The sequence below is a fragment of the Ambystoma mexicanum genome, chromosome 9, assembly GCF_040938575.1.
Source record: "Ambystoma mexicanum isolate Mex_15411 chromosome 9, UKY_AmexF1_1, whole genome shotgun sequence".
NCBI classification, from domain to species: Eukaryota; Metazoa; Chordata; class Amphibia; order Caudata; family Ambystomatidae; genus Ambystoma; species Ambystoma mexicanum.
This window is the reverse complement of record NC_090931.1, coordinates 450,898,391-451,042,569: the sequence shown is the minus strand read 5'-3', so window position 1 is coordinate 451,042,569 and position 144,179 is coordinate 450,898,391.

The window sequence follows — 144,179 nt, the reverse complement described above, 5'->3', positions numbered from 1 at the left end:
TGGTAGGATCGCTGACAGCAGGTAAAATAGATTAAAGTTAACTACTTTCCACAGATTTCAGTAATTTACCTCCAGTCACAGGTTTGAATATCAAATGAGTGGATTCAACCAATTTTTCTAGTAAGGTCGATAATTTAATTGCCATGAAATTGGGGATTAACACCCAGTATTACAATACTTGGAAGTGGGAGGAATTCAACATAATGCACCATATAATATATGGTGTTATCATTACCGACTTTGAAAGGGTTAGTCAAGGGTCTGCAACATTTGGCTCACTCGATGTTTTGGACTACAAATCCTATCAGCCCTAGCCATTATATTTAACAGGGATGAATCACAGGGGTTGTAGTCCAAAATATCCGGAGAGCCACAGTTTGCAGCCTCTGCTGGTGTTAGATGACGAGTCGCTCCAGCCCATCTTCGAACCTTTGATCTTAATGTAGCTGTTGCCCAAATAGGGCCAAGCTAGGCAGGGCTACATAATTGTCCCCTAAAGGAAATATAGGAATAAAGATACAGACTGATCACGTCTTGGGCGGTACCGCCGGCGGTGTTACCGCCAGCGGTAATAGCCCTACCGCCAAACTCCCTGGCGCTAATAGCGCCGGATCACGAGTTTGGCGGGAAAGTAATTCCCCATTCCCCATTGAGCCCATTCGGGAATGCCCCATTCCCGATTGGGCTCAATGGGGAATTTTCACGCTCTTACCGCCGGAGGATTTCCTGCCGGCGGTAATAGTGCTAATTTTCGGCGGATTTCCCCCCAGCTCAGAGCTGGGGCGAAATCCGCCAAAGCCCTGATTCGGCAGACCCTTAAATCCAGCGGTATTAGCGCTACTGCCAAATTTAAGGGTTACCGCCGAAGTCGTGATCAGGCCCAATAGGTTCTAGGAATAAAATACTTTTTTTAGTGTTTGTGTAACCTGTAAAGTTTGTGTTTACTTTAGGAGCCTAAACCTGACGGAACCACCCAGCACACTGTGGGGATAAATTAAATGTTGATGGAACTAAGGAGAAAACAACAAAGAACAGAACTCACCTTCCCTAGAAGTGGGCTGTGCAGGGGAGAAAAGATTAAATGAGAAAAAACATTGAGGGAGAGAGAAAAAGAAGGGAAGAGAAGGAGCAACAAATGGTAGTTCCCTGGGACTACCGTGGACCTGGCTGCATGCCTGGAGCAGCATGGGCATCTGCATGGCCATGAGGGCCTTCGGCCCACCTAGAAGTCAGTCCGGATGAGCCCATCCTTAAAGGCCCCGGTTTGCAGCGTTGGACAGTCTAGGGTTAAAAACTAAAGAAGCCCAGAACAGGCCGCGTGTGTGGGATGGACTGAACCACCCGACCCAGCAGTGCCCTATGTTGGGCCAAATCTTCCTGGCCCAGGCAGTAAAGTGGTGGTTGCCGGAATCCATCCTGCCCCAGAGGTTGTGGCAATGAAGTAAAGTCTGGGGCCACCACATCGGGTGGCCTGTGTGAAGCAGCAAGCTCCGGCATGCTGGCCACAGCTCCAGGAGAAGACTGGGCCTCTCCATGCTTCAATCTGACACAATGAAGAGAGGGGGAGAGCATCAGGCACGGCAGCGATGGTGGCGGTGTTCCAATGACAATGGGAATGCCGACTAAAGAGATAAAGGGCTGCGGGCCACTGCAATCATTGCGGTGGACCCCGAGGGCACGGGCCACGCAACCTGTGTTTCCCCCATGCTGTTTAACATCTAAACCTGCAATTTGTTTGATCTACTGGGTAGCATGGAAGTCTGCTGTACCAACTATGCAATGACTCTCAGGTTCCTTTAAAGCTGACAGTTGATCACGCTATAGACAATGGGGCCATTAATAACATCTATACCTCCATTCAATCATGCATGGCGCTTGCCTTAAACAATGAGAAAACAGAACGGCTGATTATAAGATCCGGCCCAAGGCTCAAGAAACTAGACGCACTCTACAGTCATTTGTCTATAGCAGGTTATTCAATCAAAGTGTCCCAGTATGTGAAGACTCTTGGTGTGTATTTTGACACATAGATGACCTTCAATAGACATGTTTCCCACTTGCGTTCCTCATGTGCCTTTTACAACAATCTGCTCCGGCAAATTAGAACATAGTTGTCCCTTGAGAATAGAGCAGTCATTGCCTCAGCCTTCATTTTCTCCAAATTGGACTACTGTAACATCTCACTGGATGGCACTTCTGCCCTGAATATTAACAAGCTCCAGGTTATTAAAAATTGAGCAGCTAGAACCATTTACGGGCTTAACGAGCATCATCATGTGAGTCTGGCAAGGCGCACCTTGCACTGGCTCCCTGTTTCACAAAGAATTCAACACACAGTTTGTACTTTTACCTTCAAATGTTTGAATCGTCTGGCCCCGACTACCTAGCGGAGTGTCTGAGGCATGCACCAGTCAGGAGGGTCCTTTGCTCCATTGAACTCCAACTCCTCTCTGTACCACGATACATCCTAAAGAAATATTTCAGCATCAGCTTTGCCTTTCTGGCCACTCATATTTGAAATGAGATTCCCATCTAAGTTAAAACTGCTCACAGTTTGGCTCATTTAAAAAAAAAAAATGACCAAGACTCTCTTCTTTAACAGAGGGGTAGACTAGAGTTGTCCGGTTTCCTGCATTCTCTTCTCATTATGTCATCTGATGTTTTGTGTCTTTTAGTGCACCCTGGTCCTCTGGGTGTGTGGGCGTTTTATAAGAACCCAAGTAAAGTAAAGTAAAATACAAGAAGATATAAGATGGTCACAGGTCGCAGCAGTGATCTTGGGTGGTCCCCAGTGCATGGGGCCACCTAAAAAATACTAAAGTGCACCAGCGAAGTGGCCTGTGAATGCAGCAGACCCCCAGGCCATGGGTCTGCCACACAGAAGATAACAACAGGCTGTGGGTTGTGGTGGTGAGACGTGGCCCCATGTGGTGGACAGGGCAACTTAAAAGGAGAGTTTTATAGGCACAGGCCATGCAGTGATAGCAGGTGGACCCACATGGTGCACAGGGTCAACCATGAGGAACAACAGTTATGGAGGGACAACAGACTGGGTCAGCAACTAATTTAATCAGGGGCCGACCTCTCCATCCACCACCAAGGACAGCACCCATGAACAAGAGCTACAGAGATGGGGTGGCTGGCAGCAGCTTTCACCCCATGCATAATAATATGTTTTTATATGTTTTTTTTGTGTATGCATATATGTATAAGAATGTAAAGTAACAGCTATTAGATATAGTGTCTTTTAATAGTTAATTAGGGAAAGGTTTGTAGTGTTAAGTTTAGCGCCATGTATGCAAGGTGGGAAAAAGTGGTTTAGGGGTAGGAAAGATAGAGTGTTGTTGATACCCTGGCGTGGGGCAGGTAATGGAAGTGGTGGCCTGCCAGAGGTGCTCAGGTGGTGCGACCACCTACTGGGGGCCATCTACTGGCCCCCCTCTACAGTGGGTGGTGCTAGGTATAGGTCAGGGTCTGTTACATCTGGTCCACCCTTTGGGTCCTCCTCTAACTCTTCTATGGAAGGGAGGGCTGTTGAGCCGATACGCCAGAAAGAACTCACACCACGGAGACAAAGATGAGGGCTTTTAGAATAAAAGAAAATGTTTATGGCAATGTTCTTTAAGAAAAGGTGTTTTGTGTTTTTTATAAATACAAAGTGGTTCTCTTTGGGATCCCTAAACATTCCACCTTGATGCCTATGCCTCATGGAGAGGAGAAGGTAAGGACTTAGGGCAAAGCGCATCTCTTGTTGTGCATATATTTCATTTGCAGGTTTCTCCGTGCCCCTTCCTGTCCTGCTAGTGTGCCATGTGAGGTGGTTGGTTCCCGTAGATCCGTCCCTGGACTGGGGTGAAGGATGTGCTCCCCCTGCCCAGGCCAGAGCAGAGAAACCAGGGGCTACATTAAGGATGCTCACATATTATCTGCACTAGTTATGTGAATCTGCTGAGCTATGCTACTGTGGATGTGTGACTGCAAAGTACCTTGAGCTTCCCTTTCTTGACTCTAAAATCAACTCAAATCCCTCCTGATGTTTTCAGCGTCACTTGAGGCCAAAGGATTGCACGGGGATGTCCAGACATTCAAGGGCAGTCACAATGATTCCTGAACCACCTTGCATTGTTTCAAATTTCCAAAAGGAGGTTCAATGGGCCCATGAACATCTTTTTGGGTAGTTCAAGCATGCCTACTTAGTGTGAGCACAAGCCTTTTCATCCATCACTTTTTGCTTTTGTCAGTGGGTTTATCTAAGTTTGGCAAGCATGCCGAGAGCAGGACCCCTTGCTAGCTGTCTCTAGGGATGAGGTCAAATAAGAGTGAAAATGCCTGAGATGTAATCTCCTATGCAGAGGGAATGTGTCTTACCAGCTTGGGCTAGACCACTCCATGCTGGGGGCACATCAAGAAATATTTGTGTATGGGTGGTTCCCTTTTAAATGAACACATGGAATGTAATCCTCTGAACAAGGCAATTGTGGCATGTATACTGTACCAGGTAGGAAAAGCCCTGGTCAGTGTCACATGTCTGCTGGGCCTAGAGACCCAAGTTACTCCTCACTGATGAGGCCGGTCCTGTGTGTGCTGGGCCTAGAGACCAACGTTACTCCTCACTGATGAGGCCCAATGAGGATGTGAAGTCTTGTAATCTCGTGCATGAGGGATGTGACCAAGTAGTTCGGAAGGAACTGCCCCTTTTGTAGTGAAACAAAGCCCTGATTTACATATGGTCTTATCCCCTTTTCTAATGGCTTTGCAGGTGAAGAACAGTGGTCAGAAGGGTTGCCCATAGCAACATGTGAGGGGTCAATAATGTGAGAGGGACAACTGTTTGTAGTTTTCTCAAATTAAGACATTTTATTAAAGTAACCATTTCCAAATAAAGCCTTGCTTGCACTACTCTACGAAGGAATTCCCTACCTATTCTAAAGGCTAAGGGAACAATCTCTAGCATGGTTAAACTGGCCCTCACTCTAAACAACAAACATTCAAAGACAATTATAAATTAACACAGGATAATAAAACAATATTAAATAATATCTGGATGACCTCTATCTGTTCTGGGTAAAATCCTTTCCCCATGGTTTTAACCCCTTAACTGTCAGGCTATTATCCCAGGCTATTATGCAAGTCTATGTAAAAAGGACAAGCATACTCGTCCATGGCACTTAAGAAGTTAAAGGCAACAACACAAATGTTCAAAGGAAAAGAAAAGTCTTGAACCAGTTCTTATCAGTTCCATGTTAAAGCAAATGTTTGTCAAACAAAAATCCACTGGTAACAATTCTGTAGATTTGGTTGAAATGATCCCCAGAAAATAGCACCAATGGTAATCCTGGTTATCCTCTCTTAAAAATGATTTGTCACAGTTCAAACGAAATATTTACTTTTAGGCCTTCACCAGCTACAACTTTACAATTGGTTTGAACTTCTGCAGTACATTTGATATATTTGTCAGGATGCTTCTCTTTTGGGATGATGCTTCCTTTTCAAAAACCACACTTTTACTGTGAGAACAGTCACCTTTGTCCCACAGTATGGCACTACTTCAAACCACTCCTGACTGCAACAAGAATAACCTGCCTCTGCCCACAAGACGTACTTCCTTTCAGCTTCAGCAATCTTCAGCATTACAGGTTAACATCTAAATAGTCTTTACAAGCACCCAGCTCCCCTTCCCCAGCTTTACTCACACCTTTTCTGTCAAAGTAATTACCCAGAAGCCATAGTGCCACTCTTTCAGCTTCAGGTAACAATGCCACACTTATACCGGAGGCCACTGGACGGCTGAGAACTTCAGAGATTAGGTGGATTGGTTTAAACAAGACTGGTTTCACTAGGAAAAGTGTTTGCCTCTTGGCTTGGGTAATGCTTGTTCTTCTCTACAGTATTGTGATTTCTTGAAATAATAAAGAATGTCAATTCTGGATAAAATACAAGGTTCAGTCTTCAAAATGAAAACATAATTGGGGCACACACGACCACTCTTTAAGGTAGAATTGTAAACTTAAAGTGATGAATATAATTGTATTCCTGTGTAGTATTAAGAAGGCAACTTCTGACTTCCTTTGGGAAACACAATTAGTCACACGCAACCTTCCTTTGATGCAGTTTTCACTTATTAGTACTTGCACTCTTGTACAATGTTTATGTTAGATTTTCGGAATGGATTCAATAAGCTTTCCTTCTCCACAATTTAGGACATGCGACCACTCCGGTAATCCAAAAAGAGTTCAACAATGGATGTAACAGCTTTTTACTTCTTGCACTAATAACACAGCTTTCTGAATAAGCAAAAATGGTGCAATTCCATTGTTAACAAAGAGTTTAAAGATGGCAAATAAATTCAACTTGCTTTACATGTTACGTGAGTTACTTTGGAGCTGGCTACAGTTACCAGAAAGGCGTATGAAGTGAATCGGGGCGCTTTGCTTCACTCACCGGCTTTAGAGACACTGTGGTTGAGTGGTGCTCTGCACCCTGTAGGGGTTTTTGTCATAGGGTTAATACCTAACTTGGGTGGTATTTTATCTTCGTGGTAAATAGGTGGTAAATTTGGGTGGTAATTTATTATGGCGGTTTAATAGGGGTGAGCATATTTATAGTACTGCCCTATATGATGAGACAAACTCTCCCCCTTTTGTATTTGTATTCTGTTTTAGGGTTGACTGTAAGTACAATTTACCAGGCCTTACACATTTAGTATGAGTAAAATATTATCACATGTTGTGCTGATGACTTATATACGACATCAGCCTACCGTGTTGACAGTTCTGTTCAGCTCCCAGCATGCATAGCTGAACATACTCACACAAACACATTGGTTTTCTGACTTACTTTTATGGTTCTCTCATTTCATTTCTTACTCTACCACCAGCGGTAAATATTTTTACCACTGCGGTATATAGTCTAAGCCAGTTCCTAATAACCTCCCCAAATCTAGAACATGATTACCATAGACACAATAAAACAATCCCAATAAAACAGCTTTTGTAATTCTTATATATATATATGTTAAAAGAAAAAGACAGATTTTACAATGCCCGTTTTAACACTCGTTGCAATAACAAATGTCATTTCAGTTCACTATAGAAACATTTGTTTTGTTCTTACCAACGCCTGGAAAGTTGACACATTTATCTAAGAGAAAAGATATGAAGCACAGCACAACATGGTTATTTTTCTTTTATCGGCTTTTAGAATTCCCCATTAAACATGCGATAGAAATACAAACAACAGTTTTGTTAAAAATAACCTTTTTAACCTATCTGCCTAACTGATGGGAAATGCATATGCTCTGATTTGTACGCTCCTCAAAGTTACCATACTTACTTACAATGTGTATGGTTTCTGTGCTGAAGGACTCCCTCTCCGACCCGTCCTATCTGCGGGCAGAATGTTGCTAATTAGCAGCTTTTGGCAGCCCAGCGAAAGTCAGCAGTCTCACTTCAGCCCTTCAGCTATCTGCATGGAGAGAATCTGGAACTCTCACTCTCAGTACAGCTTAGCTGTGCCCTCCATGCACAACATGACTGTCAGCTGCACTTCACTTCCTCTCTCCGCAAGATGAAAACTAACCCCACCTTCTCTCTCCCTCACATTTATATGTGAGCTCTGTCAATCAAAACTAAACTTGCCCCTTTCTGATGTTTTTAGCAACTTCTAGAATTCTGATCTCTCCACCCAATCAGCTAACACGAGCTTGTATGTATCTTTTTGCTTCCTGCACAAACAATTACCTCTCTAAATGGCAAAAACAACCCATTCATTTCTGCAGCACATTTATTTTCTCAGAAAGAAAAAAAAGATGTTTCCATCTGTACTCACTTGCATTGCATTGCAATGTTAACAAGAGGACTAATTAGTTAATGGGGTATCATTTAATCAGGATGGTTAGTTAATTAATCTGGGTTAGTTTCTTTAATGCAAACTTACACAGGTGGAAATTCATGTATAACATGAGTCATTTTATATGTGCTCAGTGCATTTTAAATCTGCATTTTGAATCTGCTGCCTTTTGCATCCATTTCTCTGCCATCAATAAAAGCCTAGTTCACTGACACTCATGAACTCAATGTGTTATTTTATTTCTGCCTTCACCTGCACTACATAATTCGCTGCCTCTTTTTGCATTCATTTATACTAACCCCACTGAAAGTACTGTCATGTAATCACTAATTTGTTGTTCCCATCTGCACCCATTTTACTGGCTGCCTCAATTGAAATCACTGCCATAGCCTCTTACAACCCCCAACTTCCTGGACCTCTGCTACTACTTCTGGCTCACTTGGGACCCACATCCCTCTCCAGTATGCATGTCTCCGGTCCGGCCACCTTAAGAGTAAGTTTATTCTACTCCAGGGACCCTCGGCTTGCCTTCTGCTTCTGGCCATGGGCTGTTGCACGGTTATGGCTCTAAAATCAATCACAGTAATTTGGCTCACATGGGGAAAACTTCACTTCCAGCACGTCTTCCTCTGCACAGCCTCTGCAATGCAGGTTTTGGGAACACAGGAGCCTCTCAGACCTTGCAGGTGAAAACTGTTGTCTTCACGTTCCGGCGTCCCTTCTTCCTAGTTCCTCCCTACTTCCTAGTGACTTCCCAGCTTCGTGCTGCTCCGCTGGTACTACTACTGCCAGCCTTCCAACTCCTACTCCAGCTCCTTCTCTCTCTTCTGCTTTGCTGTTGGGGCCTTTGATATCTCACAGGTTTTAGAATAAAATGAAGGTGTGAGCCATTAGTTTCAACTGCTTGACACCTGCAATGGCTACTAGGCTTAATTACCTGGCCACTAAATCTGCATAGCTCTTCAACCCTCTTCCTCGTCTCAGTCCCTCTAGGATTATGGGACATATAGTTTATTTTAACAAAATTCAATTTTTCTACTTCTTGATTCTTTACAAGGGTACATTTAATTCCCTTAATAATTTTAACAGTGGGGCTGTGGGTTTTAACATTTACAGAGGAAGATGGTTTGATGTAGATTTTGGTGCTGGCCTGCTTGTGGGTGGAACAAATACTGATATGCAAATGTATATTTTTCCTCTGTGAAAGGTACAGTGAGCTAAAACGTGGTTAGAACAGGTTATTTGGCCATGTTCGTTCTCGGTGGAGGAGCTCCCAAACCTTTTTGTGCATGGTTTAAAGAAGACAACATGTCCACAATCCTTTGTATTGCACCCTTTGGAGACGGGAGTATATTTAGTTTGGAATACCAAAAAGGGTCTTTCTTTTGGTATAGTGTGCTTTGCTATTTCAACCATAGGATTCAGAGCCTTAGATTTAATATGAGATTGAGAGACATTAACATGCCAATAGGCCATAATCTCTAGTGTTAAGAATCTCCCTATCAGAGGAATAATACCGTGTCTCATCCCACAGAATCTTCTTATCACCCTGGGCCCTGTCTCCACCCCAGTGATCCTCCTGCAGTACACCACCCCCACAGTTGGGATCAGGAAGCATCTGCCTTCCCCTGGCCACCTGAGAGGAGACTTTAGGCAGGGTTTTAGTGAGGGAACTACAGGATTCTTCATAAGTACCAGAGGTTAAGATTCATTCTAAATCTTCCAGCCATAACCTCTTTGGTTTAGCTGCAGTCATCCTGAGTGGGATGGGTATGCCCAGACGTCGTTCCATGCCTGCTGGCCCTAGTGAACCAAGCTTCTCCTCACTGATGAGGCCATAAAGGCCAAAACATGTATGGGGATACTTATGGTCTTTTGCAGAAGGGATATGACCAAGCAGTTTTGGGCTGGACTGCCCCTTTTAGTGTGGGACAAGGCCTGATTTCCATATCGTCTTTCCCCTTTTGTAATGGCTTGGCAGGCAAAGAACAATGGCCTGGAGGGTTGCTCAGAGCAATGTCAGAGGCAAAGATGAATTGTAAAGCTTCCAGCATCACCTCTTTGGTTTTGCCGATTGTCAATTAGTGTAAGATTTCTCATTCAAGAAGCATATATTTGAGGGGCAATCTGTGGGATTTTGAATGAAGGGAAGGTATGCTTAGTGGGGATGCATTGATAATGAAGCATACAATCATGTCTTACCAGGTGTTTTGTCAGAATTTGTGGCAGAGGGTCTGTGTGACGTCATTAATCCAAGATGGCCACCACTACGGATACTAATTTCATTTTTGAGCTGTAACTGCTTTTAGGGTGGTTCTTTGGAAAATTTGCTAGGTAAGTTTTTTGTTAAACATGATCAAAGGAATAGAACAGTTCATATAAGGAATGTTTTAATATCTTTTACCTTTTTACGAGATATAGGGCCTCATTACGACCCTGGCATGCTGGTACCGTAGTTCCCGGACCACCATACTGCAGGCTATGCTTGCGGGTGCCTGACAGCCCACCAGGTTTTTCCAGCACCCGCGAGCACAGCACGTCATATGCACTGGCACAACTCTGCATGTGCCGGTGAATCCGACGTCCCCATCCACATACAGCCCTATGGTGCAGAATGGGGATGAGGAGGCCCTTGATTCCGGCACCCGAAAATGGGCAAGTACCGGGTCCGCCTAACTCGGCATGACCCTGTTCTTGCACAACTTCAACTATATGCTCACTAAAATAGAAAGTTTGAAATAATTTGCAACTTTCTCATTGAAATATAGTATTTATTAAAACTACAATAGCTATTCACAATTGAAGAGAGAAATTCATGTTTTGCAGGTCATCGTTTGAGTCCCAGAGTTCATTTTCATCATCTACAAAATCGTTATCACAGAGCTCTTCGTCGCCACCACACTTACACAGTTCCATGCACCTTACTGACTGAGCTCAGCATGTGCAATGCACAGCACACCATTTCTTGATGCATGCACACCGGACCAGCTGTATGATTGATTATGGTGCACATGGAAGTGTACACATAGTAGGAGAATATTGAATATCTGCCTTCTCCCACCCCAATTGTGATGGCTCTGGGAGATATGGGTGTTGTTGATCAGCATGTGGATACTCCATCACCTGGTAATGAGTCCTTAAGATTTATGGTATTAGAGAGGATCTTGCTGGCGGCATAATTTCACTTTGCGTCTCTTTCCACCAGCGCAGTTGATCAATGTCTTAAATCTTTATTACTGGTGAGTAGTCTTGACAAATGAATTGCTCTATCTATCGTTCATCTTGCTTCTTAAATTCTTCTAGACATCCATGTCTTCCCAAAGCTTCAAAGAATTTCTTTTTCTGAAGTCTTGAAAACGTTCCAGAAAGATAGTTTTCCTTTCTTCATAAAGCATGCAGTAATATTACACCCTGAAAGAGCATGAAGGCCTAGTAATTCCTGCACGTTTGTAGGCCAGCTTTTTTCACCTGGAATCTAGATCTCGTTAGCTGGAGAAATAATGAGGATGCAGAAAAAACTATGAAGCCGCCATCACTAACAGGTTGGCAGTCCATTAGTGATGAATGCCTGAATGGTTTAGTTCAGAGGCGGTGCTGTCTATGGAGCTCATACCCAGTAGTGTAGCAACAGGAATGGGATGGTGGCTAAGTCTAGCTAGATGGGGATGGGTAAGAGCAGCCTGAAGTTCTCAGTGACAGCACAGCAGGAACACAAATCTCATCAGTGCTTCTAGTTGTCTGTTTTGCACATCCAGTGAGTCACTGGGCCCATGCTTAGAGGGGTATGCCCCATTGGCTTCTCCCACTAATCCTGTCTGGGCACTGTCTGAACTGACCCAGATCTGCCAAACCTGCATCACAGACACACTGTCGATAGACACAAGGTGAGATAATTAATTTACATGAAGTTGCCCACCGGCTTTGAGTAAACCATCTGTTGCTTCCTCAAGCAAAACGAATATATATCAGCTTGGGGGCAATGCACTTGCTTTGGGAACAAGAGGATGCAGTGCAAAAAGCATTCAGTTCCAGTTCCAGTGCTTAGAAGCTGGAGGAGTTTGGCATTAAGCAAGATATAAAGGACCATAGAAAATGATTTTAAAAAGGGCATTTTCTAAGGGTGATGACATGGAGCTGTGCTGCTTCTGTTTACATTTGAAAATAAAAAAATAACCTGCAATTACTGTGACCTGCAACACATTCTCCCTCTCTATCTGCCATCTAACAAAAACAACTGTGTTTTTGCCATACAAGCAAAACAGAAAGGTTATGGCTGGAAGGTTTCACATCATTCATAACCACTGGCACAGCTCTGGTCAGCCATCCAGACCATAGTTTTTCTGGTTGGACTTGTGTTGGTCAGTTGCTGTTTCCAGTTTGTGGCCAGACACTTGGCAGGCACTGGATGTCTGCGCTTTGGCGTTTAGGCCTCTTCGGGATGCTCTGTCTGTTTACAGTTTAGCCGTGTGATGTACAATAGTCCAGGTTGTTGTGTTTGACTTCTCCTTACAGTCACAGGTATTTGATAATATGGGCCTATACACATTGGCATGAATGCTACATATGGTGAGCCAGTCTTGTATGAAATGTATATCATATTACAGCAGGGGTATTCAAACTGCGGCCGCATCCCAGGGGAGGCGTGAGAGCCCAGCATGAATGTCTCAGGCACCAATGAAAATGTGCTGCACAGTTGCAAATGGATATTCATTCCTTTAGTCAGAGGCTGTTTGAATAGTACCCATGTGGACGTTTTTTGTTAAAATGTAAGCAAATTGTGATATTTAAAGAATATTCATTCAGCAACAATGGTCAAAACTACTAGCTGCATAGCCTGGCAGCTCATCCATAACGGGCAAAGGGGCATCCACCAAGGGGTTCCCTCGCCCATTATGGAGGAGCCGACAAGCCAGCCCAGTGAAACACTGAGCACTCCCTCAGCTGCTTTTTTTCCAGCTGAGGGAGTGCTCCTGGGTTGGCTGAGCTGTCAAAGGGAAACACTGTTTCCCTTTGACAGTTCAGTTTGCCAGCCGCACATGCTCACTTAGCCATGCAAGACTGGGGCGTTTTGTTTCTCCAGCCTCGCATAGCTCATTGGACATGCTGGCTGGGGCACTGCATGTCTGTATGTGCGAAAAGGAGCTCCTGTGCCTCCTCGCACATACGAACAGAGCAACCTGGAGCGGGTCATTTCAGCACCCATACGCAGGCCCCTGCAAAAGGTACGTTTATGTTAATTTATTTTTTATTTAAATATGTGCATGGATACGTGTATGCTTGTGTTATGAGTGAGTGTATGGTGATGGGTGCTTGCATGAATGAGAGTGATTGCTGTGTGAGTGTGTAAGTGAGTGTGTGTTTGTGTGTGTGTGTGTTTGTTTTGGTTCGTTGAGCTGATTTTGGAGAGTGGGGGTAGAGGGGGAAGGAGGGTTGTACCCCCAGAACCCCTCTTGATTGGTTCCGTTTCCCTCGCTGTGCTCAGTCACTATGGCATTTTTGTGGGAATTATTTATGCCCCTCCATTTAAAAAATTCACCAGCTCCCACTGGCCCTCGGACTGTGTTGGGAATGGGGTGGGGGACCCGAGGGACTGTGGTGGGAGCAGGATGGGTGGGAGCACTGGGATAGTGGTGGGAGCAGGGTGGGGAGAGCCTGTGGTCTGTGATGGGGTGGGGATAGCCCAGGGATTGGGTGGGTGTGGGATGAGGCAGCCCAGCGACTCTGATGGGAGCAGGAGGGGGAGCCCAGGGACTAGGGTGCAGTGACGGCACGCAATAATTCATAGCCATTTCTATATATTGTCCATTTGACATTTTTGGGGGTGCATAATTACAGTGTATACAGTGGTATAATTACAGTGATATTGTAACCATATTTTTCTTAGTGTACTGAGGAACAATGCTATGTAATGCACTTCCTGTTTTGTCAAGGGCTGAACGGTTGTGTGCCATCATTTTCCGGATGCCACTTGGGGGCAGGGTCAAATGACATCACTTTCTGTGATGTCACCAGAGGTCAAGGGGCATGTCATGTCACTTCCGATCCCCCTGGCATTTTGGTGAAATGACATCCTTGAACAGGAACACACATGTTTGAGATCTATACATCTTCTATTAGTTACAACTCTTGCAGCAAACATGCTGTCAGATGGAAAAAACAGTGACCACCACAGTGAAAGGACAAAAGCATCCATATAAGGGTATGGCGGCTAGTAGCATGATGACGTGCTGCATAATTAGAGTTATTAATTATTTTTGTGTCTTATGTACTTTCAATGGGCCTCATTACGAGTCAACCAGTATGGAAATAATGGTGGCGGTAAAGCTGCCGCCACCGTTATTTTCATACTAGGTGATCTCGAGTCCTGCAGGCGGAGGTGTCATTCCCGCCAGGTCTGACATGGCGGGTTTAACACTGCCCGCCTGCAGGCAGACGTGGAAACACCGGCACCATCATGAGATGGTGCCGGTGTTTCCATGGTCCCCATTCCCATTGAGTCCTACGGGACTCAATGTGAATCGGGATTTACCGAATTCCGTCTCTGGAATTCCCGGGTCACCGGGGTTGTAATGCCCCGGTAATTCCAGGAATCACAGAGGCGGAATGGTAATTCGAGTCCGGTGGGCACTGAGCCAGAAAAACCGGCAGGTTACCGCCAGACTCGTAATGAGGCCCAATGTCTCCTTATCAAACAACAGAAGTGGACCCTTGGATGGAGGATGACAACATATTCATGTATCTTTCTTTATAAATATTGACAAATGATTCATTTCATATCTTTTCACTCTTTTTTAATACGTTTCAACACTTTAGTGTAAAATATTTCTTAAACCATAAAACAAACACATTTTTGATTCTCACTTATGATCCAGACGCATTCACCCCTACATTCCTTTCATTCACACTCTTCTTTCTCAGACAATCAATCACAACAATACGGAAAAAGATCATCGTGCCCTCAATACTGGAGAGACACCAGATCAATATATAAGTAAGTGAAGTGTGGCAACAGTGAATAGTGGGAGCCATAGGTGGTGTGAGGACCATCTATAATAAAACTAGATATGTTTGTCTTCCCTTAGGCATCGACGTAGAACGATGAATCATAAGTGAGAATCAAAAATGTGTTTGTTTTATGGTTTAAGAAATATTTTACACTAAAGTGTTGAAACCATTATACCATCTAAGTTGAACATCTAAAGAGGTACTGCAGAGCATTTGTAATTGTTCAAGCATTCTTGTAGATCAATGTCAGTTCGTCTTCATGAAGCAATCAGCAAATGTGTGAACAAAGAACAATCTGCCTTTAACTACACTATGGTGTCTGATACATTTGTTGTAACAACTTTGCGTGCATCTTTACACATCTGAAGGTTCTCGTTCGTCATTGGTGCCCACAAGCCACAATGGTCTGATTCAATCAGGTCTTCTTTAAATCTGTTGTACATTTGGAAACCTATTTCTGTCCTTCTTGATGCGTCCTTCAGAATTTTTTCATCAAATACTGCCTTTGTCGAGATGGTGATTAGTTATCATCCATCATAATTCACCGAATAAGTCAATGTCATGATCGAGTTGTAGATCTGTTGAACATTTTCCTTTTGGCATGTTTCTTTGTATTCCTTTAGGTGTGATCTTTTGACCGTTCGTAATCTTTGATTCCTACATTTCATTTTGCTTCTGTAGACACATTAGGCCGTTGCCAGTCATTTGGTCGAAAACCAAATGGTCGAATTTTTTTTTTTTATTATTTTTACCCCTTTTTTGGGTTTTTTTGGGGGGTCCCCCCCCCCCAGCCCCCTTTTTTTTCTTTTTTTTTTTTCTACACGAAAACCCACAAAACACATATATAAATAAAAAAATAAAAAATTCGACCATTTGGTTTTCGACCAAATGACGTCGACCAAATTGCAGTCGACCAGTTTGTAGTCGACCAAATGACTGGACACCCATTAGGCCTCATTACGACTGAGGCGGAATGGGTTAACGGGCTCCGCTAAAGGAGGCGGACCCGTTAAACCCGTTCCGCCTCATTACAAGCTCCCCTTGCGGGACCCGGTAAGTAATGCTTGGTCAAACCAGGCGTCCTTACCGGTTCCCGCGAAGGGAAGAGGGAGCAAACAATGGGCCGCTCGTAAATGGCCCGTTGTTTGCTCCCTCTCCCATTCCCATTGAGCCCTATGGGGGCTCAAATGAGAATGGGGAAGGTCCAGGCCTGGGTTCCTGGAGGGAGGAATTACCGGGCAATCCGAACTCGGAATGGCCCGGTAATTCCCCATTCAGGGAACCCAGACCCGATTTTGGCAGCAGCCATGCCGCTAATAGAGGCATGGCTACCGGCAAAGTCGTAATGAGGCCCATTGACTGCCCAGGAGAGTCTAAAAAGAAGCGTTCTAGACCCTGTTTATTCCGAGTAATATTAACCACACCCCAAGTACTTTCATTCCTCTGTTTTGATGTTCCAAAGCTTCATCTGAATCTAAAGCACAAAATGGTACTTTTGTCTTGCTTACTACCCAATTGCCTTTCTGAAACTCACCCCACAAGTCTGGGTGTTTGCTTTCGAGCTGTTTCATTTCTGCTAAGTACCATGCTATCATACTTGGGTAGTTTATCAACTTGTAGGCGAAAAGTACTTAACAAACTCTTAAAGTGATGCAATGTGTAAATCCCAGTTTGCAGTTTGGATGGATCTGATGACTAAAATCATTGTGTCCACCATTTGAATGCACAGAAGAAAAAATCTGAGTCTTGGTTTTTCTTGAGATTCTTTAGCCTAAATGCTTCCCTTTTGGCCATCACACATCTTTTTATGCACTTCCCTGATAGAATCTTCAACACAATATTTGCATCATAAAGTACAGTTAAGGTGGCCTCCATGCCTGTGCCATCCAAGAAAGAACAAATAGCTTGAAGCATTGCCATTATTATCATATATAGCTAATCTTGTAAGCATCCTGTTCTTTGACAAGTCTTTTTTAGAGATGCTATTTTTTTCAACTTTTTGTTGAATGTGAGCTGTGTTTGTGTGCTGGTTGGGCTGGCATATGTGAATTGAAGTACACAGACTCCAGTTTCTTTAGTTGGAGGATTGCTTATAATTGAATTGTAAGCTGACCAAGTTGGAACTCTAGTGAGTGGTGCTGTCTCGCATTCATCAGTCTCGTTTTACAATGCGTATCCAGCAACGCTTCATCAAAACATTCTTGAAAATCACCCAATGGCAAGACTTTCGCCATCATCCATAGTAGGTCCTCAAGTCTGTTGAAATCTAAAATAACCTTATTCCTTGCTGTACAATCAGTGGTTTGACTACTTACAGTATTCTGCTGTATCGATCTTTTGGGAATGTTGCAAGACATGACCTCAGACAAGGACTGAGGAATCTTCTGCAGTGATCAAAGTGATGATGGTCCTGATATTTAAAATGGGCTTAGGACATCTGACTCCTCCTTCTCCTGAAAGACCACCATAACTGTATCATGCAAAGTTATTTTACCTTACAGAGTATCCTTAAGGAATTCAATGTTGTTAGCAGCACAATAGACAAATTTGCCTCTGAGCAACACTAAGGGAATGTAAGATCCTCCACACTCATCCTTGCATTTCATTAGCTCTGTGGCTATCTGTTTCTCAAAGCAAAGGACTCTGGCGTAATCTATAGAAGCTCCTATGCAATGTAGAAATTGAATAATGAATTTGTTGTGAGTAGCTGTGTATATTGTGAGCCCAACTGCCACTTGTAAGGGCATTTCCCAGGTAAACTGTCTGGTAGAAGTGCTCACGCAGGAAGCTTGTGGTGATAGCATTTCATATATAAACATCTGTGACCATTTATGAGCCCTGTTCATTACAGTGGTATCCCGCGTTTCTGACTTACTTTTCATATCCTTTTGTCCTTGACAACACCATTTGTAAGAAAGAACAACTTCCTTTGGAATAACATCTGCCAAATTCACTTCTTCACAACGTCCAGTGAATTTCAATTTTTCCCAAGTTAGTTTGGCTTGCCAAAATATCATAGCTGCTTCAAATAGGGTTCTCATATTTTTCTCAATATCCTCAAATTCTTCTTCTGTGTGCGATGTTGCAACATCTGCTGTTAATCGTTGTGGTTCATTTACCCTTTTGGGATTACTAAAAATAATGCCAATGCTTTCAAGCTCTTCTATGAAACTTTTGATTTTTTTTTCTTGTTTACATCTGTCCTTCTAATCCATTGTTAGCTGCAATTTTCCTGTTAAGCTTTTCAATGTCCCCCATTGTTGTTACATTGCCTTCAAGGAGAAAATCACTGATTGAAGATAACAATTCAACATTTAATGCTTCGTAAAACAGCAAATGTGGCTGGATCTTTATGCTTAGTGTAGGCTTGCATCATAAAATATTCACTAAATATCTGTTCCAGCATAGCTTGTAATATGTAATTTCCCTTGCGTGAGGGTCTCTGGAATCTGTACAATCGCTAAAACAAATCTTCAATGTGTCATTGTTAGACAATTCTGCTGCTCTCTTCAAATGGATGCCTGCTGAATCAGTTGTTTTCGAACATAATTGATTTCCTCTTTTTCTTTCTTTAATGCAAAGAAAGCATGTGTTTCTGTTGTACATAGGTATTTTTGATCTTGTAGTGTAACTCTGTTCTACGTCTTCCTCTTCTTCATGGCTGGAGATAGAAGCTTTGGCTCACATAACTGCTTGCCATACAATCTTTTGCTTCATTCCATGTTTGCCTTGGGAGTACATTGCTTGTAGCATTCAGAATGCCATGATGCTTTTTCACTTTTCTGTTCTTAAGGTGTTAAGTTGCCTAATCATAGACTTATGTTCAAATATTCATTATTGTTCCACTCGTTTCTGTTTTTAACACACTCTAAAATCTTTCGATAACATTTTGGATTAACCAGGGGAGATTTCTTTCTTTCTTTCGTGACATAAGATACGCAAGGAAAAGTCTGTTATCTGTTTTCTTTTTTTGGCAGATGATAGAAGTTCTACTTTTAAATGCCTTTTGAAATGTGGAGGTATCGCCATTTTGAAAAAAATATTTTACTGGAAGAAATCAAAGTTCACGTTTCAAGGGCTCTTAAATAATGTTCACGTTGTCTTGCCAATTACCAGAACCTGTTACAAAATAGAAGGAAGACAATGTTAGAATTCATGAAAAATGAACTATGTAGTGTGTGCGTGAAAATGAGCGAAAAAACATGGCGGCGATGAGTGGTCATCTTGGACATTCACTTCCATTTACCACAATGAAACAGCAATGAAAGCCTATGTCTTCATGGGTTCAGTAAGTAAACATGTATATCTGCAGTGAAGACAAGGTCACCTATTAATGTCAGATGACCAAGCCTGGGAGAATAGTTGTTGTATTGTCTGCCGAAGGACAAGTCAGAAAGGGAGTCGGAGCGCTCTGCAGGTGCATTGATAAGGGGACTGGGAACGAAAGCAAGGAGAGAAGTTGTTTTTTTTCTGCTGCTAGCTGGAACATTCCACTCTTTGTGCCTCATGCTATTGTCTGCTCTTCAGCCGAGGGCAGCATGGTAACCCATGAGGGACAGGGATCAAAAGTAGCCCCATGAAGAGAAGAGGTTTCCTCTCGGGAAAGCAGTTAGAGTTTGGACCCCTGGTGATGCAGTCTCGATGAGAGTGAGGATGCTCCGCTCCTACCCCATTAGTACGAGTAATCTCTTTGCATACCTACTGTGGGACTAAGCAGTGTTGTGGTAACTGATTATGTGTTTATTCTTCTTCATGTATGTTATGAGTGAATAAAGGACCTATAATGCTCTATTTATATTATAACTATAACCAACATTTTATGTGTAATTCTTTGCCTGCCTTAGCCTAATAACTGATTTTGTGCAGGTCTGGGGAGCGTAAGGATGAGGTGTCCCCACGTGGCCAAGATAAAGCAAAACAATTGGTGCTGTGAGCAGGGTCTTTGTGCTGACATTGATGCCAAAGTTCCCTGCCAATTTTACATACGCAAAAGATATTAGATTCGGAGAGGCAAAAGTTCGGAAAGTGGTTAGGGTGTGGTGAGGTATTATCAATAGGGACGTGAAATATCCACTTAGTAAAAGGATTTCCCTATTTAGGAAAAAAGAAAGCTCTGCAGGCGGAGGATGTCCTGAGGTGACTATTCCGGTGTGGACTAAGAGTTCGTATGACAAAGTCACACAGACTTGGGCATGTGGTGCAGGTTTGAGCGAGGAATGGGACACTAGTATAGGAGAGGCGAGTCCGGCTGAAGTGGTGGGTTGTCTGCAACAGATGCTAGTGGAAAAAGGGAAGGAGTGTTCGGCTCTAGGTAGCAGGGACTGCATTTTGTTACATGCCTTCTGAAAAATACATCAGCAGAATGTGAAAGTACAGGCGAATGTCCTGAAATTGGAAAAAGATCTGGCCACTGAAAAACAACCTGCATTGATCCAGCAGCTCCAGATGAAATTGTATCACGATAAAGCAGAGAAATATCAGGTGGTAGCCGTGCAAGCTGCTGTGAGGGTGGCTCGTTATAAATACAAACATAGAGGAGAGAGAGTGAATTCTCATAAGGGAACAACTGTGACTGCTACCACAGGGGTGGACTGGGATCCCGATCACTGGGATGGAGATGTAGTACTCGATAATACTAACACCGAGAGTGGACCAGTCTTACCCGAATCGGAATCTGGCCATAAAGAGATACTTGTTAATCCTGTAATACGTAGAACAGTGGGTCGTAATCCCAATAATCCCGGAGGAGGGTAGTTGATATGACAGCACTCAAGGATTATTCACAGCAAGAAATTGGGGAACTAGTTAACCAATGAAGCAGAGGGCTGGCGAACCCTTGCTGGCCTGGATGGTCAGGTTACTTGATGGATGGGCAGCGGGTATTCATGTAGATGCGATGGATTCTGCCATGTTTTTACCCTTGATGCAGCAAGTCCAAATACAGGAGATCCTATGGGTAAGCCCTCCTCGAGAAGCCGATGGGGGAGAGACTCAAATGTCTTTGTTACAATTGGCGGCCCAAGGGTGTAATCGCAAGTATCCTATTGCCTCAGATTGGCCAACCGAGAAGAAGTAATGGTATACACTGAAAGAGGATATTCAAAGAGAGAGGGAATATGCCATGATAGAGGCAATTCATTTAGATGACCTTGAGCATATGGGGTTAGTAGTGTTATCTGTTTCAGCTAGAAATTCCATTATTGGAACTGCCCCCAACCATATAAGAATGTCATAATGACCCTATTGGTGGGAATGACTAGAAAAATAACAGACAAAGTGGTGGAAGCTATTAGGCAATTGGCAGATCTAGGAGAATGGGAAAAGACAGAGGAAGTCCCCGGGATTGAGAGAGCGAGGGGGAAGTGAAAGATGCACTCCTGCGAAGAGGTTTTACAGCCGTGATTCACACGTATGCAGAAAGGATATGTTTCTTGCATTGCTGACAGCTGGGGTGCCATGAGGAGATAAAAGGCTTGGATAGGAAAAAGCGCTATAAACAGGTGAAACAGCAAGAAGTACATAACGCCAAAAAGGAGGAGGATTCTTTTGTATCTCCTCCTGAGAAGGGAGATGATGAGTTACCAGGCATGCCCCCGCGATCTCAGCTGATATATGCTTATTTGAGGGAAATGTTGAGTGCGATGGTGGAGATGGAATCCAAAAACATGCACTCGAAATATGAATAGGATGATGGTCAAACTCCGGTAACAAATGACCAAATTAAGGTACACAGACAGCCTCATGTGAAAGTAAAATTATTTTGGCAGTCAGGAAAATAAACAGGAGGTCAATGCCTTAATTGATACCGGGGTGGAGGTCTCATTGATATATGGCAATCCCTCAAGGTTTAAGGGGCGACATTTCACGATTACAGGGTTGGGGGGCAAAGAGACCCCTGCCATTCCAACAAACATAGATATGAAAATCGGACGTCTGAAAAGGGACACTTATCAAGTACTGGTTGCCCTGATTCCCGAATACATTATTGGATTTGACATTTTAGAAGAATTAACAGTCGGATTGGGATGTAAACTCTATCAATTTGGGGTCAGCGCATTCACTTGTACTCCTGTGGGAGTGGGACATTTGAAGATGCTCCCAGTGCAGGTTCCGATAGCAACTAAGAGAGTGTCCATGAAACAATATTGAATTCCCAGGGGAAAAAAGGAGATTATGGAAACCATTAAATGGTAGGTGGAAGCTGGTGTGTTGCGTCTCATGGCCACGGCTTGGAACAATCCGATCTGGCCTGTTAAGAAACCAGATGGAAGCTACAGGACGACTGTTGATTATTGTAAATTGAATAAGCATACTCCTCCGCTAATACCGGCAGTCCCTGAAGCCAGTGTTAGACTGGGCTAATGCTTTCTTCACTGTTCCGATTGCTGAGGAATGTCAGGAGAAGTTTGCATTTTCCTGGAATGGGAGGCAGTGTACGTTCGAACGTTTACAAGTGGGTTATATGCATAGTCCAGCAATCTGTCACTGGCTGGTGGCAGAACATCTTGTCAAAATCCCATGCAAGCTGGAGGTTCAAATTGTACATTACATTGACGATATATTGATCCAAGAGAAAGATGAGCATAGTGTGCGAGTGCACCTTGATCTTATCATGGACGGCCTACGGAAGGAAGGGTGGGAAATTAATGAAACTAAAACCCAAGGTCCGGGCAGAGACATTGATTTTTCTGGGAATTCAGTGGCATAAAGGGACATAGCGAAATGTTACCAAAAGCCAAAGAAAAGATCCTCGAGTATTCTATTCTGAGGACTAAAAAACAAGTTAAGCAGTTTATTGGGCTGTTTGGAATTTGGAGATAACATATACCCCATCTGGGACAGATTCTGGCACCCCTTTACAAAGTAACATGCAAAATTTGATTTTGAATGGGGTGAGGAACAAGATAGAGCGTTCCAATTAGCCAAAGATACCATTCAAAAAGTACTTGATTTATGGCCATTGAGGGATGGAGAGGTGGAACTAAATGTATCCATCCAAGTTGCATATGCCAACTGGAGTTTGTGTCAAAAAGAGGAAAGGAAGCGGGTGCACTTGGGGTTTTGGAGTCGAAAGTTACCTGAAGCTGGTGACAGATATACTCTATTTGAGAAGCAATTGATAGCCTGTTATTGGGCACTTGTGGATACAGAACAGATGACGGCGGGTCATGATGTATTGATCCGACCAGAAATACCAATCATGCAATGAGTATTAAGCTACCCCAAAACACATCGGATTGGGCACGCACAAGAGGCTAGTATCATCAAATGGAAATGGTATAGTCAAGATCGAGCCAAGACAGAAAAAGGTGGAGTAGCAAAATTACATAAACAATTGGCAGGGGTTCCGTTAGTAGACTTGGAACCCGAGGGGGAAGTGCTGATTGGTGAATCTCTCGTTAAATGGGGAATCCCATTTGGAGAGCTATCGAGTGAGCAAGTTGAACATGCCTTGTTTACTGATGGCTCAACTAAGTATTTGGCAGAAGAGCGACACTGGAAGGCTGTGGCCGATAATCCCAATTGAAAAAGGTGTTATCTAGCTCTGGCAAAGGGAAGAGGAGCCAATTTGTGGAATTGTATGCAGTGTACCAGGCTTTGAAACAAGAGACTCCCGGGTGTTGTTACATTTATATGGACTCATGGTCCGTCGCAAATGGGTTGGTGATGTGGCTGCCTGCTTGGCAGAAGAATGGATGGAAGATTCATGTTAAAGAAGTATGGGGGGAAGAATTGTGGCAAGACACTGCTGAGATGCTAATGCATACTACAATAACTGTGTATCACGTAGATGCACATTGTGCAACAGATTCATTAGAATGGTGATTCAATTCTGTTGCAGACGAACATGCAAAGATTTTGATCATGGACGCGAGGGTTGAGGAAGAGGATTAGGAAGGGATTGCTAAATGGGCCCACCAGAAGAGTGGACATCTCGGAGAGAGAGCTACTATCGGGTGGGCACAAGACAGGGCAATCAGCATTCCGTTAGAGATTGTGAAAACGATAATCCTACAATGTCCCATGTGTCAACATCAGAAGCAAAGATCTATTCCACATATAGTTCAAGGCACATTGAAGCGAGGCAAATTGCCTGGACAGATTTGGCAAATCGATTAAATCGGTCCCATTCCCATTAGCAGAGGATGTCAATATATGCATGTACCATTGTGGAAGCGTATTCTGGTTACTTGATGGTGTTACCATGTAAAAGAGCCACACAATTGAAAATGATTAAATTGTTAGATCAAGTAGCTGTGTACTATGGTATTCCCTTGCACATACAAAGCGACAATGGGTCCCACTTTAAGGGAAAGTTGGTTTTAGACTATTGTCAAGAAAAAGGAATCAAATGGATCTTTCATGTTCCCTATCATCCTGAGGCTTCAGGGCTAATTGAGAGAATTAATGGATTGTTGAAGGCACAGTTGCACAAATATGATGAGGGTACCTTGAAAGGGTGGCGAGAACGTGTGTTCGATGCTGTTCAGATACTGAATAACCGCCCCTCTGCGAACAGTGAGACTCCATTAATGCGCATGTTGACACCACCTTAAAATTTAGAACGCATAAAGCTGTGGAAACTCTGTTGTATTGGGAAATGTCTTCTAGTGCATTAGCTTCTTATCGTGCCATGCCTAAATCAGCTGGGGTGGATTTGCATGCAAGAGAATAAATCCGATTTGAGCCCAGAGGTATTGTGGTAATTGATACGGGTATTAGGGTGCACATTCAAACATATGGGATTGATTGCCCCTAGATCCGGATAAGCCCTGAAAGGCATTCATATTTTAGGAGCGATGTGGATGCAGATTATCAGGGAGAAATCAAGGTTATTCTCATAAATAGTGCTGAAAACATGTTGCCTGTCCATAAGGGAGTCAGAGTGACCCAACTGATATTAGTTCCTGTGAAGTTATCCATGGTGAGGAAAGGAGAGCCAACCACAGTTTTGACTATTCGTGGGGACAAGGGTTTTGGCTCGTCAGACACAATGGTGCCAGGTGCAAAGGTATGGGTCGAAAAACCTAATGGTCCGCCCGTTCCGGCAATGTGATTGCGGCAGGAGATGATCAAGTGGTTCTTGTGATTGAACCTGGGAAAAGGAAAAGGACTCATATTCCTGCTGACAAGAGTAATTTACGTGAATGAAGTACTCCGCTGATATCTTGTTTTTGATTTTGATTATAGATCCTCTGTATGCTGAGTGCCTGTGTGAGGCGCATGGAGTCTCTTCGGGAGGGTCCAGGGACATGCTGAAGGAAGTGGAAGATGTCTCCTTTCTGCTGATGGAGTCGGGATCTGGATCAAGACTGACGCACCTGTTACTACTATTAATCCCAATGATGCATCCATTACGGCATACCGCAGTGCTTTGAGGAAACAACGAGGACGAACGCACAATGATTTGCACCTTTCCGCTCTTTCTATATCCTCGGTGCAAAATAACTATCCTATACTCGTCGGGCAGACCAAAAATATATGGGTTTACTTGGCTCGACAAGTGCTGAACGTCTCACATTTCTGTATGTCGGTTGTACATGACTCTGCTACTTTGGATTCCACCTGCCTCGTGGCAATACCAACACCTGTCCCGGTGTTACGGAATTTGTTCTGAGTCTTGCATAAGGATTCCTTGGTTGAGAACTCTGATGTGCGAAGTTCCTTTCAGTGTTTGAATATTGTAAATTCTGTGCAGACACAGGCCACAAATGGAGAAATATGACAAGTATCATTACTCAAAATATTCCCCTTGCCGATGTCTGTTATCAAATGACTTGTGATCCGAACTTTGATGGCAAATGTCAACAGCTGAACTTAGACCATGTTGGGAAAAGAACAGAGTTTGATCGGCGCCTATGCGCTCAACCGATTTCTGTTTGTATTGATATTTCCAATAATATATGAAGTAACTTTACTGTTCTGACAGCCAGTCAGGTGAAACTTCCTGCGTGTTGGTTGTTTTCCTGTGGGAACCAAACCTATTAATATATTCCTGCTAATATTTCAGGTGGTCCTTGCACTTTAACACGCCTTGGCGTGATGCTATTTGCTTTGCACCCTGCTGTTCGGCGGTCTACGCGATCTGACTCCTATACTGCCCTATCTCCTGAATTTATTTCCAATGTTCATCTGTTGTCTAAAACTAAGTGTTAGCATTAGCTATTTCCTTAGTGGGGATATGGGGACTGAAAAACTATGATTAAATTGGCTTGCCTGGTAGTTTAAGGGCTTAATGAGACTTCACAGGCTTTAACTGAACTATTGTTAGATCATAAAAATGTTAGGAAGGCTATATTGCAGAATAGAGAAGCTATTGATTATCTGTTTTTGAAGCATAATTTGGGGTGTAACGCAGTAGAGGGGATGTGTTGTTTTGACTTGGAAGATTGTTCCCGTTCCATTGAAGATAATATTGAAGATTTGAAAGATCTAGTTGCCCGAGTGACACGGGATAAAGAAGGGGACTGGTGGGGTCAAAACGTTCTCCTGGATTCCTGAAGCGTTACGTTCAGCTTTGGTTTGGATTTTTAGTATTTTTGCCATTTTAGTCTGTTGTTGTTGTATTTCATTTATTCCGAATTGATGGCGTTTGTTTCGCAGGTTCTGTGAACCTCATTTTTGCCCATTGGGTTATGGTATTTGATTGTCCAAGGGATGGAGTGGAGTGCGTGTGCGGAAATGAGCCAAAAAACATGGCTCTGATGCGCAGCCATCTTGGACATTCACTTCCATTTACGGCAATGAAAGCCTACATTTTCATAGGCTCAGCAAGTAAACATGTATTTCTGCAGCAAAGATAAGGTCACACATTAATGTCAGATGAACAAGCCGGGGAGAATAGTTGTTGCATTGTCAGAAAGGGAGTTGGAGCGCTCCGCAGGTGCAGTGATAAGGGGACTGGGAATGAAAGCAAGGAAAGAAGTTTTTTTTTTTTCCACTTCTAGCTGGAATATTCCACTCTTTGCGCCTCATTCTTATTTTCTGCTCTTCTGCTGAGTGCAGCATGGTAACCCATGAGGAGCGGGGATCGAAAGTAGCCCCATAAAGAGAAGAGGATTTCCTATTGGGAAAACAGTTAGAATTTGGACCCTGGGTGATGCAGTCTCGCTGAGAGGGAGAACGCTCACCTCCAGACCCCGTTAGTACGAGTAATCTCTTTGCCTACCTGCTGTGGGACTAAGCAGTGTTGTGGTGACCGAGATGAAGGTGTCTTCTGCAACTATCCTAACAGTGATTCGCTTTTTCTTTGTTTATGTATAACTGATTATGTGTTTATTTTTTTCATGTATGTTACAAATGAATAAAGGGCCTATACTGCGCCATTTATATTATAACTATCACCAACGTTTTATGTGTAATTGTTTGCCTGCCTGAGTCCAATAACGGATTTTGCGAGGGTCTGGGGAGCGTAAGTACGAGGTCTCCCCACATGGCCAAGATAAAGCAAAACAGATTAGAAACTTCTAAACAATAGGAGATACCACATTCTTTTAAGGAACTTTTGTATGCAGTGTTTATGGGGAACAAAAAAGGTCCTGAGTAAATATTTGATAGGATCACTCTGAAAGGAGTTAGAGATCAAATTCTGATTCATTAATGGTAGCGGTGGCCATCTTGGATTACTGACGTTGCACAGGCCCTCTGCCACATTTCAGACAAAAGATCTGGTAATACATGATTATATGCTTCATTTGCAATGCACCCCCGGTATTCATAACTTAACTTTATTCAAAATCTCACAGAATTACATTTGCCGCTCCACTAATAAAGTCAACCTTTGGAAGTTCATCACAAACAATGAGTTGGTAAGTGGGTCAAGGGCCTAGATATGAGAGGGTTGAGTGCCAGGTACATGCAGACAAATCCATGGGTTTTGGCCTTGGTCCACACAGTGGAGATCTTGAGCTTTTGAAATGTCAATTGTTTTATAAGAAGGTAAATGTACAGGCAGTTGCTGCAATTAATGTTTTTGAAAACAATTGCTCAGTGTTTGAATTCAGATTTTCAAGAGGGAAGATTTAATTAAGTTGATCAGTTTATGATAAAGCTACTGGACAAAGCATTCGATTCACAAGGATGATCCACATATCCCATCCCATGTGTTTGCATTGATTCTATGGTTTCAGCAGCGTTGGCATAGCAAATGCAAGGGTCAGTACAAAAGGTCAGTACAACCACAGTACTTCCTCTGAGACTAATTATAGTTGAAAAGCACAGACCTTGTGAATAGAACGTACCCGTTAAAATATAGGTTTGCCGATGCCTGGCAACGGTCAAACGTAAATTCAAGCCAGGTTACATCATTGACCAGCATGATGCTACCTCTGGTAACACCATGGGTGTGTAGGCCCAAAAGGCAGCCACTGGTCAATCCAGCCTTGACAATATGTACTAAACTACTAAAGACCTATAAAGTTACCTCCAGAGTTAGCATTATGCTACTTAACATAACACAAGATTATAATAGCATAAGAATGAAACGAAACAACGAAAGGGATCAGTCAATGACATAAGGCTTGAAGAAGCAGCAACTGTGTGTGAACCACATGTTAGCTAAATGAAGACAAAGGATACCTAGATTGCCACTGTTAGATCAAAACAAGTATCGAAACTAATCAAGCCTTATGATCATGTTCTGCACAAATGCGGAACACATGCGCACTGTAAATACAATGTAGAAAGGGGCATTTGGTTTTATTATCAATTTGACGTGTTGTCAATACGGCAATAAGGTGGCCGACAACCAAGTTTGTTTTTCTTCTGTAAATCCATACATGATTAGTTTAGATTTCAGGCAAGAGTCAAGCTCCAAACCAAGTGAGGCTCGGTAATGAGCAATAGTGTGTGGCAAGGCAGAGCGAGTAAAATCCCCAGACATGTACACGACATACATGTCCTTGCCTCGCAAAATGGTAGAGTAGCCACTTGGGCCAACCTGCATTCGTTTTCAGGCATTATTCCTAGAATGTTTAATTCCAAAGAGATTCCTCTTTTGGACGAAAAATGATGTGCAACTTGTTCATTTGAACCTTGTTGTCATATGCTATTGCCCCCTTCTTGTTAATAGAATCTGTTTAATCGGTTCCAAATCTACTAGTTATTGGGGTAAGAACTGTGTGCAGGTCACACAGCACACAGAGCCCCTTTTAAAACCTTTAAAGTGATTAAAGATATTTTCCATATGCTTCCTGGCTTTCTTGGTGGAGTTGGCATAGGCAGAGGTCAAAGTGGTCGGGAACTGAAGGGTACCATTTTCCTCTACTCTCTGGGAACATTCGACATCGCTCTCTTTCTGTTTGGCACTTGGATGGCACAGAAGGGCACATTTGTTTTGCTTCTCCCCTATTGGAGATGCAAATGTGGGCCCTGTTGGGTACACTCTAGTGTTACATATTGCTGAGCTATTTCACAGGCGCTAGTTTGCTTGTGTTTATTTGAATATCTTGCTTGGGGCATAATGCCTAGTCCCAAGCAGCCACACAGCCCAGCACCACACTGACCAGCGTTTTTCTTTTGTGATGAACCATGATGAACATGGAATTGCTGCAGGCACAGCTGTGTGTGCAGGTAATGGGTGTGAGTGGTAGGTGATTGGAAAGGTGCGGGAGCATACAGCCCCATGTTGTGGTGGCGAATGACTGAAAGTAATGGTGATCCTTTCCTTTAACAGTGATTCTTTTAAGCCTTAATAATACCATTGTTAAACACAGTGTTGGGGAGGGGGGGTGGAGAACAGGCAGGACCCATGAATTGGGTGTGCGTTGGGGAGCTGAGGTAGGGCTGGGCCCGTTAGGGTATTGGGAGCTGAGGTAGTGGGGCTGGGCAGGGATAACATAGTTCCACTGCTTTTTTTGTACTCTTTGACCCTAGGTTTAGGATAGTCATGTTATGAAGGAGAGAGAGCATGGACCAAGAGAACCAGAATAAGCATAAAGGTATTTTTTCTTAATTCTCTTGGGCACCACATTCAAGAACTTATAGTGTAACCTTCCCCTGTAAAAGCAATTGTGCATTTTTGAAAGCATTTTTGAAAGTTCCTCAACGGGCATAATATTGAGCACTTTGAATGTTTGAATTGAGCACTTTGAATGTTTCATTTTTAGTTTTTGCTGTAAGGTGGCACTTCGCCTCTATGAAGCGAAACTATTGTGTTAGAGTACAGTTAGGAAGAAATGGTATATGTAGCGGCACACAACCCTTGTAGGTGTTTTTTGGTTATTAACTCACCCATTGACTGCCCATAGACATGTTTATCCCTATGGTTATTCCCACCCACTTTCTGGCCCTCCCTGCCCAAAACAAACGTCCTGGGATCGCTTTGAGCTAACTTTATCAAACTTTACCATCAAACTTTGTGATTGAGGTGCCTGCCAGTGTTTTTTGAAAGCCGTCAATGAATCATTGGAGTTGTAAACGTGCTACTGGTGGCCTAAAAATGTCAACCAGGTCTGCCTTCAGCCACTCGATTTATAAGCGCTATGTGTGTCCTTCACCGAAGTCCTGTTAAAAACAAGCACTGGAAAAGCCAACAGTTTTGGCTTGTGTAGAAGTATCAGGTATTTGCCAGTCACTGCTATTAGATGACTATGCTGCACCTGCTACCATCAACGGCCAGTTCATCCCACTATGGCAGTGCCAGGCAAGTGCCCTTCCCATGCCTAATTAGAAGCCCAAACTGTTGTCAATGCTTGTTAACCTCCCCTTTAGATGTATTTGATCTGCAAACTTGCAATCAGAGAGCTAGCAAGCTCGGACTGCCATGACTATACCCACTGCAGTGCAGTGACAGCTCCATGAATTGAAAACTCTTGGACTTTCTGTTTTTACATTAAATTACACATTATTGTTTATAAAAGCAAGCTGAGCGTTTGTTTGGATTTATTTGTCAAAACAATTAAATGGAAAACGTACTAACTAGATTGTGGCAGCACATGAAACTAGGAATTGGTAATAGGCGTTACTAGACATATGGAGAGTGGGGATTTATTTTACTGGGCATATGAACATTGGCAACAGTTGTTACTGGGCATTACAAAAGAAATGTGTAGTAATAACTAGCTGCAGCGTCTACTAAGTACTCTTAACACGTGTAACAAAGATACGTGCACAAAAGTGATGAAAGGGCCTGAAGTTAAATTAGCAAAACATGCGCTATGTAAAACCCTATGAATCTTCTAATGGTAGGTTAAGGCATCCCTTTTTATAGGTGCAAGCAGCTTTTTTAAGGATGAAGATCCCATGTTCATTTACACCGTATTAGGAACAGATGAAAAGTCTTCAGGTGAACAGTGAATAATCACATTCTTTCAAAACAGGGACACTCAGGCAAAATTGCGTTCTAATGCTTCTCTAATCCCCTCATATAACTTGGCTTTTCTCTGCGCATGAATGCATTTGATAATCCTTTGCATTCATATCCGCGGAACGCCGCCCGCATCCTGCCAGGATTAGCGGGATTTCACTTCAATTTCAGCAGATTTGCCCCTTGAAATCTTTCCAGGAAATTGGTTTTGTGAATTCATGAAAACATCTTCATCATAAGAGATTTAAAATCACTTAGAATTACAGCTCTTACCTTAAAGCACAGTGTCTGGGGAAACTCAGCTAGCACTCATCACTTGGGTGACTAGGTGACTCTGTGCCAGGAGTACACCACTTTCCAACTCTGGCAATTTAAAGAAACAAGGGTTGGCCCCTCATTTTTTTGGTGGGGGGGGGGCTGATGCTCGAAAACGGGAAGTTAAATACAAAGAGCAAAATGAGTATACAGCTACCCCTCCCTCTGGTGTCCAGATCTAGTGTCACCTATAACGTCTGTGCAGATATAGAATAAATGCTGCACTGAGCTATTCCTGTTGCATACATGTTTTTCTGTTTATTCTTCAATCTTTCATCATGTGTAGCACAAACAATTTGTGATAACTAAAAACGAATTCACATACATAAAGCATGTTGCATACAGGTGGGGTTAGTGCAAAAGTGTGTTTCATATACATGCAACATATTTTGAAAAATGTGTCATTAATATCATATGGAGTATGAAGGTACAGCCCCTTTCAATACAACCACTCTGTTTATCTGATAAAAGTGATTTACACATCTGGATGGCGACTTATTTCTACAGAGGTCATTGATGTACAAGGCATTGCCCTGCAGCTAAAGTTAATTAGTAATATTCTCTGCTTGATGTCAAACATGGAGAATGTGAACATTTTCTCGTTCACTGACAAACATTTCCAAAGGATTCTGAATGCACCTTCTCTTCTCAATTAGAACCCTTGGAATACTATTCTGTCATCCAACACCAATGATTTGGAATTATTAACACAAAAAAAGAAAAAACTAGCCAAGACAGAACTCCATGAGAAGATCATGCTGGAATATCTGAAAGCAGAACTGATCCCTGAAGGACTGCAAGTCTGAAATGTACCTAAGACATTTATTGATAATCCAAAATTCAAATTGAACTTCAGTGGTGTGGGAAACAAATGCAGTCGTGATTGAATAATCCTAGTCATAGTAACAGCACAAGAAGATATTAAACAACAAGGCGAAGATCTAGATGCTTTGGAAAAGAAGATCAATGATGAATCGACAATCCAAGACACTAAGCCAAACCTAGAGAAAATCGAGGAAAAAATCAAGAAGTGCAAACAGTTCAATTTGGAAAAGAAAATCTGGAAAATTGAAAAAAAGATATAGAAGCATACAAGGAGGAGAAAACATACATGTATCTGAAAGTGGGCTTCTACACCGAACAGAATAAGATATACAGATCCAGATTCATGAGTCGTAATGGGGCACCTATGAGGAAAAAAATTGCCACCTTTTCAGAAACTAGTGTGAGTGAGTCGGGTAACAGAGAGGAAACATCATCCACTTCTGTCTCACCAACACCAAGCTTGGAATCACAACAGTTTTTCGGGAACAGGGTCGCAGTGGAAGTATCAGAAAACTCCATCAGCAAGGGTAATACGGGATGAGGATGTGCCAATGGAACAGCAGAATGGACCAGGAATGGTAGAGCCCATCTTTAACCTTACAGAACATCAGTTATCACTTGATGAAGTCAATGTGCTGAACAGGGGCATATGGTTTGTTCCAACCACAAGGGCTGATGACTTTATGACTGAAGCCGAACTAAGACGTTTCTTCAGAGTTCTGAAACTTAAATCTTGTTTTAGACATTCAGATACAGAGAAAGCACTGAGAAAAGAGGCAAGCACAACCGGTCTCAGACAACCGTCCATCTTTACCCCCCGCCCTCCGAGATATGCCCCAATATACTCCCTTCGAGAATAGAGTACATCATGGGACAAAGAAACTACTTGCCAGTAAAAAATAAATTAAGGGACAATCTGAACAAAAATGAAAGAGAAGCGATACATTTATTGAACACCACCCCGACTTCCTAATAAAACCTGCCAACCAAGGAGGTGGAATAGTTGTATGGAAACGTAGCAATTACAGAGAAGAGGTTCTTCGATTTCTGGAAAATAAACATCATTATAAGCAGCTGAAGACAAATCCCATGGAAAGACTACGAGAGGAAATTAGGAGTCAAATGCAACATGCACTGATGGAGGGACAGAATGATAAAGATGAGAAACAATTCATGACTAAATCTCACCCTGTGACCCCAGCATTTTACATTTTACCTAAGGTCCATAAAAATACATCAAGGCCACCGGGTAGGAATACCAGCTATTGGCTCAATGTTCGAGCTGTTGGGTGTCCTGACCCACGTTTAAGCTATCATGCCACAACATTTGGTGCTGTGGGCTTAGAAAATTCAAGATGGCGGAAAACCCACATGTGCGCCGAAATCCAGGAAAGCTGCGCAGTTTGTGCGAACACCAAAATGGTTGCCTCACTTGCCACCCACCAGTGCGAGAATGAAAGGCCGGGTTGCCATGAGGGAAATGGGTTGCCAAAGGAAAAACAGTAGCGCCGGTTAGCTTCAAAGCGCTTTAAAATCACCATTGGACTACCCGCACAGTAGTCTGAAACCATTGGGAATGGCAATGCTGATTGCCAAATGCAACCTAGAATTGTGGGGAATTCATTTCTTAAATCCCAAAAATGGGTGCAGTACCAGTACTCACCACTATCCAAAAGCCGGCGTTTTAAAACCACCCTGTGTTTCTCTGAAGGCAGGCTCAAAATGCCTATTTTCAAACATTGCAATATGTGCAAAATATTCACTGAACACCAGCAGACATTTGGTAGAATGGAGTGTTGTGTGCCTACAAAATCTGGGAAATGAAGAGCCCAAAACAATGCTTATAACAAAACTGCTATGGAGTCAGCAGTTTAAGTTGCACTGGATTTAAAGACACTAAAATCGAAAATGTTTAGATTAAATGAGTGACCTATGTTTGGTGTCACATGCCTTTGTAACTGTTGAAATGTCATAGTTTTGCACTTAGAATCAGCATTCTAGCTGCATGTGTAAAATTGCAAGTTAATTTAAAAAGCAACAAAAAAAAATGACAGTTAGCTGAAAGTCTGGCTTAAGGAACTTGATTTTGCTTGACAGCTACCCCCATCAGGAGTGAAACTTGAGTCACAACTGTGTTCCCAGGCCCATCTGCCTTTTGCTGCTCACACCAAAAGGGATATGACACTTCCCTGATTGAATTACCTGGGCTCTGCAGGAAATTGAACAAAGCCCTGTCCTGGCTCAGGCAAAGGTTTTATTACAGCGGTCGTAAAATGTAGCTTCCTCTTGGCAGAAGCTGGGAGGGGCACTGCCTGTGAGAGCAAGCTGGCTTGGCAGAACTGGATAAACCAGTATTTCCACCATGTGACCTGGGAAACCACACCCCTTTGTAGCCAGAATATTGTTTAGAAAAAGATGAATAACTCATGGTGCGGACATGTGAACATTTTATAAATGATACCATAATTCTTGTGATTTTTCTGCCCACAGTTTAAGAGGTTTTTAGAACCGGTGGTATGTTCAGGGGGGTGTTAGCGGAAAAGTGGATATTACTCTAAATGTATGCATGTTAAAAATCTGAAACTTCATCAGTTAATGTCCATACTCCCTGCGCACATGTATGTAAAGTTGGGTCAATGTCAGAAATTGAAAAATCAGTTAAAAAGTCAATTATGTGCCATTTCTGAATGCAAGCTCTTAGAAACAGCAGATTTGGACAGAGACATGGCTAAATTCAGCCACACCATGTATATGTAATTTCAAGCAACTGTGTAACTGTGAAATATGTCTTTTGTTATCAAATATAGAATATGTGCAATCTGACAGGGGAGTGTCCTATCTGCAAGCCATAAAATGACATCACTCTGACTCACAGTTCCTTCCCCAATCAAGTGAGGAATGGAAATTTGACCAATGACAAGTGAGAGGGGCAAGTTTAGTTATGACCAACACACACACCCACTTGCAGAACATATAAATGGACCACTGAAACTTAGGTAGAGACCTTCAATTCCATCTGCCGCTGGAAGCTCTGCTGGAAAAATCCATACTTACCTCCATCAAATTTCAAAGAGCCAACACTTAGACTCCAAGATAAACAGAGACTACAGAACCTTAACCAGAAAGGCCACTGCCAGCAAGAGTATTTGTCAGCAGGCCTCAAAATATTTTTGCAACTGAACTCTTCAGACAGCCGGCTGACGCCGTCTGAATTTTGCCAAGAACTTTTGCAAGAACCCGGTGACAGAAATATCCAAAGAGAAGGCAGGATCCGACCCAGAGAACCGGTGCCTAGCAGAGACCAGGCCATTGTATCCAGAGTGCTGACCCCGATGCTGTGAGCAGTTCCAGAGACCAGACGCTGTGCCCAGAGACCATCCGAAGTCCAGACCTGTTGACCAGATCGTGACAAAGCTGCCTTCCTGTTTAAAATCTCTTGTGAGTACCGCCAAACTGTACCAAACCAAAGCTCTTAGTTTAAATTCATCTAATTCAATCTATTTAACCTAAGTAGAACTGCCTGATAGCTCCAAATCTGTCACTGTCATTTCTAGTAAGATCTGTCACTTGTCATTTTGAGCTTTTAAAATTTCAAATCTGAAAAACGACCTTCACTAAATCGCTCATATCTCCGCGACCGTTTGTGCTAGAGACTTGCAATAACTTTCATCTGAAAGCTTAGAATCGTGGCTTTCCTACCCCCTATAGTTTTACCGCAATCGCGGAACACGCATCCGCGAATTTTACCGCGATTTTCAAATTTCTCCTCGTGTAAAAACAGCTGCTGCTTGCCTTCCATTTGCCAGAAATTCGTTTAACCTGCTAATCATTCCTGAATCATTGCAAGAGTGAGCCTGAGCTAATATTAACTAGATACCATTCACCCTGAACCTCTGAAAGGGAATTAAAAGCATTTTAGCATACTTTTCACTGAATTGCCAGCACATATCAAAGCATTTTGCCTGTGTTTTCAAACTTCTGTAGTCTAAGCTTGCTGGGGTGAACTGAATCACATTTGATTGCATTTCTGAGAACTGTGTGTTTTCCTTCCATTTCCTTGCATTGTATCAAGGGGGGGGAGGGGATTGCCAGAGAAAAGTGATTACATTGTTTTGTTGAAATCATATTGAGTATTTTCTATACTGCATTTCATTCATTCAACCTTGCATTTCCTTGAACCCTATAAAGCATTCTCTACCACATTATACTTCTGTACCTATTTACCACTGTGCTACCTTATCCATTTCATGTCAACTCCTTATTGATTATAGAGAAGCGTGTTAGTGCCAGATTCTCCGTTGTTAATCTTTATCATATCAGATTAAGTGTGATATCCAATTATTAATTTATTATAAAGCATGATATAATATATATTGTTTAAGTTATCAAATAAACCTTTAAACTTGCAAAACAGAACTACTTCTTGGCTCAGTGGGGTCAGGGGGATTCCAAGAGAGGGGTGTTATATAGGGGTAGTCATCCAGAACGCATGAACTGGACATAAAGATATATCAATAAGGGTTTTCATTCAGTATTATAGACTAGGCGTTGACTTAGCTGTAGTGTTGAATTGAATCCTCTTACAAATTGGGGGCTCGGCCGGACGTTTGGGTTAGAATACCACTTGTGCAGCTTAATACAGTGTGCTAACTGACGGGATACATACATCCGGTCGGATCACCACGCTGCATTACGCTGTGAAGCATTCCTCAAAAGGGACACTCCAAGAAAAGTTCTGTTCTGCAAAAATAAAATACTAACTTCTGTAAGTCAGGACAGAGACCAGTCTCTAGAATGACGACCTTGGTAGATATGAAAATAGCCAGAGAGCACTTCTTACATAAACTATTTGTGAGAGGTGAATGGGCTGAGCAGGGCCAGGATGCCTGGTTGCAGGCCATCACGCGACAGGTCACTGAAACAGGGTCAGACTCATGGAGAGATCAGGGTCCATTACATGTGGCCCTGAGTGAACTATATATGGCTCCTAAAGCCAAAGAGGAACACAATAAGATTGCCAGGATAGCAGCATACCTGTACCTATATATGGGAGACATGCAGGATAGATGTGCTGAAAGCCAAAATCTGGCAAATAGGCAACAGGTGGTGTTAGAGAAGGTCCAATCTGACCTGGTCTCTTCTGAGCAGAGGCTGCAGGGGAGCCAGGAGTCAGAAAATGACAGCAGGCAGTACATCATTAAAATAAAAGAGGATATGGGCATCCTACAACAGGAAAAGACAGACCAGGATACCAGATTTCTGGCCCTGCAGAAGGAGCACCAAGACAGTTTGGACTCCTTACTGCAGAACCAGAAAAAGTTGGAGCAACAGATCAATTTCAACAGGGCATGCGCGGAGCAGGTAGTCACCCTGCAAAGCCAGCTAGATAGAGAGAAAGAGGAGAGCAATAAACTGATTCTGAAAGACCTGGATACCCAGGCAGAGTTTGATGAAGAGCGCCGGAAAGCTGGTGCCCTTCAAAGGCAGAGGGACGACCTGGCAGCACAGATGCAGGCTCTCAGTCAGGAAAGAGACACTTTAGGCCAGGAAGTCTGCCACTTAAAAAAGGGAATTGAAGAAAATCACCTGGCCCTCCAGGGGCTGGGTGACCTCCAAAAAGAAAACCAGAACTTGGTAGAGCACACCAGAAGGGTGGAGGATGCTCTAGCAAGAAAGGAGCAGGCCAATAGGGACACAGCTCAGGAGGTAAACCTCCTGCAGCAAAGACTGGCCCAGTTCTCCAGGACCAACCAGGAAGCACAGAGGGAAAATGAGGCCCTCTGTCAACACAATGATAGGCTCCAACAACAGGTAGCGATGCAGGAGAGACTGATAGAGTCTAGTAAGGCCTTGACTGAGGAACTGAAAGCACAAATGCAGGCTCTTGCATTGCAACAGGGAGCAGGGGCGGATAGAGATGAGGTCCGCTGGGAAAGAGAGACTCCTGACCATAACCTCAGGAGCCCTAACACCAGGGGCCTTCATCTCTCCCAGTCCCTGGACTCTACCACCCCCATGTCCCTGGCGCACATGAGCACAGGGCCACAGGGATGGCAGATTACTATCCAGCTAAAAGTATGGGGCTCATAGGCCAGTACCACTCAGGAATGGAGAGGTGGGCATCCGGGTATGGGCACCCAAGTACAGTACAGTTCAGTGGGGAACCCCAGGAGAGTAGGCCCCTTAAAGGCATCCTGAAAACCTCTGCCCAGTTAGGTCAGTGGGGGGGGTACCCAGCAAATCCTGGCAGCAAGGAGGAATCTGAAGACTCCTCTGAACTGCGCAGGACACAGGAGACCAGGTCCCCACAGTCTGCCAGCCATTCCCAGGCTCGCAGAATCCGGGAAAACCTGGAAGAACAGACGGGAACCTCTGGGAGCAGTGCCTCTGAGTCCGAGGACGAATGGACAAGGGTTACCCGAACCAAAAAGGCCAATAAGGCAAAAAGGGCCTTGCTTAAGGACCCCTTAAAGCAGATTAAGGCGATCAGGAGCGTCATCACGCCTTACCATAAGAACGCTAAGTATTCTGTTTGGGAGCACTTAGAGTTGTTTGAACAAATGATGGAGACTTTCCATTTGAAGGACAGCCAAAGCTGTATTCAATATGTAAAGTGGACCTTCTCCCCGGAATACTCCAGTTTCTTTGCGGGGCTGGAGGACCAAAATCATTTAAGATGGTCCACCTATAAGGCGGCCATCTTGAAACATTTTTCTGTTCACAGAAATCCTCAAGAGGCTCGCAAGGCAGCCTACAATTTGCAATGTGGGGAGGATCAGGCCCCACAAGAATTTGTGCAGGAGTTAAAGCGTGCTTTTGCACAGACCACAAGAAGGGTGCGCACGGATAGCAGAGAATTTATTAATACGTTTTTCCATGCCTTGCCCAAATATATCATGACCCAGCTCGTGAGGGATTTTCACGAGAAAAGATCTTTAGACTGGGTCATCCAACAGGCGACCCGGATCTATGAGGTGCAGAAACCGATAGATAGCAAAAGTAATGCCCAGAAAAACCCCAAAGCCAACAGCACCCCTGCTGCTGCCAAGGTGGCAGAGGTAAAGGTCACCCCCGTTTTGGATTTGGAGATGGGGGGGCCTAAAAACCTACCTGCACCTAATAATGCTAGGCCCAGGAGGTCCTCGGGTCAGTCACAGACAGGGAGCCAAGGAGGCAGCCCCACAAATGGGGTCCCTCGCTCTCCTGATTATGTAAGTCCCCGTTACAAGGGAAATCGACCCATCCTGGGTTATGTGTGGACTCCTCCAGCCCAAGGGGGGGATCCAGCCAAGCACCTAACCCAGGGAACTTCCCTCCTAACTTCCCACCGGAGGGCAGAAACTCTCCAAATCCTGGGCAGAACTTTTTCCCCAGGTATCCACCCAACTTTCAGCCCCAAAACCATCCATCCTTCTTTCCCCAATTCCCTGAGCCCAGACCACTGAATCCGGGAGAGGGGAGGCCAAGGGTGGAGGGGTACCCAAATCTTCCCAACCCGGGGTATTACCAGAGGAGGGATAGCTACCCTTCCCGGGATCAGCCCAGGGGAGAAAACAGGGCCCCGTATCAGCCTGAGCGGGTTTCCCAGTTAGAGCGCCAGGTTCAAAACATGGCGCGGGATCTGGGTCACATACTGAGGGCTCAGCAGAACCCTCAGATCGGCATGCCGGCGCAGAACGCACCCAACTCTGGACCTGGTGCTCCAGAACAATGACGGGGGCAGCACCCCGATAACTCACCGGTTCCCAGGGAGGAGGCACAAAGGGAAGGGGGGTGTAAAGCCTTGGAGGAAGCTTCCTTCCTCACTTGTAAACAGCCCCTGGAAACCCAGGAACCGGAAACAAAATCTCTTGCCCCTGAAAGTCTGCCTCCTAAGGAGCAGAGGGGGGTAGGAGAAACAAAAGACCCAAACAGACTCAGTTTGAGGAGGAGGTACAGATCTTCCAATTTGAGGGAGAGGGATCCTCAGAGGATGCTGGGAAAAGGATCTTCTCCTTCAGAGAGGGGGGAACTCCTCCCAAAGAAAAATGGGTCCGTAGGGATGCAAATCCAGACTGGGGAGATGTGGAGACTGAGCTACCGCCGCCCACCATCTCATCCCAGAACCAACAGCAAGAAAATCCCCTGGTTCAAACCCATCCTGGTGACTGCCTCCAAAAAGGGGGGGGCGGCCCAGAACCAGAGCCAGGGGAACCCACAATGGCTCTGATCTCCAGTTGCCAATTTTTTCTTTCAGATTCCCAAGGCTCTCCACAGAATTCTGCCCAAATCTCTTCGCTAGCGATGTCCAAAACCAGAAAATTAGCCCACCAGTTGTCCAAAAATGTACATTATCTGTGCCCCCTTGAGGAGAAGGAGGGAAGATATTATGCCCCGGTACAAGTACAGGGGCAGGGTACAATTTTGGCACTGGTGGACACTGGATCTCAAGCTACCCTTCTGTCCAGAAGGGCCTTTGACGAACTGAATGCAGGAAGGGGAGAGAATTACCAAATTCCTCTCACCTCTCTTCCTGGACAACTGCAGAACTTTGACGGGAAGGAAATTCCCGTTGAGGGGACTGCAGACTTGGACATTAAAATTGGGCGACACAAATTGAAACACCCGGTCATAGTTGTGACCCCAGAGGGCACCCCTTGTTTACTAGGGAATGACCTCCTGAGAAGGTTGTCACCCCTAATAGATTGCGTAAACAAGGTCCTCTGGACCCAGACTAGCCGCCCATAAAATTAAAACAGAGTGTCAACCATGTTAGTTTAAACGGCACATGCCACATGGTTGAACAAAAATCAGACCAAGTAGAATTTCACTTCCAGAACAACCAAATTCCAGACGTGACAGTCATAGCAGTAGGACAACAGACTGGTGATGGGGGGTCCTCTCTATTTCTGAAAATCAACCTTCCTTCCAGTCTAAAGTGGTACTCCACGCTGGAAGGAAACACTCTGAGATTCTATACTAATCCACAATCAGAAACTCCCACTCCAATAGTCCAGAAAGATGTGAAATCAGCTCAGAGCCTGGCTGATATTCAGCAAATTGGAGAGCAGTTGTTCATCCCTGTTCAGTTAAATGATGGGAAGGACTCTGTTCTCGCTCGAGTGTGTGTGAACAACGGTAAGAGCTTCATCAGCGAAGCCATGTTCCGCCAACTCCCAAAAGATCCAGCCATTCCCACATTCAAACTGATAGACAAATGGGAAATGGACCTGGAAGCGCCTAATTCCAAACATCTCCTGCCGAGCAGGTGTATGCTCAAAATCTCCATTGGCAACAAGAGCATAGTCCACAATTGTTGGGTCGTGCGAGATGTCCCTGCCGCCTTTTACTTAGGCAGTGACATTCTCAATCGCTTTGCCATTAGTTTGGACCTAATAAACTTCAAAGCTTGGTCCCGATTAGCGGATAATCCCATGAGCTTTGATGATCCAGAAAAAGCATTTAGGTCAGCTCAATTGCTACCTTATGCAGTTGAAATTCAGGTTAAAGAGGAAGTCACCATCCCAGAAAGGACCCGACAATTCTCCCTGGAAGTGAAAGTCAAAAGGGGACAAGAGTTGAAAAACCCTGATGCTTACATACATCTAAATGCTTCTCTCAAACAGCAAGGGTTGGGGGTAAACCCAACTCCATTAGTCAACATAGAACATGACACCATTCCAATAGAGGTGGATAACAGGGACTTAAAGAGTATTACTCTAGCCGCAGGCACCATTATTGGAATGGCGGTTGATGACCGACATTTTTCCATCGACTTATTAAATGAACTGTTAGGACCATCCCCAAGGACTGTTTTGACAGTGACAGTGAGGACAATACAACACCAGACAGGATTTTTACCCGGCATGGGGGGAACTTCCTGGTGTACACTTCCTGCCCCTATGGTAAGGAAGATGTGACTTGTCACTTCAGGAGGGTTGAGGTGATTTTCCAGGTCCATGAGGGCTGCCTTTCCCACCTGAAGCCTCCAGTCCAAATCAGCACTCTGACCAGGGACTTCTCCACCCAGCTGGAGGAGGCCGCTGAAATAGCCAAACCAGAAGTCTTTCCAGGCTTCAGGCAGATGGTGGAAGAGAGAGTCAACCTAGCTGATGCCTGTGTGACTCTGGAACAAAAGCAAAAGTTGAAACAAGTTTTCTTGGATTTCCAAGATCTCTTTGCGGTAGACTCATATGACTGTGGTCACACCGACATCCACACCACAACAATCCCCACGGACCCTGGCATGACTCCTGTGTTTGTGAAGCAATATCGCTTGCCTCTCGCATCAATGGAGTCCCTTACTGAAATAATTAAGAACCTTGAGTCCCGGGGAATAATCCGTCCAGTCCACAGCACCTTCAATAATCCGGTGCTGGGAATATTGAAGCCAAACGGCCAGTGGAGACTCTGCGCTGACCTCAGGGAGCTCAACAAACGGGTCCATACTTCCCGATGGCCTCTGCCCTACATTGACCAAGGGCTGGCCCAGATTCAGGGGTCACAGGTATTCACTGCAATAGACCTGACCAATGGATACTGGACTGTGCCTGTCAGTAGGGAGGACCAATACAAACTGGCTTTTACCTTTGGGGGCCAGCAGTACACATGGACCCGGACTCCCTTCGGATACCTCAACTCCGGCAATGAATTCAACATTTTCCTACATAAGGCCATGCCCGACCTGGGTGCGAGGGGTAACCTGGCTTATGTAGATGATGTCCTCATGAAAAGTTCATCTGTGGAGGAACACATAGCGGAGATCCGTTATGTTCTGACACAGTTGAGGGCCGCCGGAGCAAAACTTTCCTTTCAGAAAGCACAGTGGTGTAGAACCCGTGTTAATTTCTTGGGGCATGAGATTACTCCTCAGGGTCTCTGTCCCCAGGAAAAGAAAGTGGAAGCACTTCAGAAACTGAAAGACCCCACAACTCTGCGGGAACTAAGGAGCCTCCTTGGACTGACTAATTACAGCAGAAAGTTCATTGAGGGCTACGCAGAGATCACCAGACCCCTGATTCATCTCCTGAAGGGGGGGGTCAAGTGGGAATGGGGTCCAGAACAAGCCGAGGCAGTAAAACAACTCAAGAGAAGCCTCTCACAAGCGCCTTGCCTAGCTTACCCTGTCAGAAACAAGGAGTTCTTCCTGGAGACGGGGTTCTCTAATACGTGCTTGAGGCCAGTATTATACCAAAAGCATGACCAGGTCAATAAAGTAATCTCCTATGCGAGCAAAACTTTATCCTCTGTGGAGGAGAAATTCAACGATTGTGAGAAGGCACTCCTGGCAACGGTGTGGGCATTGAAGAATTACCGCCCGTTTATCCAGGGGGAACACATCATAGTGGAGACTCCACACCAGCCTCTGCAATATCTCCAAAGTGACAGAATCCGGGCCGGAAATGTGAGTAATTCCCGAATTACTTCCTGGATTCTGTCAATGCAAGGCTTTCCTGTGGAGGTCCGATATGGCCAAAACAAGAAGAGTCCCCTCGCGCAAGGTCTGGCTGACTTGCATGATTGTGCCAGAGAAAACTGTCTCGAGGACGAAAGTCTAAAAATAAAGGACAACATGGAGGCATACCTTAATTCCCCCCACAAAGTCTTTGAAGAAGACAAGTGTGAGGGAATGCCCACTGTGTATGTGGATGGATGCTCTTACCATGTTGACAACAACGGGGAGAAAGAACTGGTGGCCGGCGTAGGGAATGCATGGGTGAATGAGTCCCCAGAACCCTCCGCTGGATACAAAATTGGTCCCCGAAGTAGTCAGGTGGCAGAATTGATGGCTGTGCATCAGGCCATCCTCACTGCTGTCCAGCATCAACTCCGCGAACTGGTCATAATCACAGATTCGGATTATGTACGGAACGGGTTCGTGGAGCACCTGGTTAATTGGAAAACCAGAGGCATGTTATGTGCTAACAACAAACCCTTGAAACATGGGAAGTTGATCCAAAACATTGATGATCTGGTCACCTCGAATGAGATGACCATCTATTGGAAAAAGATCAAGGGTCATTCCAAAGTAGAGGGACCAGACAAAACTGGAAATGACTTAGCTGATCAGCTGGCCAAAACCGGGGCCATCCAAGGGGATCTAATTGAGATTGAGTCCCTGTTGGGGGAAATCCAGGTCACTGCTATCACTAGGTCCCAGACAAATGCTCACAACGACCTTTGAATTGCACAATGGAGTAAGGAGACCCCTGATGCTGATTTGATTACAGCTCAGAAGGGGGATCCAATTATTGGTAAATATTACCAGCACCTTGAGGACCCTGAGAACTTTCCCCTGACGGATACCGATTACATTGGGAAAGAGGACCTAAGAGTGTTGATGAAATGTCCAAAAACGTTCCGGATCCAAGACGGTTTGTTGGTAAGGAAATCCAAAGCTGGCCACGATCAGTGGGTGGTTCCTACCTCATTCCGAAGCCTGATGTTAAGTCACGCCCATGATGCGGCCACCGCCGGTCATAGGGGGTTTCACACAACATTGGAAATCTTAAGAGAGGTTGCATACTGGCCACACATGGGGCAGGACCTCGACCAATACTTGAAGGGGTGTCTTGTGTGTGCACAATTTCAGCCATCATCCCTCACGCACCGTGCGCCTCTCCAAAAGAGGGGGATGACACTGCCATGGTCAGATTTACAAATCGACTTTGTAGGCCCCGTGATTCGCTCTGCTAGGGGGAATAAGTACATGTTGACCGTCACATGCTTGTTTACCAAGTGGGTGGAATGTCTCCCAGCCCCAAATTGCAAGACAGAAACGGCAGCTGCCTTGATGATTAACCACATCTTTTCCCGTTTTGGTCTACCTCAAAGGATTGAGTCAGACAGAGGTAGCCACTTCACCAGTGAAGTAATGACAAAGATGTGGGAGATACTGGGGGTCAAGAGAAAGCTGCATATTTCTTATAGACCAGCTTCTTCTGGGGCAGTAGAGAGATATAACCGGACAATTGTGAGCATATTAAAGAAGTTTGTGGCAGATTCTGGGCCAAGTTGGGATATCCGATTACCTCTGGTCCTAATGGCCATCAGATCTACCCCTTCATCTGCAACCAAAATGTCACCATTTGAGTTGATGACTGGGCGCAAGATGGTGCTTCCACAGCATTTGCTCTACAGGACCCAAGAGCAGACACTGATAAATGCCTCCACTACTCATGAGTATGTGGAGAATTTAAGGAAACACCTTCAACCTGCTTTTGCTTATGCTCAGCGGAATCTAGAAAGATCAGCTGATAGCATGAAGACCCACTATGACCTGAAAACTTCCAGGAAGGAATATCAGGTGGGGGACCGGGTCTATCTATACAACTTCCAAAGGAACCAGGCCAAGCAGCGAAAATTTTTGCCTACATGGAAGGGACCCTTTGAGATCATAGACAAAATCTCCCCTGTGGCCTACAAAATCCACCTCCCCAAAGGTCCTTTGGCAGCGGGGGAAGACAAGTGGGTACATATAAACCAGTTGAAATGTTGCCATCCCAGGCACGCTCTGCAACAACTGGAGGAATCCTCTGGAATCCTAGCGGGTACTGTCTCAGACTAATTCAGTTCCAACCATAAAACATACCACATCTAGTCTCTAAAATATTGTGATTTGCATGAAACTGTCTCTTAGTTATACTGTTTTTTTTTTCAAAATAAGAATGTAATGTTTCGTGATGATGAAATGCATATGCTGCCCCACTATCTCAACAGTGGTGGAAAAACGTCTATGAGTAGGTATTGCCGCTCTTCCTTTGTCGTCCTAGGAGAAAGAAAACCTGAAGACGGGCCAAGGAGGACGATCCGGAGACCGGGAACGAAGATCCAATGGGCCCAGTGGACCGCCCAATATTCCCATCAGGACCGGCGAGGAGGACCGATTGATCAGTACCGGATGGAGAAGAAGATGCTGAACTGTGCCATCTACAGAGTAGGAAGAAGATTATGCGGACAGACCGGTGCGTGGGTCAAAACCCTTGGGCACGCGACTCCCCATCGACTCAAATTCAAAGTGCAGTCGCGTGGGGGGGCTTGTTGGGTGTCCTGACCCACGTTTAAGCTATCATGCCACAACATTTGGTGCTGTGGGCTTAGAAAATTCAAGATGGCGGAAAACCCACATGTGCGCCGAAATCCAGGAAAGCTGCGCAGTTTGTGCGCACACCAAAATGGTTGCCTCACTTGCCACCCACCAGTGCGAGAATGAAAGGCCGGGTTGCCATGAGGGAAATGGGTTGCCAAAGGAAAAACAGTAGCGCCGGTTAGCTTCAAAGCGCTTTAAAATCACCATTGGACTACCCGCACAGTAGTCTGAAACCATTGGGAATGGCAATGCTGATTGCCAAATGCAACCTAGAATTGTGGGGAATTCATTTCTTAAATCCCAAAAATGGGTGCAGTACCAGTACTCACCACTATCCAAAAGCCGGCGTTTTAAAACCACCCTGTGTTTCTCTGAAGGCAGGCTCAAAATGCCTATTTTCAAACATTGCAATATGTGCAAAATATTCACTGAACACCAGCAGACATTTGGTAGAATGGAGTGTTGTGTGCCTACAAAATCTGGGAAATGAAGAGCCCAAAACAATGCTTATAACAAAACTGCTATGGAGTCAGCAGTTTAAGTTGCACTGGATTTAAAGACACTAAAATCGAAAATGTTTAGATTAAATGAGTGACCTATGTTTGGTGTCACATGCCTTTGTAACTGTTGAAATGTCATAGTTTTGCACTTAGAATCAGCATTCTAGCTGCATGTGTAAAATTGCAAGTTAATTTAAAAAGCAACAAAAAAAACATGACAGTTAGCTGAAAGTCTGGCTTAAGGAACTTGATTTTGCTTGACAGCTACCCCCATCAGGAGTGAAACTTGAGTCACAACTGTGTTCCCAGGCCCATCTGCCTTTTGCTGCTCACACCAAAAGGGATATGACACTTCCCTGATTGAATTACCTGGGCTCTGCAGGAAATTGAACAAAGCCCTGTCCTGGCTCAGGCAAAGGTTTTATTACAGCGGTCGTAAAATGTAGCTTCCTCTTGGCAGAAGCTGGGAGGGGCACTGCCTGTGAGAGCAAGCTGGCTTGGCAGAACTGGATAAACCAGTATTTCCACCATGTGACCTGGGAAACCACACCCCTTTGTAGCCAGAATATTGTTTAGAAAAAGATGAATAACTCATGGTGCGGACATGTGAACATTTTATAAATGATACCATAATTCTTGTGATTTTTCTGCCCACAGTTTAAGAGGTTTTTAGAACCGGTGGTATGTTCAGGGGGGTGTTAGCGGAAAAGTGGATATTACTCTAAATGTATGCATGTTAAAAATCTGAAACTTCATCAGTTAATGTCCATACTCCCTGCGCACATGTATGTAAAGTTGGGTCAATGTCAGAAATTGAAAAATCAGTTAAAAAGTCAATTATGTGCCATTTCTGAATGCAAGCTCTTAGAAACAGCAGATTTGGACAGAGACATGGCTAAATTCAGCCACACCATGTATATGTAATTTCAAGCAACTGTGTAACTGTGAAATATGTCTTTTGTTATCAAATATAGAATATGTGCAATCTGACAGGGGAGTGTCCTATCTGCAAGCCATAAAATGACATCACTCGGACTCACAGTTCCTTCCCCAATCAAGTGAGGAATGGAAATTTGACCAATGACAAGTGAGAGGGGCAAGTTTAGTTATGACCAACACACACACCCACTTGCAGAACATATAAATGGACCACTGAAACTTAGGTAGAGACCTTCAATTCCATCTGCCGCTGGAAGCTCTGCCGGAAAAATCCATACTTACCTCCATCAAATTTCAAAGAGCCAACACTTAGACTCCAAGATAAACAGAGACTACAGAACCTTAACCAGAAAGGCCACTGCCAGCAAGAGTATTTGTCAGCAGGCCTCAAAATATTTTTGCAACTGAACTCTTCAGACAGCCGGCTGACGCCGTCTGAATTTTGCCAAGAACTTTTGCAAGAACCCGGTGACAGAAATATCCAAAGAGAAGGCAGGATCCGACCCAGAGAACCGGTGCCTAGCAGAGACCAGGCCATTGTATCCAGAGTGCTGACCCCGATGCTGTGAGCAGTTCCAGAGACCAGACGCTGTGCCCAGAGACCATCCGAAGTCCAGACCTGTTGACCAGATCGTGACAAAGCCGCCTTCCTGTTTAAAATCTCTTGTGAGTACCGCCAAACTGTACCAAACCAAAGCTCTTAGTTTAAATTCATCTAATTCAATCTATTTAACCTAAGTAGAACTGCCTGATAGCTCCAAATCTGTCACTGTCATTTCTAGTAAGATCTGTCACTTGTCATTTTGAGCTTTTAAAATTTCAAATCTGAAAAACGACCTTCACTAAATCGCTCATATCTCCGCGACCGTTTGTGCTAGAGACTTGCAATAACTTTCATCTGAAAGCTTAGAATCGTGGCTTTCCTACCCCCTATAGTTTTACCGCAATCGCGGAACACGCATCCGCGAATTTTACCGCGATTTGCAAATTTCTCCTCGTGTAAAAACAGCTGCTGCTTGCCTTCCATTTGCCAGAAATTCGTTTAACCTGCTAATCATTCCTGAATCATTGCAAGAGTGAGCCTGAGCTAATATTAACTAGATACCATTCACCCTGAACCTCTGAAAGGGAATTAAAAGCATTTTAGCATACTTTTCACTGAATTGCCAGCACATATCAAAGCATTTTGCCTGTGTTTTCAAACTTCTGTAGTCTAAGCTTGCTGGGGTGAACTGAATCACATTTGATTGCATTTCTGAGAACTGTGTGTTTTCCTTCCATTTCCTTGCATTGTATCAAGGGGGGGAGGGGATTGCCAGAGAAAAGTGATTACATTGTTTTGTTGAAATCATATTGAGTATTTTCTATACTGCATTTCATTCATTCAACCTTGCATTTCCTTGAACCCTATAAAGCATTCTCTACCACATTATACTTCTGTACCTATTTACCACTGTGCTACCTTATCCATTTCATGTCAACTCCTTATTGATTATAGAGAAGCGTGTTAGTGCCAGATTCTCCGTTGTTAATCTTTATCATATCAGATTAAGTGTGATATCCAATTATTAATTTATTATAAAGCATGATATAATATATATTGTTTAAGTTATCAAATAAACCTTTAAACTTGCAAAACAGAACTACTTCTTGGCTCAGTGGGGTCAGGGGGATTCCAAGAGAGGGGTGTTATATAGGGGTAGTCATCCAGAACGCATGAACTGGACATAAAGATATATCAATAAGGGTTTTCATTCAGTATTATAGACTAGGCGTTGACTTAGCTGTAGTGTTGAATTGAATCCTCTTACAGAGCCCCTCTCTAATTTTCCTTAGACCCTTTGTTACCAAGATGAAATCATTCATCCAAGACTCCACCCAAATCATCAATGTACTATCAACTCTAGCAATTGAACAGGAGGATTATTTGGCAACATTCGACGTGGAGTCACTCTATACTAACATTACCCAAAATGACAGTATCAAGGTCATGCGGTTGTACCTGGACCAACGAACAGAAACTAAAGACAAGGTTCCAACCAACTTTATACTCGAATTTATAAGACTAGTCCTTACTGAAAACATTTTCCTTTTTGAAGACAAATTGTTCCAACAGATACAGGAAACTAGCATGGAAGCCACCTTTGCGCCAGACTTAGCAAACTTGCATATGGATAACTTTGAAAACCAGTTCCCATACCGGCAGTCCACTCCACTCATGATACATGTAAAGAAATGGCAGTGCTACATCGATGAAATCATGATGACCTGGAACGGCACCCTTGCAGACTTACATTCTGTTCTGGAATGGTTGAATGCATGTGAGCCATACCTAAAATGTACAATGACATTTGATATAAGTACACTATCCTTTCTTGACCTTCTAGTTGTGAAAAACAAACAAGGCTTAATTGAAACCACCCTGTTCTGCAAGCCGACTGATAACAATACTCTTCTTCATTATACCAGTTATCTCTTCTGCCTTTGACACGGTCAACCATACCATCCTGCTCAACCGTCTCTGTGAAAACCTGGGTATCACTGATCAGGCTCTGGCCTGGCTGACCTCTTTTCTCTCAGATCGACCCTCCCAGGTCCAACTTGGGTCCTTCCTTTCATCTATCTTTCTCTCTACCTGTGGTGTTCCCCAGGGATCTAACCTCTCGCCCTGGCTTTTCAACCAATACCTGGTAACTCTCGCCCACTGCATTGCCATTTTCTGCTCAAATTTCCAGTGCTATGCTGACGACACTCAACTCATTTTCAGGCTGCCCTCTGCCATCTCCTCTCCCTCTCTCATCTCTGTTTGCCTAACTGCCATTCAAGATTTGTGTGCCACCAATGATCTTTGTCTGAATGCCAGCAAGACGGAGATCCTCCTCATCGGCACACCTTCACCATCCTTTCCCCTCACTCTCTGGCCGGCCTCCCTTGACCCTCCTCCTACCCCCACCTGCGAGGCTAGGAACCTCGGGGTCATCTTTGACTCCTCCCTTTCCTTCTCCGCCAACATCTCTGAGGTCTCTAAAAAGTCAAATTTCCGACTGCACCTCCTCAGAGGTACTCTGCCTTTCCTCTCCTTCCCCCAGAAGCTCATGGTATCCCAAGCTCTGGTTCTCTCTAGCTTGAACTATTGTAACAGCCTCTTTCTAAATCTACCTGCCTCTACTCTCCGCCCTCTGCAACTAATCCAGAACAGGACTGCGAGACTTGTCCTTGGCCTCAAGCCCTGGGATCGTATCTCTCCAGCTCTGAAATCTCTCCACTGGCTCCCAGTGGATGCAAGGATTAAATTCAAAACCCTCTGCATTGTCTACAAGGCTTTCTGGGGCCTGGGTCCAAAATACCGTCAGCTATCCCTCCGCATACCTCCCCTCTCGAGCTCTTCGCTCCTCTACCTCCAAGTCCCTCAGGGTCAGTCGTTTTTCTAAGAAACGAGCTGGGGGTAGATCTCTGTCTTCGGCTGGGGCCCCCCTCTGGAACAGCCTCGGTGCCACTCTAAAACTTGAGGAGAACCATCTCTGATTCCGGAAGCACCTCAAGACCTTGATATTTTCTTCTGCCTTCGCTCCCCCTCTCCCCTGCTGCTCTGTTCTCTCTTGGCACCATGCACCTGGCCACCCTCTGTCCTTTGGACCCAGGTACCTGCTTATCCTGCCACCCTCCCGCACTGCCTCCGGGCCACCCCTTGCACTGGGGTCTGTATCTGTACCCATACAGCCCCCCCTTTTTCTTCCTGCACTTATCAGACCTACCGTGTCTGCTGCCTTAAACCTAGCACTTGCAAATTGCCGCGCTCTGAAACACTTGTGTACGAGCGCGATAGAAATAAAATATCAATCAATATCAATCAATCAATCATCCTCTTAGTCTAAAAATCAGCCTTCATTTTGGATTTTTTCTCACAATAAGAAGGAACTGTTCACAAACAGAGGAATTCGTGAAACATACAGCCCATCTGTAAAATAGATTGCAACAAACTGGTTACACACGCACAGCAATAAGATAAGCCAAAAAAAGAGCAAGCCACACAACGTGAGAGTCTTGTCTGACCATTCGACATCGAGAACAAGTTGAAAGGATCACATGTGTCTCGACCTACATCCCGTTCAGCAATGCATTGAAGTCTTTCTAAATAATTGGGGCATCATACACACCCCGGATTCTGCCATCCGAAACCATGTTTTGCTTTTAAGAAACCTCAAAACCTGAGACAGAAACTGGTGCACACATACAAATACACCCACACACAACCACAGTTCTATGCCACCATAAATGCCGTAATTGTTCAGTTTGCCCGCTAACAAGCCATATGAAAAGTGTATATCTGTATGGCTTGCTGTAGGAATACAACGATTTCACCAATTGCAGAACCACATGGGCAGTGTACGTCATCAGATGTCTGTGCAACCTTCTCTATAATGGCAACACAAAAAGGGAAATCCACCAAAGGATCTGCAAACACAGATCGTGTTTGAAAAACTCAGTACCAGAAAAAGCAATGGTGGAACATTTTCAGGTAAAGAAACATAAGTATAATGAGTTCTGCTGGTTCATTATCCAAACAGTACCACTGCTAGCATGAGGCGGTGACCGGGATATAAGACTAAGGAAGCTGGAACAACGATGGATCCAGCGTCTGAACACAGTCGAGCAAGGACTGAACACCAGGATAGAAAGGAAACTCTTCATTCAACAGTGACTGCACATGGTCCCCTACACTAACCGAGGGCAATTCTAAGATAGCCTATCACTCTGCATGATGAGATGTGGGCACTACCTGTCAGAGTAATGACACAGTATATAGACCACGCTGGTGAACTGCAGTATTACAAGAATCAAACTGAAGCCTGCATTTGGCAAAGAGTAAATAATGATGATGCCCCAATGGGAAAGGTGCCCACTAGCCGACCATGTGGACTATGTGGTTCGCCCTCCATGTGAACTATGTTTATCCAATGTGACATGTGGTGACTCTAGAGGTTGGGGTATGTAAGTATGAATAATTTGAAATCATGAGATAGCCCCGTTGAACCGCAACATCACCATGTTTTATTGCACTACCAACACAATGCTCAATTGCACTAATATTGAAACTAGACTGCAGCGAGTCCTCACTTGGCAAAGAATGTACAATGTTGTAGAAATGCATTAAAAACTGCACAGTTCTGTAGGTAGTATGGTCTACGTGGAAATTCATACTTTTGCTCCTCACGAGACGATCGAAGGGCGCAATGCCACCAGTTTCACAAATTATCTGGTGTGCCTGATGTGTACCTTTTTCATACAAAAATAGTTGAGACGCATGTGAATTCCCACTACCATATACAAATTTACCATGTTTACCTAAAAGAAAGAATTGAGTATGATTATTTAATGCCAAGGGTATTGCAATAAAAGTGGCCATTTTGTTGAGATACACCGGTAACATGTACAAAGATGGCTCACAGTGTATGCCATTGCACTTAGTCAACAACATAGAAGATGTCATGGTCACACAGCAAAGTAATCAACAAATGCATTCAGAAGCCGGCTACGAAGGTCTGTTGGACCGGGCTTCAGATGGATTTGTTCTCAGAGACCCATGTAAGTGTGTCTTCCCCTTCCCCTCCCATCCAACAAATGGTTACCTAGGTATTGTGTGGACCGGTTGATAGGTGGGGTTTAAAGAATGTTGAATATAGTACATTCTCACGCGCTTTGAACACGTGTCACCACCTCCCAGCGCAGTCATTTTTTTCCAAGGATGTTGTTTGCAAGTACGAGCACATTTATTTATTCACTCGTATCATTTTATACAGCATGGAATTATTTTAAGTTCCTTTGGGCACATGATGCCTGGGCACATATCAAGTAACCGAGTGTGATGCCAAGTGCCGGCTGCCAGCTGTACCGGCTGCCATAAGCGGCGGGAGGCCTCCTCGTGACAGTTAACACATTGGCTTGTGCAATAGAAAGTCAGCATCGCTGAATATGCGTCTGCGGTCTAACAGCATAGTCAGTAGCAAGTCAACTGTACATAACCACTATGTTTGGCAACCTAGCCTTTTTTAATAATACTGAAACGAGGTGTTCAAAGGGCATTTTTTGAGTAAATACATTACGCGCAATAGATTTTTAGAAAAAGAGGATATTCACGACTGTCTATAATGCACTATAAAATTAATGTATTCTTGTAGTGGCAAGAAGTAACATTCTGGCACAAGGAGAAGATCCACCGGACAACCTTTGTGTTGTAAAACCACATCACTGCAAGGCCAGTAACAACCGTTGATGTGCGCAACATCACAATAAGGGCCGAAACACACTATGTCACCGAAATGTATTTCATAGAAACATCCTATTGTAAAAGAACATCAAGTGGAGAAAATTACTAATTAACTTGAGCCGTGGGGCAATGCCTTGTACATCAATGACCTCTGTTGCAATAAGACGCCATCCAGATGTGTAAATCACCGTTATCAGAGAAACATAGGGCGTTGTATTGAAAGAGGCTGTACCTGCCTACTCCATATAATTGCAAACCACTGTTCAAACATAAGGTTTGTCAGTTACACGTGGGGCAGCCAGCATTAGTACTTTGCGGAAGTATACGTAAACACGTGTTTAAACATCATGTTTGTCAGATGCACGTTGGGATGCCAGTACTAGTCCATTGCAAAAGTATATTAGGCGTCAGGGCACCTAGTTCTGAGCATCGTGTTATGGGGGTGCCAATTTTGTTTCGGTAAACCTGCATTTTACATGTGGGGTTTGCTGAGTGTTTCACGCTCATTTTTGGTGGCCAGCTGTTTTCGCTTCTTTTACGCCACAGGCGCGAGATTCGCATGAGGGACACTTGGTATGCTCCAACGAGCAGGGGGTGCAAGCGTAGGCGTGAGGTGATTCCACCTCAAAGTTGGCAAGAGCTCCCCTGCCAGGAGACACCAGTGGGAGGTCCCCAGGGAGAATAAAGGCCAGAGGGAATCCGACTGGGGGAGAACTGAAGAAGAACCGAGGGTGAGCTGAGGGAGGGCTGAGGGAGAGGGAGCTCTGGATTCTTGACAGAGGGCATTCAGGCCCTTTGTCGTGTCTGGGACTTTCCATGAGGCCGCCGGCAGTTTACCTCTCCCCTATCCAGAGTTGAGAGTGTGTGCTGGATGCGGGAGCTGAAGGAGCATGTTGACCGTTGCTGTGTCAAGCCCCGGCACCCTGTGTGAGGGACAGAGCAGAGCTGTTCCCACTGCGCTGCATGTTAGCAGCAAGGTAGGAGTGGGAAAGAGTGGGAAACAGGGGCACTGTACACTGCGTGTGCATCTTAGTATTCAAGTTAGCTACACGTCATGCGGGGTTGAGGTACTGCATCTCCGACAAGTGGTGGGTGTTAATCAGGGGTCTCAGTGTAAAGTAACGCGGGTTTCCAGAGAGGGCTACTCACCCTGCTGAGGAGAAGTTTTTGCATTGTCCAGAGGCTCGGTTTGGCCATGTGGGTGATGTTTATAGCTAGCTAGCTACGGTTACGGGGGAGAGTGTTCCACCCATTTCGGATCCTAGACTAGAGGTGTATAACAAATACAAATATGGGGCTCGCCTGGCTTCAGGCAGCTGTCAAGTATGTCCAGTATATACTCTAAGTGCATGTATTAACGCCCTGTGTGACACAGTTGGTGCCAGGCAATTATTTATTTACCAAAGGTGGATGTATTTACACCCTGTGTGACGCACTTGTGCCAATTACTTATTTATTTACCAAAGCTGAATGTATTTACACCCTGTGTGACACAGTTGATATCAAGCACTTATTTATTTTCCAAAGGTGAATGTATTTACGCCCCAGGGACGCACTTGATGCCTATTACTTATTTCTTTACCAAAGGTGAATGTAAATACGCCCTGTGTGACACACTTGTGCCAATTACTTATTTATTTACCAAAGGTGAAGGTACTTACGCCTGTGTGACACAGTGGATGAGAAGCATTTATTTATTTACTGAAGTTGAATGTATTTACACCCCGTGTGACACACTTATGCCAATTACTTATTTACCAAAGGTGAATGTATTTACGCCCCGTGGTACACCATTGATGCTAGCCAATTATTTATTTATCAAAGGTCAATGTACCTACGCCTGTGTGATGCAATTGATGACGTTAACTATTTTCATCCTCAAGGTGTAATCATTTAATGCTGAATGTAATTGAGGGATGACCTCTAAGTATTTATGACTGTCATTTACTAGCAGTTGTGTAATGTCATTTGTGTAAGATTGGTTTTAACAAATTCCTATATATATATAAAGAAAAGCTGTTCATGCTTATCGAAAGAAGCAAGGCCGTGTCTGTTTATTTACCCAGGTGCACTGGTATTCGGTCAGTCTTCAGGGCTGACCTGCCTTAGGCCATCGCATGAAGGGCACTCAATCCTCCCCTTGGGATTTTCATTTGCACATGTTTGCTGTAAGGTTTTAGTATCCCCTGCTCAGGTCTCCTACAGCTTGCTGCTCATCTTTCTTTTAGAAAACCCAGGCTAAACATTGTTACATAATATTAATGACACATTTTTCAAAATATGTTGTGTGTATATGAAACACACATTTGCGCTAACCCCACATGTATGCAACCTATTATATGTATGTGAATTCGTTTTTAGTTATCATAAATTGTTTGCGTCACACATGATGAAATATTGAAGACTAAATGAAAAAAATGTATGCACCAGAAATATTGAGGCTCAACGCAGCATTTATTCTATATCTGCACAGACGTTATAGGTGACACTAGATATGGACACCAGAGCGAGGGGTCACTATATACTCACTTTCCTCTTTATATTTGGCACTTTAATTTGACAAATGCATTAAAGGCGTTGTAGTCTTGTTTCATTTCAATTTAACTAATTGGATTTAGGCACGTGTTGCTTTTAATTTATTCATGGGAAACCCAGGCCTGGAAAAGTGCTCTCCTGGTGCCATGGAGTGGTCTGGCCGCCCCTTCTAATCGTTCGTGTGGATTGAGTTTCTTCTATTTTATTCCTTTTCATGATATGGTTGCATAACGTGGAGATGTTTTAATGGGAGGAACATTCATATGGCTAGCAAGCTGACAGAATCCAAGATGGCCGATCTGGTTTATATCACCTGCATGGCAGAATGCCATCTAATATATATTTTGGCACACAGCTCAATGCAGCTTCTACTATTAACGATGGGAAGGATAAAAGGCTGAGCCACTAGAGACTGCCATGTGCTCTTCCACCCCTGGACCGAGGGAGTGGGGGCAGGTTGCAGGGGGGGGGGTGGAGAGGACTAGTGAGAGAGAGATCCATATTAATTGTCCAAAAGTCCCAACATTTACAACTTTCCCCTACAGGTTCCTCCTCAGATGAGGTTGGCTTAAGCAGACCTTCACAGGGCCAGAAGATGTATGCAAAAAGCAGAATAACCCATATTCCACACCAGGAGATCTGGGAGAACTAATACCGAGAATGAAATCAGACAATTAACAATTTTATGTGAAGGTAGGCGCCGTCACAAGGGGGGTGCAGGGGGAGCAAACTGCCCCAGGCCTTGCACTTGAGGGGGCATGTGGCCCCCTCTCCTAAGTAGAAGGCTGCACAGTCTCCCTTCATTCACACGGGGGACTGTGCTGTCTGCTCTCTGCCCCTGCAATGATTTTTCTGTTTGTTGTGAACCCGTTTGGCTTCGCAACAAACAGCAAAATAATGGGAGACAGCAGGGCTCAGAAGTGAGCTCTGCTGCCTCCCGTCGTTCAGCTGACAACGTGGACATGCTGAATGACAAGAGAGGACTCTTCTCCTGTCAGTCAATGTGTTCACATTGCTCAGCGTGACCACGCTGATTGATGGGAGAGGAGCTCTCTCTTGTCAGGCAGCATGACTACGTGTCGGCTGCGTGGATACTTTTTAAGGGTGCATGGAGGTAAGGTAAGTGTTTTTTATTTTAAATTAAGTGTGTTTATGTGTATTTAAATTAAATGAATATGTATATGTGTATGTATGAATGCTCGTGTGAATGTTGGTGTTTGTGTCAATGCTGTGTTTGGTTTTATGTATGCATGCATGTATGGAGTTGTGAACTGGTGGATGAATGCATGGGTGAAAGTGTTTTATGTGAGTGTGTGTTCAGCCCCACCCCTAAATTTAGCCGCCCTGGGGGCAACTTCATTAAGGGGTGGGTTCATGGCATCAGAGGTGCACCTAGGCTAAAATGTCAGGGGAGATGTGGGGCTAACACTTCAAATGTTGGGAGAGGCGCTAACATCAGAGTCTGTGAGGGAGGGGCAAACTTCCTTGTGTGCGGGACGCCTAACATCTTTCCACATTCGAATGAGACTATTCTAGTGAAGCTTCAATGTTACAAGCAGCTACCTCTCACCTTCATTTCTGAAACATCACACTTAAGGACTGCTGTGAGAATGAGATGTCTTATGTCACCACTTCCCTTCTAATCACTCCCATAGCATGCAAGTGCTAATCCCACATCACGACTTCAATTACCTAAAAATGTATGCATATGAATGCAGGTGCTCACAGTGAAATGTTTTATGTTAGTAATTGCAGGGCCTTTGTTAAAAGCAAAGCCAAGGCACCATTTGACGTTTGTGTACTATTCGGTCTGACCACGGCTCTATCGGTTTACCAGGCAGGGGCTGGATGACAGTTTTGAAAGCGGATAGTGAGTGGGACCAATAAACCCATTGCACTTTCTGTCTCCCCCCTAAGGGATGGTATTTGGGACTTTCACCTTTTACAGTTGAAATGGGCCCCCAAGTACTTGCCCCCAAGTTTGCAGTCTTATGACACAGAAACCTACTGATAATCTGCAGCTTTTAACCTCCTTGCTACATTTTTTTGACTTCATTATTGATTTAAGCACTCCAAAGGTGCCTTGGACCATTATTTCAATCAGTAAGGGCTACCCCAAACATCAGAAAGAAATGGGACCCCACCAGCCCTGACACATCTTCAGCCAGCCCTGCTCCCATTTCCCTCTGAATTCCCTGAGCCCAGCTAGGAAGCTGAAAAGATAGGAAGCTGAAAAGCTATTTCACCTTCCCTTTGGCCACTAGTCGTACCTTTCATCCCATTTCAGAGGCTGTTTACTTTCATAGTGCTATGCTAATCTCTGGAGAGATGGGCCATCCAAAAGCTGAGACCAGAAGTTAAGAATTTGGCTTTATCAAAGTGCGTCTGTTGATATTGCATGGATAGGTTTTTGTGCTCTGCATGTTTGATGCTGATGCTGGTCCTTAACGAATGCTACGAGCTGGTGACACATCGAAAGAGGCCTTCTGCCTCGAAGTGGCCATGGGCTGGCGCCACCCATGGAGCCAGGTTGAGTCAACAAACCTCAACATTTCAGGAAGGGGCTAGAGCCCGATCTGCTCAATGGTGTTCCGTAACTGCATGGAATTCTTTTTGTTTGGCTTATTAGGTGTACCACCAATATGCCAAAACTATTGCTTTCACAAACAGACAGTGGTGGAAATAGACCTTTTTTCTGGGGCATCCCTCTTACGGCAGTGCAAGAGGCCAGGCCCAGCGACAGGAGGATTAGGAGGGTGTAGGGCAGGTATTTTAGTCACCCCATGAAAATTTGCCTCTTCCACTCAGCGGATTTATCGTCAGCAGAGTTCAAAATCTGCACCCCTTTTAAACCTAAAAAATGCACATCAGTATTTCCAGAACAGTGCAGCTGTCATGACCCTTGCCCCTGGCCCTCACTTGCAAGTCAGCCTTCAAGTTCGGGCCAGGTCAAAGGCCTTAAAACCTCATCCAAGACTCTCTGGGAGTCAGTGCCGGCGCCTTTGGTGCCAGGCTCTTAACCATCATGAAGACCAACATTAGAATGGGACTATTTACTTGGGACTATTTAACTTGGGGAGGTTCAGCCAACATGGAGGCACACGCATAGCTCAGTTACAAGGAACTGAGCTATGCGGTCTAGTCTTTTGAGTGTGGCAGGCCTGGGACTACTTTACCTGGACTACTTTGGGTGTGGCAGGCCTGGGACTATTTTACCTGGACTACTTTACCTGAGACTATTTAAACCGCACCCAAACAGCAGAACATGCTTTGCATTATTCTGCTGTGGGCAGCGTAACGCTCACCGTGTCCAGTTCTTTGATACCAGCTTATCTGAAATCAAGGACCTGCAGAGAGAAAGAACACTACGAAACTTACCTGGAACAGTATCCTGTCTTCAATCCATCACCGACTTCAGTTCCACTCACCTGAAGGTACGAACTCCATCATCCGGCACTGCATGCATCCTGGAATACCATAACCTGGAAAGAGGAGAAAGAAAGACAGCATTAGTAAGCGTTTACTCACGTTTCCGTCCGAATGAAGAAAGTGCACAATTCTTACCTTGTTAGTCATCTCCTGGTCAGTATCATTGCTGGAACATTACAGCGCTTGGCGAGGAACATCGCAACCTGCAAGGAGAGAAAAGACACAGGTCAGCAATATAAAAGGCGAAACAGCGCCACGCATCGCGCATTGCTCACCGGACAAAATCGCGCACACAGCGCTTTCGCCTACCGCCCCATGCTTATCTTCAAACTGCATGACAACTCCAAAATACCTTTCCATACCTAAAAGGAAAGAAGCAAGACATTATTATTCGAACTAAGAGGAACATAAGAACTGCATATAAAGACTGTAATGCAGCAAACCTACGGAGTCGCAGCAGGCCTGGATTCCCACAGGGGGGACTTGCACCAGTGAAGTAACTTGGTCTCTGCTCGCCCCCCACATATACGCGCCCCTGCCATGAGGAGCAGGACAGAGAATTCACCTTCTACAATGTTAAGGTGAGGAGAGGGCCCAAGGGGGAGGAAGGAGTTGAGGCCAAGGGAGGTGAGAAAACATAAAGACAATCTGGTATTGAATCCAGCTCTCCTATATTGCAGACCCATCTTTAACCAGAGGCCTTACCAAGGAACCGGGAGAGGGTTCGAGAGTGTAAATCATCCAACCAGGGCTGGGTGGCGTCCCCGTGGATGCCAGGTGATCGTAACAGCAACATTGACAAGGGATTTCACAGGGCTCCTGCTCAGACCCTCAAGTGGACCCTCTTGTTTGGAACCTAGTGGCCACGTTTCAGATCCCTGGCCAATATAGTTTAAAGCACGAACACACCACAGCATTCTAAAATAAACATATAGTGCACAGATTTCCCAGATTGTGGAGCTGTATTTCCAATCTGGTGAGTAATTATTTGCCAGATCCTGGGTCTGGGAAGATCCATCCCTGCCCTCCCCGCCCAAAACACCTCCTCACTGGAACTCTTTGAGCTAGCTTTAAACACGTCTTACCATCAAACTTTGCCCTCAATGTGCCTGCAAGTGTTTCCTCAAAGGAGTCTTCTGAGAGTTCATGACTTCATTGTAGTTGTAAACACGGAACTGGTGTAATAAAAATGTCTTAATCAGGTCTGCCTTTCGCCACTCGATTTAAAAACACCCTGCTTGTCTTTTGCTGAAGTTCTGTTAAAAACAAGCATTGGCACAGCCAACGGTTTTGGCTTGTGTATAAGTATTAGGCATTTGCCAGGCACTGCTATTAGCTGCTCAGGTACTGAAATCCTTTTGCACAGCACTATCAAAGGCCAGCTAATACTAATACAGAAGTGCCTTTCCCATGTCTACATGAATGCCAAACTGTTAGCATTGCCAGTGCCCTTTTTGCTTTACCCTTGATGCACAGGACTATGCATCAAGGTTAAAGCAAACATACTACTTGGCTAAATTGGCCCACATTGAATGTAGGCCAATCTAGCCAGTAATTACACTTTTGGTACACAGTCAGCCTGGCTATACTTTCTGTGGCATGCCATTTTTACTGGCTGGGAGCTCGTACATGGTAATAATGGCATATATTGATGCAGCCTGCATGGACATAATTAGAACAACCAGCATGAATATATTTTTATACTAGCATATCTTGCGTGGAAAGACGGCATGAAATGTATTGGAACACGTTCCTGTGCACGGTTTGTGATTTGCAACTATTGGGATTTTCCATGTGCTTCCATACAAAACCAATTGCAAACTGTATGGATTTCTACCCAATTTTGCAAACAAAGTGCTGTAAAATGCATAATTTTAACCCAATGTTTCAAAAATGTTCTTGGGAGTGAGAACCCCCCTCAAGCAACCCTTGTTTGGTTTGGGCTCCCTCACTGTGCCCTGTTGATCCTGCCTAATGGGCACAAACATTTAAGCCTCTTAAGTTCATAAATGTATCAGCCTCCACTGTACATCATTTGTCACTGTGTATGATGTGTGTTTTAATGCGCACACAGTGGCAGGGTGCTTCTTTATGATATGATATGGCATTTATAACGTGCCTGTAGACAAGTGTTTCTAGGCGCCACAAGGCAAGGAGGGGGAACAAAAGAGTAGGACAAAACACAGATCTTACTAGGCCTTGTGTCATTCAGATCGCGCAAGAGCAGGGAAGGGGGGGTGCGGAGGGTGGGGTAGGATGCAGAAGTGCAGGAATAAAGGAGAAACAAGAGTGCAGCCAACGGGTGGCAAGTGTGGGTACTCATAAGTGCAGCCAACGGGTGGAGAATAAGTGCAAGAGAGGGGACTGTAGGGTTACAGATACAGACCACAAGTGCAGGGGAGCCAAGAAGCAGTGCAGGATTGCAACAGGGCAGGCAGGGACCTGGACCCGAATTCAGAGCTTGACCATGTGACCAGTGCATGGATCAGGCAGGTGATCAGGAAGGGGGAGGAAGAGAGAAGGCAAAAGCAAAGAGACAGGTCTTGAGTTGCTTTCGGAACCAGAGATGGTTCTGCTTAAGTTTCAGAGAGGCAGGGAGGCTGTTTCCAGGGGGAGGCCCCATCCGAAGAAAAAGATCTGCCCTCAACTCTTTGCTTGGAAAAGTGACTGACCCTCAGAGAGTTGGAGGTGGCGCAGTGGAGAGCTCATGCCATCCTGTATATATTTATGCATATGATACAAAAGTTAGTCTGGCATAAACCTTTCTTCAGTAGAGAAATCTAACTTTGCTGTAGTTGATTTGGAGTTGTAGTAATAAACCATATTTGGGATTCTGCACACAAACTCAAGGGGAGATTTCTCAAGTCTCCTGTTTGCATGAGTGCCACCGCTGACGCAGGGCAAAAAATAGTAAGGGGGCCTCACCAAATGTTTTGCCCCGGGCCTCACCACATCTTCTGACAGCCCTGGTGAAGGTACCCACTCAGGAGGGTCTACAACCATGTTTTAGCTCAATGTACCTTTGACAGAGGAGAAATATCCATTTGCATATCAGTCTGGTCCCACCCTCTTGGGCAGTCCAACACCAAAGATTACCAACAGCATCCTGTCTCCCTGCATCTGTGTACAATTGAAGGTGCACTGGAATGCAAAATCTGGGAAGGCCCAGATTCCAATGTAGGCGGTTGAAATGGACTTCATGGTAGGAGCTTGAACCTAATGGATGTATAGCCTGCACTCGCCTGTCTAACTTCATAACTGAATCCTGTAACATTAAATAAAGTTATCTTTTCTACTTACTTGTATCCTGGTGTTCCTTCTCTGTGTCGTCCTTACCTGAAGTCCCAGGAACCATCCTTCAAATATTTCACACATATTTTCTCTATTTGGATAGGCAGTATGAGCATCAAAAGAAACGTTGTGAGACGTATGAACTTTTGACAGTTCCGTTTGGCTTCTATATAGTTGATGCAAGCAAATGATTCTCCTACTTGCTGGAGCTTGGATACGTTTTTCGTAGCTTGATAATACTCCTTAGCCAAAAGAAGCTTTGGAATACTTGGAAATGTGGCTGCACTCTAGTTTTTTTGAGTGGCTTTTATTTTGATATACTATGATGTTGTTCATTTATTTTTATATATTCTATTTTGTTTTATAGCAACGGTGTATGTATATATTTGTATGTTTTTTCAAATAAATTTCCAAAAGAACTTTGAACTACTACTGTATTTTCGTTTGTTGTATGGACTATATAAATGCTCATCTTATTAATGTAATACTATTATTGTAATAATAATTGCAGAGGTATTTTTATACTGTTGGTGGAGCAATATAATATTCATGTAGATGCCTATTTGTGAGCTAGTTTCGGCATTTTCTACCTTTTATAGAAATGTACTGTTATGGAGTGCTAGTAACTTCAGGAAATAAAACTGTGAATTACCAATAAACTAGCAGGTCCTCAACATTCTCACACAAAGATGTTACATCTCCACATGATGCTTTCCACAGACAAAGAGTAGCTGACAAAATCCAAGATGGCCGACCTGGTTTATATCAACTGCGTGACAGAATGCCGTCTAGTAAGGACGGGACAGCCTGAGCTTTTTTGATTTTGAATTATAAAATGATGTTGTAATTCTGTCCCTGGGAGTGGGTTCTTCCAATCAGTTCCCACTTTCACAATGCTCCATACCAAAAAGCATGTTGCACACATTTATCTTGATGGAACAGTCAAGCAACGTGCCCCTTGGCAGCTGCTTTTCAGTGGCAACAGGGCCGGTTCAAAGGTCACATGCATTCCTAAACACACCTGCTGGAACACAAGGTTCCAAGAGACAGGGGTTGCTTTCTAATTGCAAGTACTCCTGATTCAGAATATTATAACTTTGTGCCCCCAAAGTCTGGCGCAAGTTGGTAAAAACGACATATAAGCCATGGATGGTTTTTGACATTGTGGCTACAAGGATTACACAATCATACAACCACAAGCACATTGATGTTTTATTATTGTCATCTTGTTGGATAGTGACTCATTCATGACAGGGCCTGGTATGTATTAAGCTGTCTGGGCTGGTCAAAGCAAACATGTGGGTAATACCCAGGAAGCTCTCTCTTTGATGATCTCCATGATTATGCTTGTCACATCCTCCAGGGAACAGCTACACTAGCTGGGGGTTTAACTAAGACCAGGTTCTTCAGTGACAGCACTGTCATTAGAATGGAAACTTTTTTTTGATGTAGGCAGAACGAGGAAGGGGGAGAGGTAGAGTATCCCAAATGTGAGTTTCAATCCACAGAAGAGTCCCACCATCTTGGATTTTACTAGGGCTCCCAAAGCTCCAGTCCTCCTCCCCATCTCCTGCATACAGAGCACTCTGGGAATGATATCAAAAGGCAAAAGAATACTTTTTTAAAGCAACCTGGATTGGATTCTTAACAAAAGGCTTGATGTGAATCTATCCATTTTGGCATTTTGCACCACCCCCCTTAGTTGATTCATGTCTGGACAATTCCTGAAGAAGGATTACAGTGGAACACTTTTGGGGGATCAGTGTACTCAGTGTGGAGGAGACTAAGGTGATGGTATCTGATAAGTAAGAGGGGGCAGAGAGATTGATGCATTTGTGTGTGAGTGTGAGGATTTTGAAGTTGACCCTTTCCTTGTCTGGAAGCCAATGGGCGTCACGTCTGGCTTGAGAGATGTGTTCTCTTTTTTGGATGCTGAGGGCGGCGCAGAGTGCATTATGTTGCACAACTTGAAGCCTGTTGAAGTTGTTGGCTGATGTACCTGCATTACAGTAGTCTAGTGTAGCTCCTATGGTGGCGCGGGCGATGGAGAGGCAGTTTTGTGGGGTTAGAAAAGGCTTAATGGCATTAATAAGTTTGGTGGTGTGGGCAGAGGCTGATGCAATGGCGATGACCTGTCGAGTCATCAACAGGTTCGAGTCCAGGTGGACTCTGAGGGTCTTAACGGATGTGGAAACAGGAATGTTGGTGTTGTCTATGGTGAAGCTGTTGTCATTTCCATTGAGTTTGGGCAGAATTTCCTTCGGACAAAGGAGTATGATCTCTGTTTTGTCCCCATTTAAGCAGAGACCATTGGCTGCCATCCAGGTTTGGATAGTAGAGTAGATTTGAAGGAGTGCTGCTGTTTCGAGGGAGGAGCACTTTTGTGTCGTCTGCATAGTTCATGTACACTATGCAGAGAGCGTCGAGTTTGTCAAAGAGTGGCTTTGTGAAGAGGTTGTAGAGGGTGGGGGCAGTGCAGGAGCCTTGGAGGACGCCGCAGTGGATGGTATTGGGAGCTGCGTTGGCCTGGTTGGAGTAGACTTTCATTGCTCTGCCCTCTAGGAAAGATGTTATTCATGCGGTAGCATTTTTTGAGACGTGGGCAGCGTTGGATAGATGGGAGGTCAGGATGTTGGGATCTACAATATCAAACGCGGAGGAGAGATCTAGGAGAAGGAGGAGTGCTGGTTTGCCCTTGTCCATTATGTTGGTAATTTGGTTTTTGAGGTCTAGGAGTGCTGTTTCTGTGCCATGGCCTTTGCATAAGCCTGATTGTCTTTTGCCTGGGATAGAGTTGGATTCCAGGTATTGTTATGTTTGGGAGTGGGCTGCTTTGTCAAGGATTTTGAGGAGGAAGGGGACTGTGGTGATGGGGCGGTAGTTGTTGGGGCATGCAGAGTCGAGAGCGGGTTTTTTAATGAGGGTCGAACCCAAGCTTCTACCATGCCTGAGGTGGATGAGGCATTGATGAAGGCTGTGATGATGGGGGTCAGTGCGTTGGCGCACTCTTTGATGATGGAAGGGCAGATGTCTCCTTTGCACGTGGAGGATTTGATGTGTTGTATGAGATCTGCAACTTCTTGCTCTGAGATTTCTCTGAAGGAGAATAGTGGAGTGTTAGGGTGATGTGTGGAATGGATGGGTAGGCTATCTTGCTTGGGTAGGGCCTTGCGTTGTATTTGTATTTTATCCTGAAGAAGCTTAATTTTGTTGAGGAGAGCAGCTTGGATGCTGGAGGAACACCAGGCTTCGTCTTTGGTTATTTAGTCTGGGCTAGTTAAGGGGGTTATGATGTTTTTGAAGATTGAGAAAAGTTCTTTGGTTTATGAGTTAGCTGAAGAGATTATGAGGTTGAATGATTCAGATTTAGCTTTAAAGATGGCTTTTTGTATGTGGAATAGATGGTTTTAAATTCTGCTAGGGTGGATGGGTTGGGTGAGTCTTGCCATTTTTTCAATGCTGAACATTTGTTGGTGCGTAAGGAAGATAGCTCTTTGGTGAACTAGGAGTTGGTATGCATAGAGTTTTTCTCTTTTTTGTCTTCTAGCGGGGCTATGGTCTCTATGGATTTGGTGAGGGCATGGGAGTAGATATTGGCAAGGGAAGTGGGGTTGTTGATGAATGGGGGTTTGAGTTCCGGGATGTCAATGAGCGGGAGGAGGTTGTCTTTGTGAATTTTTTGGAGCTTCGGACTTTGGCTGGGGGGCGTAGGATAGCACTTTAGTAGGGGGACGAGAGACGATAGCTGAGAAGTTATGGTCAGCAATCCAGTCAATGGATCGAGCTTTGGAACTTTGACTTTGTGGGTGAACCCTAAGTCAGTAAGCTCTTTGGCGAATGATAGGGCTGCTTTATCCTTAGGGTCCAGCATGCTTGAGGTCACCGAGAAGGATTGTTTTGGTTCAACTCTTAGGATTGTTACCTAGGATATGAAGGAGGAGTTTTTGGAAGTCTGGGGGAGTAGCAGGAGGACTGTATGTGATGAGAGAGTTTATGGTACATCTGGGGGATAGGGTTAGTTTGCCGTGAAGAAGTCCACTTTGATTTCCCAGTGTTGGTTGTTGAGTCTAATGGAGAGTGGCTCTCTGTATATGCCTTTGGTCAACTTGCGGTCCTGTCTGATGATGGTGTAACCTTGCGGGAGAGCAAGAGAGATGGATGGGCCTGAGGCTTCGTTGGGCCAAGTTTCTGTAATGGCCAGTATGTCAAGGTCCAGAGTGGTGATGAGGTCATTGATCTCTAGTGCGTGTGCAGGGAGAGAGTGGGCATTGATCAGAGCACAATTAAGAGCAAGGTGAGGGGAGGGCTTTTTGACAGAGGGGCTGATGTCAAAGTGGGGGCAGGTAGGAGTGGGGGTGGGAGGAGAGATGGGGCGAGTGGATGTGATGGGGCTAAGGTTGTCTTTGGGGGTATCATTGCCGATGATGGATTGTTGGGGTGTGTGAGCTGAGAGAGGCTGAGTATGGAGTGGTGCATGACGAGCGTGTGACATCAGGAGGTAGGTGCGGGAGCCTAGTCTCTAGTTTCTAGAGAGTGTGGTGCTGGGAGACTTGTTGGGCATGGTGCGAGCTCTAAACCTGGAGAGCCTTAAGTGAGTGGGGAATTGACCTATAAGTGCTGTAGTCTGGTGGCGGGATATGGGTGGCTTGTTGGCTGCAGTGAGGAGGTGCATCTGCTGAGGATACAGTGGTGGAGCAATGGTAGTGAGGGGATGCATGGTGCAGATGAGGGTATGGGCTGTGAGGATGAGAGTTAAGGAGCCTATAAGGAGGTGTATGGGTTTGGTTGCAAATGCACAGGCACAGTGACCACCTTTTGCAAAATGCCATCCACCTGCCTCAGAACTTTTTTTTTTCGGTCCCAGTATATTGTTCTTGTGACTTTGTGACCTTGCTGTGAGTCTTTTCTTCATTTAATTCCTCATCAGTGGACAACTTCTTCATCACTGAGGGTCTATTGTGGAACTACCTCCACCAGAATTCCAGTAACTTCTCCTTAGGGACACATTCACAAAACCTGTACCACGGGTCTCTCTTAAACTTGCTGGCACACATAAGAGAACTGTTGACATACATGTTACCGAATTTTCTAGGAAGGATTCTTATTGACCTCTTTTGAAATTGTCCCTACTAACCTAATGCATTATGGACATTCTTGCATTGGATATACACAAATAGTGTGTACTGAACCTGTTAACCAACCGACACAACATCCTGAGAGTTAGGCCTGGGGTGCTCTGTCACGACTACCACTTGGAAAGTCTGGTGAACTAGCGGTAACCACTAGCAGTGCCTAAGTCAGGAAGATACTAGGCTTATGGAAAATCTTCCTAACACAGACCAAAATCTAGCCTGTGCTTCGAAATCCAACTACAGATGTAAACCTGCACATCTGTAAACCTTTCTTGGTCAGTGCTTCTTCTCAGTACAGACAACCATCTCTGGTATTGAATGCAGTTCTGGTTCTGCAAGCTCAAGGACCTCCCGCCTTACAGAAAACCTCTTGAAACCTTCTTTTTTTAACCTGTGACATATGCGCAGCATGAATCTGTCTACAACCTGAACACATTTTACCCTTGAACAACTGTCCCAACCTTGTAAGAGCCATGGACAAACCAGCTAAATACTCCCTGCTACAGGCAATAAACCCCTTCTACAACAGCCACAGACATAATAACAGATAAGCCTGGACAATGTTTTCCAATAATGTAATATAATGTAAAGAGGTCTTGTATAGTACCCTCCTGCATTTTGGTGGCCTCAATGTGTGTGGCTATTTAATGATGGAGGGACCAGTGGGTTAGTTGGATGGAAGGAGAGGTAAAACCCGTGCAGTTGACAGCTGTCACTCTGGTACTATGGGTTTGGCAGTGAGACTTTCTCATGTGTTTTTCCACAGGGGAGATCCCAATATCTGAAAAACTACAACACTCTGGGTCTGGGTTAGCCACTGATGTGGGCGTAGGGGTTGTAGAGGTGAGAGGGAGATCTTTGTCTCAGCTCCATTCATGTTAATAGCAATTAGGCTGGTGTGGGCAGGGTGGGGGTGATTTGTGTTAGTAGTTAAAGGTGGCAGGAGATTCTGGAGGTGGGACAGTTAACTGGTGGAAGGTGGGAGTAGAAAAAAAGGGGTAATGTAGTGGGGAGAAATAAAGCCTTTGGCGTTATCCAAGAGCAAGATAAATGCTCATTGTGTGAAGAAATGCATTGGGAACTTTCTTAAACGTTTGCTGTAGTATTGATTTGCTCTGCTTTAAATTGTTTGGCATCTGACTGTCCAATAATCCTTTTCAGGCACGTTTTGTGTGGGTTTGTGTTGTGTTTGTATATTGTATTGCGTTGATACCAATACGTTGTGTGGAGCCTCACTCTAAAGAATCAGTTAACCAGCGAGTTGTGTGTGTGCTCATGGAATGGAACAACCAGACTAAATCCTCTGGGTCTCGGGTGTAGCCACAGCAGAATGGTCACAGCACTATCAATGGAGCACATCTCGTGTCCTTATGCATACCACCCACTAGCGCCACATAGGAGACACATCTCCCTAAACCCGGGTCTTGCCCCCACAGGATTCTCCCGGCTACAGTGGGGCACCCAACATCTTTTGCACCTATACTCGCAAGAACTAGATGCAGCAAGAAGTGCAGGGTCACGATCAAAGCCCGGGCACAGGACACGCCGTTTGATTACACATAGGAAGCATTCCAGCCATGCATGCTTCCATCCATGTGCCCACGCTCCAGCATACATCCTACGGCTAAGCCTACAATGGTATTCCACCAAAACACTATAAAGAAAAGCTGAATGCACAATTACTGCGCATTCGGCTTGTGAAAGAAAATCGAGGCTCATAAGCCGAACATGGGGAGAAGAGGGAACAGGCCGAGGTGTCCTCCGCTCCCCTTGTTCAGCTTTATGGGCTTTGGGGATCGTGGGGATGTGCCCCGCTTCCATGACATTGGAAACGGGGGAGAAAAAAGAAAAAGAAAAAAGAAAAAAGGGACCATGCAGTGTCAGCTCCGACCCAAGTTAGTGGGAGGGAACTGACGCGGCAGGGTTGTAGGAGTATCGTCAGCGCACTGCTGTGTGTGCCACTGAAAAAGGTAAGTGGTGGGAGATGGTAAGGGGATGCGGGATGGCGGAAAATGATCTACGTGATCACTGCGCGATGAGATTTTGCGATTTGATCTTTTCATATTCGAAATTTCCCAATGCGCAGTGATCACGTAGATCCTCACACAACACTAAGAGGATACACCAATGGAAGGTGTGCACTATACTAATGCCTTTTAAGATTACATAATATTTTGTAATAGTAGCTTAATTATGGTAAATTAGGTGTCCCAACCTTCTGTTTTACGTTGAGGGATTGCATTAAAAAGTAAGGTTTCTGTGAAATAGTTGTGAAAATATTTTGATAGTAACCATATGTTTTTGTGAACGACGAAAACATGAATATACACAATTTGTATATGTGTTTTTGTGTCATGAAACACATTTAATAATGTTTTTACATATTATATATGGGACTCTCCAGATACATGAAATCATAAAAATAGGCTTCATAATCTCTCCTGATTTAGTAATATGTACTTGCACGATGTTGATTTCTGTCCTATTTGATAGTAAAGAAAATCACCCTCCATTGCGTCAAGAGCTAAAACTTTGCTGAAGCAAATTATATACCAATTTTCATCGAATCCATCTCTCATTGTGGAATTTCGATTTCTTAAGGACTAAGATAAACTTTTTTTTTACATATGTTCTGATGAAGCACAGCTGTGCGAAACAAGTGTTGCCTCACAAAACAAACCCCACATTTGCACAATTTATGATTATATGTTTCTCCATCCCTGAAATCTCTCCACTGGCTCCCGGTGGCTGCATGGATCAAGTTCAAGACCCCCTGCATAGTCCACAAAGATTTATGGGGCCAGGGCCCGCACGACATTCAACACTCTCTTCCTAAATAGCTTCCTTCTCAAGCCCTTCTCTCAGCTGCCTCCAACTCTCTGAGGGTCAGACGCTACTCCAGGAAGAGAGTAGCGGGCAGATCACGTTCCTTTGCAGCTGCCTCCCTCTGGAACAGCCTCCCTGCTCCTCTTAAACTTGAGCCAGACCACCTGAAATTTCCGGAAGCAGCTCAAAACCTTCCTTTTCTCCTATGCTTTTTCTCCCTCCCCTGTTGACCTACCTGTTTGCTGTACCGACTGGTTGCCTGGTTACCCTCAAAGTTCACCGGGCATCTGGTTCCTCTTGACTGGTCTCCCCCACACATGCATTAGGCGCTGTATCTGTAACCTCTACAGTCCCCCGCCTCCTTGCACTTACCCAGAGCTTCCCCCATTCCCCTTCCCCTGCACTTTGCGTTATCGGACTTGCATGATCTGAATGGCATAAAGCCTAGTAAGATCAGTCTCGTCCTCCCTCCGTACCTTCTCTTGTCTTGTCACGCCTAGAAACACACGTGAACAGGTGCGTTATGAATGTCATATCATATAATACATGCCACATTAATTTATATGACAATTGCAACTCATTTCATTTGGCTTTTCCAGTAATATGAAATTAAAAAATGTGCCAACCTTGCCGGACCCAGTGTTTCTGTTTTGGTTCATGGGCTTTGTCAAGCCCTGCGCTAGTGGGATTTATACGTTCAGTCCTGCACTGTTGTCAACCACCTAAGCCACATCATGATCTAGCATACCATAGCAATCCTCCCTTTCAACTAAAATATATGTATTCAATTGCTTATATAAACATTAGTAGGCATAGCCAAACGGGAGCTTTCCCAAGGCTTTATTTATCTATTCTAATTTCCCCTGCTGTTGCCTTATTTTCTTGACAGGAATTTAACACCATGTACCGTGTCTTAAGTGATCACATGTGTAAATGCTATACATCTGATAAGCATGTTTTTTGACATTGTCTGCCACTGCTATTCTAGCCCCTTTCTTCCATGGATGCCTCTTGGGAAAACACCATGGCATAGCAGCTGGAAGGAGCAAAACAACATATAGAAGAGGTTAGAATTCATCTGTACCTCTGACATAGCTCTGGGCAGCCCACCAGACCATTGCTCTTAAGCCTGCCAAGCCATTACAGCAAGGAGAAACACCATATGGAAGTCAGGCTTGGTCCCACCCGCAAGGGACAGTCCAGCCCGAACCGCTTGGTCACATCCCTTCTGCACTAGACCACAAGCAACCACAGACCTGTTTCAGACTCATGGATGAGACAGGAAGGGGGCAAGGTAACCACAAGAGTCTTCCAATGGAGGCGTTTCAGATCAGTGAATGAATCTTACGCCATGTTGAGTTTTATGTGCTACATCAGCCACCACCGTTGTCGTCTAACAGCGCTGGGGCTTGTCCATCGCGTGTTGTATTGTACCCTCCCTGCTTTCCCCACCCCCCACGGATATCCAGACCATGATATGTGGGAGAATAGTTAAAATGCACATGAAAGATTTTCACTGGTAGGAAAGGGAAGGTGGGCTAAGTATAGGATATGTGATAGTTTGCAGAATGTTCGAAGTGTAGCACTGATGGGAAAGATGACAATACTTAATGCTTTTCCAAACAAGCATATACCGAGTGAGCAGTTTCTAGCACTTGGAGGGAAGTACTGAAATGAGTGCATTATGGGTTTACGATTGGCTTAGCCATACTCTTGAAGCATTGAGGCTTTTTTGTCTGTTAGGTGTCACTGTAACCTGAAACAACTCAGGGGGATGCATCTGGGATTGCCCAGTCGACTATCAGAAGCGACAGAGCCCAGAGTGATGTGTGTGCGACGCAAATGAGGAGAACACACGAGGCAAGGGAAATCAGGTATGTGGCCCGTCACTCAGAGAGCAATACTTGCATGGCCACAAACTAAGGATGGGTGCAGTGGGTTGGAAAAGTGCAATATTCTGGTAATATATGTCGCATGGTGCAGTTTCTTCACAGGTTTCTGTACAGGGGATTGTATGTGTTACATTAATCGCACTACATGAGGTCTATGGCACGTTTGCTGCTTGTATAGCATTTTATGCCACCGTAAGGCAACCTCACAGCAGTAAGAGTGAGGGTGAGGGTTGGAGAGGGAGTCTTTATTTATTTATTTTATGTATTGTGCATTTGTAAGGCGCTTATGCATCAAGAAATTGTGTTTCAAAGCACCCACAGGGCAAAGGGGAGGGAACATGGGAACAGGCAAATAGAATAAACTGATGAACAGGAAAGAGGTGGTCCTACTAGGCCTTGTGAGCTTTCAGAATGTGCAAGTGCAAGGAGAGAGAGAAGGGATAGTGAAGGGGGTAAGTTCTACAAGTTCAACAGAGGCAAGTGAATCTGTAGTCCATCAGTGTGAGCACCAGTGTTCCCAAAGTTTTACGCTGGAGGATCTCACAGCCCCAAACAGCCAGTTCTGTACTAAGGATGAGTAAATGGCCCTGGAAACAGTTCCATGGCAGGGTGTCCCTCAGTATGTAGGTTGCACATTGAGAATACAGCCCTGAGGCTGATACTGGAGCCGTCATTGGGCTCTTTTAGCAAACCTATTGGGATTCCATTGTTGCTGTGGTAACTATGCCCTCTTAGGTGGTTGCTGTGCTCCTATGAGAATATGCCACTCCTTTCCAGCCACTTCCCTGCGCTGCAGTTGTCTAGTTAGGTTCAGGGTTGGAGTGGGGATATCAAGCATTTGGCCACGGGCCGTGCCAGTTTCATAACAAGCAACCACCTTGTGCAGGTTTTTTAAAGTTAAAGCAATATTTTGTAACTTATGTTACTTTAAGTACTTTGCTTGCTTCAGTTGCCTGGGGATTGTGGGTTGCTGGCTGCGTCCAGTCAGCAGCCAGCTTATTGTGGCTCAGACAGGATGCATTCATCAAGGAAAGGTAACACCTAAGTGTTACCTTGTTTTGATGAATGCATCACAATAGGCCGTGCTGGCCTGGCAGTGTCCCTGAGCCAAGCCGCACATCCGCCAGCGACGACGTGGCTGGCACCAGTCAGGAGGCCACTGAGTAGGCCGGCCGCAAATTGTAACAACATATTCGAGTTGAATCGTCAATTGCATTTGCAAGTTGCTTTCCAAGTGCAATCGTTCTGGGGGCCGGGAGCTAGGGGTGTGGGCCGCTCCTCGTATTTTGACTTCCTGTTCTGTCAGTATCAGGTTTGTGTGGCTGGGCTGGCCTGGGGCATGGTGTTGTGAGCGTGAGCCCGGTTCTGCGGCCACTACTCGCTCACCCCATCATGAGGCTGGCAGTGCAGCAGGACAGAAGGACTCAGGGAGCTGGAGGTGGACCAGACCACTCTTTGCTCTGGACAAAGGAAAAGCAGTTGTGCGTGCTGTTGCTGCCTGGCCATGCCGAGTGGAGGGCCGACTACCGAACTGCCTCAGCCTGGGTGCTGCAGTACCAGTGCCACCCACCCAGGGACTGGCAGGCAGGCTGCGCCTGACCCAGTCCCAACCCGCCGAGGACGAGTCGGAGGGGAGGCCAACCGTCAGGATGGAGGACAAATACTGCAGTAAGTACTGGGTAATGGGCAGTGAGTGACCACAGACCGTACACAAAAAATGTTGGCAACACCATCCACTCGCACGTGCAGCAGTCTCTGCTTGTAGATTGCACAATCTGATGTCTTTGGCCATTTTGGAGGAGGAGGGGAGTGCCACCATGCCAGTGTAGCTGTACTATGCTGAACAATGTCACGCAGGTGTGTTTTCTTGACGTTTGTATGGCGTTGGCACTGCGAGATCAGGGTCGGACTGTCACTGGTCGGGCATAAAATTGTTTGCCACCAAATTAGTGGCCCACAGTTGCAAATGGCAATTCATTCCTTTTGTGACAGACTGTTTGAGTAGTACCCCAAGGGTTTTTTATGGGATAAAATGTGATGCAAATTGTGCATTTTAAAGAATATTTATTCAGCAAGTGGTCAAAATTACTAGCCGAATGGTGATGGTGAAGTAACTTCTCACATTGGCCAAAAAAGCGGCACACTTTGGGAAATAAAACAGGCCTACACTAGCCTGCTCGCTATTCGCTACTACTAGCCACTGCTCGCTCACTGCACATAAAGTGCCTGCCTGCCGACATAGGTTGCACATTATAACATGCCCAAATAAACGCTTTGTGCACCAAAACTGAACGGCCTTGTCGGGCTTCAGCCTAGGCACTTGATAATGGTGCATTGAAATGGCCACATGCAGGTTCCACAGAGATCGCCCGTCAGGACGGAGGACAAATACTGCAGTAAGTACTGGGTCCTGGGTAGTGAGTGACCATGACCGTGCACAAAAAATGTTGTCCACTAAGGCACTAAACCCCCCTGCATGCACAGATGTCTCTGCTCGGAGATTCCACTACAATCTGAGGTATTTGGCTGTTTTGGAGGAGGAGAGGGAGGGGGGTGCCACTGTGCTAGTGTAGCTATACTATTCTGTACAATGTCATGCATTTGTGTTTTCTTGATGTTTGCAAAGCGTTAGAACTGTGAGATCAGGGTCAGACTGTCAATGGCCATACAATTATTTTGGCACCAAATAAGTGGCTGTTAAGGCTCGCCGCATGAGAGGGGGCAGGCCTGGAAGATGGACTCAACTCCCTCTCTCAGTGTCGCAGGATTGGCAGAATCTGTGGTGCCTACGGCAGTTTAAAGACGTCTGGCGATTCAGGTTGCATCGGGGAACCCATTCTGTTGCCATAGTTACTCCGATGTCAGAGAATGCCGTCAATGCGGAAGAAGACATCCGGCTGTTCCATAAACAAATGCTGATTCCGCCCTCCTGGTGTTGTTAATACAAGTTTGTTTGCAACCTGTTCGCTGCTCCCTTTAGCCTTCCTTACTCATTGGAATTCTTGTATTACTAAGGTGAGCAGGATTGCTCCCCTGCCTCACCCACTTTACTTCCCTAAAACCAGCTTCGCAGGGTGAGCCTATTCCTCTCCTGCTTACCAGCCTAACACCTTGTTTCCAGCTCCGCAACCCTGAGCGGATTCCTCTCCTGCTTACCGGCCCAACACCTTGTTTCCAGTTGAACAATGCTGAGCGGATACCTCTTGCGTTCCTCTGACTTCTTCCTTCCATGCTCTGGGAACCTCCCTGTTCTCTGCCAGGGATCTCCCTACCTGGCAACACCTTGTTAATAGGGAGCAGCAATCACCAATGTGGTGAAAATGGGCCTCATCACGACCTTGGCGGTAACGCCGGCGGTATTAGCGTGGGGGCTATTAGCACAACCGCCATAGCCCCCGGCGCTAATAGCGCAGGATCACGAGTTGGGCGGACTTGGAAGTCCCCTGTCGGGGGGAAATTCTGCCGGGGTCGGCCGGGCCGTCCGCAGACCTCCGGGCAGGGAGGCCCCAACTCCTCCCGTATATCCCAGATGAGATAGAGTATGAGACACACACAAGAAGCAAGGTGACTCTGCTGTTTATTAGACAAAAACGGCAGGGATGGGTCAAGGAGCGTACGCGTCCGTCCTGACACACACACAATCGTAGGGCTCGCAGGCCCTTTTTACCTTATTATGATGCGCTACTTGCGTCACCTTGGAAAGTTAGCAAAAAACCTATCGCCACTCTTAATTGGTTGCTCGAGTGGTAGGGTTAGTATAGCACACGTATAGAGAACAATGTTAGTGGACGAGGGTTAGTCAGGTGATATATCTGGGTTGTCCCTACAATTAGATACATGAGAATTGTTACATGAAGACCCCTGATGATTGGTTAAAGTTAATGGCGTCAGTGATAGGAGCCCCATGTTCTGATTGGTGCGCCCGCGAGCTTCCCAGCCTGGGACCATCGCTGTTCCCAGCTCTCGGTGTACCTGTCATTTGCAACAATGTATCACTATGGGTACGTGCAGACAATGTGAGGACTTATTCATAGCTGGACGGCCGACTACTCCCACTGTCGCAGATGTCCATTGAGTCTTTTAATTGTATCTGCCTATGTCTTGTAACGAGGGATCCAGACGCTTTCTTCCTCCTGGGCTTGGCATCCTGTCAGGTTCGGCTTGGTCACGTGAGGTGGGACCGTGTTTGAGGCAGAATTCTGCACAATTAATATTGTTTTTCCCACTGTGTGCCTGGTTTAATTTGCAGGTGTGACTTTAACGCTGGTGTGCGGCGTGCGAGGTTGCAACATCGTGCCCTTGATGGTTTGCTCTCGGAATGTGGGTTGGCAACATTGCGACCTTGGCTGTTTGCTTCGCTGGGCTCATTCTGCAGGATCAGCAACCTGACTCTTGTTCTTTAACGTCCATGGAAGCTCTTGCTTGTGGCCTACTTAGGCCTGGTGTATAAGTGGAGCCATTTGGTGCACAGGCGCTTTAGGTTATAGTGCCATATTGTCTTATGACCAGTATCGTGTCTTCATTATATTTCTCATAGTAGCAACTGGTTTTGGGAGAAGCGTAAGCAAGCTTTTTAGCTGAGTTCATGATGCGTCTGGGGTTTCTGCATTTTGAAAGCCTATATGGAAAATAATAAAGATGCACGTCCATGAGTGTGTCTGTCGCCTTCGTCATAGCACTGAATATATTCTTCGTGTAGATTGGTGCGGGAGTGTCCAGTGTGTATATTTGTACAGGTGTGCTGACCGTTGGCTAGGTCGTCATGGCATCTCTAACGACGTGTAGGTTTTAGTCTAGTTGATCCGGGCCGCAGGTGTCGGCATGGCTAGTGCGGGCTGCTGGGCAGGCAGATGGACACATCCGTATGTTCCTGTACCAGGGTATTTGGTCGTCTGGTAGTGGGGCAAACTCTTCTCGTGGCGGATGTCTGGGTCGTGACCCTTTAGGCCAAGCGCGAGAGGTGAAGGACGGGAGCCTGGTTTTCCATTCTCCCACTTCAGTCCCCCCTCTGGTCGACTTGTCGACCACAAACATATCCTTTTCGTTGTCTCCTCTTACTCTCCATATCTTAGTTATTCCTCCTAAATGTCCATAGTGGTTCACATGATCTTCAAATGACCAATACATATATTCACAGGTTCCTCCAGGAGTACAGTATACCCATTTCCCTATGTAGCTCCTGGGGTTTCTTGGGTTCTCGATCTTCACCGATGGTGGGTCCAGATGGTTGGTGATGATCTGGTTGCGCAACTTCTCTCTCTCTTGTATTATTATGCCTGTGTGTTGGCCGTCATCTGCTGGCATCAAGGGGTGCATACCGACCATTTCAAGCAACTCGTCAGTGGTGCGTGCCTTCCGGGCCTTCCAAAATCTTATTATGATCAGCGTAGCTCCAGCCAAAATAGTACAACCAACTATAATTTTCAGTCCATCTGACAGCCAAGATGGCATCCATGACCATAATAGTGAAAACCAGCTCTTATCCTTGTTTACACCGTTACTTTCATCCATCATTTTGGAGTGCATCTGGGCCAATTGTGAAACAGCTTCGGTCAGTGTACCATTGTCAGCATCGTTGGCAGGAATGAACGTGCAGCATGATTGTCCTATCTTTGCGCATACTCCTCCTTCCATAGCTGTGAGGAGGTCCAATTCATATCTGTTCTGGAGTGCTACCATCCTTACAGCTCGCAGTTCCTCTTTTATTGCGTTAAATCCATTTACTGTAGAATTGATGGTCATCATTAGTTCCCATCTAGTTATCTGGAGCCATTTTGCGTTTGCGTAAGCCTGCAGTCCCGGATGTATTATTGAGGAGAAGAACATTGCTGCTCTGCTGAATAGTCTGTGTTCTGGCGGGATTGAAGTGAGTGCCGTTTCCGACCTTCCCCACAGGTAATTTCCTGTCAGAGGTTCTCCTTGTCTTTTCCTTCTATTTAGGACAGTATCATTGCTATTGGTCCTGTTCCTTTGCTCCTCCTGAAGTGGTGCAGATCTCTTTTTTCTCTTGTCCCCTTCATCCATTTTGGGAAAGTTCGCCACATTCACATGCTTCTTGGGTACCACTAGTGATGGTACATTGACGTGCACCATTGTGCACACACCATTCCACAGGGGAGGCAGTGTATGGTATGCCTTTTCTCCACAGGCCCAATAATGGTCCATTATTACTGCTGTTCCTGCTCCCCCCTCAGGTAACTCCATCACGCTTGCACAGTTGGTGTTGTATCCTACGTCCACCTCTCCTTTATGTTGGTAACATACCTTAGGCGCAGTCAGCGGCAGTATTGTTATTGGGTCTTCATCCGTCTCCACCCACGTGAGCATGGGTACGTACTTGATCCACGTCGTCCAACATCGGTGGTTGTGTGCCTTGATAGTTGAGATAGTTTCTTTTGTTACCATGTTGCTGCCAATCACTCCTATCTCCCAGCTGTTGTCCAGGTACACCTCCCGGTTATCGTCACCAGTGGCCTCTCCCAACATCCTTGTTTACCAGGAACTTCAGTGGCGTACCAATCACATGGTAGCTACTGCAGGGTTACTTTCTTGGTTTCCCATTTTGCAGGACCAGTTGTTATGTATTTGAAGGCTTCAGCATGTAGACTGCTCTTGTGGTAACTCAAATAAGTCTTGAGGAAGTTATTTTCATATGGGTATGAGTCTCGTGTTTTCCACACCATATGCACCACTGTCCCTTGGAATCTTCCCTTCGTTTGGAACAGTGCCAAGTATATTATGCATCGTGCTGTCTTTTCATCTATTTCTGTGGCAACAAATGTTCGAGAAGCGCTCATGGCGTATGGTATTAATGAGCAAACGTAGCAGCTGTCCTCTGTTGTCTGCTTACCAATGCGGGTCATGTGTTGGTACCATATGTTGTTTGAGACGTGTGCTGAATCTTGTATATAATTATCAATACCTTTATTATCTGAGTATGTGCTGCGTTTAACTCTATTTTGCTTGTGTGCAATTTTACTATTATCACCTGACGTAACACCTGTTGCAGCTGGGGATGGGGGTGTATTAGGTTTGGGTGCAGCAATAATATTGAAAGCATAGCTGTACTGCCATACAGAGGCAGCCAAGAACCCGGTGATCATCAAAATCCCTATTATCTTTATTACATATGCTAATTTCACCGGCATTTTGCTCTTACCTTGCTGCAGTCCTGGCAGCGTATTCTTGCGACGTTAAAGTTGCCCGCCTGAAAATTCTCAATATGCTGGTTATTAAATGTTAGTTGTTGTTTTTTCATTAAGCTCTCCCTATCAAATAGTCATTCAGTGCCCAGGCGAAGAGCTGTTCCCACGCTACTCTAAGTGATCTATCTCTTAGGACAGGCAAGTATGGGTGAAGGTGGGGCATTGAATATTCTATGGCCAAGAGGAATGCTGTGTAGTAGACACGTACCCTTCTCCTTTTCAGGTACGTTGGCCTTTTTATTTCATATACAAATTGGTGCGACAATTCTTCCGGATAGTTATCGTCTGGGGGTACCATCTACTCCTGGGCAGTGAATTTGTTAGTTATCTATTTTCTTAGCAATACAATAATACGCAGTTCCTGCATGTGCGAGAGAAGAGAAAAGAGAGCATTCACGTGTTTACATGTGTACGTGTGCAAGGCAATGTCCTTCAGTTTGGTTATCACTGTATTGGGGGTAGGGGTCAATGGGCAGGGGGATTGGGCTCAGCTGGCGGAAGTACTTTTACTCTTTGAGCGTGTGACCATGGGGTGGGCAGTATGGGGATCACCCCTTTCTTCTTCAGTTATTGTCTCCGGGGAATCTGGGGAGTGACACGGTATGGGGACAAGTGGGTCGTTGGCTGTGGTAGAACTCTCTTCCTCCGTTGGTGGTGTTGTTGCTGTACTCCCAATGGACCTGTTGGTGGCGCTGGGGCGGGTCTGGAGTTTGTAGATTTTTACATCGTGTAGGTGGTTCCAGGCACGCCTGTCCTGTAGCTTTACTGCTCTCGTTGATACCTCCTCTACCAGATGGGGGCCAGTGAATCGTACACTGTTCCACTTCCTATTGAAATTGCGAAGTAGTACGTGGTCACCTTTAGCTACTTTACACAGTCTTTCCTTTTCCAATTCTTTATCCTCGTCTTCTTGTTGATTGCTGTTAGACCCGCCCCGTGTGCGCTCGAGCTGTTGAGACACAAACACTACACTAGTAATCAAAGAAGACACATATTGGTACATTTCATCACCAAGAACACCTGCTGCGCTTTCATGGTCGGTAAATGCTCTTGATGTTGGCGTTAGGGGAAGGCGCATTTGACGTCCGGTAACCACCTCGTGTGGGGTGAGGTGGTGGTCGGACCCTGGTCTATTCCTTAGCTCAAATAGGGCTAATGGAAGGCAATATAACCAACTCTTCTTTGTTGTTTGCTGTATCTTTGCAATTGCCTCTTTTAATAGGCCATTCAGGCGTTCACATACACCGTTGGCCTGTGGGTGGTATGCACATGCAAATTTATGCTTTATGTTCAGCAAGGATGTGATGTGCTGGAACATTTCGTTTGCGAAATGTGGGCCATTGTCTGACCTTAACACCTCGCACACTCCCCACCTTGGGAAGACCTCCCTCACTAGGAATTTAGCTGCTCTAAATGCATCTGGGTGTGAACAGGGCCCTGCTTCAATCCACCTAGAGAATGGGCATACTACTACAATCATATACCTATTTGCCTTGACATATGTTGATCATATCAACATAGTCAATATGGAGATGCTGAAAAGGTCCTTCTGGCCGGGGTATAGTACCTCTTATTACTTTTAGGGTATGGCCGGCCGTAAACTGTTGACATGTGAGACAATTGCTGATAAAATTTGACACATGAGAATTTAACTCGGGGCAGAACCAATCTTCTCTAATTCGTGCTGCAATTACTTCCTTGCCTGTGTGGGCTGGATGATGTAGTTGGCTCAGGGCGGCCATTGGTGCGGCCGCTTGTAGCTCCATAATCTGCGTGGCTGGGAGATGGGTGTACCCTTCTCTTATCAACATCTCCTTAGCCATTCCCCTCCCTCTCCCTCTCTGTGACTCTGGGGGGTTCCATATCTCCCCAAAGTATGCAGCATACTTCGCATGTGCGTCTGCTGCTGCATTCCCCTTTGAGACGTGGTCTTCACCATTGGTGTGTGCAGCGCATTTTACTAGGGCTAACTCTTGGGGGTCATTTATTACTTCAATTAGTTCAGCCAATAAGAGGGCATGTTGCACTGGAGTGCCATCAGCTCTCCTAAACCCTCTTCTTCTCCATTTCGACAGCCCGGAGTGGACAGTGGATGTAACATATGCACTGTCGGAGTATATGGTTACTCGTTTGTCAAAGCTTTCCTTTAACGCCAAGATCAGTGCAACCAGTTCCGTGGCTTGAGCGGAGTAATGCTGTGGTAATTGTACACATTTCATAGCCACACACACCGGTACCTCCATCATTTTTACCACTGCTGCCCCAGTTCTCCTTATCCCATCTGTTTGATCAATAGTTGATGACCCATCAATAAACAACAGCTCACCTCCCTCTAGTGCATTTTCTTCAACCTTTCTAGTACATGAGTACATTTCAGTTATTTGCGTACAGTCATGGGCATAATCTCCCTCCTCAATTACTTCTGCTAGGAACCTTGCAGGGTTAACCGTGCTACATCTAACAATTGATAGTTCAGATTTAGATAGAATTATCTCATAACCTGATGCCCTCTGCGTGGTTAGGGTGGACTTAGGTTTATTCAATATTGCAAATAGTGCATGTTCCACAAACAGGGTAGTTGGGCACCCCATGGTGATTGCTGATGCTTTTTCCACTGCAAAGGCAGCTGCAGCAAGACCTTGTTCGCAAGGGAAGTGACCTAACATCACAGGGTCCAAGTGACCGCTGTAAAATGCTACTGGTTTGTAGCCCATGCTTGTTTTTTGAGCCAACACAGCTTTCATTACTGCTGAGTCGCAATGTGAAAATATAAAAAATTGTCGCTCATAGTCTGGGGATGCCAGTACTGGAGCAGTTTATCGCATCTTTCAATTCACTAAAAGCCTCTTTCATTTCCATAGTCCACCCCAACTTTTTCTCCCCTTTATTAGCTTCTCTTAAAGCCTCAAGCAGGGGTCCTATGTACGAGCTGTAATCAAATACCCATGCTCTACAGTAGTTGCACAGCCCCAGAAATTGCTGCAGTTCCCTCACAGTTTGTGGCATTGGAGTGCTTGAAATGGCCTGTGCTCTTTGTGGTGCAATCTTTCTTCCATGTTGGGATATAAGTTGACCAATGTAAAGTACCTGTTCTTGACAGTATTGTATCTTTTCCATGTCTACCTTGTACCCTTTTTCAGCCAATATTGTCAACATCTTTAAGGAGTCCTCTCTGCATTTACTTTCGTTTGTACTGCAAATTATTATGTCATCCACATACTGCAACACTGTGCTTTCCACGTCAATGTTACCCAAATCCATCTGTATTACTCTATTGAAGATTGAGGGTGATTCGCAATACCCCTGTGGCAATCTGGTATGTTTCCACTTTGTATTTCGGTAAGTGAAGCTTGTCAGATCTTGCGAGTCTGGGTGCAATGGTATTGAGAAAAAAGCATTTTTAAGGTCGATCACTGTAAATCGTGATGCTTCTGCTGGAATGCCACACAATATTGTGGCCGGGTTTGCTGCTACGGGATATTCTGCTTCTACTATATTGTTCAAGGGCCTGAGATCCTGTATGAAGCGCCAAGACCCCCCTTTAGCCTTGCGCACTGGGTACACAGCCGTGTTGCACGGTGATTCTGAGGGGACCAATATGCCATTGTTTATAAGGGCCGTTATGGTTTCATATATGCCCTCATCTGCCTCTTTTGACAGTGGGTACTGTTTCACTCTGGGGAGTATTGCACCTTTTTTCTTTTTTCAATTTTATCCTTACTCCCCCTATGCTTTTGATGCACCCCACGTCATAAGGGCTAGTAGTCCACAATGATTTGGGTACCTTTGACATATCCTCCTTAAAGAAGGGGACCGGGGTGCATGCGGGTACCTCGAGTGCCATCGCAATTTTCTGTGCTACTTGTTTGTGAGCCACTTTTAGCCATATTTCTACACTCATCGTGAACACCATTTCACCTTCCTCTTTTCCTTCTGAGAACAGCTCCTCATTTGATACCTGGGTTAGCCTACATCCTTCTGCTAGTGCTATCACTGCCCTCCATGCTCTTCCTTCTTTGTCTTGGGCATGCACAGCAATATAATCAGCCGTTGCAATAATGCTCTCAATGTCCATTGGAACCACCTTCCCTTCTGGTTCATTAACAGGTGTTTCTGGTCTGAACAGATAGGCAGCTGGCCTCCTCCATATTTTCCCTTCTATCCCTGGCATCCATGCAAATGCCATGTCTGTTCCATACTGGAATAGTTCGCCATCTACTGGCTCCGCCCTAATCGCTGTCTGTCCACAGTATGCTTGCATAATCTGTCGTGCTGTGAGCATGTTAATCCCTGGAGTAGAGCAAATTATGCCGTCCTCTGTAAAGGAGATCGTCATATTCAACCTGTTCATTATGTCTCTCCCCAGTATATTTACTGGTGAGGCACTATAATATAAAAGTGGAACTGACAGATCATAATCTCCAATAGATAAGGGAATGTTATCAGTAAAGGGAACCAACCCTCTAGCCCCAGAGAATCCTTGGGTGTTCATGGCTTCGCCTGACATCTTAAATTTACCTTCCCTTATGCAAGACCGTGTCACCCCGGTGTCAACAAGGAATGATAATTTTTTGTCACCTATCGTTACCTCTATGCGTGGCTCCTCCGCACTATTAGGTGTTACTGACAGGATGGGACACACCAAGGCCGTCTGTGGGCTGTCCTATTGAGGGTACAATGATTGGCCATTTACTGTGTAGGGGTTGTGTCCCAAGACCGTCACCCTCCCCAATTGTGTTTGTTGTGCTTGGGGTTGTTGTGTCATCGCTATCTGTTGTTGTGGCAGTGAATATGTCTGTGGCTGTTGTTGTGTTATTTGTTGTTGTTCATTTCCTTGTTGCAACGTCTGCTGTTGTTGCATGCCCTGCTGTTCTTGTGAGGGCCTTGGTTGTCCCTGTTCACTCCATGATGGTGTTCCTGGCCTAACTCTACACGTGCGTGACATGTGTCCTAATAATCCACAACTCCAACACACTGGTGGTTCCCTACTCTGCCATGGGAAGCTCCGTGTGTTGTCCTGGTATACTGGTTGCCCTGTGGGGTAGGAATTTCTAAGTCCTCCCATCTGCTGTTGGGTGTTATATCCGTATCCTCTCCCTCTCATAAATCCTCCTCTCCCCCTGTTATAATTATAATACCCAGCTCCTTGCATTGGGTACCCTCCTCCCATGTTGGTTGCGTATGGTTGCAGTGGCGGCGCCTGTTGTGTTATAGTCTGTGAAGGTGGTATTTGGGCGGAATCTTGTGCAGCCACTACTTGTGTGGGGCTTTGGGCCATTGTTGCGGGTGCAGTTATTACTGTCCTCTTCCTTTTGTTTCATTTTTCCTTGCCATGTCCTGCAGTGATGCACTATAGTCAGTTGTATTTCTGGCCATGGTTTTGCTTCCATACCCACTACTTTCTTTAGTTGTTTCTGAACTCCTTCTGGGAGCCCTTGTACTAGTATGTGATAGAATATTGCTGGTGTTTTATCCCATTGCTCTCTAGTTTCCATGCGCCACTTCTTTTGGATCTCCTGGATATAATCAACAGGATCTTCATTCTCACGCATCTTACGGGAGGTAATTGCTCCTATGTCTGATGTGTCTGGGTACTGTACCCTCAGTGCCTGCCATAGTGCATGCCTGCAGTTTGCGAATGGTGCCCCATCATGCGATGTGTTTGTTACTGTTACCCCATGGAATCCTGCCCTCTTCCAAATGTCATCCGCTCTATCCCCTAATATTGATATTAAAAGGCCCTTTACATCTCCTACTGCCAGTTTCTGTCCTGCGGTGTGTTTTTCCATTTCATATATCCACTTACCCGCACCTCCACTTAATGATGGAAGCCTACATTTTATATTTTCTTTATCTGTATGCTTCCAAGGGACATACTGTGGTCTAACCCCTCCTCTCTCCAAAAGTGGCATTAAGTTGTGTCTCGTTTCACCCTTTATGTTCCATAATATCGAGTCCTCACACCCGTCCTCCTCTTCCCTTTCTTCTACATCTTCAATTTCGTCCTTATTACCCCTGCTCTTAACTCCTTCTTCTCCATCCTTTCCCCTCCTTTCATCATTTCCTGTATTTAATGTGGGCATGTGTAGTCGTCTGTCCTGCCTGCGACTAGGGAGGTCTCTAAGCCGACATGCATAGGGTGTCAGTTCGTCTGTGAAGGGCGCAAGTTTTATTTTGCGCAACGAGCGTGAGGTGGTTGAGCATGTAGGGTGCGATGGGGGAGGGCGTGATGGGGATGGGGAGGGTGTGGCTTCATGTATCCGTCCTTCCGCTAGTCCTTGCTCTCCCTCCTCACTTCTCTCCAGCTCATCTTTTCTCCTACTAATCCATGGCGAATCTATGTTGGTTCGGGTGAGGTATAGTTTGTCTAAGCTTTCCCTTTCACTTTTTCTTCCTTCCCTCTCCACTCCTTCTTCTTCCTCACTACAAAAGTCAGTCATAAACGGCACCCCCCACTCTGCCTTTTTCCCTTTTATTGTTACTGTTTGTAAGTATATTAGGTCTAATTCTCTTTTTTCTACGTTACCAACTGCTCCCCCTTGTGCTGATGTTGTCGCTACTTCTGTGCTTCTATATACATCCCCCCATCTTCCACTCTCCCTACTCCTATCTTCTCTTCCTCCTTCACTTCTCTCCTCCATCTCCCTACTATTTTCCTCCCTTTTCCTTTTTAATTCCTCCATCACTTCATTGCTCATCTGTTCCAATATTCTTTCATCCTCTTTCTTCCTTTCCCATTTCACCCTTTCTCTTTCTACTATACTCTCTATTACCTTCTCTTCTTCATATTTCTTAGTTGTCTCTGATAGTAACCTCCTCTTCCATATTGCCATTTCTTTTTCTTTTTCTTCTTCTTCCCTCTTCTTCTCTCGCAGCACTACTCTTGATACCCTATCTGCTGCTGCTTTTACCCTTTCAGCTTCTCTCCTTTGCTCCTCATTCCGTTCCCTTAATTTTTCCAATTCGTTCTTACCTTCTTTCCTTTTCCTCGCTCTCTCTCTTTCCTCCCTCTCGAGCTGTTTGATCAATTCATTCTGCTCATCCCTTAGCTTTGCTAGTCGTTCCTCCAAAATCTCTTCCTTTTGCCGTAATAGCTCTTCCCCCCTCATTTCACTCTCTCTGGCACTATCCTCGTCTGTTTTCTTTACTACCTCCTTCTCTTCTCCAGTTAGTGAACCTCGTAATTTTAATAGTATCTGTGCAGCTACCCATTCATCATTTCCTATCTCTACACTCTGCTCTTCTCCAGTCCTCCCCTCCCACATTGGCATCTTCCTATGAGCCACATATGGTGGAGGGCTGTATGCCGGGTTCGAGTATCCCTCAGCCGCCCTTAACTGTCCTCTTTCTATTTCTCCTAATTCTCTTAAAGGGTACAGCCCCCCTCCCTCTGTTTTTACTTCCTGTGTATTGGGTATCTCGTTGCTCGGTTCCTTTTTTATGTCATCTAATTTATTATTCTTTTCTCCTCCTTCTCCGTTCCCCGTGTTCTTTCTGCTTTCACTCCCCTTTTTCCCATCCTCTCCTTCCTCCTTAATCTCTTTTTCTTCCGGTTTTTCCCCCATAGTGAACATTCCATTTGGTCCTGGTCGGGACCCCTGGAACATCCTCCATAAGTTAAACACCTCCACATGGTTTGCCAACTTCTTCCCCTTGTATGTATTGTGTAGATGGTTTAGCAGTGAATGTTGGGCATATGGATCGAAGCTACCATTAGGCGGCCATGGTGTTAGCATTTTGTTATCCGTCCCCTGGGTCCATTCTATGCTGTACTTAATTAGTTTCTCCCTATGGGGTGGCAGTGTGGTGCATATGTGTTGTAGTGGGGTAGTGAGGGTGTTCCCCCACCCTCCCGACCCTGTCCCGTATGACATAGTAGCGCTCCACTTGTTACCCTTCCCCTATCTGGTAGCAGTTTATCTCACTAGCAGTTTACAATATACAACCTTATATTGTTTACCTGGCCCCGTAAGTTTGGGGACTTACGACAATCCTTTAATAAAAATTATAAAAAATATGGGGTTTTACATTTGTATATTCCCTTCTGTCTTTCTTTCTTTATACAACACCCTTACGGCCCCCTGCGGCCGATGCGCACGCAGCCCCCAGCGGCTGCGTACCCCTTATGATGCTCTTATACAGTCGTCCTGTTTCCACGTTCTCCTCCCCCTTTTACACTTGCCGTGGCCGGCGTTCTCCGTGCGCAGCCACGCCCCCCCTTCTCCTTTCCCCGATCAACTCGTTTACCGTTTATCTCCGTTTCCACTCCCTTACCATATTTCTCTTCCCCACCACTCTTAAAACGAAGGTGCCTTGTGCTCGCGATATCCTATGAAAGCCCTACTGGTGACGTCACCGATCTCTTCGAGCTACTGGTAAGTTCTTCATATGTTCTTTAAGTTCAGAATACACTTGCAATCTACCCCCGTTAACCCTACAGCTGTCTTCCTGTCACTCCTGGAACAAGGTAATCAAATCAATAATATAATCGGACTGCGCACGCTGCGTCGCCTCGCGTGTGATACGCCCCTCAACAGGAGGGCTTAACCAGCCAATTATCTTTGGGCAACTAACTAGCTACCGCCTACAGGGAAACGTCATCTACCTATCGAGTTTCTTGCTCGAACAATAGGAATCCTCATCTACTCATTGATCAATAAATGCCAAATCGTAGGAAACCACACACACCCACCCTTACACGTAGTCGCGACCTAGGCCAATCAGTGTCTACGAGCGGCCGCACGTGATGTTTTCGTGCTCCGCCCTCCTCTCTCGCGTGACGTAGCCGACTGCTCTCGCACTCAACTCGTTCCACTATCATTCATTCCATTGCCAACACTAGATTGTCAGACCTTCGCCGCGCACCTGTGCAACACCTCCCTCCTCCCTTATTTAATTCCTCCCCCCTCCCTCACAATTTCGCATTGCTTGTTGTGCGTGTTATGCTCACCAAGTTCTCTTGATGCGGGGCCACTCGACTGCGTGCACCCCTACAAGCGGCTCGTCACCTCCCCTCGTCTGGACCACGTCTGGACACTTGCCAACCGCGGGCGGGATACTTCTCAACCGGCTCCCGAGGGCCAATATCCGGATTGCGCTGTCCGGTCTTCTCGCAGCTCCGCGATGGTCCTGTAGTCCTCAGAAGGGGGCAACGGCAGAGGGGGCCGCGCCGCCGGGCCTCCTCGCAGCGGGAGTGCCTGGAAAAAGTAAAAAAAATAAAAAATAAAAAGGCGGATCTTAAACAGATCTCAGCAGTGCCTCCAACTTGTCGGGGGGAAATTCTGGCGGGGTCGGCCGGGCCCTCCGCAGACCTCCGGGCAGGGAGGCCCCAACTCCTCCCATATATCCCAGATGAGATAGAGTATGAGACACACACAAGAAGCAAGGTGACTCTGCTGTTTATTAGACAAAAACGGCAGGGATGGGTCAAGGAGCGTACGCGTCCGTCCTGACACACACACAATCGTAGGGCTCGCAGGCCCTTTTTACCTTATTATGACGCGCTACTTGCGTCACCTTGGAAAGTTAGCAAAAAACCTATCGCCACTCTTAATTGGTTGCTCGAGTGGTAGGGTTAGTATAGCACACGTATAGAGAACAATGTTAGTGGACGAGGGTTAGTCAGGTGATATATCTGGGTTGTCCCTACAATTAGATACATGAGAATTGTTACATGAAGACCCCTGATGATTGGTTAAAGTTAATGGCGTCAGTGATAGGAGCCCCATGTTCTGATTGGTGCGCCCGCGAGCTTCCCAGCCTGGGACCATCGCTGTTCCCAGCTCTCGGTGTACCTGTCATTTGCAACAATGTATCACTATGGGTACGTGCAGACAATGTGAGGACTTATTCATAGCTGGACGGCCGACTACTCCCACTGTCGCAGATGTCCATTGAGTCTTTTAATTGTATCTGCCTATGTCTTGTAACGAGGGATCCAGACGCTTTCTTCCTCCTGGGCTTGGCATCCTGTCAGGTTCGGCTTGGTCACGTGAGGTGGGACCGTGTTTGAGGCAGAATTCTGCACAATTAATATTGTTTTTCCCACTGTGTGCCTGGTTTAATTTGCAGGTGTGACTTTAACGCTGGTGTGCGGCGTGCGAGGTTGCAACATCGTGCCCTTGATGGTTTGCTCTCGGAATGTGGGTTGGCAACATTGCGACCTTGGCTGTTTGCTTCGCTGGGTTCATTCTGCAGGATCAGCAACCTGACTCTTGTTCCTTTAACGTCCAAGGAAGCTCTTGCTTGTGGCCTACTTAGGCCTGGTGTATAAGTGGAGCCATTTGGTGCACAGGCGCTTTAGGTTATAGTGCCATATTGTCTTATGACCAGTATCGTGTCTTGATTATATTTCTCATAGTAGCAACTGGTTTTGGGAGAAGCGTAAGCAAGCTTTTTAGCTGAGTTCATGATGCGTCTTGCGTTTCTGCATTTTGAAAGCCTATATGGAAAATAATAAAGATGCACGTCCGTGAGTGTGTCTGTCGCCTTCGTCATAGCACTGAATATATTCTTCGTGTAGATTGGTGCGGGAGTGTCCAGTGTGTATATTTGTACAGGTGTGCTGACCGTTGGCTAGGTCGTCATGGCATCTCTAACGACGTGTAGGTTTTAGTCTAGTTGATCCGGGCCGCAGGTGTCGGCATGGCTAGTGCGGGCTGCTGGGCAGGCAGATGGACACATCCGTATGTTCCTGTACCAGGGTATTTGGTCGTCTGGTAGATGGGCAAACTCTTCTCGTGGCGGATGTCTGGGTCGTGACCCTTTAGGCCAAGTGCGGGAGGTGAAGGACGGGAGCCTGGTTTTCCATTCTCCCACTTCACCCCATTGAGCCCATTCGGGAATGCCCCATTCCCCATTGGGCTCAATGGGGAAATTTCACGCTCATACCGCCGGCGGAATTCCCGCCGGCGGTATGAGCGCGAATTCTTGGCGGATTTCACACCAGCTCAGAGCTGGGTTGAAATCCGCCGAGGCCCTGATTCGGCGGACCCTTAAATCCGGCGGTAATAGCGCTACCGCCGGATTTAAGGGTTACCGCCGAGGTCGTGATGAGGCCCAATAACAGATAGGAAGATATGTAATGCACTTAAATTCACTCTTTAGCAACACAGAAGGAAAACACCAGAGAAATGAACATTTTTCGGCTTGTTTGGAAAGATAGCACTTAAGTTAGGATTTCCCCCTGCAATATTCCTCAACCCACCAATAAACAATTCTAAAGAGATATAAGGAAGCAGAGGTAATCAGGAATAAGGAATGGAAAACAGAATTCGAATCCAACTTTCCCTCCCCAAACAAGAGAGAAAAACGGATATGAAATCTTACACTTAAAATGACGTTCAGAAATAGTTGTGTGAAAAAATGGATGTGTACAAAAATCCTTAAATCAGTGCAAATCTCTATCGGAGCAACATGGGAAAGATACCAACAATCATGAGCTATAGTTTGAGCAAAAGTAAACACAGTAAGAATCTGAATGGAAGGTTGAAAATAATTTAGAATAAAAATCACAAGTAAAACTTTTGCAAAATTGTGGATTGCTGTCTAAAATTAAACAAATGGTTTTTAAGAAAAATGGGTGAGTGCGGTTTTTGGGTTGGGGTGTAGCTATAGGTCTTAGGTGTAATCCAGAGTTTAAATGAAGTCTCTAGCTTTTAAACTGAGGAAGGTATGCAAGGTTGAATGAGAGGCGTTTTTAGAAAAATCAAGTAGTGAAAACAGAAAAGAAACTCAGTTTCGACAAGAAGATATTTAGTATACTTTATTCTATGCTAGAGCATTCCGGCCAGAATTTCAAGGAGGGACAAAGTAAGCTCTAGAGTTGTTTCATGACTTCAACACCAGATCCCCAGTGTTCGCCCTGGCAGAACCAGTTGGATCACTCGAAGTAGAATTGATAGTTTAAGATTTACACAAGATAAAAATGACTAAAGAAATGGCGCTTAGCAAGATGAATCAAAGACAGGATTGCAATAAGGATTCTGACAGTGTTACAAGTTATTAAAGTAAGGATAGGATGGTTTACAGATTGGGATGAGAGAAGGCAAGGCAAGGTATGCTATGGTTTTCTATGATTCCTATTAATACTTACAGCCAATTTCGGATTTTGGACCGTCAACAGTTCAGGTCATCACACGGATCGGTCTAACCAAGGACAGCTGGGCAAATCTGGTGGGACAGGATCATCTATGCCGTTCTGGTCACCGGACTGCACTGGACTGGCCTTTCTGGTTACTTGAGACTGGCGATCAGTGGGATGGCGAGTTTGCAGGCATGCATCTAGTAGTAGCAAACCAGGTTGGACCAGGATGCTTCCCTTGAGTTTTTCGGATTTTCAGAATTTGAGGACTAACTGAAAATGGTTCAGCAATGCATAGGCCTTGGCTTTGCAATGAAATCTGGAATCAGGATCAATCAGGATGAAGAAATCAGGAACAGGACGCCACAGACGAAATCAGGAAGAAGTTAGGAATCTGTCTGTGTTGTCTGTTGTCAGGTTCCCTTATTTACCATGCCAAATGACATCAATACAGTATATGGCAGGGGCAGGCTTACTACCCACACCCATAATGCTAGGATTAGGCAAGACCATAGTTTCCGCCTTGCTCTTCGCTGATTGGATCACAGAAAAGGATGTCATGTTTATGGGATGATTTTTACAATGACTGGAAACCTCCCCTAGCTACTGGAACCAAAATCTAATTTTACCACAAATACATATTTATACAGTTATCACCTCTGAAAAAATCAAATATACAGGTTACATATTTTGTGGTTCATATTTCAATCCAAACCCCAAGTCTGTAGGAACTGGTTTTGCCTTTCTGCTACATTTTGGCAGATTCACCCATGAACGATTTGGCCTAAAACTTCCCAACTTTGTCACTTTGAGCATTTAACCCTGGGATGTGTGTACCAAATGTTATGTTCGCAATGTCAATACTTTCCCCACAATCTGTCATTCTTTACAACTTCTGCTCCTTATGCAGTAATGAATTCTACCAAGTTTTCACAGAAAGAGCATAAAATTAGATTTAAAACTACCAAATTTTGATAGTTTTCCTCATTCTTGCTGCAAAGTTAAATGTATTTAAAGTTCAGTTACAAAATAAGCTTTTTAAAACCAACAGGAAGTCTATTGTCGCTTAATAATTTTTTTTCTTTTCCCCAACTGCAAACACATGTCAATTCCTTTGAATCAGGATGAGGGGGCCTCTCTTTTGATTGAAGTTCACTGCCCCTCACACTTCACAGGGGAGAGTCTTAGCCTGCTATTGTCTCAGGCTGGAGCAAAGACGAATGTCTGATGCAACTTGGGAAGTTCTTTTGTCCTGGGTATTCAAAGCCTCCAAGCTAGCAATTAGCCTTTCTTGTGCCAGCAGTTTATGAGGTGTCAACCTTTCTCAGGGCTAGCAACTGGCAGAGCACTTTTTTTTAATATAGTTTGCCAACTCAGCCTGGGTTTTAGCTTTGATTTTCTCCTTTGAAATCTTGACTTTAAACCTATGGAATTAAAACAGTTTATATGTGTATTTTCCCAATAACAAATCCTTTTACATTTCTAAGTAATCAGGCCTTTACACAACAATGTACTTTTAAATAGGCGATTTTCCCCCTTCATTCAGGAAAAAGCACATTTTACTATTTCTTTAAATTCGGTTTTCATTCCCACCAAATACACACTTTCTGTAGCTGCAGTTCTTTTCTTGAGTGCTGGAATTGTTTTGCAGCATGGATACAGTTACAGGCATCTATTTAGAGTCTTTCTCTGGATAGCTGATTCTTGATACTATTGCAAAGAAAATAGACGTGTTTCATTTGTTAAATGAAAACAAAGCCCCTGGTTGATTTCTCAAGGATACATTTGACAGGAGTGGTAATTTAAATGAGGCCCGGTTCCTCTGAGAAACAATGAATGATCCTGGGCATTACAGGGCCTTTTTAATCACAGTGGTTCATGAGAAATTGATGAATTTAGCGCCAAGCAGCTCCTTTAAGGTTGAGAAAGTGTCATTTTAAAGAGGCATTTTGGGTTTTCAGCAAAATAATGCTGCCTCTTTCACTTCACTCCATGTTAAAGGTTGCAGAGCATACTGGCACATTCCTGCAGTGAGTACTCTGTTTCACCCCACCTGAAATGTGTGTGGCAGAGTGGCGTATCCATTTTCTGGTTGATACAAACACGTAATTTCGAGATCTTGGCACGCACAGGAGTCAGTGCGGCCATTTTGTGCTGTTTCTTGTACCACGGCAGTAAAGTGATGTAACATAGCACAGATGAGTGGGTCAAAATATCCCACACCTAGCAGACTGCTAGTGAGTCTCTGGGGGGGCGCCTTCTCTCTGGATGGCTCACCTCTCCTTCTGCCCTATGTTTGATCTCTTCCAGCCTACTGACCATGGATTGCTTAATCGGACTGTGTTTGGCTAATCTTGGTTCTACATTGGTCAACTTCCTAAATAATAAACTTACCTCAGACTGTTAATTAATTGTTACGGATTTCCCTTTGTTTGTACTTTGGTGACTTTTGTGGATTATCGGTGGACATTCTACTCAACTGAAGGAGCACCTGAATAAATGCTTTTCAGTACTCTGGTGCTTGGATTAGGGCCATTGGAGTGTCATTGTGCCACCTGGGTAAATCCATACTAACCTTCCTTGTGTTGTTTTCTCCTCCATGTTTGGCTTTATTATTTGATTACTTCATCACCTTCATTTACAGAGTGAATTCTATCAGAGCATCACTTACCACATTAGGATACTGGCTCAGTTGTTACCGCCTCAGGTTAGTCTTCTTACAGCCTCCTCATTGGAATATTGTCTTTACCAATACACTATATTAAATCTTTCTTATCCTTCTTTTCAGCTTGGTGCAAATCAAGAATGGTATGATTTGCTCTTTTGCCTTAACCACGATTCTGTTTATGAATCTTAACAGACATAGAAGTGTTTAGGGAAAGAGGTCGCCCTGTTATCAGGAGACCCTAGTCTATGGGGTTTGAGGTTACCTCGTATTGGGATACAAAGTCGGCAGTCTCGCTAGTGTCTCATTCGGTAAGTGTTTTCACAACAGTGGTCCACATTTGCAAATGGCAATTCATTCCTTTTGTGACAGACCATTGTGTAGTACCCAAGGGGGCGTTTTTTGATAAATTGATGCAAATTGTGCATTTTAAAGACTATTTATTCAGTAAATGGTCAAAACTGCTAGCTGCATTGTGATGGTGATGGTGAAGTAACTTCTCACATTGGCCAAAAAAGTGGCACACTTTGAGACAATAAAACGGGCCCACACTAGCCTGCTCGCTATTCGGTATACTACTACTAGCCACCGCTCGCTCACTGCCATGAAGTGCCAGCCTACCGCCGACATAGGTGGCACATTAGAAAATGGCCAAATAAATGATTTGTGCACCAAAACTGAACGGCCTCTTGCCTAGGCACTTGGTAATGGTGCATTAAAATGGCCACATGCAGGTTTCACCCAGATCGTTGCAGCCGGCAGGCACTCTCACTCTACTACCTGAGGTATTTCATTATCTATGCAGTGGTAGTCAAACTTTTTCATACCAAGCCCATAGGCCCACAACCAATCTTCTGGTAAAAGCTGTGCTGTTGTTTCCAGGGCAGTTTCTAGACCATATTGCCCAGAGTGAAACACTGAATACGCCCCGCCTCACGTTGCTCACTACCATACTAATATCTAGCTCTCCAACATCATTGCATTGGTCAAAACCTTACCCTAAAATCTTCAACCTATCCATAACCTCTCCCTACACCTCATTCCGGTTTTCCTACTTCCCCCTTCCTGTCCAACCATCATCACCCGAACACTCCTTCCCTGCTGGGGTTGCGCAGCTCTGTATAAGCATTGTCTTGCAGGTTCGAAAACCGCAGTGGGGGTGCTTGTTTCATGCCACTCATGTGTCTAGGAGCTGTGGTTCCTGTCTCAGAACTGTAAGTATGCAAAGTTATGTTATTTTATGAGTTGTGTTGTAATGTAATATTTGATCATAAATACAACTGGCAAGATACTTTCCGGTGTCATCATTTGGCTGTAATGCTTATTAAATGCAACTCTATTTTCATTACTGGTGGCATCTATTAGACATGCCTTGAGTCTGGTTCTACAAAATAAGTGTGATGATGATGTTGTTTTTAAAAAAAGAACAAAAGAAATGTTATCACTTTCTCAAGTGTTTACACAAAACATAACCTGCAACAAACACCATTAACCGTCTATAAGTAGCATTTTCTGTAAAGTCATGAATTGATGCCATTCATGGAAGATGGCCACTTTCTTTGAGGTTAGAGGTGTCCCACTTCTGTTTTGGGACCCGGGCCTATTTCTTGTCCCAGTCTGACCCTGGTTAGGTTAGCAGGTGGCCCTAGGGTGACCCCATATACATGGTCGGACTGAGCCAAGAAATTGTCTCGGGCACCAATGAAAAAGTGGCCCGCGGTTGCAAATGGTTTTTGTGACACTGTTTGAATAGTAACCAAGGTTTTTTTTTTTTTTATGAAGTGTGATGCAAATTGTTCATTTTAAAGAATATTCAGCAACACAGGTTAAAACTACTAGTTGCAGAGTGAATTAACTCATCAAACTGGCCCAAATTGGCCCAAAAAGTGGCCCACTTAGACCAAGAAAACTGGCCCACACCAGCATTTTTGTGTTTTTGGTTCAGCAATAGGCCTATTGTCCTACAGTCCAGTCCGAACCTGCCCATATATCTTTGGGGAAAATAGCTCACTTTACTGGATAACCTACCCTTGGTGCATTACTGAACTGGACAAAATAATTGTGGGCATTTTGAGATGAAAAGAAAAGTATGGGGAGGCTAAAGGGGCTTAAAATTCTCTTTCCAAATGTTTATGACCAAAGTTGAAAATAAACTGATGCTGCAGAGTGATGTTGGTATGCTCCACTTTATCACCGGGAAGTACATGCTCTGTTTCTGGCCTGATTTCCAAGAAGGTTGGCAATGGGTGACAAGTAGGACAGTCTTCAGGCCCAGAGTGTAGAAAATGGGATTGAAACAGAAATTATTGTGCTCCAGAACAGATTCGCGGACAAGAGGAATGGAAATCTGGGCAGCTGACAAAATATTGGAACCCCTTTAAAAACATAGGCAGGATTGCATTAATACCTGCAAAACACAAATTCGAGGAATTTCTACAAAAATGAACACCCACACTAGCTAGAGATAGGCTTGGAAAGTAGATAGGCTTGGAAATGAATATCAAAGCCTTTAAAAAAACATATTCAGGAGTGCATTAAAACATGTGGAAACACAAACCAATTTCCACCAAAACGGACTTGTTGACGGGGCCCTTTTCCTGCAGCAATAGAAATGTTAATTTGCTAATTCAAAATATTTTCAAATTCTTTTTCCTTTCAGGGGTTTCCGGCGAGAACGAGAAGGCACATCCATGCTCGTGTGTATTTAGTGGAGGGAGAATACAAATGGAGTTTTAAATGCCCCTCATTTGCCTCAAACCAAGCGCCAGAGCTATCGCTTTCATTTCAAGGTGCTATGTTCTGTCTTTAAGGAGCCCAACTGGGAGGTCGATTTGCATTGCTGCAGTGAGGATGTCTAACTGTTGATTGCCCTGAGGCTGGCCAGTGCAGCATGCTGGGGAGAAAGGGATAGAATGGAGGGAATGAATAGGAAAGAGGAGTAGGAAAGCATGCAAATGGGATGGATATACTTACTGTAATATTAGTTACCTGTCTAGCACACTGAGGGTTATTAGAGTATCTCAAAACACTTAAGATGAATGCTTTAATAAAAGTGCCTCCACCTGGAGGATTAGGGCCAACCCAGGGAAACCCTCAAGACTCAGTGCAGCACAACAAATGAAACACATAGAAACTGCTCACCTTACATGCTTTGTACCTTTCTCCATAGGTAACTTTAAAGAGTTGGCAAAGCAAAACGTTAAACATATCTCCTTTCCAGATGCACATAGCGCCCTTTCAATCCGCTACACAGACTCAGTTCCTGGTCCACATTACAGACCACAAGTTCGACATGCAAAAGTCCAAGTCACTTATGCAGAAAAACTACTCTTTAGAACCAGAGGTGGGCAAGACAGAAACCAGCGAATTTCCATCAGCAGACTATGGCGAGAACCCAGTACGAGACATTAAAGTTGTAAACACCGACATATGTATGTTACCTTACCCAGTGTTAGGTTCATCGCTTTGTGTTGGTTATCATTGCTTTTCCGAATTAAATGATTGTGCAGGTCTCCTAATGAAAACCCTATGCTTAGAATGCCTGCTGTATGTAACCCTGAAGCAACAGCCAAGAACCAAGCCATCTTAATTGTAACAGGACAATGATATGCAACAGCGCCTCGATGCCTCTGGGCTGTAGGGCGCTTTAAAAATTCTAATAAATAAATAATGTCAATGTCTGGACAAATGGCATGTGTGGATATTAAAATGATGGCCCTAACTAGCTGTGTGTGTAACGAGGTGGCGCTGTTGTGCTGAGAGTTCCCTCTGCGGCCCTTCCACCAAGTGCACCTGTGAGGCAGTTTGATGCAGGGCCAACTTCTGGCTAAAGTAGAGGGGCTGGGGGGGCTACAGCCCCGGGTCTTTTGGGTGAAGCCCTGGGGACTTCTCCTGTATTTGGCTCTCATTCTCTTCACAGGAAAGCCCCCACCATAGCACCAACCCAGGAAATGGCAGTCCGGGTTACTAGGCCTAATTGCCAAGGTCTGATGCTCCGGGCTCTCCCCGCACATCACATGTAGACGTATGATGCTTTACATTATTTATAATGTAGTTGTGTATTCTTCTTTTTAATGTTGTGTATTTGAATCGGGTATTGTTTAAACAAATAATATAAAGAATACAAAAAAGTGCAATATACAATACTGAATACTATGCTCTTCAATGAGTAAATCCACACTATAAACAATCCTATACAGCCACAAAAGCCAGCAACCCAGGCTACGGCTGAAGCCCCACACCACCCAAAGAAATCCATGACCCACAGCTCCCAGCCAGCGGGTTCAACTTGCAGCAAAACACAACCGGCAAAGCCATTGGCTGCATCAACAAATCACATACAACCATGCCCAGGGATACAAAAATGAGGAATAGGACAAAATGACAAAGGGTAAAAAGTCCGACCCCCAAAAGTCCAACCCCCATTTTTCCGCAGATATATATGTTGGGGGGGTAAAGTTCATGAAACTACATTTTTTGGGGTAATGTGGGGGAGCTTGTAGGGGGTCTCACCCCACATATATATTTGCGGTATATATTTGCAGAAAAATGGGGGGAAAAAAAGGTCGTGCTTTTGGTAGTCAGACTTTTGCATTCGGTCATTTCACGCAGATCCCAGCACGCTTAAGAGTCGTTGCAACTTCACTTTGGTGATAGTTGAGCAGATCGTACCCTATTGCTGTAGAAGTGTGCATTTGGACATCAATACCACCACTTGCATTGCAAGGCAAGTAGATTAGAGGGCATAACCTGATGGTAAGCAAACGCGGCAGTAGACATACAAGAAGGCTCCTGGTTGTGGCACTGACCTAAATGAAATACTGAAGGCAGAGGTGGGGGATTGAAAATCATTCACGGGATAAGACTTTATATGATTATCTAGAGTGGCTGTGTATGTGTGTGTATATATAGGGGCGTGCCTATGGAGTGCTGCAGAAGCTGCAGCTAAGGGTAGACACAGGGGAATAAGGGAGAGTCTGGAACAGCTGAGATGATCCCCAAGGTCGGTTGACATGGGATTAGTGGGGCTTGAGGGTGGCCACTCGTAACAATCAAGCCTGATCCCGTAGTGTGGCCATCCTGAGAGATGGACATGGGAAAGACGTTGCACCCTCATGCATGAAAGGGTGGGCCCTGGTCTTACTATAAAGATGAACTTGTAACGAGAGATAATGAGACATCTGAAACTACACTTCAAGACAGTGGTGAGTATGGTGATGTTTTTCCTAGGCCTACGGGAAGTTATTGCTATGTGGGTGAGTTGTTCCTTCGTCGGGTGGATTAGACAGCTGGTCCCTCTGGTCAGTGGATTCCTATTTGGGGCTTCTGCAGAGGGAATTTCCCCATCAGGGAGACAGAGAGGTTAGAGGTATGGCCTATGTGCAACCCCATGCTCCTAGGTTAGGGTGTAGTGCTGGGACAGAGAAAGACTAACTCTATTCATGAAATTGCACACATGCAATGGCTGAAGATCTAACTGATGATGTAGCAGAGGTCTGTGAAGGAACTTGCATGCTAGTCAACTCTCGAGAGAAGAACCACATTTAGATGAAGAGGATTCCCAAGAAGCTACAAAAGAGCGTTGGATAAAAACGGATCAATGTCCTGTTCTTATGATCCGACCTAGGACTGGCCAATTGCCAATCGTCAAAGGCACTAGAAGGTTTACGCAGAAAATATTGCGTTTCTGGGGCCAGGTGGGCCCTGCACTGGCATCCCATTGTCAGCAGAATCACCTTTCGACTCCTGTGTATTACACATAAGTGCCTCTCTGGCAGCAGTCCTGGATATTTATCCAGCACACTTTCCTGGCTGCCTATAAGAAGGATACCGAGATCTAACAATCGCAGGGGTCCAGGCTTAAATTTAAATAGATTCTCCTTTTGGCTCTTCCCCTACTGATCCCTGGTTAGATTTGTGTATTTTTTTGGTGTTTATCATGTTAGCGCTACTATGCCTACGGCCCCGTTCTTAGCACTATATAAATTAATAAATTAAAGTAAACAAAGCCCCCATATAATGCCTGTAAGTGGGACATTAAGTTTCCTGCTGCTTCATAAAAAATAAACCCCACCTGATCATGCATACGAGGAGCTCAAGCATAATGCAATAGTTATGCTCTTGCTACATTCTAGGAACAAAATGTAAAATAAAAGCCTCTGTACTTTAATGGCCTCATACTGAGCTATGGAAAAATTATTCATCAAAGTGCCCTATGGATTCAAAACTTTAGACCGGTGGAGAGGTAGGCAAACAGGAGAGCTAAATAATGGCCTACACATCGTCCTATGTGTTCCTATAGTACATTATTGATTAAGAGATAACTTGCGCAGCCATAATGTCGACTGCAAAAAGTCGAAAACAATAATATCGAAAAAAAATGTTGAAAAAAAACTGAATGTGTTTTTTTTTAATTTATATGTTTTTTGGGTTTAACTATAAAAAATAAACGGGGGGAACCCCCCCATTAAAAAAAAAAACATTCGACATTTCTTTTCTTCAACATTATTGTTTTCAACTGTTTTTTTCGACATTTTGACTATAAACCGTTCCCTATATTATAAGCAAACATTATACAGAGTAGTAGCGCATGCTTTCCATCTGGCTTTGCTGTTGCATAATTCCTAAATTTAGCGCCCAAGTCAGAATGAGACTGCTGTAGTGTAAGTGGTAGTGGCCACTGTTAGGAAAGATTTCGTTATTGTAGGGAACTTTCCTTCCATGTGGCAACCCCTAAACTTTTTGCTATTGTTTTCAACCTGTTTTCTTGACTTTGCCAGAGAAGTGCAGCCTTCTGCTGTACTCCTCTGGGCTTTCGCTCCTTTCTTACGGGGAAACTGACATGCCCTTAAGACAGTCAGTACCGGGGAACGCTGTTTCCCGTAGTTTCTTTTATCGTGTCGCCATTTTAGTGCAACACGACACAAGAGGGCACTGTAAGCTAAGTTACAGCTCTCTTGGGTCTCTAGCCTTCTACAGACCCTAGACACTCTTATAGGATGGTTTTTGGATCGGTGCAAGTCATTCAGGGACTGGGCTGGTGGCAGCGATCATTTGGTTTATTTTGAGCTCCTTTTGCCGTTCTGAGCACCTTTTTGCCGCGAACACAAAAGGGTGGCCCGGCTACCCAAAATGGCCGGACCACGAGGCTCCTTTGTCTCGTCCACTGTCCGTCTTGCTCCCTTTACCTTCCCCCGGGTCAGGCGACCCGGGGCCTTCCTTATTTGGGCATGTAGTTTCCCGCGAAACACGGTTGCTTTCGCGGGCTTCTACATGTCGTTTGAGTGCCCCCAGGATGTGGGCTGGGCTGTCTGGTCCCAATACACATCCTGGGTGCCAGAGAGTCTAGGGTGGTGTGAATGCCTGGGACCACTGTGGTCCGTGATTGGTCCACGTATGGTATGTGTGTTGATGAGCGGATCTCCCATTGGCTCCCCTCCGTTTTGGCGCGAAGGGAACCGTGGATAAGAGGGAGCTGGAAACACCACTACCAGGTCGATCTCCTGAGTTCTTACGAACCCAGGGATACAGGAGCCAAGTATCCTGCGAACACGAGGCTGGACCGAGGAATCGCTGATGACCCCCTGAAGAACTCCTGCTCCTCATTGCTGTCGTCCGGTGAAGCCCTTTCCACCTAAGATCGAACAAGAAGGCCTGTACTGGCGCTTCGACCTATTGGAATAGCAGGACCAGCTATTCCCGGCACCTTCATCAACTCCTGCCGTAAGCCTTCGGAAGTGTCTCTGGGCCATCCAGTTGACTGACCAGCTTACTAAGGAGTCCTGCTCTGTAATCGCCGACAGGTTGGGTGGTATTCTGAGTCCGGGGCACGCTCACACGCTTCGTTTGCTTAGCAACCCTAAGCTAGAGGTGAGCGGTGCTCGTTTGGCTTGAATACACCCGGCCGTTCCGTTGCCCTGCTGTGGCGACAAAACTGTGCTTGTTTCTTCGATCGGGACGTCTTTTTACTCTGCACGACGACGAGACGTTCCCTGCTCTTCAGAACCTGCCAGAAGCTGCATCTATCGAGGAGGAGCTCGGGCCTGCTTGCTTCGGGGACCGGTGAGTAGATTAGCTAGGATCTGGTCGCCCTCCTGCAGTGCCTCTTGCTTTTCCCCGCTGTAAATACAGCACCCCTTGTCCGTACTCGCGCCCCGCTTCTGCCTCACAGTGGAGGCTGCGCTAGAGTCGCGGACCGTGTTCTCCTTCATTAGAGCTCCCTACAGAGCTGTTCAACGTCCTCCGAAGAGCTTCACCTTCTGCCCAGTGGCACCGGCGTGTGCAGGTACTTTTGAGCGCTAGGCTCCACTCTTCGTAGGGATTGGACTACCATCCAGTTAGGGGCCTCAGAAGGCGGACATATCACTCGCATTGGTTCGCACTGCCTGTTTTCCTTCCCCTGCAGGTGGATAACATATTTCGTGCTGCTAATGCTGTGAAACTGTGTATTCTGTATATATATTGGGTGGATAGTGTATGTGTTGGTTTAATATCGTTGTATATTGCTGCTTTTACTGTGGTTATTAGTTTCAAGGCCTTATAATAAATGTGTATCTATTTTTGATATAAACAACTGTTTGGAGTAGTTTGTAAGCGCTCTTGCTTTGTGTGCTCACTGTGGGCTTTCAGTCACCCTCACCCCTCTTGAGACCTAGTCTTGACCGCCGCGATCGCTACCTTGATTGGTCTGGCTTGTCCAGAGGTTACCCTGTTCCAAGTAATTAGGTTGGCCTTCTGAACCTCTGCGCCACCAGGACAGAGTTCAGAAATCCGTCTTAACAAATTGGTGTACAGCGGTGGGATACGACTGAAGGTATCCAGTGTTGCGCACGAGCTAAGGCGTTTTCAGGTTATTCCAACCAGGACACGCAGTAAAGTATTGAATATAACGTTAAAAAGGCCATAGTCCTATCGACAGTATGGAAACGAATACTTTATTAACCTTAAATGCTTCGAAATCTGAAACATTGAAGAAGATGTGTGCGGAGAGAGGGGTTTCCTCTCAAGGCACTAAATTGGAAATGATCCAGAGAATCGTGGCGTGGCAAGAAGCGCAGCTTGACGCTATAACTTCCGAGGACAGTGCAGAAGGTGGTGGGGCTGCTCTCACTGGCAGAACCGACGGTTCTGCCGCTGCACTGATCCATCACGACCACGAGGACAGGGAGGATGTAATGTCTAACGTTTCCTCTGCCAGTGTTGATGGGGAGGCTATGCTTGAATTCAAGAAGCAAGAGCTGCGGTTTAGGCAGCAGGAGCTTGAATTCAGCATAGCCAAACTGAAAATCGACCAGGCAGAAAAACAAAAAGACAGGGATCACCAGTTGGAACTGGCCAAGCTTCAGTTCGCAAATGGGTCCAAGGGTCCTGGACATGGTTCTGGGGCTTCCTCTCATCCACGGTTTCCAAAAGATCTGCTCAGTGTGTATGAGGAACGAAATGACATTATGGACTGGTTAAATGCGTTTGAGTATGCATGCGAGGTTCAAGAGGTTGATAATGCGGATAAGATTGCATGGTTACTCAGCAGACTGCCCCATTCTGGTTGCAGTGCCATTATGGAAATGTCGAAGGCTGAGCGCGCTGATTTTGCAATGTTGAAGCAGACTCTCATTTTAAAGTTTGGGAAGACTCCGACCCAATATTTGAAAAGGTTTAGAGAGTATAAGAAAAAGGAAGGTGGTACTTGGGTGTCGTATGTAGCTGAGTCCCTGAAAAACTTGACTGGCTGGGTTGAAGGTTATAAGGTTTCTACCTTCGAAGGCATGATCAATCTGGTCATGCTGGAACACATTTTTGCTTCTTCTTCCCCGGAGCTTAAGCAGCATTTGGCCGATTCGAAGGAGATAGATCCTAAGAAGCTGGCCATTGCAGCAGATTTATGGGTGTCACATCGAGTGTCCCATAAGGACAAAACTCATCCTGGTAAGCAGGAGGAAGGGAAAAAGTCCAAAGATGTGGAGGGTGGGGAATCTGCTAAATCTTCTTCCCATAAGGGCCACAAAAAGAAAAATAAGGGTAAGCCATCCGAGAACTCACAGGGTAGTGGAGGTTCGCCTCCGAAACAGAACTCTGGTTATAATAAGCCTCCCTACGTAAACAGACCCAATGGGGCTTGTTTTTCTTGTGGAGCAACTGACCATGTGAAGGGGGATCCCCGTTGTAAGGTTAGACCTTTGGGGGTCCACTCCGCTAATCTGGCCTTCTCCTCCTACGAGGAAGAAGAGATTACAGGAGCATCCTTCTCCTCAGACTCATTTCCCAGCGGAATAGAGGCTGAGGTAGTTTTAGTGTCCCTGGGTTCCTGGGAGCCTAAGATCGCAGAGGCGTATGCTAGGATTCCGGATAATACCAAGCACTACTTTAAAGACAGTGTGCTGATCAATGGAGTGGATACTCCAGCTCTTAGGGATAGTGGGTGCAGTCGAACTGTAGTGGATTCTACCTTGGTAGACTCAGAGGAAGTTGCCAGAGCTACTCTGATGCCCACTAAGTTGGCTGACGGCCCCCTCCGTATGTTTCCCGTGATCCCTGTTAATCTAACTTTAAATGGTACAGCAGTTAGGATTCCAGTGAGCATTCAGAGAAACGTCCCGGGAAAGGTCTTGTTGGGCAATGATCTCAGAGCTCTAGGGCTCGTAGGAGACACTGCCGAAAGACCCTACACACGGTCTCAAGCACGGGCAGCATTGGCCAAGTCCAATACGCCGCCCCAGCCGAAGGGGAAACCCAAGGCGAAAGGAGTCAACAAGTCCCGACGGGGGAAAGAGAATATTCCCCCGAACTCGCCTACCACTGCGGTGGAGGGAGTTGGTCAATCGCCCGAGCCTGACGAGGAGGTGGCGATGCCTGAAGTGTTCGACCCCAACGACCATCCTGAACTAAAAGACTTGTTAGTTGAAGGAGGTCCTGATAGGGACGACTTCAGTAAGGGCCAACGTGAGTGCCCATCTCTGGAAGGCCTAAGGAGACAGGCCTGCTCCCAGCTTGAGGGTGAACCTCCTGGGAAGCATCGGATTTATTGGGAAGGTGGACTCCTGTACAGTGAGCCCACAGAGTCTACAGAAGGAGACCATAGGAGGTTGGTGGTTCCCCTTTCTGTTAGACCCTTCCTCCTGCAGTTGGCGCATGAAGTTCCCCTTGCTGGTCACCTTGGAATGAAGAGGACCAAGCAAAGGTTATCTATGCACTTCTACTGGCCCAAGATGGGGGTGCAAGTAGAAAGTCACTGCAGGAGTTGTGCCTCCTGCCAGTTGTCTGGTAAGGTTGGCGCGACAATCCAAGCTCCGTTGGTACCGCTCCCAGTTGTGGGGGTACCATTTGAAAGGGTAGGGATCGACATCGTTGGTCCCCTTGACCCGCAAACATCCTCAGGCAATAGGTTTATCCTGGTGCTGGTCGACCATGCAACCAGGTATCCTGAGGCCATCCCATTAAAGACTGTAACTGCCAAGTCAGTTGCAAAAGCGTTACTCGGCATATTTACTAGGGTTGGCTTCCCTAAAGAAGTTGTGTCAGATCGTGGCAGCAACTTTATGTCGAAGTATATGCAGGCTATGTGGAAAGAATGTGGGGTCACCTACAAGTTCTCTTCTGCATACCACCCCCAGACCAATGGTCTGGTGGAGCGTTTCAACAGAACGCTAAAGAGCATGATTGGGGCTCTGGAGGAGCCCCAGAGGAGGAAATGGGACCTTCTTTTACCATGCTTGTTGTTTGCCTACAGAGAGGTACCACAGGAGGGTGTTGGCTTCAGCCCCTTCGAACTTCTGTTCGGTCATCCCGTACGGGGACCCTTAGCCATCGTCAAAGAGGGATGGGAGATGCCCACTCCCCCTGTTACTACCAATGTAGTTGACTATGTGCTAGGGCTCAGAAAACGGATGGTACTCCTGATGGGCTTGGCTAGTGAAAAGTTGAAGGCCGGACAAGCGCTGGTGAAACATTGGTACGACCAGAAAGCTTCCTTAATTCACTTTACCCCTGGTCAGCAAGTCCTGATCATGAACCCTATAAGGCCTCGCGCTTTACAGGACAAATGGTCAGGCCCTTACACAGTGGTGGAGCCCCTGGGTGAGGTGAACTATTTAGTGGACCTTGGAAGGCCTGGACAGGCTCCAAAAGTGTTCCACGTAAATAGGCTGAAGGCTTTCGTCCCAAGAGTCGAAATCGCAGCACTGCTACTGGCGTCAGACGTTGAGGAAGAGGAGTCAGAACCTCTTCCCGACCTGTTCCAAAGCGGTCCTTCAGATAGCTCCGTTGAGGGTGTCCGAGTGGCCCCTCACCTGACTTCTGATCAGCAGGCTGAGGTGAAAAGTTTGCTTAGGCAGTTTTCCCCCCTGTTTTCACAGTCGCCTGGTTTGACACCTTGGTGCAAACATAACATTGACACAGGAGACAGTGTACCTACCAAAAGTAGGGGATACAGGATGTCGGATAAAGTACGGTCTTATATTAAGACCGAGGTCAACAAGATGTTAGACCTTGGGGTGATTGAACCCCACTGACTTGTTGGCTGGAGGAATTTGCTGACCCATCTTGACTAGATTTAAGATGTATAGCAGGATGGGGGCACTGCCAGGAGATAGTAATGAGTGGTTTACTCGAAGTATTGGCAACATGGTCTTCCTTATTCTCATACACGTAGAGCCACTCAGAAATCTCCATTCCTCCCCTGGCCCTCTGCAGTTGGGAAGGGGGGCTGTGTGTGCCCACCTCTGTCCAAATGGGTTGCTGAATAAAATGTAAACGCCACTACTCTGGGTGTTTAGGCACACAGGGAAAATGGCTAAAGGGACATATGTTGCTCATCTGTGTAGTCACAGATGAAAATGTACTTATTTTGTAACATCTGCAGAGGCTATACTTCTCTATATGAGCCCTATGAGGCACAGTTTAATGCCCTTGCACTTGCATTAAATCAACCATTGCAAGCCGTACATAAGGGTAACTCCAGTAACTTTGGAATCCTTTCCCAGGTGGGTTGGTGTAAAGGCACTGAAATATGGGTAGTTCATGGGTCCCCTTGCCTATTACTGCTCCAACTGGCAAATATGTGATAATAGACGCCACCATGTACATGCATGGTGGCAACTGTTATAATGAATTACTAAGGATTCTGATTATTTTATTGAGCAGTAAAAAGCAGGTGGAATCAAGCATCTGCACCCACAACAAAAGTCATGTTACTGATAAGGGAAATGAGCAAACTGTTTTTGAGTGGGCCTTGCCCACTCAGGCCCTACCCTGTCTACTCGTCTGGGCTGACACACAACTGCAGGGGTCCTTCAACACAGTGACGTTCTGGTTACCTTTGTAGCTGACATTGAGGCAGGTCTTGTCATCTTGTCCCAACAATAGTTCACCCCTGCTGGTCCCTGAGGATGTTTAGGGGACAGAGCTTGCCTTGTGCATGGCCACTGAGTCTTCACTACACTGGAAGAAGACTTTGGAAAGATCAACTCTACCAACAGAAGTTGAATGAATCAAAGAAGAAGTGAGAGACCAGTTCTTTTAAAGGTAAAAGTCCACAGATGATTGGACTAAAGCTAGCCTGCTTTAGCGGTCCAATCCCTGTTCTTGGAACATGTGAACCTTGCCCTCCGACATCGCACCCAAAATGCTTTGTGCTAAAGTAAGCGAAGGGGACAGGAAAGAACGATGGGGCAGAAAGAAACAAGATTGTGGAACCTTCTGCATCTGTAAAGGTCTCCTTCTGCCTATGCTAATCCTGCCCCCTTCCCTTCTCAATAGAATTAAAGGCCCTCTAGATAAGCAGAGCCATGGTGTATGGTTACTCCTGTTGTGAGAGGGTGTGCACTTTGACTCCTGTTCCCAGGATAGCTTCCTGTGGACTGGCTGTCTCTCAGGGAAGGGCGTTACCTGCCCTCACAAAGGAATAAGAACAAGCAATCACCAGAACTACGGTCCTGTCAGCAGTGTCAAAGCCAGCCTGTCTTTAGTAATACAAAAAATCCTTTCACAGATAAGCTAGGCCTACAGAGCTGACACGTGTGATATCAAATTGATATAATTATGAGAAATACCATCCACCATACCATAATTCAGGTATGGCGTATACTTGGTGATGTGTCTTCCACCAGGAGAGTAAATACATAATTATAGGGTTTTGGTACGGGGTTGGATGTCTTAATTGCAGCCTCTGCACTGCAGAGACTTGGCTGTCACTGAAACTGTCATATGGGCAACCTGTCACCTCTAAACCTTCTCTGTGCCACTGGTAGAGCAGGCACTGCAGATCAGGATACTGAAGCAGTAGGGCACCTGAACACACTATGCTTTTGGCACAGAACGTATGAAAGAGGAATCTGATCAGCGGATTTCCATTTCAGAGATGAATTACTGGCAAAATTGTATTTATTAATAAAAATCAAAAAAGTCAGGGCTTCTACACCTTTGCCAGATGGCAATTACTCAGACTGTGAGTACACATTCATGATTGCTTTGTCCAATGAAGCTAGTGTGTCTACTATAGGTACACACATCCACATTTTGGCTTTTCTCAATAAGGCAAGTATGTTTTTGTAAGTGCTCCCCCATGATGGCTTTCTCTAATAATGCCAGTACTGCTGAAGTGAAAACTCAAGTTAAAAGTGTAAAATAGGGATAGAACTTCAGGACCAGTGTAGCTACTGTAAGTGCATCCTCAGGATGGCTTTGCCCAATAAGGCCAGTGTAGGTACTGCTAATTACACCTTGACATCGCCTTTGCCAAATAAACCCAGTACAGCTCCTCGTGATGGTTGTGTCTAATAAGGCCAGTAGAGCTACTACGAGAATACGCTTATTCATGAAGGCTATGCGCAATAATGGTAGCGCAGCACTGTAAGTGCACACTCATGATGGCGTTGACCAATAATCCCAGTACTGCTACTGTCATGAATATTCACATTGGCTTTGTCCTATAGGGACAGTACAGGTACATTTTTAATTTTCTTTTTATTATTTACGGTTTAAATAACCTTTACAAATTCATCCGAACTTGACAAATAAAATTACATTATTTCAGTACAATATCCAAAAACAAAAAGAACAAAGCAATCTTAGAGAAGAACAATGCAAATTATATCCATTTGTTCCTTCTTATAAAATCACGCTAATCATACAATAGACATTAAAACAAAGTTTCCAACTACTAAAAACTTTTCAGGAACATCAAGACTGGATTTTACTCATAAAGTGAGGATTACAATTTATATATATCAACACTACAAAACATAGTATTACATCATCTTTTAAACCAAGTAAAAGATACATACAAATACACATTAAATGAATTCTACAACTCTCAGCTCTTATATAATTAACTTTCTGTTTTTAGTTGAAGAGATTTAAAGAAAACTGCTACTGATATCGTGTCTGAGGTGTTTCCCCCACCAAAGCATCTATGCCAGATGTGTTACTCAGTGCACCACTGATTATTAGGGTACAATTTACCTAGATATCGGAACCTTCTTTCATATAGCACTGTACAATGAGTAGATGCAACAATATCTTTGTGGTTACAGAATCTACACGCAGTGTTTTTTGGTGCAATAATGCCTCGACGTAAGAGAATTTCGTTAGTAGGCAATATGTTCCATCAAAATTTAAGGAATGTTGTTCTACATAGTCTGCCTGGGAATCGAATAAGGTAAGAGGGCAAATTACCCCTTTTTTTATGTTCATGCGCGATGTGAGACACAGATACATAACTATGTAATTTTTCTAAATTCTCAATCCAATCATAATCGTATAATTGATTTTTTTACCTTTGTTGGATTGTTAATCAGAGTATCAGTATTCAAACTTATTTTTTATAAGGTCCTCTGACTCGTACTTCGAATCATACTAATAAAATTTATACATTTCCCTCCATGTATCAAATACATACACGCCTTCAAATTCTCATAGAGAGATTCACTGACTAGAAGAAGTAATTTCCTGAACAATTATAGCAACTTCCATTCAACACGGACGTGGATAGAAATAAGACCAAGTTCGAATCTTATAGCCGCTATACAAATATTGTTAAATACCCCCAAGACTGTCCTCCAAATCCTGGCTTCCAACAGATCTATTTATTTTGAGACCACATCAAATAATAATTCTTGTCCATTGATGAGATTAGGGGTCACTTTTCCCACATAGAATTTTAAAGCTGGAATAATAGAGAAGGAACCAAATTTACGAGTTATTACCAAAACTAGGGAGAGCAACATACCTGGCTTTTGGTTGAGCATGAGTCTCACATTACAGACCCCTGGTGACGCTGATATGATGAAGCCAAGGTATGTCATACTTGATGCTGAGGTAATTACGGTATTCTCCCATTACCGCATCTGAGCCCTCCTTCTCTTGCTTCTAGATATGGCTAGAATTTATTTTCATTTTCTTTCGAATGATCTTGAGACCATTATCACTCGCATGTGCAGAGAATGCAGTGATTCGTTTTTTTAAGTCCCTACTAGTGATTTGTCAAAGAGTAAGAAATCGTCCATAAATGCCAGCCAAGATACCTTCAATGCACGCACCCTAGGTGCCACCAATGCAGCACAACTCAAATAGTAATTCACGTCAGACACCTAGAGGTTGAATAAACAGGCAGCCAGAATACATCCGTGTCGCAAGCCAGACATGGTCGGAATACGACGTGACATAGCCCCATCTCTATTCAACTTCACCTGGATGGTTGAATTTTAATGAAGACCTATAATGAGTTACAATAAGCCGCTTGGAATACCTCACTTTTCAACTTTCCCCATAGTCTCGAGTGATCAACAAGGTCAAAGGCCGAAGACAGGTCAATAGATGTTATTTAGATACAATCTTCAGAGGTAGACCAAGTTGTTTCTTGCATAGATCTTAACACCAGATCATTTAAGTACCTAGAAAGGGCCTTTCTAAATCATTGTCTGAAATGTAGATAACCGATGCGATTCAGAGGCCCATGTTTCCAAGTGCTGGAGTAGGGTGGATGAAAAGATCTTGCTATCAACATCTAACAATGAGATGGTTCTGTTGTTCATTGGTTCTGACCTTACACCTTTCTTAAATATTAGGACAATATATTCAATTTGCCACATTTTAGGGAAAGTTTTCGTGACACAACTCTTTCAAATAAAACAGTCAAGGCATTTGTCCAGTTTTTTTAAATCTTTTTTTAGAATACAATTTGTCAGCCCATTGTTACAATTTCTTAGAGCTTCAATAGCTGCGTTATTTGCGTATACATGAGCCTTTCCTATAGAATTCCATGAAAGTCATTTTATTTCCCCAGCAGCAAGGCTATTAGTTATAGGTTCATCTTCATCATCATCTCGACCAGGAGGCAGAATTGCCTGGCCCCTGCAGTCACTGTGATCTGTCTACGTGTTATCCTGCATGCAACTTTTCTCCATTCCACCTCTTTAGATAATTGAATTGAGAATGATCTTTTGACTTTGGGGAGTATACACAATGCTATTCTTCCTCCCATCTAACAAGTGAAAAGCCAGTCTTGTTTAGAGTCAATCTTTCTGATAGAATCAAATCCATCACCAATTTGGATCGGAGTTAAAGTTGAGCTTGTGACATGTTGTTCTTATCAGGAAACGCTACCCTTTTCAATGTCTTCTGAGGAGATTGCTGATCGTCTCTGAATATCTGCTAAAATTAGCAGAATATGAGTGCAATTTAGGCATATGGGCACACTGTCACTGAGGAGGCTAGAAATCAGTAGAACATTATTGTCTTCATAAGAAAACGTATTTCCACTGTTGTGCACTCGAGACGCATATTTTGTTTTAGGTTGTATCAGAAAATTGGAATTTGATGGCTCCAAGACAGAATTACTTGATTGATTTGTTATGTTTTGAAAGTGAATTCCCCCCCTGGGTTACATTATTTGCATGCTTTGATTTGCTTGTGACCCCCATGCAAGTATAGCAATTAGTTGTGTTATCTAAGGGGATTCTACAAGCCTGTATAGTTCACTCAACCCGAGCTAACTTCGGAATGCCGTTCACTTGGAGTATGTAGTATCAAGTAGGCCATCTAGATTTGTATTATGTCTTTGTTCAGTGAAATTCTGCTCTACGTTTGAAGAAGTTGTATAAGGGTGTATAGGGTTAGATGTACCAGAACAGACATCAGAATGGCATTCAATCAGGATATATAACTTATCAAACAAGCAAACCAAATTCCTATTGTTAGTCTGTTCAGTGGAGACATAATCTGAGTGTTTATTGTTGAGGGTAGAGGGTGAACACATCTGATCACGGCTACAATCACCAAAAGAGCATGCAGCTTTGATTGAATTTTAAGCCATGTTCACTGCGCCACTCTTTTGCCTGACATCAGATCTGCAATAACACAAGACCACGTCCACTGCCTGCGGTGTCGGGTTTAAGGATGAAAATATGGGTGATTCGGTCAGGCACACCAAGGATGGGACTTGACACTTACAGGTTTGAATTGCTTAGAATCTTCAAAAGATACTGTTTTGCGTTCTGATTTAATGGCTGCCTGTATTCCGGCATCTACTTTTAGCACTTTCACTATGTTGGTATCTACATAGGCAGGTGCCTTCGGAATAACTGAACAGACATGCCAGACATTGGTAGATATAGAACCAGTCGGTATAGAGAGTGGAGAACTTATGAGATCTTTTCATGGAATTGATTATTGAAAGATTGCACAACATTTTAATGATGAGGTGTTACACCTTTTCAATAGTGTTGTTGTCCGTTTCCCTCAATTACTAGTGAGCTCAATAACTCCTGTTTGTTAAGAGTAGATTAATGCTGTTGTTTGCTTTGCGGGTGTGTTGCCTATCTCTATACCAGAACACATCTCTATCCCCTTAGAAGGGAACTCAGGTGTAAAGGTGGAGTTATAGACAGGTGTTTCAATTACAGGTTCTGGTAACAGGTGTGGGTACATGTCTATTACCACTATTTTCACCTATAACGAGTACCATACCACTAGATGCTAGGTGGCCCACACATGCTTCCAAGTCTTCAACCATTGTGTTGATCGATGACAATATTATAGTATGTACTTTCACCTCATCCCAAATGTTATCATATTACTTTACAAAAGAACTTAAAACCATGTTGAGGGCTGAGAGGCTGAGTGATGACGGTTTAATAAAATCATCAGCCTCCTTAAGGGTGTGATGAATTCCTTCTTCAGTTGGTTGTGCAGAATAATCAGGTAATGAAATAGATTGTTCTCTTTGCTTTTCTTGTGCTAAGAAGTCTGTCAGCTCAGTGGGAGAGCCGACGCGAGAGGCATCACAAGTTTGTTGGATGACACTATCTAGTGTTTCGCAGGGTTTTGTGTGTACTATTGAATCTTCATATTCAATTATGCTTAGATTGTTTAATATATTAATTTGGGTATGATCTATTGTTGCAATTTTCCTGACAGGCAAAATAGATTTGATCTCAGTACTCGTGCCCAATACTTTAGGGAAATAATCCATTATACATTGGCCTGCTATAGGAGACCTTGGTGGAGGGGTAAGAACCTTCCCCTCAATGTTAGTTTTTGGGCCTTGCTTACCACAACCCTTATGCTGGGGCTTCTCAATGCAGCTTGTAGATCTTTCATTCAACTGAGAACAAGGTTTTGCGATGCCTGGATTATGTCTAAGTGCAGCAACAATGTCAGCCTCGTTGCAGCAAGGAATGGTTCCATCGGGTATGGCTCACCTGTCATCAGAGCCATCAGTGTTTTGAATAGATCATAATTGGACATCTGCGATTTCGCTCTTGGCTGAAATTTGAGTTTGGGGTTGGCTTCGGAGCCCAGTGCGAAGAGCCATGGCAGTTTATGTTCTCTGAGTACAAAAAGATTGAAACAAATATGTACCACACCGAGATCCACCATTAATAATATCCTGATGTGAAAGAAACAAACATGGTTCAAAGTAGTAGAAAAAGGAAAACCCCACAGAGTCGCCAGCACAGGAAACTCAGTTTTCAGTTAGGTCTTAGGAAACAATGCATGGCTCAAAGGGAGCAGAAAAGAAAAGGGAAACCCACCGCAGTCACCGGCACAGAAAACTAAGTGTTCAGTTAGTTCTTAGCATAGAATGCATGGCATAGTATTCAAGTAATTCCTAAAGAACAATGCGTGGCTCAAAGGGAGTAAAGAAGAAAACACCCTGCAGTCACCGGCACAGTAAACTCAGTGTTCAATTTGTTCTTGACGGCAAATACGCGATTTTTAATAGTGTTGAGGATCGTTTAAACAGTGCATGGCTCAAAGGGAGTTTGGAACACCCCGCAGTCAGCGGCACAATGGTGATATTCAGGTCGCTGTTGGCATGCCAGTTTAAGTCTAAAGATCACTCCCAACTCGGCTCATACCTGTTTTTTTTAATGTTTAGAGTAAGGATCTGTCAGGCCGTCGCAGCCAAGTGCAGTAAAAGGCAGATATGTCCTCAGCAGATAGCTCTGCAGATGATCTGTGTCTAACAGGAGTCTTTGTAGTATTGGCTCCTCCTCAGTTGCGGTAGCCAGGGAAAACAGACTTGAGACAGGTAACCAGTATCTAGCAAGTAGTGCAGTAAAAGGCAGACACCTCAGCAGACAACTCTGTACTTCAGTACACACTCATGATGACTTTGCCTAATACTCCCAGTAGTGCCAATTTAAGTTCACACTCACAATAGCTTTGTCCAATAAGGCACTACTTATAAAGTAAGTACACACTCATGATGACATTGCTCAATAAGAATAGCAGACCTACTGTAAGTACACCCTCATGATGGATGTGTTCAATCAGCCCAGTTTTTCTACTTAATGTACATCCTTATGATGACGTTAGCAAATAACGCAAGAGCAGCTAGTGTAAGTGCACTCTCACAATGGCTTTGCCCAATAAATTCAGCATACCCTTGTGCTGGCATTTGATTTACCCAATAATGGAAATATTGTCACTGTATGAAGACATTGTCATGCTGCAAATTGAGCCATTAAATGTCAGCTCCATATTTCAGAAGAAATCTTTGCCAGTTTGCACTTTGAGCTATAACAAGGGGGTTGTCCTACCCTCTATGAGTTAAAGAGAGTGCAAACATAAATGAAATGCAAACTGGTTATGGACCCTTATGAATGCCCATACAATTGGGGCAGCCATTGTGGGAAACAACACACTCACTGTTGTTAAACACCAAACTCTTACTCATACGAAAAGTGTCAGCTTTTTATTATTCATAGGCTGATACTTTATCTTTTTAAAGATGTTGAGTATTTATATATACACATATCAATACATGATAACATTTCATAGTGTACAAACACCTAGCTATAATGAAAATTCAATGTTCCATGTTTACAGTTGGCCTGCAGTGAAAACAATACACTTCAATATTTAACAGGCAGTTTGTTAGTAGGTGAGATGTGCCAATATAATTAGGTGCAGGAAACACAGGGTGAAAAATGCGGTTTATGGGAGACGTTGGTTGTAAGTCTCCTGAGCCCGGCTAGTCTGACCTCATATTTGGTCACTTTGAGGGCAATTTCTTTCTCAAACCCCACCCTCTGCAATCGCTGGTCATGGAACACTCACACTGCTGCCACACATTGCACTCCCAAGGACACTCAGATACACTCACTTGCACAAACATCACACATTCACAAGCGCACACATGCACACAAAGGCAAACCCAGACCCACAAGTTCTCGTGTGCATGCATGCCCACAGACACGTGAACACACACACACATATTTTTTTTTAAACCCGCCTGTCCTTCCCGACTACATCAGCTCGGATTCATCTTTCTTACCCTCCTTGGCTGTCTCATCCCTCAAAGCTTGATGTTGTCCTCCTGGATGCGCAATGCACAATCTGCATTCGGGAATTACTGCATCTTTCATCGGGACATGAGCACTGGGAGTTCAATACCCCTTGCAGGTTCACATGAGCGCCCCCAAGGTCCCTACGGCCTGGAGAACTCCAGCTGATATAGCCAATAAGCCATGCAAGGCTGGAGAAGAAAAACATTCTCAGCCTTTTTGGCCCATTGGGCATGCACTAGCTGGAATATTTACACAAAGGGGAACCAGATTTTCCTCACAACGCGGGCCAGCACATGGTGCTCTCTGGGCTGCTTCTGCAGTTGAGGGACAGACCCGTTTTCACTGAGAATGCCTGTGGCCCCTTAATAATGCAGTGCCCAGGAGCCCATTAGGGATGGAATGCATCTGGGGCCAGATTACAGAAAGTTTGCACCGGTGCAAGGGCAAAGTTTCAAAGTTTCACGGTTTTAGCACTAGGGCACAGTTTGCCCTATTTTACAAAACACTGGGACATATTAGAAAACTATTGCACCATGACAACTGCACCTTGGCATTGGATAAGTACCTGGGAAAAAATTGCTCTAGTGCAAGAAAGATACATTTTGCATGTGTTTTTTTCACAAGGGCAAAGTTTGCCCTAGTGCTAATACCAGTCCGTATTAACACTAGGGCAAACTTTGCCCTGTTGCAATAATGCTGTGAAAATCTATCTTTTTTGCCCCAGGGTAATGTTTTCCCTGATGCCTAGACCATGCCAAATTGCACTTGTCATTGTGCAATAGTTGTCTAATATGTCCCAGTGTTTTAAAGAAAATAGGTCACACTTTGCCCTAGTGCTAATACCGTGCAACTTTGCACTTGCATCGGTGCAAAGTTTCTGTAATCTGGCCCCTGGTGGCCTAATAATGAATGGTGTCAGACCTTTTTATCAATATTCTAATTTGTTTCCTTCATGTTTTACTGTTAACATTCTGCCCATAAGGGGTTGGAATGTTTTTATAGCCTCATTGCCTTTCTGCCATGGTTTACGCCCTACAGCAATCATTCTATGCCCTTCCGCTTCTTACAGGCACTTGCCTGTGGTTGGGGCCTGTAATTAGTGAAGTGGTCATGCAATGGCCCGTACAGCTCTCTTGTGGAGGTGCCTGTGCTGACATCCTTCATCATTAACCTCCATCTACACTTTCACAATGGTCCCAGTAAAGGCCCTGCCTCCTTTCATTTGCTTGCAAGAGGTCAGAGAATGCATTTTTTGGCAGAATGGCTCAGATCTTAGAGCTAAATCAGAAACTGTTGTTGCGATAAGCAGAGTGGAGGGATTATTAGATAAACGGAGGATTTTAGGAAGATCAATAAAACAAGGTTCATTTTACTAAAGTCATGGCATGACATCCATGATTGTCATATGTAGAAGGGTGGATAGCCCATATGTAATCACATTTGACGTCAGGCCTTGCAGCAATTTGCATGCTCAATCTGACTATACAGCCAAGTCAATCTTTCATCCTCCCATGGTCGATCATTTCAGTGCCAATTCAATTCAATGGGATATTACTAACACTGCTACATGCTATTCCAGTGCTTCGAAGTGTGTGGGGGGAATCAGTCATGCTGAGCTATCTAAGAACAGAAATTATTATTATTAAGTGACCATGCATTATCTAGGTTTTATCTTTGAACTGACTACTAGGCCCTGATCCTGAGATGCATGTATATGTATCCACGATTCTTCCTGCAACCATACGTATACCACCCAAATATAATGTACTTAGCTCAGAGGGGAGGATGTTATGTTATGTTATGGGATTTGTACCATGCACCAGCAGCACTCTTGTGGGTCTGAAGCAGATAGGTAGGAGAGGTGGTTAGTGAGAGAAGCTGGAAAAGGCAAGGCATTGTGCTGTTGGTGCGTGAAGAACCAGGAGCAACTGCTGTCTGTGTGCGTGTTCAGGTGGATAGTGATGGTCACCCTGGAGGTATATGTTGCAGATGGGAGATCTGGGAATTTTGAGAGGGTCTATGTTGTTTGACCAGTGGCTGGGTGTGAGGTTTGATTGGAAATGTGTTGATTTGGGACTAATGTGCGGTGGTCTGGGGTTTTGTTGTAGCCTATGTGTCAGTGAATTGGTGAGCATGCGTCTAATGAGGTGGGTGAAAGTGAGGTTGTTAATTGTTTAGGATTTGATCAATTGTGACATACTTTTATAGACCCAGTAATGGTATGGTGGGAGTGCTTTAGCTCTTGATGAGTTCTCAAAACCTGGTGCATTGAAACGTCCGGCGTTGTGCTCTGTCCTTAATGAGAGGTCCAGAAGCTGCAGATACAAAAGGAAAGCCTCTTTATTCAATTACAGCACAGGGTAGCTCAGCACAAAAGATACACAGGACACAGGTAAAGGTAAGGACATCCACTGGCACACCCTGTCATTCAGCCAGTCTCTCTCCAGCTGTCATACTCAGCAATCAGCAATGGCACCACATTCTACACTCAGAACTCTCATGACCTCACAAGGCATGCAGAGAGGACAAGGCAGAAAGAAAGCACAACACCAGGTCTTTAGCAGTTTTCTAAAAGTCAGATTAAAAGTATTTGTTGGGATTTCGTTAGGGATAGGGTTTCACAAAAGCTGTGCCTGTCTTTGTTTTTGTTGTTGTGCCTCGATAAGATGAGAAAGTCGCTCCTAGATCCAACAGTTCTTTGTGGTTGGTAGAAGGTACATTTTGATTGAAGGATTTTCACTCCCTGGCCATGTCGTCCTCTGTGAGCGATGCAGAGTGCTTTGAAGTGAATTATTTTCTTCACTGATAATCAATGGAGGCTCTTACTGCTGGGGGATGTGTTGTCTCCTGTTCATTGTTAGTACACGTCTTGCCTCTATGTTTTGGATGTGTTGCAATTTCTTGGTCACGTGTTTTAGCATTCCTAGGTATAAGCAGTTTGCATAGTCTATTCTTGACAATATCAGGGAGATTATGGTAAGGGTCCTGTGTGAGAAAGTGAGGGGTGATGGGATGCATCTGATTGAGCATAGGTGGTAGTGGCTTTTACACACTAATGCACATGGGAGTAATTTTAGGGGGGGACAAGGGTGTTTGTCCCCTCCAACTTTTGTGGCACACTATTTTGTCCCCCGATTTGGCACGGCCCCCTTTCCTTTAGGTCTCATGTCCCCCGCCACATTTTTGGCAAATTTACTATACTGCTAATGCGTTGATTTGCGTTTCCCGTGTGAGTCTAGTGTGTATGAGAATTCACAGATGTTTTTTATCACTGTTGATGTTTCCTGTTTTATTCCATTTTCCAAAGGCCAGTGAAAAGATGCACCTAAGATGAAAAGAGTGAACTTTAAGACCTCCCAAATCCATAAACCCACACACCCTGCATATTGATGACGGGATGGTATTAGGAGTACGTGGGAATGGTTGCAGAAGAGCCCATTCATTCAGATAAGCCAAGAAGAGGTGGCAATTGCTAGGGAGAATGGTTGGCCTTCTCCTCCTGCCTGCCCACCTTGCCACACGGACTTATGGGAAGAGACACACTAATGAAAGCTGGTGCACCCACTGCTGTCATCATGCAATTGATTTTCGACATGCAAGAGCCCTTTGCTATTATTTTATTACTAAGTGTGGCGTTGCCCCGTAAGCACTGCGCACGCGGCGGCGTGACGTTGCACGTCGCCGCGTGCGGCTTAAATAAACGGGGCGTTCCCGGAAGCGGTAGAGCGACCGGGGAGCCCGAACCTGACGGACGTGTGCGTGTGAGCTCTGTTGGGTTGGGGGCTCACGGGCACGCCTGGGGGGCAGTGTGAGCTCTGTTGGGTTGGGGGCTCACGGGCACGCCTGGGGGGGCAAAGGACAGACCCCCAACACTAATGCACCATCTTCAGCCACATCTAAATAACTTCAAAAGACTGTTTCTCATGATGACTGCAAGCTATTTTGTAAAGTTGTCAAAAGGTCAAATTACCAGCCGCATTTACTTGAACGAAGCAGACATGCTGCTGCTGTAAAGGTACAGGTATAGCAAGTCCGGCAACAATACAGGAGGAAACTTCAGAAAAAGCGATTATGCATGACAGCCGGAACCTGCTGCTTGGTTGATGACGGATGATATCTGACCCGCTCTAGGGGAGAACAAAGGCTCATTGAAACAATCTGAAATATTGGCAAGTTCTAAAGCACCACATGTCTCGCGGACAAACAAAAACCAGCAGGGCCAGCCCAGAAATGATCACAAGGTAAAACCTGAATGAAGCCACTCAACGCTGCTGTGCGAAATGGAAACCAGTAATGAGAGCTGACTGAACTCCACGTGCCCTGGCCTTCACTTCACTGTCAGCTGTATGTGCTGAGGTCACAAGGAGCGGTAGCAATTCTGAGATTGTAACGACCCTCTCTCATGTATTATCTGCTAGATATTGACTCATCCTGCCTGGACATGCTTTTAGATTCTAAACACACATCTCCCTAAACCCCTGGCTTCCACTTACTGGCCTCATGTCATTGTACCAAGTGATTTCCTCTGCCTAGTACTAGCTCAGACTATTGCGGGAACAGAGCACATGTCTGCACTTACGCTTTGAATAGGTCAGTACACTCACCCTGACTGCATGATCTACCCCAGGGCATGTCCAGGGTAGTACGGCACTCTGATGGATCAGCTCTCTCTCATTTAGGTTGCATATCATTTCAATTACCTATTCTCTATTAGTACCCGGTGGGGGCGTGGTCTTGGCTTCCCAGCCAATGAGGGGGCTCAGAACAGTGACTTCACCACACAGTAAAGCCACAGCTCTGATCCTCCACAGAGCTGGAGGCTGCCATCTTTCCCTGCTGGATAATGAGGTAGGTGCTCGCCCACGCCCCGAATCCCCATCCCCATCCACCACCCGCTCCCCATTACCACACATTTAGCCCCCTCCCATCCCTGCCCCACTTACCTTCCACTTCCATGCGCCTCGCCCAGACCAGGAACAGTAGTGTTCTGACGCGTGACTTGCCGCCATGGAAAGGGAGAAGGGACTGTGTCTATTCCCTTCTCCTGCAATCCATGGCGACTATCATTTTTTATAGTGTTATTATGTTGAGAAACGGCATACATGTCCTTTCTCAACTTAAAAAATAACGCTATTAGTATCCCAGTACAAGGTGCCGGGATACTAATAGCAATATTACACAAAAACTATAAAGAGTGTTCTTGACTTGACGATGTTCGCACATCACATAAATGCACTGCATTATTGGATTTACACATGACACCTGGCAGAATTAGTGAGAATTGCAAAATGGACCAAGCACACTTTCCAGCACACTATATCCCAGCTAATATGCAAGTCCAAAACACTGTGTGATCCTTATAAACACAGGCATGAGTTTTTAGGAACCGTACATACCATATGTCCAAAAGGTTCCAGTCCAGATTCTTGTGTTTAAAGATTTTATTGGATGCATTAAAGTATACTTGGTCAATAATACAAACATCACATATCAAAATTAGCAGTAAATGTAAACAGGTAAACAAGACAAAATAAGGATTAATATTAAAGTAAGCCATGCAACCTTATACCATATAATTTCAAACAGTTGTAATGATTTTTGAATATTGAGGGGAGAGGGGAAACATTACACACAACAATACAAAGCACCAAACGGACAGAACATACACACGAGGAAGAAAGAGGAGGAGGAATGAAGAGTAGGGTACAAATATAACAAGTCTTGTTACAGGATACTGATTTACAGGATACTATGAGAATTTACAAAGATGAATAATTATTGAAAAATAGCCATTTCAACTGATACTTCTCTTGCAAGTCAGGTGTAGATGCATTACAGCCTTCTAATCTATGAATGCTGCATATGGAGTTCCACCAGAATTTATAATGGATTTTGTTTAGGTTTTTCCAATTGCTCATAATATTTTGGATTGCTACCATTAAGCATAGATCAAACAGGTATCTAGCATATTTGTTGACAGATTCGTTATTTAACATGCAGCTACCTAATATAAGAAAAGCAAAGCTAAAGTCCATAGAAAGGTTAAAAATACATTTGATGGTATTCCGCACAGAGTTCCAAAAAGGTTTAACGTATTGACATTCTATGAACATATGCTTGAACGAACCTTGAACTTGCAAGAAGCTCCAGCAATTATCATTAAGTGATATACCACATTTGAAAAGAGATATGGGGGTGATAAAGGCTCTGTGATGGAAAAAGAACAATGTTTGGATAAGACTTGCAGAGGTAGTCATTTTAGAAATCCATTGCCATTGGAGGGGCCAGCCAAACCAATGATCCAGCAGTGAGCAATCTCTTCCAATCATTGTGAAGACAGTCAATTCTCTGGGTGGGTGGAGTACTTAATAGGATATTATAATAGATAGAGGCGGTCGATTTGGAGTTCAGCATTTGAAGTAATCTTAGCGGATCAGGATTATTGAAACTGTACACCAGAGTCTCAAAATGTTCTACAATTGCAGCAATATCTGTAAGAAACTGCAACAAGGAAGAACCAGGCATATAGAATTTTGCAATAAATTCATCAAATGTAATAGGAATACCATCTTTAAATAGTTGATTAAAAAATGTGATACCCTTAGAGAGCCATAGCTTCCAGAAAATGGATTTACCTTTAGTTTTCATCAAGGGATTATACCAAATGAGAGGGGATATGAAAGAGGATTGTTTAGTTATAAATGGGAGCAAACAAATCTTAAGGGAAAAGATGGATTGGCGAAAACAGAAGTATTTCATGAATTTATTTTTCCCTTTAATAAGGTAAAGGTCAGCTAGGGACATTGGGGAAGCCAGGCTCTCTTCAGGAAAACCCACCTAGGCACTTGAGATGATTCATCCTGAGAAAACCACCACTGTGTTTGCTTAGCAGTAAATGCTAAATTATATTTTTTGAAATCGGGGAAGCATGGCCCTCCTTGGGAGCAGGGTCTTTTAAGCTTACTAAGCGATATTCTATGTTTCTTTTTTCCCATAAGAATTTGGTGAGACAAGAATCTATAGATTTAAAGAAGGAAGAAGAAAGAGGAATCGGCAGCATATACAGGAGATAGAGTATGATGGGGCAACTCATCATCTTAATCGATTCCAATCAGCCCCACCAAGAGAGATTTAGGGGGGACCAAGAGGAAACTAGTTATTTGACTCTGGCTGAGTTATGTTTACAAATACTATTGATGGGAGCTGAAATATGGATACCTAAGTATTTGAATCCTAGGAGACACCACTTCATACCGAAAATACTAGTGTGAAATGGGGTGCAATGTATATTAAGTGAAAGGATTTTCGATTTGTCGGTGTTAAGTTTGTAGCCTGACACATCTGAAAATCTAGATATGATATTAAGTTAGTGTTGAGCACTTTGTTGTGGATTTTTTAAGAATAGATGTATATCATCAGCATAAGCCGCTGCTTTGATCTGCAAATTGTCAAATGAAATGCCTAAAATATTATCGTTTTGTCTTATAGCTTCAAGTAAAGGTTCTAACGCTAGAATAAAGAGAATAGGGGATAGTGGGCAGCCTTGACGTGTACCTCTAGATAAGTGGAAAAAGGAGGATAGTTGACCATTTATAAACACGGCAGTTTTGGGGTTAGAATATAGAACTTTAATTAGAGATAGAAAGGGGGGGCCAAAACCATGCCATTTGAGCACTTGGAACATAAAGTCCCACTCAACTCTATCGAAAGCTTTTTCAGCATCAGGAGCAATCGCTGCAAATTGATCGTTTGATTTGTTCAAAGTATCAATAATGTCTAAAAAAAGACTAATATGGGAGGAGGACACTCTACCTTTTACATATCCAACTTGGTCTTGCTTAAGAAAATTAGGTAGGAAGGGGATAAGTCTATTGGCGAGAATTTTAGCATACATTTTATACATTTACAGTCTGTATTAATAAGGGAAATTGGACGATAGTTTTGGGGCAGTTCAGGATCTTTATTTGGTTTTGGAAATACTATTAGCATAGCTTCTGAAAAAGAACCTTGGGCTAAATGATTGGATAAAGATTATTGAGTTTAGGGACCAGGAGATTTGAAAAGTGTGCAATAAAATCAATGGGAAAGCCATCAGGACCAGGGGCTTTGCCTTTGTTAAGGTTATTAATAGCTAAATGAATTTCATGGGGAGTTATTGGAATGCTAAGTGAGGAGAGATCAGTGTGAGGATATGAATTACGAGGTATATTGTCTAAGAAGTCATTAATTGCCGGATTATTAGGACAGCCTTCAGAGGTGTATAGATTGGAATAACATTTTCGAAAGACCTATATAATTTCTTTATCAGAGAATTTTCTATTCTCCAAGTGATCTTTAATCTTTAATGACTGCAATTTTTGTTCTCTCTTTAAGTTTAAGGCGAGACGCCAATGATTTGCTGGTTTTATTGGAAAATGTATATATTTTGGCTTTGTATTTAAGCAAATTAGAACATGAATATTGTGTAATTATTTTGTTGTATAGAAATCTGAGTTTCAATATGTCCCCGAGGACAGCAGGAGAGTTGGTGCGGGTAAATTGAATTTCTATGGGTTTAAGTTGTTTGAGGATAGATTCAGATTCATATTTGAGGATTTTCTTATTGTCTGCTACAAAAGAAATAATATGATCTCTAAGGACCACTTTCAGTTCCAATTGTTGGGGATAAAATTGTCCTGATCTTTATTTTCAGAAAAGAAGTTATTATGTTGTTGAATAATGAATTGTGTGAAAGATACATCATTTAATAGGCTGGTATTGAATCTCCATCTGCACGAGATGTGAGAGGTTATTGGGGTAGCAATTTGAAAATGCACTGGAGCATAGTCAGATATTGTAATTGATTCTATCTGAGCATCAACTAAGAGGCTAACCATGGTGTTGGGGATAAAAATATAATCTAACCCTGAAAGGGAGTTATGGGGTGTAGAATAAAAGGTACATTTCGAATCAATGGGATGTAAAATACGCCAAGCATCAGTGAGACCTGTTTCAGATATGAAATTAATGAATTGTGTATGGGACGAAGTGTTAGTATATCGCACTTCGGATTTCCTATCTAAAAAGGGGTCTACAACCTGGCTGCAATCTCCACAAACCATCGAATTAAGGGTGTTACATAATAGTATATGATTTCTGAGTTGTTTCCAGAAAGATGGATCTACAGAGGTAGCTCCATATACATTTCTGTGCATTGTAGAGTCTACTAATAGCTTAAGGATAACCCATCTTCCTGCTAGATATGATTCCGTTGATATAATTTTACATTTGAAGTTTTTATTTATTTTTACCTGACCCACCCAATGTTGCTTAAGTTTTGCTGCTTCGTCATGTGATTCTTGTAAGCATGCTATAGAGGGCTTTAGTCTATTAAGGTGAGAAAGTACTTTTTGTCTTTTAACGGGATTATGTAATCCTTTAACATTTCAGGATAGAATATTCAGAGGCATCAATCACAGCGAAAAAAGATAAAAATGACCAGAAATTTGAATAAAGAGGTAATTTTAAAGCATAAAATCCTGTTAGGAAGTGGAGGAATGCTAGTACCCAACCAGGAAAGGAACTATATGAATGGAATAGGACACAAGGGAAGGGGTAAGACAAACAATGAAGACATGAAAATTGGTAAAAAAAGAGTTGCATTCAAACAACTTCAGCAGAATGGTGGCGAACAGGAACCAGCCACACCAATCCATGTCTAACAATAAAGTGATGTGGGGGAGGTGAGCCGGAAAAAAAAGAGAAAAAGAGATAGGCTCACCCGCACCCCACTCAGCTGGAGAATTCAAGAATAAAAGCAATTAGCTTGATTGAAGTATGCATCATCATTCATGTGAAAGGATTTGAAGTATCCATGTCATTGCTCTAATGGGATTGAATAAATTGTCTTAAGTCTCCTATGTTTTGTAAAGTTGAGGCATGGCCATTCAATATGACTTTTAAGATGGCAGGGTGGATAATGCCATATCTGACATTCAGTTCTTTGAGGGCTGGTCTGAGAGCTAGGAGTTCTTACCTTCTTGTAGCAGTTTCCTTGGATACGTCTTGAGTGATGAAAAAGTTTCCCTTCCCAGGTCAGAAGTTTGATTTCTTTAACCCGAGCAATGATGAGGGTCACCTGGGTAAAGTTCAGGAGAGCAAGTATAAGGGTTCTTGGTGAGTCATATGAGGTTTGGGATGCTCTAATGGGTCCTATTTGATGCGCTCTTTGTATGTTTAGCTGCACAGATGTTGGCAGGCTTAGGATTCGAGGCAAGAACCCTTGAACAAAGGCAATAGGGTTATCCTTTCCAATTCCTTTGGAAAGGCCAATAATGTGAAGATTATTTCTTCTCTTCCTGTTTTCAAGGTTTTCAGCTTGTTGTTTTAGAGTAGCGACTGTGATTTCTAAGTTGGTGACTTTATTGGATATGTCTTCCGCATTTCCAACCCTTCCATCCAATTTGTTCATTCTGGCATCGAAAACTTTCAGTTTATTATCCAGTTGTTGCAACTTAGTGTTGGTTTCCTCCATGAAGGGTTTGAGGGCTCTTATCTCTGATAAAATAGTCTGCATTACAGGATCAGTCACATCTTCTTTAGGAGTAGGAGAATTACTCTTTTGCCTTTTGTGAGTAGTAGGGGATGATAGAGTGGGTCTCTCTGGTTTGATTTTTTTTTTAGAGGCCATAATGTAACAGAGAGTATATGATAATAATGCTATTCTTTATCTCCTTCACTTCCAATATTCTCTGTTATTTTCTTCCTTTTAACTTTCCTTTTGTAAGTACTTTTTTCTTTTCCCCCCTTTTTTCCTCTTCTTTCTTTCCTTCCTCTTCACTTGTCTTCTCCCTCTTTTTCTTTTCTCTTCTTATTGTACTTCTTCTCCTCCATTATTTCTCTCTTTATTTTCCCCTCTACTTCTATTTCACCTCTTTCCTTATCTTTCAATAATTTCCTTGCATTTTAATTAACACCAAGATATGTCAGGTGTTAAGGAGAGACCAGCAATTTGTGTCAGAGGATGTAATATGAGAGGAGATAGAGGAGAGGCAGACCACAGTGTAAGATGGGGGGTAGTTTATATGGAATTCTTGTCAGGTGCACACACACTGATAATATTTGATATGAAAAGCCCCAAAGTCACTTTAAATGAAGCAAATTCCTGGTTGTGTACGATATAAATAAATGCGTACCAGTATTGTGGAGAAAAAGTGCTACCCAGTAAATTCGCGGATCATTGACGTTGCCGCGGCTGCACAGCTGACTAGAGCTGTCGGCCGAGCCTCCAGCGGGATGACGCTGCCTTGGGCCCGGCTTCCGAAGGTCTTTGTTCGAAGAGGAGCAGCCGCAACAAAACAAACCGAAGCCGCCTCAGGCTTCAAAAGGTTCCAGCGAATTGTCCACGAAGTCAGGGAGGCCATTAATCAAGTAAGTGAAGGAGATAAAAGGGTTATAAATCCCCACCGAAGTGGAGCATGCAGGCTAGGCTACCATTCCCTTCGGATCCAAGCCACGCTCCCCCAGTACAGATTCTAAGTGCAGATAACATTGGCAATATCATTACAATCCAAAGACAAAGCAGATGAGGCCTGGCAGGAGAAATTAAAATGAAGTTAATAAGGCAGCAAGGATCTCTGGAAACATGCAGGTTTGGAGACCTTGAGAAAGTGGTGCCATCATCTGGTACATGATGCACAATGTGGATTATGAAGAGGGATGATCCCCCAGGTTTCCCACGCTATATTTAACTTTTTTTTAACTGTCCCCCCACTCTGTCCTGCAGGTTAAGGAGAGGTTGAAAGGGTCCAGGATTAGCTGCAATGTCTTGGTTTCTTATATAGCACATTCTACGTACTGTAGTTTGACCAACGTTTATCCGTGGAAGTTATCCATTTATCCATTGAGCTATCTTGTACGTAAACTTTATATAAATCTTTGTATTTCATAGTGATATTGTTCTGATCCTGATGGTCGTGCAGATTATTGTTACATCCGTCCCCAAGTACCACCTGGGTAGAAAGTAGAACCACTAACCGTGCAATCTTTGAGGCCACAGGTGTAGAGTGCCGTCAGTCTGGAACCAGGAACACCGGAAGGACCCCCTGACCACTGCAAGGCAATGAATGGTTAAGTCAAACGTGGCAAATGGGTAACAATGTAGAATGATAGAGGATACTTACAAGAGGGCTTACCTACAGTGGGGTGGCATGGGTAATCGTAGTAGATATGGAGAACCAAGGGACCGGCCGCAGCAACAGGCCGGTAGGGTCTAATCAGCACTCTGAATGATAGAGAATACCTGAGCCAAATGTACAGTACAGGGGATGATCCGTGGACAGTCCGGTAGAACAATCCGAGGTCAGAAACCAGCCGTAACCAAAGTCAAGAGAGTTCTGTTCCAGAATCCAGATAACAGAGACAAACATCGAAAGTTCCAAAAGACAAACGTTGCGACTGAAACTTCAGGGAAAAAACAAGGCAATCCGTAGAACGTTCCATGGTCAAAAAAGCTGAAGTAATCCAAAAATGTCCTAACGCCAAACAGTACTCGAAGGAAGCAGCGGTGAAGCGTTCCTTCTGCGTTTCCCCGATCCTTTTGACTGCATCGTATGATCACATGACGTGAGTCACGGGGAAACATGAGATCCGTGTCACGTGTCCAACGATGTTGACGGAAACAGTTGTTGGTGCTTGGTTGCCTGACGTGGGGATCTCTGCGCGCCCGTATAATAAAGCTGCCCATGACGAAACCGCCATGGCAGATGCCAGTAAAGGAATGGCCGCAAGGATGCCGGATTGCCAGCTAGGTATCTCCCCTGCCTGGTGAGCTGCTGTCGTTGAATACGTGAGTGGATGCGGGGACTGCAGGGGCCTCGGCGGGTGATGGGTGCGGAGTCAGGTGGGCGGGAGCTGGACGTGGATCTGGTTGGCCATGAACGGGCATCCACGATGGGAGACGTGACAGATATGTTGTTAATTAGTGTGTATCAACTCTTACATTGGTGGCTGCTAGAGGATTAAGCCATGTTCCCTCTCTTTTGTGAAAGGAAACAGAAAATGTGTTTCTTCTTCCTTCAAAATCTCTGATAATTCTTTCCTCATCTGGGAATAGACCTCAATGTCTCAATGTCTTGACAGTGGTTGCCTTTGTCCTTGCATGTCTAGACTATGCTAATGAGCCAAATCATAGTCTTCCTTCCTGCTTGCTGCCTCTACTTCAGGGGCAGCTAAATGCTGCTCCCAGAGTGGAGCTCAAGCTGAAAGGTTGGAGTCACAGCATGGCTGCCCTTCAGTCTCTGCACTGGCTCCAGGGATCACCTAGGGTGGAAGTCCATTTAAACAGCATGAGTCTTTCATAATCATGGTTAAGTTGGGGCGAATCTCCCCAAACACTCGACTCACAGCAAATCCCTGCAGGCTTAATTGCCGGATTCCGGTAAATCCACAGAAGCCAACCGAAGAAGTGCAACATTTGAATTTCTCTCATGTGTGTGGAGAAGGTCAGGGTAGCATGATGATTTGGTCCACATCACCATAGTGATGTCAGATTGATTTCTACGTGCGTGGATTCCAGTGGGTTCTTAGGCAGATAATGAGTTTGATAGCCAAGAGAAAGGACCAACAATTTCATGTTTCCTTTGTGACATTTGTTTAGCTAGAGGAAGGTGAGGCAGGGCTGATCTAGACCAAGAGTTGGACCAACTGAAATTGAAGCACAAACACGATAGGTGTATCTCCTCCAGTAACACCACAGGAGACTGTCACATGCATAAGAGTCACACCCAATCTGTGCCTCACCATCAACAAATGCTAAAGAATGGTATCATTCACTTTAAAGCTACAGCTGTGGTTCCCTGGGCTACTCTTTTTCCCTTTGGGCTAGATGAAAGCTTTTCTTTCATGAATTCTAGATCCCTCTTCAGCTTAGGCCAACTGCTGCATCCCATGTCCTCCACTCTTCTGGTTAGTACTATTGTCAACTCCCTTAGCTTTATTCCTCCTCACATAGCCACCCTAGCCAACTACCTTCCGTCTACATCTAACTATGTGTTCTCACTTTGTGCTCTATCTCACTCCACAAACTACATCCTCCCCACTGTCACAACTTGGGGATCAACTGACAACTCGAGACCCTTTGAAAGCTTCTTACAAGCTTTATGTCTTTGACAAACAAAATTTGGAATTGAATATAACTGTGCCCGTTGATGAGGCGTAGAACTCGGAAGACGCTCTGGGCAGGACCTCCGAATATTGACTGTCTGGCTTGTAAGGTGAGTTTTCTGCAGGTGGAAGAAAAAGGGGTAATTACAAGCTGGTTGGATAAGTTCTCCCACCAATCTTCTGCTTTTCCCACTTCTTGGTTCTCGACTGGTCTCCACGAACTCTCACCTTTGGTTTAGTAAAGCCGAGCTCTCCATCCTGCTTCTGGTGCAGGGGCGCGTGGAATCCAGTTACGTCACTGGATGATTTCAGTGTTTAGGCTCAGTGTCCTTTTGTGGCTTGTAATAGTCCTTCAGGTGCCGAGGAGCTGTTGGTGACACCACCACTGCTGTGCAAGAAGAGGCTCGTGAGTATAGAAGATTTGAGGCCGCTTCTGAAGGAGCACCCTTTTATAATGTCCTTTTCTGTCTTTCAGGTGCCGAGATGCTGTGGGCGATGCCGCCGCTGTTGCACGTGCGGTGGCACGTAAGTATAACTGAATTGTGGCAGTTTCCAAATGGGCGCCTCTGATAATGTCTTTTCCTTCCTTTCAGGTGCCGAAATACTGAGGGCGTTGCTGCCGCTGCTGCGCATGAAGAAGTGCATAAGTATTACTGAATTGTGGCCACTTCGGCTCGGACACCACTAAAAATGTCTTTTGTCTTCCAGGTGCTGCGATGCTGCCGAAGCGAAGGCCACGGTGAACTCCGGTGTGATCACGGATGGATAAGGTAAGCGAGCGCAGCTGCAAGGTGTGGCCCGTTTTCTAACCTTATGTCTTTATTTGCAGGTTGTCGGAGACTGGACTCTTGTGGCTGAATTCTGGTGAGTAGATGTTCCTGTGCCTTTTCTTCATCCACAGGTTGCTGCTCAAGAAGCTGAGGGTGTGTCTGGACCTGGAATGCAGGAGCCGACTCGGTGAGCGTCCTGCTGCTGTTGCAGAATAACGCGAAGCACGTGAATTCTATCGGGTGTGGTTTAAATAGTGGAGAAGTGCTTTGGTCCGTATTCTTCCTCCAGCCTCACCCAGGTAAGAAAAGAGTTCCAGTGTCAGAGGATTAGCATCAGCCCCACCCAGGTAAGAAAAGAGTTCCTGTAACAGAGGATTGGTCCCTCCCAGCCAGTGGCTGGGACTTCACCCAGCTTGGATTGTTCTAGGTGAGTATGCAGCATGGTCTGCCACAGGTAAGTCCACCCAATCACTACTGCACACTTTAAGAATATGAGCCCGGCGCCCATGGCGCCGGGACTGTGGTTCCTTACGAGCCTGGCGCCAGAGGCGCCAAGACATGGTCCAAAGGGCCCCTGTAGGGGTCTGCTGGAACCGGGGGTGTGGATGATGAGCCTGCTTCTGGGGACGCTGGGCCAGTCTTGGCTCCTCGGGAGTAGCGCTCATGACAGCACCCCCCCTCAAGGCCCCTCCCAAACTTGTCCTCCCCGGGGGTTTTGGTTTATCGGGAAAGGTTCGGTGGAATTTCCTGACTAGACGAGGAGCATCGACGTAGTCATAGGGTTCCCAGGATCTTTCCTGGGGTCCGTAGCCTTTCCAGTCGATTAGGTAGAATAGTTTTGATTTGATGATCTTGGAGTCCAAAATGTTTTTAACTTCAAATTCGGGCTCTCCATTCACCTGAATGGGTTCTGGAGGTCTGGTCAGTCTGGTTCCAGGTTGCATGGGTTTCAAAAGGGATACGTGAAACACAGGATGTATTCTCATATGGGTTGGCAAATCTAATTTAACGGCCACTGGATTCATTATGGCCGTAATTGAATATGGTCCCAGGTATTTGGGGTTGAAGGTGCGAGGTCCTTTTAGCGATAAATGTTTGGTGGACAACCAGACTTGATCCCCAACCTGGTATTGAGGGGCATCGCTTCGGTGTTGGTCTGCTCCTTTTTTGTACCTTTCTTTAGCTTGTTGTAGATGTGCAGTCGCTTCCTTGAAAGCTTGGTTAATAACAGAGTGCAACTGATCTACGGCGGGTGTTCCAAGATCTTGAGGTGGGTCGAGGTTGGAGGTTCGAGGATGAATTCCATACAAGATGTAGAAGGGACTCTTCCCGGTTCCTGAATGAACTGAATTGTTGTATGCATATTCAGCTATCCAAAGGATGTCCTTCCAGTTGCTTTCAGACTGTTGTAGCATGCATCGTAAATATTGTTCGAGAGTCTGGTTTGTTCTCTCGGTTTGCTCGTCGGTCTGGGGGTGATGGCTGGTTGAAAGTCTTACATCGATTTGAGCTGACCGACAACAACTATGCCAAAAGTGAGAAATAAACTGGCTTCCGCTATCAGAGATTAGTACCGACGGGAAGCCGTGTAACCGGACAATGTTTTCAAGGAATTCTCTGGCTAGTACTGAAGCTGAAGGTAAGCCTTTTAGCGGAATGAAGTGGGCCATTTTAGAAAATAAATCCACAGTAACGAGAATAGTGTTGTACCCGGAACAAGAGGGTAAGTCTGTGATGAAGTCCATGGAAAGGGTATGCCAGGGACACGGTGGAATGTCTAATGGTTGCAGAAGACCAGCCGGCCTTTTCTTTTGACCCTTGTTTTGAGCGCACACACCACAGGACATCACAAATTCTTTTATGTCTTTTCTCCATGAAGGCCACCAGAAGTGTCTCTTCACTTTTTCTGTGGTTTTGGCGATGCCAGGGTGACCCTCCATTAATGAATCATGATAACAGGAGATTACCTGTTTTTGTAAATCGGCGTGTGGTAGGAATAATCGTCCTTGGAAATAAGGCAAGTCATTGTTTACGGTGAAGTTCTCTCCTCTTTGTAACCAGCTCTGTAAGTCTGATGGGGTCACAAGTTGTTTAGTTTTTGCCTCTATATCCTCGATGGATTGCGAAGAAATCAGACCCAAGATCCTTTGTTCAGGAATTATTGGTACGGGTTCGGGATTGACAACGTTATCTCCCATTCCAATTCGGGAAAGAGCATCCGCTTTGCCGCTCTTGTTGCCCGGGCGGTAAGTGATCACGAAGTCAAATTCAGCAAAGAATAGAGCCCAGCAAAGCTGTCTGGAGGATTGAGCTTTGGCGGTTTTCAGATACTGTAGATTTCGATGATCGGTGATCACCGTAACGGTGTGTTTGGCCCCGAGGAGATAATGCCGCCAGGCCTTAAAGGCGGATTTAATAGCTAAAAGCTCTTTGTCTGTGATGGTGTAATTAATCTCAGGCTCCGAGAACTTTCGAGACCAAAACGCCACAGGATGCAGTTGGTTAGTCTCTGGATCCCTTTGTGATAAAACTGCTCCCATTGCTAAGTTGGAGGCGTCGGTTTCAACGATGTAAGGGAGATCCGGGCGTAGGTGTTTCAGTATTGGCGCCGAGGTGAACTTGGCCTTTAGCTCTTGGAAGGCTTGTTCAGCTTCTGCAGACCATTCAAAGCGCTTATTTTTTCTTAAGAGGGATGTGATGGGTTGTACCACTCGTGAAAACTCTGGAATAAATCTGCGGTAAAAATTGGCAAAGCCTAGCATGCTTTCAACGCCTTTCACGGAAGTAGGAGATGGCCATTTGAGGATTGCGTCAACTTTTCTCGAATCCATGTGGACTCCTTTGGGTGTCAGAATAAATCCCAGAAATTCGACCTCGGTGACATGAAAGGCACATTTCTCGAGCTTGGCAAAGAGTTTATGTTGGCAAAGTTTTTCAAGAACCGCCCTAACATGATTTCGATGATCAGCTTCCGAAGATGAGTACACAAGAATGTCGTCTATGTAGACGACAACACAGACATCAATGAGCTCTCTGAGGACGTCATTCATGGAATATTGGAAGGCGGCCGGCGCATTGCATAGTCTGAAGGGCATCACTTGGTATTCAAATAGCCCATACTTAGTGCGAAATGCCGTCTTCCATTCATCACCTTCCTTGATCCGTACCAAATGATAAGCTCCCCGGAGATCAAGCTTGGTATAAATACAGGCGTTTTTCACCTGGTCGAGGAGTTCCGGGATCAGAGGTAAGGGGTATCTCTTTTTTACTGTTATCTGATTCAGAGCACGGTAATCAATACAGGTCTGAGGTCACCTTCTTTTTTTGGTACGAAGAACAGAGCCGAGGATGCAGGAGACTTTGACGGACGGATAAAGCCATTGGCCAGATACTGGTCTAAATACTGTCGCAGATGAAGGTTCTCAGGCTCGGTGAGGGCGTAAATCCTACTGCAAGGGGGAGTTGCACCGGGTAGCAGATCAATCTGACAATCGTATGATCTGTGAGGTGGCAAGGTGTTAGCCTGTTCTTTTTGAAAAACATCTTGGAACTCTCGATACTTTTGAGGTAATTGTGGACCGTCAGTCGTTGCTGACGCTAGGCCAATGCTGGGTCGTGGATAGCAGGTTGGTGCACACTCAGGGAACATTATCGTCTTTGCTCGCCAATCAATCTGAGGTTTGTGTTTCTCCAACCAAGGGATTCCTAGGATTACTTGGAATTGAGGAGCCTTGATCACGTCGAACACAATTACCTCCCGATGCCCGTCTTGGCCTAGTAACGTCACTTCAGCAGTGGTATGGGTTACCGGTCCGGAGGCGATTTCGGTCCCATCCACCGTGGTAATGACGTCTTTAACCGCCTTTGGACAAAGAGGTAGGTTCATCCTGGAAGCCAATTCACGGTCCACGTAATTTCCTATTGCTCCACTATCAATGTATGCCTTAATAGCATGCCAACGTTCTGGTTGCTTTGGGTTTACGAGGACCATAGGCATTATGAAGTGCAAGGTCAAAGAACTGTTTTTTAAGCTCGGCAAGCGGACCTCTACACTTGTCGGGCGAGGTCGTTTCCCGGTTCAGGCTTTTCAGAGTTCTTGTCAGAAGCTCCTACTGTCTTCTTAGGTGGTTTTACCGGGCAATCTCGAAGAAAATGTCCAGAGTTTCCACAATAGAGGCACAATTGCATTTGTCGTCTTCTGTCACGCTCTTTCTGGGTTAAGGGACCCTTTACGGCCCCAATCTGCATAGGTTCAACGGTGTCGACCCCTTTGGCGTTTCTTTGTGTTTTCGTGAATACTCGGGTTTCAAACCTGGATCGGTCAGCCTTTCTGTTTTGGAGCCTATGATCCAATTGGACCACCAAATCAATATATTCCGAACAGTCCTGAGGAGGATTCACGACCTGGGCAAGGACGTCTTTAAGTTCACCACGCAGACCTCTGTGAAATAGCGTGATCCTTTTATCCTCGGGCCATCTAGTTTCCACGATTAACCTATTAAAAGATGCAATGTAGGCTAAGAGGTCCTGATTGTTCTGTCGCAGGGAGAGGAGTTTGTTGTCCAGGGCCTGCCCTTGGGAATGTCTTGCAAAAAGTCTCTCCATACTCGCCTGGAAGGCTGAGAAGTTCCGAAGAATTGGGTCATCCTGTGTAACCAGAGGGATCGACCAATCAGCGGCGCTGCCGCTAAAATACGAAAGTACAAAGGCTACCTTGGTCTGGTCAGTTGGAAAGGCTGCGGGTCTACAAAGAAAGAGCAGTCGGCATTGATTTATAAACACTGCAAATCTTTTAGGGTCACCAGAAAAGCGTTCAGGTGGTGCCAATGGCACATTTCCAGGTAGGTTGATTTGAACGGGATTGGTTGAAGTAACTGGGGTATAATTCCCCCCTGAGTTAGGTAGAGGAGTTTGCCCCGCTTGACTCTGTAATAACTGTCTGGCGAGATCGTCAGTTCGTTCTTTTGACATTATCAATTCCCTCTTAAGGGCGTTCGTTTCCTGGCGAGCAGCATGGACTTCAGCTCTTAATTCCCCCAACAACTGGGCCAATTTGTCTGTGTCGGAAGTTTCCATAGCGCCTGGGTAGGAGATTATGGGTAGGCTTCGCGTTCTGTAACGCTCACCTGATTCCCATGGAGGCGCTGACCCAAACTGGACTGCTACAGTTGCTTCTATGACTATGATGAGGCGTAGAACTCGGAAGACGCCCTGGGCAGGACCTCCGAATATTGACTGTCTGGCTTGTAAGAGGAGTTTTCTGCAGGTGGAAGAAAAAGGGGTAATTACAAGCTGGTTGGATAAATTCTCCCACCAATCTTCTGCTTTTCCCACTTCTTGGTTCTCGACTGGTCTCCACGAACTCTCACCTTTGGTTTAGTAAAGCCGAGCTCTCCATCCTGCTTCCGGTGCAGGGGCGCGTGGAATCCAGTTACGTCACTGGATGATTTCAGTGTTTAGGCTCAGTGTCCTTTTGTGGCTTGTAATAGTCCTTCAGGTGCTGAGGAGCTGTTGGCAACACCACCACTGCTGTGCAAGAAGAGGCTCGTGAGTATAGAAGATCTGAGGCCGCTTCTGAAGGAGCACCCTTTTATAATGTCCTTTTCTGTCTTTCAGGTGCCGAGATGCTGTGGGCGATGCCGCCGCTGTTGCACGTGCGGTGGCACGTAAGTATAACTGAATTGTGGCCGTTTGCAAATGGGCGCCTCTGATAATGTCTTTTCCTTCCTTTCAGGTGCCGAAATGCTGAGGGCGATGCTGCCGCTGCTGCGCGTGAAGAAGCGCGTAAGTATTACTGAATTGTGGCCACTTCGGCTCGGACACCACTAACAATGTCTTTTGTCTTCCAGGTGCTGGGATGCTGCCGAAGCGAAGGCTGCGGTGAACTCCGGTGTGATCACGGATGGATAAGGTAAGCGAGCGCAGCTGCGAGCATGTTGCCCGTTTTCTAACCTTATGTCTTTATTTGCAGGTTGTCGGAGACTGGACTCTTGTGGCTGAATTCTGGTGAGTAGATGTTCCTGTGCCTATTCTTCATCCACAGGTTGCTGTTCAAGAAGCTGAGGGTGTGTCTGGACCTGGAATGCAGGAGCCGACTCGGTGAGCGTCCTGCTGCTGTTGCAGAATAACGCGAAGCACGTGAATTCTATCGGACGTGGTTTAAATAGTGGAGAAGTGCTTTGGTGCGTATTCTTCCTCCAGCCTCACCCAGGTAAGAAAAGAGTTCCAGTGTCAGAGGATTAGCGTCAGCCCCACCCAGGTAGGAAAAAAGTTCCTGTAACAGAGGATTGGTCCCTCCCAGCCAGTGGCTGGGACTTCACCCAGCTTGGTTTGTTCTAGGTGAGTATGCAGCATGGTCTGCCACAGGTAAGTCCACCCAATCACTACTGCACACTTTAAGAATATGAGCCCGGAGCCCATGGCGCCGGGACTGTGGTTCCTTATGAGCCTGGCGCCAGAGGCGCCAGGACATGGTCCAAAGGGCCCCTGTAGCGGTCTGCTGGAACTGGGGGTGTGGATGAGGAGCCTGCTTCCGGGGACGCTGGGCCAGTCTTGGCTCCTCGGGAGTAGCGCTCATGACAGGCAATACAAAAGAGCACTCTGGGTTGCTTCCTGGAAGATTCTCCCTAGAACCATGGTCCTCAGTCCTTCCCTCTCTCCCTTGAACAGGATTGCCTGCTTGGTGGGAAAAACAGTCACTCTTATTTTCTGGGAGCTAGACTTCTCTCTTGTCCCTGTATCTTTTATGAGGTTCCAGCTGATGATGTCATGGTCATGCTTTGGTCCTCTTGCACTCTTCTATCACGTATCCATACATGAGGTCTTCGAACAGGGCCAGGCATTGGTTAGCAGGCAGCTAAATTGACCCCAAGGATACTGTACATTTTCCTCTCAAGATAGGAATAAATATACTTGCTTCCCAACCTCGTTGAGCTTCGTTCTTGGAGTGTCAAACATGAACTCCCTTTCACTAATTCAGGAAATATCCATACAATCTGCATCTTCGACCTTTGATGGAGGTTCTCCATGATGCGGGTGTAAACATTTTTTATTACGCTGATGGCACCCAGATTCTGGTAGCCCTCAAAGATAAAATCAAAAACTGTCTGCTGACATTGAATTATTATTATTATTAGAGTATATTTTGAGCACAGACTTAGCTTCGGGAAGCAATAGAGCACTTTACAACCATAGGGGAAAGAACACAGTGAGGGAAGCAGGGAAAATGGAGCAGGGAGCTAATAGGGGAGGGCAACGGTGGGCAATTGGCAGTGAGGGATCTACAAGCAACAACCAGGGGAGAGACAGTGGGGAGCATATCAGAAAGTCTCAGGTAGGGTGGGGAGTGCAGGATATGTGGATCTAGGTGTTAAGGAGGAGCCATTCTTTGGACAGGAAGGTCTTGAACTCTTTCCTGAACTGTAGAAGGTCTGGATGGATAAAAATGTCCTAAAAATTAATCCAGACAAAACAGAAATTCTGGTCATGAATGAAAAAATCAATACATGGTCCCCTTCCTGCTGGCCATTGTCCAAGAACAAGTCCCTGAGTTAAAAACCTGGGAATTATCTTGAACAATAAGCTTGCATTGAACTCACAGATATCAGCTGTAAGAATATCATGTTATTTTACCTTGAAGAAAATAAAAAGGTCTCTTCTACGTATCCTTCCCACACCAGGAACTGGTTATGTCCCGCCTCGATTTTAGTAATGCTATTTACTTCGGTCTGCCCAACTACATGAGTACTCAACGATGCTACAAGATTCATACTGAAATACAAGTAATCCATGCAATACCCCAGCTCTGCATTCTCTTCACTGCTTACCAGTGAACAGTTGCAATATTTTTGGAAGCCTGGGTCTTATTTTTAAGAGCCTCCAACATCTGTTGGTGAGCCCCTTCTACTTGACAAGCAATAAATATATGTCTACACAATCTTCAAGATTAAGATCCAACAGAAGATTTGCTATGTCTGGATACAAGAAGGATAGATTGGGTGGGTGCTCCTTCTTGGTCTAGGCATTTAAACTTTGGAACGCTCTACCCACCATGTTAAGTAGAGAAACAAACCTTTTGCTTTTCTGGAAACAATTGAAAACCTGTCTCTTTAACCATTCCTATTCCGGCCGTAGAAACTCTTCTGGTGTTCAATTTAGTTCAAGGTTATACAGTGCAGAGATACCGTTGGGTGTTTGTGAGCTCAATAAAACAACCCTATAACACAAAAATATACAACAATTCAGTTCTGTACTTATTCTTGGGCAACCTATGCCTCATGTCCTTCTTCTTTCCCTGAGTGTTTCTCTCCCTTCTCTTTCTTTCTTTCTCTTGGGTTCTGACTGTTTAACCTCCTCCTCCCCCACCTTAGTTCTTATTTTCCCGTCTCTGTTCTTTCTTCACTTTCCCATTTCCTACTTTACACTCCTCATCTTTTCTTTTTCTCTTCTCCTCTGCCTCTCCACTCTCCCCTTCTCATTTCCTTCTACCCTTTCTCTCCCCACTGCCCACTGCCCTTCCTCGCCAGTCTCCCCCTTCTCCTCTACTCCTCCCCAATCTCTCTCTTCTCCTCTCCTCCTCCACCTCCTCTCTAAATTCTACTCTTCTCTTCTCCCCTTGACCTCCTTCTCGCCACTCTCTCACCTTTTCCCCTCCATCTCCTTGCTGCCCCTGCCATGCGCTAAACTGCAGTCTCCAAACCTCCTGCACCATCGCACACACTCTGACAAGCTTCTGCTGGTTCTCTCCACTTAAACATACTGGCACAGCTGGGATGTGTAGGCATACTGTATATGGAGGCAGTAAGTGAGCAGCAAACAGGGGCAAGGGGATTAATGTGGGGAATACCGGCATCACATGGTTAGCGCACATTACAAAAGGAAATGCAGATTCTTGCAGTAAGCACGTGTTTAAAATGCTAAGAGTTCAGGGATAACAGGTCAGCTGTCCGGTTTGCACTGTACACATCCTAATCTAACCTAACCCATTAATACCCTTCCCATTAATTTATAACATGTATTTAACAAAGCAGTGCAAAACAAACCCAGTTGACAGGTTGAAATTGAAGTGCTTTTTGCAATGGATTTAAAACATGCGGCTGTGATTTCATTACACAAACTGCGAGGAAGAAGCAATGTTGAGAAGGCAATTATTGTATGCTGCAGGAAGCATTTGTTGCAAACATCTTTGGAAAGTTATTCTCCAAGGGGAGAAATTCTGACCAGCTCGGGTGATGTGTATACCTCAGAAAAAAAGACAGGTTTTGTTGAGTGACAGGGATAGATTTTAAAAGGAAGAGATCCAGGTGGTGTGGGTCAGACTGACAGAGGCTTCCAGGTAGACAAACAACAGCTGAGCAGAAGGCAGGCGATAGACGGGGGAGCGGTTATCTTGGCATAGAATTCGCATTATCCCTGTGGGCTGGAGGTGGCAACTGCAATTGCGGCCAACTGACACAGAGGGGTTTCCCGTGATAACAGCGCAGAAACTCACACATACTCAAAGTGAGTGTATCTGTTAAGTGAGGTGTACACACGGGTGAATGCATTTTCAGACAGCCAGAGAGATTTTTTTTATGTAAAGAATTCAAATATTTCAAATGATGTTCAGAGAAGTTACATGTTTGTGGTATTAAGCATGAATCCTGCCAAGTTTTATGACCAAAGGTCGAAGCGGGTTAAACACATGCTATTTTGTCATTGAGGTGAGCTCTTTGTTAAAATGTTTTTTTTCTTGCTGTTTATTCTTGCTGACCCATATTCACACTGTTAATTGTATCGCTGTCCAATGTTGCTGTTCATGATCAGTAAGTCTATTTGCCAAGATAAATACACACAATAAAAGTCACTGCGTGTTTTGATACATTTTTTATGGTGTTTGGGTTGTGTGATTTGATTCATTTTGGGTGCTGTAGATAGACAGAGTGTGAGTGCGGTGTTTCAGCTGTGCATGCTTACAGCTGAACAAATTGGCCAAAGGCAGCAGTCGAGGTTCGTAGATAAGTTGCTGGGGTGACAGTTGGCACTGTCAAGATTCCAAGTGTGTTTAGAGTTGACCGTAAATAGAATACAGGTATTAGAGGAGAGTTTTGTCACACCACAAAGGGCATTACCATCATAACGCCATACCACTTTACCACCATAAGAGAATACCACGATATTAGGTATAGCCCTCTGACAAAATCCCTAACAGCTGTAAAATGTTGTGACCAGTGCTAGCTGTGTCTTTGCTGCAATCAAAATGTTTGATTGGTTGAAGCCTATTCAAAGTACCAATTGCCCAGATGCTCTGAGTTGGGTGTTTGACTGCCATATAGCTTTCCATACCAAGGTGGTCTGCTATTTTTAAATTATTACCTAAGTGTCTCTGTGGTCGCTTGGTTCCCTGCAGGGATTGGCATTCTCTGTGTTGGCATTTCCAAGGAATGGAGTCAGTCTATTGGAAAACAACCACAAGCCCCTGCAGCATGAACACAGTGGGTACTGTGGTTGTGCCCTCAACTAATGTCAGGTGAGCTAATCTTGCTCCAACAAACACCATACTTTAAATGCTGCAAAGTACTCATAGTATGGATCAATAAAACTTTCTTTTTCAGATTTTGGCACCCAGTTGCCATTCCAACGCATGGTCCATGAGGTGCTGCTGAGAAGGCTACGGATGGAAGGGCTGAAATCGAGAATGGCCTGCATGCCGCCTATGGGGCTAGCAGCATAGATTAGGTGGCAATCCCTGACCATTAGGTTCACCCTAATCTGTCCTCTAGCCTCCCACATATGACCTCATCACAAAACCTATTCCTTCCCTAAGCTACACACCATTTCCTTGAGATCTTCATGTTGGGGGAGTGATCTGTAGGTTCCCAATCCATCAAGCAGTTGTTCCCCGACATAATATCAGTCCTAGTCCGTCTTGCCATTGGAACAGAGCAGTATTCTCTGATCAACCGAGACTGCTTGTGACTGTCACTAACTATATCCAAGAAAATAAATTACTGAATTTTCTAAACAATGGAGGTGTGAGCTGTGCTTTTAATTATTGTTTTTGACTAATCATTATACATTTATGCACTGCCTCCAATGAAGTCATGTGAAAACGGTCAAGCCAAAGGGGCCTGATCTATGGGGTTCCATGTAATAATGTCGGCACAAAAATCTCGCCATGCAGAAATATCGCCGAAAAATGGCCGTTTTTTGTGGCAACATTATTCCATGGAACATGCGGGGGACACCCCCGCAATCCCCAAACTTTTTTTTTCTTGTTTTTACATTTTTTTTTTTTGCCCCTGTCCCCATATATATGGTCACCCATATAATATCACCGCAACCTTTTCCCGGCGATATTATTTACGGCGACCATATATATGGGGATAATATTACATGATACCATCTATGGTATGGTATGGTATATAAAATTACAAAAATGAATACAAATACAGTTATTCAGACAAGAACAAGAACTGCTTTTCTTGTGACAAGGAAGGCAATTTGTGTGGCAAACGAGGACATCGTAGGCAGTGAAAAATACTCAAAATTTAGCCCCTCATACCACAGACTAAATGCAATAAAACAGCAAGAAACCTCCCATGTCTTGCTACTGATTTGAACAGTGTGTTTGGGGTACTTCTCGCACTCATCAGATTGAATATTATCAGGACTCGATCTACCATCCAGGAAGTCAGGTCCAGTGTGGTACTTAGGGGATTTCAACAAAGAGTCAGGGATGAGAGTTCAGGCGTGGGAAGAGTCTACTGTCGTAGCCAGGTTAGTCAGACAAGGCAGCTATGATAATGCATCAGATTTAGTCCTATCATGCAGTGAATCCTCTTTTCAACAGATTCCAATGAGTGGGACCAGTTATCTTCCTACTCCAATACTCCAAAGCTGATGAGTATTTTTCCATTTGTATGTTCCAATGTGGGTGCAATGTTGCATATAACACCCTTCATCATTGGCAGTCTCTTCCAAAATAAGGACCTGCTTCAGGGCACAACTCGTCCACTCCTCTCTTTGGGCATTCTGCATTCTTCTGTGTCATTATGGGATACTACGATCATTCAGGGAAGGACAATCCCTTTCTTCAGAGACTGAGGGAAGGGGCAAACCATACTCTTCATGTCTGTTCTGCTAGTATACATTTTCTGTCAAGTTTAATTCAAAGGGCACCTGGCTGTGGGAAATGTACACACACAGTGAAAACGGAACTTCAAATATTGGGCTGAAATGCGCAAGCTACTTGCGCTGAAGGACATGTTTGAGGCACCCAAGTCAATCTTAGCTTACATATGCTATTAGCTCTCCAGGAAGTGTGGGTGTCTAATTAGATGGTGTGGAACGAAGGTGGGTCTATCAGTA